We start from the raw sequence: 144,179 nt of genomic DNA, 5'->3' as shown, positions 1-144,179 counted from the left end.
AAACCTTTAAAATATCTAAAAAAAGTATAAACAAATACAACGAATAATTAACAGAAAAACCTAATAAGATGCTATTGATAGGTGCTGAGGGTACTTTTTTGAAACAGTTATAACTGTGCTTGGTTTCTTATTGGTAGAATATATTTATAAAGTTTCGGCTAAATTTTGTCTTTTTTAACGCGTGACGCTCATAGGCGTCGTCAGCACTGAATCATTAATGTTTTATCCGTATGCTAAGTGACTCACATGTGCGTCTTTGATTTTTAATTTGCAGAAAGTCATTATTGTAAAGAGAAACATTTACTGGAAATTTTAATCGAAAACGTATTACAAAAATATAATAATTATTACAAATTGTTATTATTATGAAACTGTACTAAACAATTTCTAACACAAAGGCCAGGTTTTCCAGGAAAGAAGCTGCACTCAAATATGATTTCTTTTCCTGAATTATTCTTTGAGCATTCCTTTCATATTTTTCTCTTTATCCTACTTTTACTATCAACGTTTAAAATTTGTGAAATGTTGTGTTTGCCTGTTGTTTGTTGTTGTGGTTTATATATTGGAGGAACCAATACTGTTTTAGAATTTTTTAAAAGATATCTGATAATTTCTAAACGATATTCATATAAATGGATTTTTCTACCAGTGTATGGAATATAACTTTTGTACAAATAATAGTAATTTGATAACAAAACTTGAAATATGTGAATACCTATTTTTTATACTATTTCCGCGTCTTTCGCTCACATGGATTGTAAGCGAGCATTTGATTTTTGCGATCAACACCATTCAGAAACTCATTATATTTGGATATTCTTTTGTTTTCAGTTTTGATAAGATCATTTTTAAATTCCGTATATATATATGTACACAACTTTTTTCTTAGCTCTCCACTTTCCGACTAAAATACCATCTTTTATTGCCCTACTGTCTGTCCTTGGGCTAGTTAAGCTTTTAAACCTATTTTAGGATTGCCTTTTCTCTTCTTCTTTGTCAACCATTTTCCATCCACTCCTGAATGTAGGTATCTCCCAATTGCTTCCATCTTTCTCGTGTTTCTAATCTTGTCTCTTAGTGATATTCCAAGCATGATTCGCTCCATTGCTATTTGCGTTGTTCATATGGAAGACCAGTCCCTGGAATACCTACTAATAGCCCAGAAGATTTGGTAAAATCAAAATTTTGCATTCCAATAGGATCATCTTTCCACGAATCCTACCTTAAATTTGGCTCTTGCTGTATATTTTCATTCCCATGTAACGCTTCAACGAATCCAAAATAACTATTTTCTTCTTCATGATCTAAAAGAAATTAAAGTAAAGCAATTGTACAAGAAAATCTGATGCTCTAAAATGTTTGAAGCGAACCTTCTATACTGGCGTTGTATTACTTTTTTCTCTATAGTAAAATGCTAAAGCGAGCATCACGGAACTAGCGTCACAATATGGTGTCGTCACGGGTAGCATCATAAAATAAAAGCTCTTCACATCGATTCACTACTCTCGATCAATTCGTTTTTAGTCGTCATATATTTATTCCAAGCAGGTTAAAATAAAAAACTACATAAAAATATAACTAATAAAATACAAACATTAAATGAGAAGTAAAAAATTAAAAGAATATTTGTCAATAAAAGATTCGATTCGCAATGATTAAATAACAATATTGAGTCATCTCTTTAAATTTTTACCATACTTCTCGTTTTAAAATAATTTCATATAAATACAATTATTATTTCTAAACATTATTTAGTTTATATAATGATTAAATTTACTAATAAATGATATTTGTTTATATTTTATTATAATTTGATATTTCATTTGAATTTGTCATGTCTGTCTGTCAGAACGTCAGAAACAAACAACGTATGCTTTGTTATTACGTCAACAGTTGGCGTTAGGGACAAACATAATATTTCATTGAATTATTTGAATATAATATAATTTGTTTAATATATAAATAATAAATAAATAATAAAATTACTTTATTCAATTTTAAAAATATTATTTAAATTCTAAAAATATAGAAAACATAGTATTCGCGTATCTATATTTTTAAAATTATTTTATATAAACAAAGGAAAAAAATATAATTATTATATATTATAAATAATATAATATAAATATTATAAATTGGTCGTTTTCAGTACAGTGGAGCCGTATATACGGTTGCCTTCCATCTTATACACATATATTATTATATTTCTTTTCCTTTGTTGCGAGCTATGCCGACACATACTAACTTATTTTGCTATTACCTTGCATTAACCTGTTGTATGAAACGTTCTAAACGTTTGGCATTCCTTTGCTCAGGTAGCTTAGCTTCCTCCGTGGATGTGTTGGTTGTTGCTCTAGAATCCTTAGAGTCTTCTAACATTATTGTCACAAATTGGTCACGTTACTCCTGTAGTGATCCTTTCCCAAGTTAACATGCTCCTTTTCTAACTTGGCTGCACCGTACTGAAGATGACCAATAGTTAGAAATAAGTATATACAGTTGCCTTCCATCTTATACACATATTTTATTATATTTTTTTCCTTTGTTGCAAGCTATGCCTATACTTACTAAATTATAAGCTAGAATAAATTATTTAATAACACGTACCTCATTTATTATGTCAAACAAAATGAAATAATGGCATTCACATATTATCTGTCATAATATCAGCGAGATCATATTACATTAATACAATATGTTACATTTTTTATTCTCAATCTCATCCTTACATATCATCAACAGCTTCAAAATGCATACAAAGGCATTACAAAACAAAATCATTTATAAATTATACGTTAAAGCATCAAATTGTTGTCCGCCTCACACAATAAATTATCTTTTGTCTGAAAAAGATCGACCATTCTCCGCCATTGTGTTAAAAATGAATCTAATAACTAAACATAATTAATAATATCTGCTGTACAAATATGTTTGACGGCTCGGTTATTGTATGTTGAGCTTGGTTCTCGATTGTTGGTTCCTTTTGAGGAAGCGACTAAGAAACCAGATACCGTATATATGCCAGTTGGTTTAAAGGTGTTAATGGGCTCATTAAAAATTTGTCCAAAAATTTGTTCTTACCTTTTTAATAATTACTAACAGTATATATTATTTAATTTAATTTAAATTTAATTTATTTCGACTTCAGCCAGTAAAGTTTGGATTAATTAAATTTATTATTGGATGCTTTATTATTATAGAATTATTAAATCTATATATTATTAGGGAAGTTTTTCTAAATATCATAAAACTATTGAAAACATCTACCAAAACAACAAAATGGAAGTCAAAATAGATGGAAAACTTACAGTATCTATAGACATATGTATCGGAATAAGACAAGGGGACTCATTGAGCCATATGCTCTTTAATTTAATCATGGATAAAATCAGCAACAGTATCAACAAAGGAAGAGGATATGAAATGGGAAACAAAGAAGTAAAAATATAATATTGATAGCCAAAAATGAAAACGACAGCAGCTCATAAAGGAAATATCTCCCCAGTGATTGGAATATTGGAATACTTTGCACCATACACAAAAAAGGAGATATATTTTAATGCTCTAACCAGAGCGGAATTACGCTTCTAAATGTAAAAGAAAAACCAATCCCAAGGTTTTTATCACTCTGTTTATCAAAAATTGATCTTTATTTATTTTATCAAAAAATAAAGACAATATTTTTCCTAACATTCCAAATGAACAACATGGAGTTTGTGAAATTCCTTGTGCAGACTGCCCCCGATCTTATATAGGCCAAACAAATCGTAGAATCCAAAATAGGATTTATGAACATTCCATTTCTGTTCGCAATTCCGATTCAATTTCAGCTCTAGGTCAACACCATCTTCATACAGGTCACAAAATTGATTTTGAGAAGTTTAGATTATCCATTAGAGTAGTCGCTTGTTACTTTTTCTTTCTGCAATAAAAAGGCATTTCATTCTAATAAATGAACTATTTTTGTATATAATTATTTGTTTGCTAATTTAAACTGCGTGTAGTAGTTTTTTAGTTTTATTAAGACTTTTCAAGGTTGTGTGTTCTAATTTGTAATTTAAAATGACAGTTCTACATATTCTGCTCAGGAAGTTACCCCAAAAGGAAGTAGTAGTAGTAGGTAGTAGTACGGAAAAAAATTATACATCGACAATAGAATTACATCCGGAATCTTTGGTATCGGAAGTAGTAAAACAGACAGCTTTTTCTTGCGGAATAGGTAAAGCTTCTGTATACAGAACCGTTAGAGAGCAGAAGAATACTGGAACATTTTCTTCTCCGAAAAAGAATAAATCCAGGAAAACTATATTGAACAAAATTGATGATGCCGATACAGCACAGAAATAGCACATTGTTAGATCGAGACGATACCATTTTGTGGAGATAAATTTTCTTGAAATCTACAATTTAAAAAATTGAATTAACATAATTTTACTCTAATTCAGTCAATAATTTCGCACCAGTATTCTAAAATTTATAAATTTTATTGTAGTTTCAAAGTATTACTTAATATTTTCAGAGAAATTTTATTAATAATCTGTAAACTTTTACACAACCTGAATTTATGCTTTTCTTTTGGTCTGGCTTCACTTTACACATCTCCAACTGTATGATTTTCAATTAGTCTCTGATCATAAATTGATTCTGAAATTTTTACGACGTTTGTATTTTTATAATATTTTTCTGACAACTTGACAACCTGGACTACCTTTCTTTTCTCCTTGCTTAATTTTCTTTTTACGAGTTTCTACCCCCCAAAGTAAACTGGATAAATGGTCAAGGATATACCCCAAAAAAAAATAAGAAGAAGATTTTCTTTTGTATTTTAAAGGTTCTGTCGCATAAATGTCGCTCACTAAACATTTTTCATTTACAAACAAATACCTATTTTTAATATCATTATAACTTTCTTTGTATATGTTAATAAATATCTCTGTTTACAATTATTTTATTAATAAATCTTTTAGATTCATCTTTCATTATTAACATGAAAGTTTCAAAAACAATCACAATCAAAGATTGTATAATTTTTATACAATTAAAGCGTCTAATCAACTAAATTTCACATTATGTAAAATTTTTAGAATAACAATAAATTTAAGTTCGAATGTTCGAAAAATCAGAAGAAACACATAACGTCTAAGACCACTGGAATCATGTCAAAATCATTATGCAAGAAACAACTAAAAAGTATAAAATTTTAATAAGCGAAAACAACAATGGATGACTGATGAAATATTGGGACTAATGGAAAGCAGACGAAAACAGAAAAATAAAAACTCTGAAGAATACAATAAAATCCATAAAGAAATCAGACGGAAAATCCGGGATGCAAAAGAAAAATGGTACAGCAACAAATGTCTTGAAATAGAAGAACTGCAAAAAAGAATGACACGTTTAATATGTATAAAAAGGTGAAAGAAATAGCTGAAACATTAGATCTACTACAAGTACTTTACTTGGTAAACAAGGAAATATTATAGTAAATGAACAAGACAGATTAGACAGGTGGAAAGAATATATTAAGGAGCTGTTTGATGACGATAGAACAGAAATTCAAATCGAAAATATATCGACTGGTCCAAACATAACACTCGATGAAATGAAAAGAGCTATAAACCTATCAAAGAATAGGAAAGCAACCGGTCAAGATGAAATTCCAAGCGAAATAATCAAACTACTCGACGATAAGGGTAAACATTATCTTCTAAGGCTCTTCAATAAAATATACGAAACAGGACATATAGCAACAAAATGGCTACTGTCGAAATTTGTAATGATACCGAAAAAAATAAATGCCAAACAGTGTAGCGATCATCGCACTGTCAGTCTGATGAGTCATGTACTTTTCCTAAGAATACTGCACTCGAGAATTTACAATAAAATAGAAGTACAACTAAGTGAAACACAATTTGGTTTCAGAAACAACCTTGGAACCAGAGAAGCACTCTTCAGTTTGCAGGTCATGGTTCAAAGATGTAGGGATATCGAACTTCTTCTTCTTCTTCTTAGCGTTCTGTCGTCCATGTTTGGACATAGGCCTCTCCCAACTCCTCTTATCGGTCTCTATCCTGAGCAGTCTCTATCCTTTCCAATTTCTTCCGGCTATTCTTTTAATATCATCAACCCATCTCATCTGTGGTCTTCCTCTTGGTCGTTTACTTTCGTAAGGTCTCCAATGTTGTATTGTAGTATTCCAACGTTGGTCTTTTTGTCTAGCAGTGTGGCCCGCGAAGCTCAATTTAATTTTGCAAATTTTTGTTGCTATGTCCTCGACTTTTGTTTTGGATTTTACACAGTCGTTCCTCTTTTTATCTGACAGTCGTATACCTAACATTGCTCTTTCCATTGTTCTTTCTGTTGTAGCTAGTTTATTCATGTTTGCCTTGGTTAGGGTCCAGGTTTGACATCCATATGTCATGATAGGAAGGATGCATTGGTTGAACACTTTGCTCCTCAAGTATTGGGGTATTTTGCGGTTCTTAAGTATCCAACTAAGTTTTCCAAATCCTGCCCACGCTAGTCTTGCTCTTCTAGTAATTTCCGCACTTTGGTTCTCTTTGTCAAGTCTCAGGATTTGGCCTAGGTAGATATATTCCTGGATTTGTTCTATCTCACTGCCATTTATAGTTATACGTCTGGGGTCATCTGTGTTTGTCATTATTTTTGTTTTTTTCATATTCATTTTTAGGCCGACGTATTGGGAGCTGGCTGCTAGTTCCCCCATCATAATTTGCGGTTCCTCGAATGTGCTCGCTATAATCACTATGTCATCAGCGAACAATCGGTATATATGTGTTTTATCGACTTCAAAAAGGCCTTTGACCGAGTAGCTCAACAGAACTGTTGCCGGTCCCAAGCCCAGATAAATGAGGAGGTGGTCTACATCCAGGTTAGCACTCAACTAATACTTTAAAACCATACAGCTCATAGAAACAGGATTATGCCTCGGAACAGGAATGATTTCATTACAACGACTAACGCAAGAAAGAGGACAACGAATTTATGGAAAACGAGAAATCTTTAAACACGAGAGAGCAGGAAATTACAAAAGAGCTTGTAGAAAACAATATAGACATATCTGCACTACAAGAGACGAAGAAGAAAGGAAAGGATCAAATTATTCTAGATGACTATCTGATGGTTTACAGTGGTGTTGCGAAAGAAACCAGATCCAAAGTAGGAATCGCCCTGTTAGTACAGAGAAAAATTTTACACCAAGTACAAGAATATAAATATACCTCTGAAAGAATAGTAAGTGTAAAAGTTAGCTACTGATAATATCAGAAATGAAAACGGAGACCTTCTGACGGACCTCTGTAGCATAAACGAAATACGTATTAATAATACATTTTTCCCTAACAAAGAAGAATATAAATACACTTTTAAAAACAGTAGAGGACAAAGGTCTATAATGGACTATATTCTGTAGAATAGAGAGTTACACCCCTCTTAAATCTTGGATGTAAGAGCACTAATATCAGCAGAAATAGGAAGCGATCATAAATTGGTATTGTGTAAAATCCAAATGAAAACACATATATGTGATAATAAAACACCAGAATACACCACAAAGATACAAGTCGAAAGCTTACAGGATGACTCCACAATATACCAATTCCAAAAAAGAATAACCTAAAAAAGCAGAATCACATATATCACAGAAAGTAATGGAGTCGAATAAAGCTGGGCAAAAATTAAGTCTAATATCTTAGCCTTGACCAAGAAAGTTCTTGGTGAAATAAATATAAATAAAAATAATCCTTCCCAAGGTGAAGAACTGAATGATTTTGTACATAAGTGAACGAAATATGTAAAGAAAGGAAAAATACATGTCAACCAAAACACAACCAAAGAATGGAGAACGAGCGAACTAATTCTACTATTCAACAAAGGAGATAAAAAACAGCCAGAAAATTCAAGAGGATAAACTTGTTAAATACTACCCTAAAACTTACAACTAAAATTTTACAAGTACTAATAGATCAGAGGATAAGTTTAGCAGATGAACAACAGAGTATTCGTAGTGGAAGATCGTGTACAGATGCAATATTCGTTTTGCGTAAAGCAAATTACTAAGAAATCACTAGAGTATAATAGAGCCGTATTTCTGTGTCTGACTTAAAGAAAGCGTTTGACAGAGTAAGACTCAAAGATATAATCCATCTTCTCCTAAATATTATAAAAACTATCGAAAACATCTACCAAAACAACAAAATGGAAGTCAGAATAGATAGACAACTTACAGAACCTATATAGGTTGAACCATTGATCCCTTATGCTTTTATTTAATAAAACTTCAAGAGGAATCTTATGATTATTGCTATCTGATCATTCACTTTGATCAATAAGCAAGTTAGTTCTATATACAAAATATTACAAAAAACTTATCTAAGGTTACATTCAGCAATATTCCTTAGGCTCTAATACATTATTAGAGCTAGTTAGCACGTTAGCTAGTACTACTAGCTAACGTGTACACTTTAGCCGCACTTTGCTCTGCTTTTTCACTTTCACTCACTTATTGCACTAACTCAAACGGTTTCGTTCGCTTAAGTGTTCTTATCTGGTTGGCGTTATCTAGGAGTTTGATGGCCTCGACATTCACGTGGTTGGAGAGCCTTTGTTCATGACTCTCGGCAAACTTACTTATTGATTGGATAACCGTATCCATCTGGGGGTCTCGATGAAGATCACAGTTTCTGAAGTACCATGGAGCATTAACGACGTTCCTTAATAATTTATTCTGATATCGTTGTATAATTTGGATGTTACTTTCTTTTGTACAGCCCCATAGTTGTATCCCATATGTCCATATCGGTTTAAGGACTTGCTACTCACCAACACTATATGGTGAAACAGACACATTAACACTGAAATGAAGTCAAGAATTTATAAAGATATGCCTTAGAAACAAGACCCGACAAAACCACAAAACAGAGACTATTGGAAACCGCAGAGATGAAAGTACTGAGAAGAATTACAGGAAATACCTTAAGAGATCGAAAGAGAAGAGAAGACATTAGAAGAAAATGTAACGTACGGTGTATAAACAAATAGACACTAAATAGAAAAAAAGAATGGAATAACAACATAAGCAGAAAAAATAGCAAGAGATAAGTCACCAATCAGTAGAAGTATCGGACGACTGCGCATAAGATGGAGTGAGTACCTTCCATAGAGGTATTAATCCGCCAATGAACAAGTAGAATTGCTTATAAAGATAAAGAAAAAGAAGAAGACAAAAATGTAGGATTTGCTACTATTCTTCGAGTGACAAGTATTTCCCGGGAAAAATTTTCAAAAGAAACCAATGTGGACAAATGACTCTTAACCAACCTTAAATATGCTCCTTTCACATAAGTTTTAGTCAAAAAAACTTTTTCTATTTATAAATACATATCTATATTCTGACAGACAACATAAATTTTTAATAGAATATTTTAAGAAACATTTAGAAGTGTAAAAAGTATAATTATTGTAAGTTTTGGTTTTAACTATTTAATATAATAAATATACTTTAAAATTCTTAGTGTGTATTGTTGAATTTTATGTTAAATTTTTCGTACATATTATTTTATTTTTAGCTGAACATTATAGTACCGCAAGTCGGGTTATTAGATACTTTCATTTGATATACAGAGGCTGCTGCCACTTTGTCCTTTTAGATACGTTTTGTCCCACAAGATTGCATCTTTTTAAATTAACTTAGTGACATTTTGATTTACGATTTGTGGGCTTGGTTTATTTTTTCGCTATATTAATTTAAATTTGAAACCAAGTCTTTTATTAGTTTTGCATGTTATTTCTCCAGATATAATTAACAGCCTCATTTAGCGGCTTCCTTCGTCACAAAAACGTCTTGATTAATGGTGTTAATAAAAATATGTATATCGATTTATTCTTTTATATTTATTTAGAAATTATATCAATGTTTTATAGTTTTCAAGAAAGGAAGTTTTGTGACAAGAAGAAGGTTAATTCCAATAATATCTATTTATAAAATATTATTAATCACAAAAAAGCTAGAAGAAAATCATCCATGAAAAAATAGGTACAAGAAAACTAAATTAGAACAAGAAATAAAATCAAAATAATTAAAACCAGTAGAGTTATAACTTTTATACAGTATGATGCAAATGTATGGAATAAATTCATTATTTCAGAAACAGACAACTTTTAAAAAAAATCTTAAAACACGTCAATTTTAATTATTGAATGAACATCAACTGAACGCGACAGCTCATTTGAAAGGTCTCCTTATTGCCTTTCCAATGATATAGTCATTTGAATATTTATTTCTACAGGGTTAACCAAAACTGTTGGTTTATTAATACAATTAACTTACAATAAATGTTTACTTAAATCGTTATACAATTAAATTACAACAAATGTTCAAATTGACGACCTTCAGCAATAATACAATGTGTAAGATGGGCAATAAATTCTTTCCTAACGTTTTCGATGACTGCAGGTGTTATTTGTGCAATTTCCGTTCTGATGCGCTTTTTCAACTCTTCTACATTATTCTGTCGATTTTGATTCACTCTGCTCTTTAAATATCCCCACAAAAAAATTCTAACGGAGTTAAATCTGGAGACCTTGGTGATCATTCGATGGGCCCCCTTATACCTATCCACCTACCTGGGAAAACGTTATTAAGGTAATTTCGTACCTCAACGCCGTAGTGTGGGAGAGCCCCATCATGTTGGTACCACAAATCATTTATATTTGGAAATAGCTGATTCAGCTGTGGCAACAAATAATCAAGAAGAAATTCTAGATAACGAGAAGCAGTTAAGTTTTCGTCAAAAAAATATGGCCCTACAATTTAATTGTTTATAACGCCGGCCCAAACATTTACCTTCTCGGGATATTGTGTCCTATACTCTTCCATCCAATGTGGATTTTCACTTGCCCAGTATCGATATGTCTGGCGATTTACGTGACCGTTTAGCATAAAAGACGCTTCTTCAGAAAAAAGTACCTTTTGTATGAAACCCTGATCTGTGTTACATTTTTCCATAACGGTTTCGCAGAATTCAATTCTTCTATCAAAGTAATCTTCTAATAGCTCCTGGATCAGATGTACTTTGTATGGATGCCACTTCTCCTATTCACTCTCTTGCACTCTTACAACAGTTGATTGGTGGACATTATTATCTAATGCGACCTGCCTAGAACTGGTATGGGAATTTTCTTGAAACTTCAGTACAACGTCCAGTTTCTTGGCTTCAGATATTGATTTTCTACCACTTCTGGGAAAATCTTTAACACGGCCCGTTTCTCTAATTTTTTTTTTTTTTTTTCAATTTTACTTACTGTTGATTGAGTAATTATTTCGCGATTGGTGTATTTAGCATTAAATAAATTACGAACTTCTGCTCGATATCACTCACTCACTCTATCTCCATAACCAATCATGATTAAAATCTGGATTCGTTCTGTTTCTGTTAGTTTCAGTTTTGTAAATACTGTTATTAATGCTTAAGAGTAAAAATTTTACGTCTATTATTTGACAGACTCACAGATCATTGACAAATAAAGACGAGTCAATGACAATATTAATTTAAATATTTTTGAAAACTAACTTGGAATACTTACTACAATAATTAATTTGAGATTATAATGTAGCATTGTTTGTTATCAAAGTATTTTTTTTTTTTCGGAACCAGCTAAAAACACTATTTTGTTTTATTCTCATTGGAGTTTCTTAGTATATTTTAGTTCAGTGAATGAATATTTATTGTAATTCCATGTTAAATAACAAAGTTCATAATTTTGGTCAACCCCGTAGAAATAAATATTCAAGTGATTACATCGTTGCAAAGACGATAAGGAGACCTTTCAAATGAGCTGTCGCGTGACCTCGATTTGTATTTAAAAAAATCGTCGATTACGTCATTACGCCGATACTGATGACGTAATGTCCAACACATATATATCAGTTGATGGTCATTCAAAAATTAAAATTGACGTGTTTTAAGATGTTTTTTAAAAGTCGTCTGTTTCTGAAATAATGAATTTATTCCATACATTTGCATCATAATGTATACTACCAACGCGACCGAAACCACACAAAAAATCAATCCAATGTCAAATGTTTATATATGTTAAACGAAAACACCATCAAATGAAAACACCACAAAATATAAAACGTTGAATGCCGAATTAAGAAGGCATATATAACAAGATCTATGAAAAACACATCAAAAAGATTATAGAACAAAACTGAACCTTTAGAACTATCGTGGTCAAACTAGGAAGAAATAAAATCATGTTAAGAGACAATTAAAAAAAATCATAAAATAAAATTCCTAACAATAAAAATTCTAATTGAAATAGCCAGGGAATACATCATATCCCTTTTTTAACATTTGTCGGCTGCCAAAAAGTCTTTAATAACATAGCGTAATACTAAGCGGTCAAAAGAGTACAAAATCAACTCAGTCTTCTGTCCAAGATTCAAACTTAAAATATGCATATTACTGCAAGCAAGCAATTTAATTGAACTCAGCCTAAGAGCTTTGTACACTGTACAGCCCTTGAAATGTAGTTCGGGTATTACAATTCATTGGAACGAGGTGTATTGATTCGTCTAAAAACAGAAATCACTTCACCGTGTTTCAATACTCTAGTCTTGACCATTCCTTACCCCCCATAGCATTCTGATGGGATAGGGGCACAACTATCAGCCAAATGCTCTTCATGTGGAAGTTCTGGGTACAAGAACGTTCTGGCGTTAAATTATTTTTTTCTCTATCGTAAAATCCTGAGGCGAGCGTCACGGAACTAGCACCACAACATGGCGTCGTCACGGTAGCGTCACAAAATAGCGGTTCTTCACATCGATTCACTACTCTCCATCAATTCGTTTCTAGTCATTATATATTTATTCTAAGTAGGTCAGCCCTATATGCATCCGAATGTTTAAATATGATAAAGAAGGACCGTTACGAGAGCTTGAAATAAAAGATAGAAAAATTTTTAGAAAAATCGTAGGACCAGTCAAAGAAAATAAAGAATTCTGCCAAAGAAACAAACTTTAGTTGTATGAATACTTTTAACACATTGTTGCCAACGTGAGAAAACGGTGAATGTTTTATGGTTACCTACAACGTATGAATCCTCAAAAACTTACTCATCGCATGCACTTTTCAATCTCAAAATCATGGACAAGCTAGTTTAAAAAGATTTGCAGCAAGTGGACCTTATATTTGGTTACTTCTAAAATCGTCAAGGTTTCAGAGATAAGGTAAAATCTACTAAGAAACTATCCCGCATACTACCCAGCTTTCCGCTTCGCTAGCAATTGGTCACAAGAAAAGAAAGAGAAATATTCCATTCAAATGAACCTACTGAGAGAGGAGAAAAACTTATTTGTAAGAAGAATAAAAAAATCATCGTGGCCCATAGTAAACCGAAGCGGCAGCAAAAAAAATGATTACCGATGTTTCATCTTAAGTTTTTAAATACTGGCAATCCTACCAGATTTAATATTTCGACAGGAGAATGATCAGTTGTTGATCTCTTTTTATATATTCCCAACTTAACTATAGGTTTAGACTGGGAAGATTCAAGTTATAAATATGAAAGTGATCACTTTCCTATAGTTTTTACCAATCTAAATCATATGAATGAATCCATTAAAACGGATTTAGATAAGATCTATAAACGGTTAATAACCTACGTGGATTCATTTTCAACTAATAGAAAATGTACCGCAATATTTTTTACTAAAAAAATGCCTTTAAGACTCCGCGGAAAAACAGAATTCAATGTTGTATGAATGGAATATCCGAGAAAACTGTTTATAAAAAATATTTTAAAAGACTTTCAAATGCTTCCGTCACATTATGAGGCACCCTGAAAAATATTTCATATGTTGCATCTAATCTTACAGAAAACGATAATTGAAAGTACACCTGGTGAGAAAACTGGAAAAGTGTCTTTAAAAACTTTAGAGTTGATTATTAAAATATGTAACTGGAATGTACAGACAATGTATCAGGCTGGAAAACTTCATAATACCATTCAAGAAATGACCAGACTAGGACTAGGTATAATAGGCATAAGCGAAATGAGGTGACCAAATTGTGGTGTTTGTATTGTTGACAACCATATGGTATACCACTCAAGAAATGGTGGCGGTAAACATATGTATGGGGTTGGAGTAATCATGTCTCCTCAATTACGTCAATATGTTACAAATGTTATACCTGTTTCTGAAAGATTCATAACAATCCAACTGAATACTACTCCGGTCAAATTAAATGTTTTACAAGTGTATGCCCCAATCAGAGATAAACCAGAAGAATAGGTAGAGCAGTTCTATGAGTTGTTAATAAATTCACTTAAACAAATTTAAAAAGTAGATATAACTATTATTATGGGTGACTTGAATGCAAAAATTGGTAATGAGAAAAGCGGTGAATTCATTGGTGATTTTGATCTAGGGAAGAGAAATGGAAGGGAAGAAAGATTAATACTATTTGTAGTGGATAAAGAATTTACAATAATAAATACGTTCTTCAACTACCATCTGGACGTTTGTATACTTAGGTCTCTCCGCAAGATCAACTAGAAAACAGAATACGAAATCAAATTAATTACATAATGGTGAACATGGATATTGTGGAAGGTATTTTGGTCAACGGAAATAGCATTAATAATATTAGATATGTGGACGATACGGTCATATTTGCAAGTGACATGGAAGATCTACAGTACATAATACAACATGTATACAATGTATGTGAAAGGTACGGACTGCAAATGAATCTCAAGAAAACGAAATCAATGATATTCTCAAAAAAACCACAAAATGTAGATAACCTGATCATCAATAATACAACGATCGAAAGAGTAACAACATATAAATATTTAGGAACGTGGCTAACCGGAGATGGAGATCAAACAAAAGAAATCAGATCTAGAATAGAAATGGCAAGAAACGCGTTCATAAAATTGTAGAACTTACTTTGCAACCGTAACCTTAATCTAGAGATCCGCACAAGAATGCTACGTTGTTACGTTTTTTCTACTTTACTATACGGCATGGAAGCGTGGACAATAAAACAGTCTGAAATCAAAAAATTAAACTCCTTTGAGATGGTGCTACCATTTGTGGGATTGTGGTGCTACAGGAGAATCCACAGAATATCGTGGACTGAAAAAGTAACTAATATAGAGGTGTTACAAAGAATGAAGAAAGAATGTGAAGTCATAAAAACTGTTAAAATTAGAAAGATTCAATATCTGGGTCATATAATGAGGGGCGAGAAGTACGTATTACTTAGATTAATTATGCAAGGGAAGATAAAAGGGAAGAGAAACCCAGGACGACGCAAAATATCCTGGCTAAGAAATTTGAGAGAGTGGTTCGGTTGCAGCTCATTAGAATTATTCAGAAGCGCGGCCAATAAAATTAAGATAGCGATGATGATTTCCAACCTCCGATAGGAGAAGGAACCTGAAGAAGAAGAACAAAAGATTCCGTAATGGTTGCCTATCTGTTAAAAGTTGCCCCGGTGCTGACATATTGTCAGATCATGTTGCTGTTATTGGTAAATTTAGGTTTAGATTTAAAAAAAGGGTGCAAAAAAGAATAGAACCAAAAAAATTTGATATGAGAAGACTAAAAGATAAGGAAACAAAAGAGACAGACATTTAACAGGATCGGAGAAGAATATCTAATAGAAAAGAAAGAGAGTAGAAAGAAAGTTGGATGAATGAAAATATACTGCAAGTCATGAAAGACAGAAAAAAATCAAAGAACAGCAAAAGATTGTACAAAAATATTCAGGGACAAATAAGAACTAAAATACGAAAGCCCGAAGAAAATTGGTTAAAAACACAGAGTAAATAGAGTAAAGAGATGAAGTTGTTGGAACAAAAACACGATACATTTAATATGCATAAAAAGGTAAAACAAGCAGCTGGTCTTCAAAAATCCACCACAGCTAGTAAACTGCAAGATCAGCAGAAGAACATCATCAGAGATAAAAATTAAGAAATATGTATTAATACCAAATACATACAAGAACTCTTTGATGATAATAGGTCCAAACAACCTCCGTCCTACATATATGTAATAACCACCTACCAATCACATCAGATGAAGTGGAAAAAGCAATATCACAACTAAAAGGTGGCAAAGCTCCTGGACCTGATATTGCATATGCTGAACTTATAAAGCTATTTAACACCGACGATACTTAACGACTAGCAAAAATATTCAATGACATATATTTAAATGGAGTAGTACCGTAATCATGGCTGAAGTCAACGATTATTCCTCTACTAAAGAAAACAAAATCCGTATCCTGCGATGATTTCAGGATCATCAGCTTAATGAGCTACATTTTAAAGTTATTTCTAAAAATCATATATCAAAGGCAGCAGTCTGCAAAATACAGATTGTCATAATGGTCGTCAATATCCGAAATGGATAGGCACTACAAGAAGAAGAAACATGGTATTAGCATAAAGAGAACATCATGGCTTAAAAATCGATAACAATGGTACGGAAAATTGATATTCTCATTTAAGGCTGCTGTCAATACAGCCGTGATAGTGAATATGGCAGTCAACATGATATTTTTAATGATGGATAACGGTCATGGAACACGTAGAAAAGAAAACATTTAATTTATTACCTACATAGTTATCTCACAAGATTATTTGAAACACTGGATCTTTTTAAATGGCTTTTTAAATGAATTGTCAAGTCTTTAGACATTCTATTTCATTATAAAAACATATTTAACTCATTTCTCCTATTTGTGCCAAGCCGTTTTTATCACCTGTTTAATGGACTGTATTCCTAGAAAATGAATCTATTGTTACTCCAGAGCACACTTTTAATTCTCATTTCAATATGTAAAAATATCATTTAAAATAACAATGGATTCACACCTTTGTTAGCGGCAAATCAAAAGAATAAACCATAATCATAAATTCTGATGACCCGTGTTTGCTCTAATGGTGTTGCATGACTTAACTCAATCAGCGTTGCTATCTAACAATGAAATCTTCATTCAAACTCGATTCGTATATCGAGTTAAAGAAAAAATTGGCAAATGCAATGTCGGGTCTAGGAATTTATTCATAAAAGGTAGAGAATTGCTAGTTTCATTGTTTTTTACCATCACTTGATACATTAGGCATTTTTGTTTGTCATTGACGACGAAAAGTTGACGTTTACTTGCAGTAAATTTACTACACAGTTTACTAAAGTGTCATTTTGTCGCAAGAGCAATAAAATTACATATGAATACCGACACTTTCCAAGGTCTTGCATGATAAAATTTGAAAAACGCTCGTCGTGAATATCCACGAGTAAATACATAATTTGAACTGACGGATTGAAAAGTTTACATATTAATGTGATTGAATTACTTAAAATAATTTGGAAATCATTTTTTATCTCCAACAATCTTGGAAATAATTTGAAGGGAAACCCATTAACGCCCAAATTATTTTTTTATTTTTTTTCGAATTTCAAAACTTTATAAACTCCGTTCGCTGTATCTTTGCACATCATAGTTGTACGAATTAAATCAAAGTGTTTAAATCAAACGTAAGTCTTTTCTAGATTTATGAAATAATTAGGAAATGTTTAGTATCCCGTTAAACGTATTTATAGTGATTGTTTTTGTTTATTTATTGTACTGGATGTTAAAAACTCATTATAGAATTGTTTTGAACGTAATTTTGAGTTTTCTACATATTCAACGTTATTATGATTATTGAAAGAAATGCTCTATTTGAAATACTGTAGTCGAGAAAGATGGACCCAAGATCAAACAGCTTAAATTCTCTTATTTATTTATTTATTTATACACCAAAGCATCCAACAGCCGAAGCCAGTTACTGGATGAAAAAAAAGTTTTCATTCAAAATACAATATTAAACATTTACATCGTATACATATGACATTCAATTTTTAAGCAATGCCCTAAAAGATAAAAAACTTTTGTGCATGCTTTTCGAACTAAGTTACTAACACAAAAAAAATTAATTAAATATTACAAAACAAAACAATAAAAACAATGGAAAAAGAAAAATTTCGAAAATACATTAATTTGTAGAAAACTTAAAGTTTGTTACAAATTAGTGCTCAATCTGTTAGGCTAAAATAATGCGACTTTCGTTATGTCGCATACCTAGAGACTTAGTATTTTTTATACTAGCTAGTTTTTATCAATTTTTTTTACTTGTGTATCGAACTTCTCTGTAGTTTCCAAAATAAAGTGTGGAAAGTTATGTGTAAAAGGTTTCATTGTTTTAGCCTAAAGAATGGATTAATTACTTTGTTACAACCTATTTCCACAAATATGACTAAATGACTAAATTATTAAAATAACTTAAAAAAAAACAAAATATCAAAATTATATATTTCCTTCACTTTCAGAATCCGAGCTATCGTCAGCATTTATTATGATTGGTAGAATATCAATATCAACTATATTTATAATTTCATGACTATGTCTTACACATTTTTCCCAAATGTCTCCATTACATTGATTAAGTGCCTCTTTCCACATAATGTATAACAGCACAGAACATCAGAATAGCCGTCCCTACCAATATGCTTATTGTAATATGACTTGCAATTTGCCCAAATTAATTCAATAGCGTTGAATTCGCAATGATAAGGAGGTAGTCTCAACACTTCATGACCATGCTCTCTTAGTAACTCATCAATAACTTACACATTTTCTTTTTTATGCATTTTTGCAACTTGTAATAATTCAGGTTTTGTAAATTTTGGGTCAAATTGGATGTTATTTGTTGTCAGCCAGGTAACAATTTCATCTTTCTTTGAAGCAGTGGTAGGTTGCTTTTCTAAAAGAACACTATGATATGGAGCATTATCCATTACAATCAACGATGGTTCTTCTAAATTGGGAATTACTTGTGTCCTTATCCACTCAGTAAAAATGTCGTTGTTCATTTCTCCATGGTAATCAATATGTTTAGACTTAGAACAAAACAATAAACTTGCTTCAGAAATAAATCCTTTAAAAGAACCAGCGTGAACAATTATAAAACGTTTACCATCAAAACCTTCTGGTTTACGTACACTTTTGCTACTAGTGTCTTGCCAGGAAGTCGTTTTATTTCCTTTTGAATAAATCCATGTTTCATCCAAAAAACAAGTTCTCTTGAATTCACACTTTCCAGATTTTCAAAGTACTTACGAAAGAATTTTGCTCTTAAAGCAGCAATATTGGTTCGTTCAAATAATGATCTTCGATTGTCATCCTTTTTATATTTAAATTCTATATCTCTCAGTACAATGCTCAAGGATGTTTTTCCCATAGTAACAACTTCTTTTTCCTCTAATTCACATTTCAAACTTTGTAAACTAACATGTTTTTCTAAAAAAAAAATAAAAACCAGTAATAATAGTGAAACTTTATTTTAGAAGTGTTAATTTTGATGTGAAACATCTATTGGCTGGGGTATAAACCAGATCGTTTTTATTTTGTACAATATCAACTTATACTTACTTTGTAGGTACATATTGTACACAGTGTTTCGTATTGCCATTTTAGTTCCTTCAGGCAGATCAGTTGTCTTGCTTTTACGACGACGTCTACTTTTTCCTGGACTTGAAAGGACAGGATTGCTTTCTTTTCGTTTTTTAATTGTACATACTGTGCGCCGTGATATTTTCAAGGCAGCAGCTACCCTCTTAAATTAAAATAATTTCATGATAGGTAAATTATTAAACAACATACAATTCATTACAATACCTCTTGAACACAAGCCAAAGATGCCAATAAGGGTCCTCCGTTCCTTTTTTCCAATTCAGCATGAGTTGAAAAAATATTCTGTTTGATATATGTTTGATATTTATGACAACAAATAATGTTTTAAGGCAGAGTCTTAGCCAGATTCAAAAATGATACGTCAAAGTTGAGTTATTGCATTTAAATTACTTAACTTTGGTTTATACCTATTTATCCTTGGTTTGTTCTTGATTTTGTAGCTATAGGATAGGTGGGTTTAAATTAATTGTCTTTAAAATACCTTGTTTAAATTGACAGTCCTTGATTTTTCAGTATTTATATTTTAATAACTTTCCTTTGGTTTAATAGTTTTGTTCACTTGATTTTACTGTCATAGAGTATGTGGGTTTAAATTATTTTTTTTTGACGTGACAACGTCTTAAATTAGGTTGTGGCTCGGAGTCATTCATGAAAAAGTGTAACGCCCGCTCACGTCTGTTACGATGAGTCACCGAACGAGAGAGAGGCCCGCCGGACCGGCGAATGCCTTGCGTCTCTCTCCCACTCAAACATGATCGGTCCGCTGCGCGCGCAGCACTAGAGAATTAGGCGCGTTGAATCGGTGAAAATCACTCAAATAGAAATTAGTTAAATTTAAGTTTACATGTACAATGTTTTAGTAAACAAAATATATTTCTATAGTTAAAATTTGTGCAATTCTTATTTTCATTCAATTCCTTGTTCCTATTGTGCAATTTAATAATATTCATATCAATAAATATTCTACCGAGAAAAAGACGTTGTCACGTAAAATCTTCGCCCGTAAAACCGACTTTACACGCAACCGATTTTTTTTGTTAAAGTTTAAGACCCCTTAATGTTGTACCCTTCTTTGCACCCGTAAGGTATTTGTGTTTTAATAACTTCTCATTGGTTTAATATATCGCCTAAAATAATTATTGAGAAAATGATTCCCTTAGATGAGGCACAAATCATATAAATCGTAAAGGTGCAAAAATCTAAATCCTATATCAAAGTCACCCTTAAGACCCATGACCCCCCTGACAAAAATTTCTGACTTTTAAGCAATGCAAACATAAAGGTAAAAATGTAAATGGATCATAAAGTTTTTGTACAAATTTATTCTTCATCATAACACTAATACATAGTTGACTTACGATTCGTCAATATCAGTAATATCGTAATGTTGATTCAAATCGTCATTTTTGACTTCTGCTTTTTCTGAGTTTGCTAATTTTCTAGCTTGTTGACCATCATGTCGCAGATTTGTGAAGAACTCATGGTAAATTGTAGGTATGTAGTTGAGTAACTGTTGAAGATTTGAATATTTAGCCTGCTTAATGCGATGCCTTATGTCAATCGGTACTGGCAAGAGATCTGGCAGGACAGAATTTTTGCCAGCTTGAGTGGGTCTCATAGATGGCTAACTAAACTCTTCTACGCTACGTCCAGCTGTTTTCTTTTAAAACGGGGTGAAAGGTTTGTCCTGCTGAAAATTCCTACTCACAATGAAGTTTGTACATTATTTTCAAATTGAAGAAGTCCTGAGGAAGATACCTCCTATTCGGAGTCTTATTTCTAGTGTATTGGCTTGTATATCTAGGGAATTTGTTAATATGCTCTTTTATGATTTCAATTGCCCTTTCAGAAATTTTGTTCCTAGGGTGATTTCTTTCGTCTTTTATCTATGCATGCCATGTCTAAGGGGAATTTTTTTTAACTTACGTTCAGTTTTTAGGTATATCCATGACCTTTAAAGCTTAAAAAACGAACTCTTCTTAAAAACACTGTTGTTTAGAATAACGTAAAACACTGCAGTTTACAATAAAGTATTACTATAACAACAAATTAATATTGCTTTAAAGGAGCTATAATATTATTACCCATCCAAAATGATAACAAACTCAAATAACAGTCTGACACAGTGGAACAGGGGTACAAGTGCACTTGTATAATACCTCTTCTCTTCCAAGCTCTACTCGTAGTAGGCACAGTATATTGCTTATAAAGATTCTTTATAAGCAATATACTGTGTAGTAGGCTTGGAGGTTAAGTAACTTGCCGCAAGAACGCAGCACCTGTTAGACTTATCGCTTAGATTTCTTTACCTCCAAATAGAATGAAAAATTTCCAGTTCGGCGATGCAGTTATCTCAATATTTACAAAAATGTCACTTATACCCTCATATATATATATATATATATATATATATATATATATATATATATATATATATATATATATATATATATATATATATATATATATATATATATATATATATATATATATATATATATAATATATATATATATATAATATTATTATATATATATATATATATATATATATATATATATATAAATATGTAAAAAACCAAAAGTTAAACAACAATATTTATTTATATTTCCAATAATCACTAACGAGGTAATACCACTGGATTTTTTCACACTTTGACCCCTTTGAATCTACGTCCTTCGGCATTAAGTAGCTTTGGCGATGAGAAAAGAAATGTAGAGAAACATTCGGAGAGAATAAAGATCCCTCCCGCATGATGAACATGCGATTTGTTTTCTTGTTTTACAAAACAAAGCGGCAAATGCAAATATATATGTTTAGATTCTTGTATCCATTGGTCTCTTATAATAGAGGATATTCAGCGGATTACCGTCCAAAGTGATTTAAATCACGAATATCTGCTTCAAAATAAGAAAAATCGCAGAAAGAAGGCGTGAACCAACTGCACTGAGCAGATTTTAACTTTATAATTGGTATAATTTATCGATTTGACAGTACAACCGATTTTCATTCTTTTAACGTTTCACTTTAATTGCTTTTTGTCATATTTTATTAATTTTATGTCTAATGCTATAAAAAAGTGACAAATGTCGAGATAAACATCTTTCATTCATTTCTAAATGATTTCAATAAGTTTTTGCATGAATGTGATTGCACTCCGCTGAAGAAGGTTTTGCTTTCATAACAATAAAGTTCATACACAAGCCATTACATTGCATAAAGAAAAAGAAACACAAGTATTGCGTTTGATTTTAGTTGCACTAATTTGTTTTTTCCAAGCTACTACAATGGATTTCGTATTAGGTCCAACTTCGATCAAGAACAACTTCTAAACGGCGCGGAATTTGTATAAGAGCACTCATCTAAAGTAATAAGGAGAGAGAAGAAGAACTTACAGAAGTAATAAAGAACCGGTCATTCATAAGTTTTTCACCAATAATTGTATATAAGTTAAAGATATGAATAAATTTGGATTTGAATGGATGAATATCGTTTTTTTTATTATTTTATTGATAACAGCATCAACAACTTTGGGTTATTAGCTGTACTATAGTTAATACCTAGATATTTCAATCTAAACAGTATTTTTGATTAATTTAGGTTCACAATTGTGTAAGAATGTCATAATTTACAATTTGTAAATAGGGTTTAGCTGTGAGTTAGTCTGCTATGACCTATACGTAAACGGGTTACTTTAACAAGCAGCTGGCGGTTTAAAGTTATCTCGCACCAAGATTCGGTTGAGGGCTTTACGATGTGTAGAGTTGATTGTGAAAGATTCCATTCGTTTTTGGATGCATCTGTATAGGTATGACAATGATCTGGTAAAGAAGCGATTGAATAATTGTTTCATGGGGGGTCTCAAGCTTGTTGTATTTAGAAAGAATTAGCAGGAGAAAAGGTCCAAGGAGGAGGTGTAACTGTATTTGTATTATTAAAAAATTTTCGAAATTGAATATTATGGAGAGAGATATCTTCTGATTCTCTCGTAAAAGGAAGGGTTCGTCCTTTTTTTATTTATAAAAGTTTCTTTGAAATATTTAGCGATAGTATGATGGAAAGTGGGATACGATTTTATCGCCTATACGGATGAGGCGTATGTTAATGACAAGTACATTCTTCTAAAATTTAAAAATGATTCCCCGGTTAAACATTGTAGACTTTTAATACGGCTAGTACAAAATGCCCCTGTGGCTATTCTTAGTGATGTATTTTTTATGACTTCTAGTTGAGCAAGAAGAGTCTTCTTTGCAGATGAGTATACAATTGATCCATAATCGAATTTTGATTGTACTAGTGATTTGTAAATATGAATCAGACTGCTAAAATCTGATCCCTAACTACGATTACCTATAGTTAAATTGAGACCAGATTGACAAGATTGCTTAATTTGCATAATATGGTATTTCCAAGATAGTTTTTTATCAAAGATCATTTCTAAAAATTTTAAGTTTTCCACATAAGTTAAGTTGTTTCCATATTAACTGAAGATCCCACATTTTTTTACCAGTTTTCAAGGTGATTTATTGCATATTGTAAGTTTTTCTGTATAGAAAGAATATTTTTTCCCTTGAATATATGTATAACCAAATTATTAGCCTTAAAAGTCTCGCCTTAACGAGTTTTGGAAAGATTTTGTTCATCGCTAGTAAGAATAGTGTTGCACTAATAACGAATACGTGAAATGTTCCATTTGTTTGGTCCTTAGTGCTGGATATTGTACCATTTATCTTAACTTTAGATTGTCTCTTGTTAAGAACATTATGAATAAAATATAGCATGTTACCTTTGACACACCAATGATTAAGTGTGCTAAGAATGTCGTATCTTCAAGCCATGTCAAACGCTTTTGTTATATCCAAAAAGACAGCCAGATATTCCTGTCCAATTGTAAATGATTCATATATTTCAGACTCCAGGTCTATTCAATTATCTATGTGGGTCTGTTCCTGCAAAATCCGCTTTGTGCATTGATTATTAATTTATGATTTTCCAAAAACCATCTTAGTCTATAATTCTCCATTTTTTCTTAGATTTTGCACATTGTATTGATAAGAGAAATTGGCCTATAGGAATCAGGATTAGTTCGTGATTTATTTGGTTTTAGTAATGGAATTATTATCGCTTGCATGCATTTTGTGAGAAACTCATTATTTGTAAAAATTCTGTTGTATAGGTTAAGAAGATATTTTTTTATTATCTGATAGATTTTGTAAGAAACTGGCAGGAATATTGTCTGGTCCCGGTGCCGATTTTTTTTTAAATGAATATGGTTTGAATTGTTTGTTTTGCCTGAATATTTTCTGAAAATGACTCTTACTAAACATATAACTAGGGCACTAGCTGCATCGTTGCTCTCAATGTATGTCTTTTTTACAGACAGACATACATTGTACAGATTTACAGACATTCATAGATGGACTATAGGATGTTGAAATGCAACAAGCCTTCCGACCATATTACAAAACGCTAAATAGTGCACTAATCTAAACATAGATTAGATAGCAGTATGAAGCGACGTTTTCAGATCTCGCTTAAAATTAAAAAGATCTTGAGGAAGCTTTATTTCTCTTTCAGTGATCGTAATAGATGGAGAGTAACCGGTCACTTCATAATCGGTACTTCTATAAGCTAGCAGAAATAGAGAAATTAAAGTAACCCAATCTTTCAAATTGATGGGCAACAGTCAGAAGAAATGAATATCTGTAGAGGAGTTACACAGGGATGCGTTTTATCGCTTTTGTTTAACTGCATTCTGAAGATATTTTCAAAAACACGCTCAATAATATCAAAGCTGGAGTTGCCGTTAACTGAAAATTAATTCACAACTTACGATATGCAGATGACACTGTGGTCATTGGGTGTGTAAAGGGGGTAGTGAGGCGTAATACATGATGCTGTATCCTGTTGGCATCACTTAGCCTATCCTACTCAATTCCTATCTTCACCTCCAAGGCGGTACACGCCGGTAACCTGAGCAACCACACTGGAGATTGGGTAACCAACCCCCAGTGGAAGGTGGGAAACGTTTGAAGGAGATCGGAGAGAGGCGAACCCTGACATACCATTAGACCAAGCAGACAACAGAGAAAAGACTCCACCAACAATAGCCGAGATTAGAGCAGCAGTAGACAAATTAAAGAACAATAAAGCACCGGGATCGGATCAAATAGCATTGGAGTTACTGAAGGAAGGAGGAGACGCGCTACAAAAAACAATACATGAATTGATAACAAAGATATGGTCGAATAAACAGCTACCAGCAGAGTGGAACAGCGGTATTATTGTACCATTACATAAAAAAGGAAATCAGTTAGAATGTGGAAACTACCGTGAAATCACGCTGCTGAATGCAGCAAACAAAATAATGTCCAACGTCATTTATGAAAGACATAGACCACACGCTGAAAAAATAGTTGGCAAATGCCAAAGTGGCTTCTGTAGACAGAAGTCAACAATAGACCAAATATTTGTTCTGCGACAGATCCTCGAAAAAACAAGTGAATATAACATCGACACACATCATCTCTTCATAGACTTTGAAAGCGCATATGACAATATAAACCGAGAATTCTTAATAAAAGCAATGAAAGAATTTAATATACCAACACAACTAATAGAACTGATAAAAGAATCTCTAAAAGTAGAAAGTAGAATCCGGATACAAAATGAATTAACGGAAACAATAGATGTGAAAAATGGACTACGCCAGGGAGACGCTCTATCATGCATCTTGTTCAACATCGTACTCGAGAAAATACTGAGGGACACAACAGTCAATACACGAGGAACAATCATTAATAAAAGAGTGCAAATACTAGCATTTTCAGATGATGTTGACATAATCGCAAGATCAAGAAGAGAAATGATAGAGGCATACAACCAAATAGAACGAGCTGCACAAAATAGTGGTCTTAAAATCAATCAGACCAAAACAAAATATATGCAGGTAAGTAAAAACGCAAAAATAAGGCAGCCACAAAATATAACAATAGGAGAATACAACATAGAGGGGTAAAAAACTTTATATACTTGGGATTTCTAGTCACGTCTGATAATAACGTTACGGAAGAAGTGAAGAGGCAAATATTTATTGCAAATAAATGTTACCATGGCTTAATTAGGCAACTAAGATCAGATAACGTCGCAAGAAAAACAAAATGCCAAATATATAAAACCCTAATAAGACCGGTCCTCACATACGGCTCAGAAACCTGGACACTCACTAGAAGAGAGAAAACGTTGTTAGCCACCTTCGAAAGAAAAATCTTGCGCCACATTATAAAAGGGCACAAAAGAAAACGGAATATGGCGAAGAAGATACAACTCTGAACTATACAAAATATACCAGGATCCGGATATTATAACATTCATTAAAATAGGACGGCTGCGTTGGACAGGACATGTAGAAAGAATGGAAGAAGGCGAAATACCAAACAAAATATTCAAACAGATGCTAGTAGGAAAAAGAACAAGCGGAAGACCGAAGCTGAGATACTTAGAACAAATAGAAAATGATATAACAACCTTAAAAATAAAAAACTGGAGAAAAAAACCATGAAACAGGTCAGAATGGAGAAGAATCCTGGAACAGGCCAAGACCCAAAAAGGGTTGTCGAGCCAGTGTTGATGATGATGACTGTGGTCATTGCAACGAGTATAGAAGATCTACAATTGAGAGCTTAAGTATGAATAGTGCTGAGATGGGAATTGCTATAAACGCTAAAAAAACGAATATATGCTAATCACAAAAAGGCCACTAAATATACGCCACATCTTGACAGTAATGGTAATGGTAACGTGACAAAACAAGAAGAAAAATATCAATACTTGGGAACTTTGATCAAGGAAACCAATGATCATAGTGCAGAAATAAATAGGCAAATAGAGATTGTAAGATCAGCATTTATATGAATGAAGCTACTCATAACGTGCAGAAAACTTAATTTGGAAATCAGACTACATACCATTCGATCTTATATATATTTTCAATATTATTATATGGCGCTGAGAATTAAACATTAAAAAATGCAATTTAAAAAGAATCGGGGCTTTCGAACTCTGCTTATACTGCAGAGCATTAAAAATATTATGGACTGGTAGAATTACAAATAAAGAAGTACTGGGAAGGACTAAAGAAAAACAACTAATCACCACTATACAAACCAGAAAACGGGAATACCTAGGCCACGTAATGAGGGAACCAAAATATAAAATTTTGAGACTTAATACAGGGAAAGATTCAAGGAAGAAGATCTTTTGGCCGAAGGCAGAATTCTTGGTTGAAGAATCTACGTGATTGGTATCAATGTAGATCGATTAATTTGTTTAGAGCACCACGTTCAAAAATAAAAATAGCCGTTATGATTACCAACCTCCTTAGGGAGATGGCACTCTAAGAAAACGTTGAAAGGTATTGACAAACAGTTCTATTATGTCTTTCGAATATTCGGTCTGATTACGGATGGAGAGGCGTAGTGCGAGTTTTCTTAATAACCAAGATTTTCAATAATTCTTGCCATTAGTCTAATTCAAAATTGTATCCTTGATCAGAATGTAACTCTAAAGGAACTCTATGTTTCGATACGATATGTGTTATGAATGCTTCTGCTACTGTAGTCGCTTCTTGATTAGAAAAGGGTGCAATTTCAGATTATCTTTTAAAATAGTCCATTGAGACCATAATGTACTTATTTCCTCCGCCTGTCATCGGAAGTGGACCGAAAATATCCCCTGCAAGTCGTTAAAAAGTCTCTCCGAAAAGGTATTGTACCATTTTACCGACAGAAACAGTCGGTTTCTGATTCTTCTTCTTCTTCCTCTGACCTGCTTGATTATCATGCGTTGGCTATCAAATTGGCTATACTAATTTTGACGACGGCAGTTCGGAAAAGAGATGCAGAGGATCTGTTAAACTATTCCCTCAGGTTTCTCAGTTCCTGATAGACCAGTTATTCGAAGCAAATAACTTTAACAGAAGAAGCATTGTTAGACAATTCTGTGGGATTTATTCCATATAGAAAAAGTCCCTTTACCTGACGAAAAACGAGAAGAATCAAAATTCTAGAATCTTTTAGACGTCATCGAAATGAACCAAAATGTCTCGTAGGGCTTGAAACGTCAGAAAGTATATATAAACAGAAAGTTGACAGTTCAAGTAGAAGTAGTAAAAGTGAAACTATTTTAATGGGAATAAGCCACAATTGAAGGCTAAAATAAGTTTATTGACGTTTCAATTTCCACTTCGGAAATCGTTATCAAAATACAAACATTCATAAATTTTGTTTTTTGTTAGTTGGTGAAAAATTCTTCTAATAATTTAATTTTATCTGACTAATTTATATTGACAATTCAGACATATATTATACATTTTAAAGTAGATCAATATCATTCTAGACAAGGGGAATGCAACAGTAATAATCGATAAAATTCAATGTAAAAACAAAATTAAAGATCTAATAACAAACGAATCTTATACAAAATTAATAAAGGATCCAACAAAGCATTTGGAAAACAGAATATGTAGAACTTTATTCAAGTTTAAAGATTGTTTAACAAATTATCAAAGAAGACTAATTACACCTCATTACAGTAAGACCCCTAATTTTTATGGAGTACCGAAAGTTCATAAAACGAATATACCACTTAGACCTATTCCATGAATTCTCCTTGTGAACTGTCAAAATTTTTATTAGATATTATACAATCATTTGCAAATAAAAATGACGCATTTATAAAAAATATACAACATTTTTAAATAAATTATCAAATATTGAATTTAATTCAAATAATATTTTAGTAAGTTTTGACATATATAGTTTATTTACAAATGTGCCATTAGATAAGACTTTGAATATGGTCAAGGCAAAATTAGAGAGTGATGATATATTGGCAACTAGAACAAGACTAAATATATCAACTATAATGAAGTTATTGACACTACGCACTGATAATACATATTTTCAACTAAATAATGAATTCTATTTTACAATAACACAAAACAAAATTTAAAACCCACAGTATGGTGCAGGTATGTAGATGATGTATTCTCAATATGACCCTATGGATCAAAATTGTTGGACAATTTCCTGAATGATATAAACGATAAAGAAGAGACAATAACATTTACCATGGAAAAGGAATATAATAACACACTACCTTTCCTGGATGTTTTAATCTCTACGAACGATACTGGGTATTAGAATCAGGTGTATAGAAAACAATGACATACCAACGGATATTTAAATTTCAAATCAAATCACAATATCTATATTAAAAGGGAATCATTAAATCCTTATACGATAGAACCAAAATTGCTTATTCTAACGAACATTTTGTTCTTCGAAGAAAAACTTTTGTTAATATCTGTTTTATTAAAAAAATGATTATCCTTTATCGTTTATAAATAATGAATTTTTAACAATCGACCAAATCGAACAGAACCACTTGGAACAAGATCCTACAGGATACACAAGGAATAATACGAGGAAAATAACAATACCGTACATAAAAGGATTATCAGAAAAACTTAGAAGGATAGGAAATAAATTAAACATTTCAACAACATTCAAAACAACAAACACATTAAAATCTATTTTATCTAAAACTAAACCTAACAATGAACAAGAAAGAACAAGGAATTGTATTTATAAAATACCTTGTGAATGCGATCAGTTTTATTTAGGTAAAACATCAAGGACATTAAATGTTAGAATAAATGAATATCATTGTTATATTAAAAATAGAGAATTTGATAGATCTCAAATATGTAAACATGTATGAGATAATGAACATAGGGTTCAATGAAACGATATAAGTATAGTCCTAAAAGAAACAGATAGTAAAAAGAAAAAAATCAAAGAAGCGGCTCTAATTGTGCTAAATGAGACCAATTGTGTTGCAAATTCCTCGGCAGAATTCCTCCTGAATTCTGCCAAAAATTCGGCAGGAAAGTTAATAAAGAGTAAGTTAATAATGAGAAAATACCAGTATTAGTAAGTCAGTAACATATCGAGGATGCATCATTTATGTTTTTTAAATAACAAACATATAAAATCAGAATTTGGTGTTTATTGGGAGTAAACTAAATGTAAGACCAAATACTTACCATGTCGGGATAGTATTATGAGGTTTTTTTTCCTGGAATCGCTAACAGAAAAATTTTACTGTCATCATGGCATGTGGTTGTCTTTTTAAAGACGAATTACATGCTATAATTTTTTTCTGATGGATATTCTCCTGATAAATGAGTCAGACAAAATTAAAATATTAGAAGAATTTTTCAAAAAGTAACAAAAACAAAATTTGTTTAATTTATTAATGTTTGAATTTTGAGAACGATTTCCGAAGTAGAAATTGAAACGTTAATAATCTTATTTTAACCTTCAATTGAGACTTATTCCCGTTAAAATATTATCTCCTTTAAAATGCCACAAGAAAATAGCTTTAGAACAATAGTAGTAGTAGTAATTTTAATAATTGTAATCTGTCATTCATTTATAGTTGTCAACAAGAAGTATTGTAATATTGTTTACTGTTTTCAATAAAAGTGATTAGAAAAAAGTGTAAAACACCGGATGATTAAGGTAAGCATTCGTAAGCAAATCTATATTTTAATATACTTCTAAATGTCCACAAATAAACTTAAATTGTTATATCTCCAGTGCAGTTGATTCTGACTGAAAAATACTTATAAACAGACAGACAGAAAAGCTATTCTATTCCCCCGATGATATTGTAAGGAACATTATTTATGAGCAATAAAAATGCATTGTTCTAAATTTAATCTTTTGATAAAACCGGCCCTGTAATTGGGTTTGATGAAACCGGCTCGGTCCGAAAAGACCGAAGAGGTGCTGGCAAGATGGAAAATGCTAACACCTGTGCAGACCCCTAGGGGCAACTACGTGCCGGCATGTTAAGAACACTTTAACTGGCAGTGCATCATCTCTATATATCGGATCGCCCGGTAAGAGAGGCGGTATGTATAAAAAGACATACAGGGTGTCTACTGTCCAATTGTTGTCTCAAAAAAATTAAAGATCATCAAACAAACCTCAACAAAAAATCTTTATTGTAAGTATATCCATACATTTGAAATTTTTTTACTATTATTATCTTTCTTCGTATATGCTAAGAACTAGAATAAACAAAAAAATAAAAAGCAGGAACGAGAGTAGACAACAGGATGAAAAGATTTCAGAAGTGAATACTAAGGAACACAATAATAATGCGTGCTATCAAAAATGATATCACACTCCACATAGTACAATTATTGAATCGTTCATTCTTGCCATCTTAATTTTCTTAATTTAATATCTCGTATAACCATATTATAGAGGACATGGGAAGTGTGGTACACTTTTTGAATAATATTTTTTTTAAATTATGCTCCTGGTGAAATAGTAATACTAGAATATGTAAGTGGACACTCGTTAGGAGGCGCCGACCCTCGCTCCGACCATAGGATCATACTATATTATCGATGGTTAGGTAAAATAAATGCATTATTTTAAATGCGAGCATTCACTGTCAGTGCTATGCTCTAATCGAGGATACGATGCGATGGACTCCGTTATGAACGTACTCTTAGACAGCTCTTTGTCCTACTACAAATACTATAAGTATTATTTAAAATAAAGTACAATTGATAGTATAAGGAGTCTCATACCACCCATACCATTGGGAGGAGTGGAACACTGCTAGGAAGGTAGGGTAAAGGATGAAATAAATGTTATTTTTTCCTTTTCTTTATTTTACATTGTATTTTGATCAATTAACCGGAAATACAAACAATGATTTTACTCTCTCTGTACCTCCGGAAGATATTTGTGAAGACAATTTAAGCTTAGTGGCTTCAAACATGTAAATCCAGATAGCACTGATAATGGAATAATTATTCCGAAAACCTTCTATGATGTAGCCCTATAGGTTTTTTATATTAATACACCTTTTATAAAGGAGTTTTTTAAATACAAATTTTTGGGATGCATAATATAGAGTCAACTACAGAGATTTAGTTTCCTTGTGGATTTCAAGCAATATGTCATTTTTCTCAATAATGCTATTGTCCAGCTTATTCGGAAAATAAAATTCCTAAATTCCTCCTTTTTACGCATAAATTAAGCTTTAACTTCATCAATTGAATTACACTTCAATACTCTCTTAAGGTGATCGGATTTGCTCAGGTGTAATCAGGACTTTCATTGGCATTGTAGGTTTTTGAGTGACGTTAGATTCTTCAAAAGTTAATGGTTTTACAAAAGATCTAGAAACTTTTGAGGAATGATGTGAAATGAATGTATGCTCAATTGCAGAATATTCTTGTTCTGCTGAAGAAGTACCAGAAGTGCAGATGGAGGAGGCCGGTCAGTTACTGAAGACATTAGGAATTCTGCTTCGGTGAAAGTCTACTCCGAATTGTTGCTAATAGGTCAAATGGTATACCATAGGCATTAGCACCCCATAATTTCTATAGGGTAAATATTGATTTTTTCCAAAATCAAAATTTAACCTTTATTTTAGTGGATAATAAGTCTAATTGGATTGAAATCAGGTTAATAGAAAATACTACAGTAGCTAGGTATATAACAGTACTAAAAGATGTTTTCGCAATTTTTGGATTACCTGTAACTAGTTTCTGATAATGGATCTCCTTTCAATTAAGCAGAGTTTGTTTCCTTCTGTCAGAGTAATGGTGTAAAACCAATTAAAACCCCACCATATCATCTACAATCAAATGGACTGAAGAAAGCGTTAGAGCGCAATTTATTTTCATGTTCAGAAAATATAATATTAACCGTTGTGAAAATTAAGTTAACTAATTTCCTCTTCACCTACCATAATACTCCTTCTACTGCAACAGGCATTTTTCCAGCCAAGTGTATGTTTAAAATTAGACCTCGAACCAGGTATGATTTATTGAGACCATCTGAAAATGTAAATGTAAATGTAAACTCTGAACAACCAATTCGAAATATCAAATTGTATTGGGAAATGTAGTTAAAGTCTTAAGTTATTATACTTATCTTGTGAATGTTAATAATGTTATAAAATTTGTGCATGCCGACAGCATACTTCTAGCTAAGGAAAAACCTAGAAGTGAAGTGAGTGATAGTACAGTGATTCAGAAAGCGTCTTTAAATGTTGATCAGAACACATATATTGCACCCACCCGTCTGCCTAATATTGGTGTAAATGATGGAGGAGAATAGTACTGCAGAAGATTCTCCTCCTTCAGGTGGAGGAGAATAGTACTGCAATTCCAAATTCCGATAATAATGCAACCACTATTAGTAATTCACCTAGGCATAGTCAAACTGATATAACATCTAGAAGCCCTATTTCCCCTCTTCTAGAATCTGAGCAGACACCTTTACCAGTAATTACCAGATATGGGAGAGCTTGGAAACCACCCCACAAGCTTTCTTTATAGAAGGAGAGAACTGCTGTGAATAATGGAACTCAGCTTACGAGACATGACATAGGACGGATGTCGAAGATAGTCGGGCGTGACTAGTTTATAGGTTAAGTAACAATGTGCTTTCTTTTTCTTTGGTATTAATAAGTCTATTTTATTGATAAAGCTGTATGATTTAATACATATTTATACACATATCTATCTACATGTATCAATAGTTTAACGATGAAAACGAAAATGAATTCAAAGAAAAGATAATGAATGCTACAAAAAAGATGCCTCCGATGTGTCTGAGAAGTAAAATCAGTTTCAAAAAAGTGTAAAAATTTAAACAACCATAAAGATGAAGGTAAAAATTTAAATACGAAAACACCGCCACCTTGTATATTGTATCTCCAGGTTGGAGAGGCGGTCTATATGAAAAGATATATTTATAACCATATGTCACAACTGCGACCTCTATTTAAAATTCTTACGGTTAATTAAAAATGATTTTGGTAAGTACGTTAAAAAGTTGGCGTGAAATTGAAAAGCCTAAGGGGAATTTTTCTTATTGTATACTAACGTCTTAAATGTTTTCCAGGCAATGTTCTAGCAGTAACTAGAAGTTTATTTTGTTAGTTATTGATGGTTGTTTAAAGAATCCTTGTATTTCACAACTGTCGATGTGGATACCAGTTTCTTATCTTGGTATCTCATATTTTTATAGTAGACGATAATGTTTAGATTATAATTTCAGTTTAAAAGTTCGTTAAAGCGCAAAACTTAATCGATTGTTTTGATGAATGATCTTCATTTAATGAAAAAATTATAATAGATGAAAATAGATAAACTTAAGCAACAAGAGATAGCTGAAATAAAAACTCATTATCATCATCATTCAGCCTTCCTGATATTTACTCCATACGCCTCTCGGATCTTTTTTGCTTAAGATGTGTCTTAAAAAGGTTCTGAAAGTGTTTTTTTGTCGCATGTCAAGTTAAATATTATGTTTATATGGAATGAAGCCACCATTGATAGTAATGAAAATTACATAACTAATGTTTGACCTTTCGATTTCCACTCCGGAAATCGTTTACAAAAAAAGGAAGGAGCAGGGAGAGGCTTATGTCCAAAAAGAGACGATAAAAGGCAAAAAAAGAAGAAGAACTATAACCAAAAAGTTGTTATCAGAGTTATTTTTTTTAAGATTGGCAATTAACTTACTTGGCATCTAGGAGTCTGACTGTTTTGTGTGTGTTTTTGGAGTATTTGTTTGTGTTACGCGTTTGTGTAATGTGTGTTTATATAGTTATATGTTGGTGCATTGTGTGTTGCATATGTATTGTGTTTAATTATAGATGATATGTCTCCAATTTTCCATTAATCCGCTATTGTTGGTATATCCTTGTTGTTGACTTCTTCTTTTATTATTACCAACCAAAGTCTGCTGATGGGTTTGCTACAAATTTTCTTCATGAGAGCCACTTCTTTGACTTTTCTCTTTTTCGTGCATGTTTCTTTCGTGACTGTTTATGCATCTTTCCATTGCACTCTGTGCTTGTTGTCGCAGGCATGTTGGCATATCTGAGATTTGTCGAAGTCACTGTTTTTGATGTGCTTCATGCTCATTTATCCTGACACTTAGTGTTTTTGCGGTTTCTCCCACATAGAAATTGTTGCATTCACAGTTGTGTGTTGTTGGGTTTGGTTTTAGACAGGATATATCTCAGTGTATTGGTTGCTTTTAAAAGTTGTTTTGATATTGTACTTATTTTGTATCCTTTTCAGTTTTTCTGATAAGCCCTTTACATATGGTATTTTTGTCATCTTTGAACACCTTTTTGTGAGTGTTTCTGGATTGCTTGTGGTGTTTTGTTGTTACCGTTCTCCAATATTGTGAAATTCCTTGTTTATAAATGACAATGGATAGTCATTTTTTTCTCAAAACATTTGTTAGCAGATTTTTTTAATCAATTATGGCTTAATCCCATGTAAACATAATATTTAAGATTTATCTTGTCTAATTGTTTGATAGTTTGTCTATATTTGCGATACTGGAGATTTTAACATTAACAATTTAGATTATACAATATAACTATATTGACGATTTATTCCAACAGACGATGTCAAACAAGTATTAAAATTATTCAAAAAAGCTAAAGGTGCTTGGAAGAAATCAAGTTCTTTCAGTATTAGTGGCAGTCTCGGATCTAGACATTTGCCTTGGAAGGGTAACTTTCAATGAAACACCGACCAAAAGACATAAAAAGATAAACCCAAACTACATGAAAAACATAAATATGCATTAAGTTCCTTAATTTTCCTAACTAGCGGGTTTATTGGGATGAATTTGTCGATCTGTGGTTTAAGTTTCATGTCAGCTAATATATTTTTATGTTACAACAATTTTGTTGAGAAGGGGGCAAATTCCTAATTCCACCTCCCGTGTACCCGCCCCTAATTAGTGAATGTACATATTTATTACTATTTATAGATCTGGATAATCTTGGTACTCTCCCCGAGGATATCTAGTTAGATATTCTTAAAATTTTTTTGGCACAGTTACATTTTAAGCCATTTTTACTTTATTTTTTCCATCCTTTTTCCACCTTTTTCTTTAAGGTGAAATCCTTGCCTTGCAACAAATTATCGATTTGATTTCGATCTACAACTCAGAAAATGATTTTCGCATTGATAAAGATTTCCTGCCCTTTTTTATATGTTTTAATGACTAGAAAGAAGAAAATCAAAGAATAACAAAAGAATGTACAAAAATATTCAGAGACAAATAAGAACCGAAATACGAAAGGCCAAAGAAAATTGGTTAAAAACACAGTGTGGAGAGATAGAGTTGTTGGAACAAAAACACGATAAATTTAATATGTATAAAAAGTTAAAACAAGTAGTTGGTCTTCAAAAATCCAATACAGCTAGCAAACTATAAGATCAACAGAACATCATCACAGATAAAAATCAAGAAATAAACATATGAACTCTTTGATGATAATAGGTCCGAACAACCTCTGTCCTACATATGTAATGGTCGCTTACCAATCACATCAGATGAAGTGGAAAAAGCAATATCAAAACTAAAAGATCGCAAAGCTCCTGGACCTGACAATGCATATGCTGAACTCATAAAGCTATTTAACACCGACGGTACTCAACGACCAACAAAAATATTCAATGATATATATTTAAACGGAATAATACCAAGATCATGGCTGAAGTAAACGTTTACTACTCTACCAAAGAAAACAAAATCCGTATCCTGCAATTCCGGACCATCAGCTTAATGAGTCACATTTGGAGATATTAACAAAAATTGGAAAAAACACGTGTGATCTAAGAATTATTAACAATCTTTACTGGAATCAAACATCGTCTATCCGTACAGAAGCAGGAGAATCCGATGATATCAAAATCAAACGTGGCATCCGACAGGGATGTATACTATCAGCCTTGCTGTTAACATATACTCTTTCAAAGAAAATCTTTCAAAAAGCAGTAAAAGGCGTTGAAGCAGCAATTCGAATTAATGGAGAATGTATCAATAACATCAGATACACGGATGACACGGTGGTATTCGCTGACAGTTATGAAGCCCTCCAGGAGTTAATGAATAGAATCACAGAAGTGAGTCAGAGATATGGACTTTCACTGCATTTAAGAAAACAAAATGTATGATGATCTCTAAGAAGGAACAGCAAATTGAAAGAATCAGTGTGAATGGTCAACCAATAGAAAGAGTAAAAACATACACCTAAATTGGTACGAACGTCGATGAAAATTTGGCCCATTCCCTAGAAATAAAATCTAGGATGGAGAAAGCAAGATCTGCATTTAAAAACATCGCTAAGCTATTCTAATGCCACGATTTATCAGTACCCATAAAAATTAGGTTACTACGATGTGATATCTTTGCTATACTGTCATGATGGTCGCCAACATCCGAAATTGATAGGCACTGCAAGAAGAAGGACTATTAAATTTCCCCTTTGGTAATTGCAAGTCCACTATTTCTTTCTCTCGGTTCTACTTTTTAAATTCTTTCGTCGTCTTTAAATAGCTCTTTTATATATTCCTCCCATCTATTTATTTTCTCGTCTCTTTCAATTATTATTTTGTTGTTTTTGTCCATTATGCTTTTAATATCTCTTTTTTTGTATAAGCCAGCTGTTTCTTTAATTTTTCTGTATATATTAAAGCTGTAATTTTGTTTTTCTAATCTTTCTATTTCCGCACAACGCCTTCGCTTGTTTGTTTTTTTGTTTGTTTTAATTACGTTTTTGTATTGTTGGTTTTGTTCTTGTATTTCCTCATTTCCAATATCAATGCCCTTATTTCTTGTGTTATCCATTGTTTGTTTTTAGTGGATGTATCGTCCACCAGTTGTTGTTGTGATACTTCTCAGGATCTTCTCCATTTTTCTATCGTGTTAAGTTGTCCTTGTCTTTCTACTTTCTGAACTTCCTTGTGTATTTGGCTTTGATCTGTTGACAGAGTTCAGCTTCTTTCAGTCTTCTTTTCTAGGTGTTTTTGTCTATTCCATTGAAGTTACTTGCTATAACTCTCCCTGGATGAGCTTTAGGAGATTTTTTTATATCGTTAGGGAACATTTAGTTTAAAATGATAAATTAATCTGGTTCCTTACTATGTTGTCAGCGTCATCTTTAGAGGCTGAATCCTGTTGCTGGATGCGCTTAATGTCGTCTAACCACCTAGTTGGAGGACGTCTTCGATTTCGATAAGTATTAACTCATTAAAATAAGCATTATGTGCAATAACTCATTGATATTTTCCATAACTGATATATTTATAAGTCAGTAAATTTATCTGCTAACAACTGCAAAATAGCCTTTTAGTTTGTAAAATTTTCTGCATTTTTATCATCGCGCTAGTAAAATGATTTTTACTATACAAATTACAAGTGCCAGTAAAATTGCCCTTACCAATGTAATTTTACAAACTTATTAGTTTTATGGTTAATATTGTACATTTACAAACCGTAAAAAAAATTAAATAGATACGAAGTATTAAAACACCTGAACTCTCTTCCTTATCAACAGGAGTTATAGGAGATGAAAACGTGAATTGTGATAAAGCGTTTGAAGTCGGAACCCTGGCTTTGAAAGACATTGAAAACAAAATATTCAATGAGATACACTTCAGAAGAAAGTTAGCTGTTAAGTCCCTAGCCTCTATAACCGGGTCGGTGACAATTAACACCACCACGGTATGTGTAAAGTCGCGTTTACACGATGACAATTGGCGAGACAATTTTCAGAAGACAACTGACTGGCATGAAATTATTGTCTTCGTCTAAACACTTCAGGCCAATTACCTTGCCAACTGCCCTCACAATTGGCCTAAAATTCAGTTGCCTCCGGGAGTAGACTGAGGACAATGAGCTGCGCCCAGTGAGATCCCCCACCACTCGAAATCTCAATTGTCGCGACAATTAGCGCCGTGTGAACGGTGTAGGCCAGTAGTGCTGTCTTGTTTTTTGCCAGTTCCCTCACCGGACACAACAGATGACGAGCAGTCGGTCATGTTTTAGCTGTCTACTGCCATGGCAATAGTTGGCCCCGTATAAACATCTTCTCGTTCAACTGGACTGGCCTCCGACAATCCGCAACCACGTGATGACAATTATCCAATGACAATTGTCTCGCCAATTGTCATCGTGTAAACGCGGCTTTAGAGATTTGGAGCGATATTTCAGTATGAACTACACTCTGGGCCAAAATTAACCGGCCACCTTAAAAATAGGTAATTTTTGATTTCTTATATCTCCTAAACCTGTTGTCCGATTTAAGTGATTTTTTTAATATGTTATACTTAGTCTTATTCCTTGACAATATATTGTTGCTAAACAGGTAAATTTTCATTGTATACTGGGTGTACGAATCAAACTGTGTTTTTTTCTTAAAGTTTGCATCACCCTGTGGAATATTCTAGCATTTGTAGAATACTGAAATTAAATCGTAACTATAGCCTCATGCTTTCTCAACATTTTGTTTTTTGATTGATTCACTTATGTTGGATAATACAAAAGTTAGGTGCTTTAACAACTAGACATGTTTTTATCAATTTTTATCTCCACGGAAGAGAAAAAATAATCTTTTAAAAAAAAAGTCATTTGTTACAGTAAAAATCCAATGAATAAAATCTTCGAAGAAAATTCAAATTAACAATATTTTGGAAATCAAAGTCTAATTGAAAAAAAATTGGGTATCAATAATGGGTGTTGCCGCCTCTAGCCCTTAGGACTTCTTGGAGTCGGTTTGGCAATCCATTCATGATATTCTGGATATCAGATTGGGGGATATTGTGCCACTCCTCTACCACAGCTGTCTTCAGCTCTTCAAAGGATGCAGGGGCTGGTACTCTTGCTCTTACCCGTCTTTTGAGGTTGTCCCAGATATGCTCATTTGGGTTAAGATCGGGACTGTGTGCTGGCCATGGTAGAACTTGAATCCCGACCTCATTAAGGTACTCACGGGTAGATCTTGCTGTATGGCAACGTGCATTGTCTTGCATTAGTCTGAAGTTATCACCAATGAATGGTGCAAAAGGCATGACATGATCTTGGAGAACTTCTTGCACGTATATTTGAGCATTCACACTGCCTCTACCGAACACAACAAGATCAGTACGCGCTTCGTAAGAAATACCTCCCCAAATCATTATTGGCCCTCATCGGTAAGCCACTGTTTCGGTTATAGCGCATGCAGCAAACCTTTCATTTTGACGCCTATAGACACGTTGGCGTCCATCTGGACCTTTTAGGGCTATTCTGTTCTCATCTGAGAACAGTATATTCTTCCATTCCGCCATAGTCCAGTTAGCATATTCTCGTGCAAAATGAAGTCTAGCCCTACGGTGTTGTGGGAGCAGTTGTGGTGCGCGAGCTGGACGAAAAGCCCTCAAGTTTATTTCTGACAGTCTTCTTCTAATCGTTTGTCTACTCAAACTAACGTTTCTCACCTCAAGAAGAGACCTAGGAGCTTCAAGAGCGGTGCAAAAGCGGTTTCTCAATACTTTAGTGACAATGAAGAGGTCATCTCGAACTGAAGTGCATCGTTTTCGGCCTTGACCTGGCCTGCGGTTGTATGATCCTGTCTCCCGAAATCGTCTGATGGCATCTTGTACCGTAGTTCTGCCACTGCCCTAGTAGCATCAGTTGGAACGAGTGGCATTTTTAAAATCACAAACAATAAATCAGCACTAAAATTTCAACTTAAACAATATTCGCTCACAATGATATAAAATTACAATTTTAATTGTTAATTTTAATTACAAATTTAATTTTAATTACAAATTGTTCAATAATTGTTATTAACACGGAAACAGATTTGCAACAATGTCGTACAACGACTATATGTCAAAAATCCTTCGATGACACAAATTTAGGAAACAAACTGTCACAGGTAATGTAAACAAAACAATAATAAAGGTGGTGGGGTTAATTTTGCTCATTTTGCTGGTGAGTTAAATCGTCTGTATTGATGAAAAACATGGCTAGTTGTCAAACTACCTAACTTTTGTATTATCCAACATAAGCGAATAAATCAAAAAGCAAAATATTGAGAAAACATGAGGCTATAATTAGGTTTTAATTTCAATATTTTATAAATGATAGAATATTCTACAGGGTGATGCAAAACTTTAAGAAAAATACACAGTTTAATTCGTACACCCGGTATACAATGAAAATTTATCTGTTTAGCAACCATATTATCATAACGATATTGTTAAGATATAAGGCTATAACATTAAAAAAATCACTTAAATCGGACAACAGGTTTAGGAGATATAAGACATTAAAAATTACCCATTTTTAAGGTGGCCGGTTAATTTTGGCCCAGAGTGTATGTGCGTATCTTCCATCTTTTGTCGACGAATCTGACTTGATGAGAAAAGGAAGCAACTCTTCAATGGGTACTGTTTTGGTTGCAGCCACAAAAGAATCATCATGTACTCTGGATTCAGGGAAAATGTCATACATCATTGATAAAGGTCACCTCCTTCATCATGTTGTCTGGCGACGCCCCTCTACCTTCAAAGAGATTTGAGAGCAATACAGAGACTACGTAATTACTGCAGTAATTACGTAGTCACGTTCACGTAACACCTACGCAGAGCACGTTCTAGCATCGAAGTAAAAGTTGAAGTCTCAATCCATATAAATATAAACCAAAGTGAATTTTTAGCTAACGCTAAAAACAAAATGGGCCTTATTTTACTTCTTACAGTACACTTGCAAAGATGTGGTTGCACAGTTCATCAAATATCGGGAGACGCTGACTTATTAATAGTTTTAACAGCTATTGATAAAAATATAAGAAAGACGTTGAATCTTGTGTTATTGGTAATGACACGGACCTACGAGTTTTGTTGACTGTTGCGTTGTCCACGCACCATCAGAGAAGAAATTAAAAATGGTGGAACCAAAGAAAGGCAATCAGCAGGAAAAAGTCTACACTATCGCTGACTGTCAGCGAGGCATTGGGGATATGAAGGATGTATCCCTTGCAATATACGCCTTTACAGGATGTCACACGGTATCAGCTATTTACACGAAGGAGAAAATTACATTGTATAGAAAAGTGCAGGCCAAAGACGCTCTTCGTAGAAAACTTCTTAGTCTTCAACGACCCCAAAGCTGACCCCAGTGCAGTAGCTGACACCGGAAATTATTTCCTTCTTGCGATTTTTGGTGCCAGGAACATGGAAGATGTAGATTGTTTTCGCTATCAGTCTTACTTGAAGGCTATTGCAAAGCAGCCTATACATTATTTGCACAAGTTGGCTGCACTACCCCCTACTTCAGGAGAATCCGCACGAGTGGGGTTGAAAGTAGATTAACGAACACCTGACAACAATTACAACAGTACGTGCTGCGGTTCCTGAGGAATTACTCCCTCACAGTGTGTACTTGCAAAGACGAATGCATCCGTAACTATGGGTAAAGAAAGAGTGGTCTAAACTGCTCAAGCATATGCAGTAATTGCTCAGGCCTAGGATGTGATAATAGGAACACAACCATGATAAACGAAGATGTAGAAGAAGAGGATGTTGTATTTGAAGAGGACTGAAACTGATGAATAAGTTTACTTGAACTGATAAAAAAGTTTACTTGAAGCCTCTTTTTCCTTAAAAAGTAGCGCCCCTTGAGAAGGTGGTGAGGTTGACGTTCCTTCAAGAGCTTATCGCTAACAAACCACCGGCCACTGAAATAGCAAATTACATTTACAAAACACAATCCTGTTAAAAAAAAATAGTTTCCTCACTAATAATATTATAATTTGCCCAAAAAATATAAAGAATAAGGAAAACAATCAACTTTTACACCCTTCGTAACTCCGGAACCGTTGATTAGAACAAATATTCATATGATCTTGCTTGTTTTAAATTTGACGTAAAACATTTTAAATTTGTATATAACCATCTTCAGGCTAAACCGCATAGTTTAGCATTTCGAAACATTTGCGAAAAACGTAAAAAACTACTAATCCCTGTGGAGACTTTTCCCCATTCCCCTCCAAACCCGACGCTCGAGATAGGGTAAATTTTTATTGAATTATATGTAGACCATATAGAACAATTTGGTGTTGGAGAATAACTTTTACTTTGGATGTCAGGGTTTGGATCTAATTATATGATCCTATATATATATATATATATATATATATATATATATATATATATATATATATATATATATATATATATATATAGTTCTGAGCATTTTTCTTTGCAAACTTTCTCCACATCTAATGTTTTTATTATCCATAATTCACTACTAAGAAATGTGAAAAGTTTATATGTATTAATTTAGTTTCATGGACAGCTTCAACGACAGCTCAAGAAACTATAAAATAAAACGCAACAACGGAATTTGGATTTTTTATTTTTTCATAAATAATAACAAACTTAAAATATACAAAATAAAAAACATATAAAAACTTATGTCGGCGGCGCCGCGTGTATCGACCGCCTCCTTAAAAATATCCTCCCTCCGGTGGGAAACTGCCTGGCGAGTAATATCAACGAAGACGCTAAAGCGAGTTTTACTGACGCACTTTGGCCTCCTGGTAAACTAACGAATACTGTGGCTACCGCTGCCACTCCATCACCTAATAAAAAGAAGTTTTTATTAAGAATCAGAAAATGAGTTTTACGAAAACTTACAATTTACACTATTTCGTATTAGTTTTATAAAGAATACTCCAAGAATTGTTAACATTCTATGTCATAAATTGTATTTAATGGAAACAATAATTTTAATTGAAAATGCGTTATATTTGATATTTCCATTTCCACTTCGGATCTCGAAACCTAAATCGGATTCGATTTAGGCGAAGACCTAGTGATCTTATTAGGCAATGTGTGCATACTTTAGCTGAAGTTTTAAGTTTCGGAGAGATGTATGTAGGTGTATATGGCGGAGTAAACGAACAGGGTCTGTGGAGAAGGCGATATAACTTTGAACTCTATAGACTTTTTGGTGATGCAGATATTGTGAAGACCATCAAAATAAACCGCCTAAGGTGGGTGGGCCACGTTATGCGGATGGATGAGAGTGATCCCACTAAAATATCTATGCTAAACAGGCCGGTCGGAAGAAGAAGAAGAAGGGGGCGACCTAAACTCATATCTGGACGATGTACAGAAAGATCTGAGGGAGATTGGAGTGAAGGGCTGGAGAAGACAGACACTCGATAGGGAAGGATGGAAGAATGTTTTGAAGCAGGCCAAGGCTCACGAAGGGCTGTAGCGCCAACTGATGATGTATGTAGGTATACACAATAGATTCGCATTCGTTAACAATGGGATATCGACTCATTCGAATGCGACTTTCCAGCAATATTTGGAGGGAGCGTTTTAGACACGATAAAATAATTATATGAATCGTTTTATCACTACAGATGAGACTTCTATCATCATAATCCAAAATCAAAACAAGAAGCTAAGAAGTGGTGTGAACTCGGTACGCCGGATCCAAAGCGAGCTAATGACCAAAAATCGGTCAAGAAAGTTTTAATTTCGGTTTTTTAAGTTGCAACAGAATATAAAGGAAACGGCCTTGAAATAATCAATATACTTAAATATCTCGCCGATTATCCTTGGAGAGCCGACGAAGAATCACTTCTTAAAATCTATAGAGCACTGATTTGCGCCAAGCTCGACTATGGTACAATCCTTTATACGTCATCCAATCATCCCTTATTAAAATCGCTAAATAAAATGCAAAATACACCTCTTTGTCTATGTCTTGGTCTATTAAAATCAAGTCCCCTGGAAAGTCTTTGTTGAATATCCCGGAGCCAGAACTTTATTTAAGAAGACCATAGCCTCTAACAACAAATTTTTCCAGTATCCCGGCAAATCCAAGTATCTGTCAAATACAACCACTATCCGACCTTATACATCTCTATGAAGTTGTAATATTTCAGCTTTCGACACTGAACAATGCTAATTCTTTGACAATCCTTTCAAATATATTCCATTCATCCCAATTTGACAAAATTGTTTATATCGATGCCTCCAAGAGCGAAAAAGCTCTTAGCTGAATTCCATCTGTTGTTGGTATGATAGGGAACGAAAAAGCAGAGCAAGCAGCTAAGGCAATATGAACTTCTGACTCAGTCAACCAAAAAATACAGACCCACACAGATGCGAAGAAGTGATCACACAAAAAATACTTCGTTCATGCCATCGATCATCGGTCATCACATCATCAAATCGACTTGACAGTGTTTTAAAAATTTTAAAACAGACTTACCCAAATATATACAAGCCAGTCAACTGACCATTTATTTTTTATTTGCATAGAATGGACTTAATGAACTGTTTGTATTAACAATGTATATTTATATTGAACGTAACAATTGTTTTCATGTTATCCCAAGAAGTCAAGAGACGGTAATTGCAAATAAAAAACTTCCCTAACTTGACGGTATATCTAAATTTACGCAAGAAAATACTTACCTGTAGGTTCTACAGCTACAGGCCTTAGATCATGATGCGCCGACTTCTTCGGCTTAGTCCTGGCGCTAAGATTTAACGTTACGCTGGCAAACGGCCTCTTTGCCATATGCAACATCTCGACGACGTGCCTCCTTCTCGCTCGACGCACGTCGGCAGCCTGTTTCGCTTTCCAAGCTACTACGCAAGCGGCTAGGAATAAAAAGAAACAAGAGAAAAATACTGAAAAAAATACGAAAAGATCTATGTGAAGTTGATCTTGGCGGGAGAAAACGATGCCGTAAGCGACTTTCTTTTCCGCATCGCTTGGTTCGAGGGCTTGAAGAACGAGGAAGAAGCGAGTTGTTTCTAAGCTGTGGTATTCCTGAAAATAAAAATTATATTAATTGTATTGTAACGCTTGACGTGTACGCAAACTTCGATTAAAAATCGACAACCTATATATTACTAGCGTTCTTTTAGTTTAAGTATTTTCGTAGTGAAATATTGTGTACAGATACAATATTCGTTATAAAGCAAATTACTTAGAAATCACTGGAGTATAATAAATCAGCATTTCTGTGTCTGATTGACCTAAAGAAAGCGTTTGACAGAGTAAGACAAAGAAGTAATCCATCTTCTGTATAATAGAGAAGTTCCCCTAGATATTATAAAAACTATCGAAAACATGTACCAAAACAACAAAATGGGAGCCAGAAGAGATGGACAACTTACAGAACCTATAGAAATAGGCAGCGGAATAAGAAAAGGGGATTCATTGAGCCCCAGGCTCTTCAATTTAATCATGGATGAAATCATCAAAAGCGTTAACAAAGGAAGAGGATACAGAATGGGAAACGAAGAAATAAAAATACTCTGTTATGCAGACGACGCAATATTGATAGCCCAAGATGAAGATAGTCTACAAAGACTGGTTCACAGATTTAACATAAAAGCAAAAAAATTTAATATGACAATCTCATCTCAGAAAACTAAAACAATAGTAGTCTGCAAAGAATATGAGAGATCAAGTACAAAAAGCAAATAGACTGGCAGGATGCCTTAATAACACTATATGACGAAACAGAAACATTAACACTGAGATGATGTCAAGAATTTATAAAGCAAGTGTAAGACCAATAATGGCATATGCCTTAGAACACAGCCACAACGCAAAGGATACTGGAAATGGCAGAGATGAGAGAACTGAGAAGAATTACAGGAAATACGCTGAGAGATCGAAAAAGAAGTGAAGACATTGGAAGTAAATGTAACGTACAGTGTATAAATAAATGGACACAAAATAGAAAAAAGAATGGAACAACCACATAAGCAGAATGGAGGAGACCCGTGTCGTCAAAATAGCAAGAGATAAGTCACCAATCAGCAAAAGAAGGACGACCGCGCAAAAGATGGAATGACAACCTTCCATAGAGGTATTAATCCGCCAATGAACAAGCAGAATTGCTTATAAAGAGGAAGAAGAAGATTTTTAGTGTAAGCTGTATTTTATAGAATACACTAAACCAATTATACAAGAAATAAACGTGTAAATAAATCACGGAGTGATTTCAACGGAGTCACATTATGTTCCTTTTACTGCAGATTTTATCTTATGAAACGTATAGAAGTCGCACAAACCAAGATCCGGCGAATATGGTGGATGGTCCAAAACTGTAATGCTGTATGTATTTGATTAGCAACGTCTTGATATTCAATACGGAATTTGCACACACTTTTTGTATATACGCATTCTTGAATAATGAAATACGCATAATGAAAACAAGTACTAAGGCGAATCTATGGAGCAGTGAATGACAATGGAATGTGGAGAAGACGATACAACGTCGAACTTTCTACAATATACCAGGAACCAGATGTCATAAAACATATACAAGATAGGACGTCTGAGGTGGATAGGACATGTAAGGCGGATGGAACAAAATGACCCAGCTAGAAAAATGCTCCTCGATAGATCCATTGGTCAGAGAACAAGAGGAAGACTCAGAACAAGGTTCCTTGATAACATCGATGAAGACATGAGAAATATGGGAATACGTGCTTGGCGGAGGAAGGCGATGGATAGGAACGACTGAAGAAAAATTCTTGAGGAGGCTAGGACCCACGCAGAGTTGTAAAGCCAGAATGATGATAATGACGACTCAAAAACACGTGCACACGTTAAAAATTGATTGCCATATTCTTCGTTCAATAAATTAGGAATTTCAAAGATTCATTAAAATTTAACAATTCGTTGGTCTACTGTCATACTTAACATTTTTCCGGTAAAACAAAAAAAACTTTAATGTCAAACAAACGATACAACTGTATGGATTAATTCACAGACGAAAAAAAGCACTCCAAAGAACCTTCCCTTACGTGCTAAACAGTTATCGGTCACTGACGTTTGGCACATGCGTACTTCACTTTTAGTAGCGTCTTTCTCGTTATTTACTAGTCACATATTTTTCCACTTGTGGATATAAATATTTGAATTTTAAATCAGACTTGAAACTATTTGGGTAAGCTTTATGAATTTCGGCAACGGCAGCTATCAGCGGTAAGTCTTTGTATATTAATTTATTTTAGTTAAGCTATAATTCTCATACTCGCCTCTTAATAACTGTAATATGTGTTATATAAATGCCATATGTAAAGGTGGCTGAAGTCCTAAAAGGTAATGGTAATGACAGTTACCTGTTAGGACAGTTGTCATCTAGGCGCCTGTCAGTAGCAGCCGCAACACTTAGGTTAGAAGTTATTGATACACATGTGTTATGTATTCTTGAATAAACAGCTATACTAAAGATATCTAATGTTTATTTTAAGTCATATCTTACAATAACCATCAATTCCCATTGCAGATAAATGTTTTTTTAAATGGTATTTCAACGAAGATAAAATATGCATACTAAATACTATCCAACGATTAAAAATATATAAAAGACTGATATATTTAGTATAAGAATTTAGACTATATATTTAGTATAAGAAATATACTAAATTAAAAAAGTATCACAAACTGTCATATAGATATATAAAACAATGCAGTTTAAATAAAAGTAGTACAACTTACTTCTGGCAAGGTAATGACGAGCCTGTCCTGTAGCTTTTTGACCAACAAAATGGTCTTCGGCTGAGTTATGGTAATGTAGGTTCTTAATCCCATAGCCTCCCTTTCTAAGTACACATCTTTCGACCTCAAAGTTCCGTTTTCCCAATGGCCATACATGCTGTCGATATCGACATCTATAAACCCGCTAGTGTTATTTCGAGCGGCGACATAAGTGTCGTCGTGGGTGCTCATGAAAACGTTCAACTTTCCTTGGGTTACATCGATTATTATACGTATATCCACGTTCATAAATCGAGGTTGAATGACGAAAAATACTACTTCACCGGGATGGAGTGCGTTGGGCTTCATTTTACATTCATCTGGAAAACAAAATATTTAAATACAAAACAAAAATAAAACCATCTTACATCAAAAACTAAACGACACAACTTTTCAGCTACAAATTCCAACCCAATACCGTCTTCGTGGAGGTATTTCCCGTGACGTGCGATTATTTGTAATGTAAATAACAGTTTAAATTTTATTGATTTCATGAGAATCATAAAAATGGCAAAAATCCCGCAAACTTTTATATAAAAGCTGAAAAATACAAAAATGGTATACGAAAGCTGTAATCTTCACCTTTAAAATGCATTTTAATTTTGTCGAGAGGACACTTTGATCAAAATAATAGAATTTTTACCGTCGAGTTGATACAAACTTTACTTAAAATTGATTTCGCGCGCGTAACTAATATTTAAAATCGCTGGTCGCTTCAAGCGTTGTCTGTCTTAACTACATTTTTCATTTGAAACTTTTTTATCTACGGCGTACAGATTCTTGGTAAATCGATTTTTTCCGCCCCCTCCCCTTTAAGGTCAAGCCGAGGCGTAGGCGTCAATCAATCAATCAATCACTTTATAACGTTCTACGCCGTCTTCCGATTTCCAGTCTCCATTTATCTCGGTCGTTAAAAAGGTTTTCTTCAACTCCCCTCTCCCTTAATTATTTATCGATTCCTTGTCTCCATTTTAATCTCGGTCTACCTTGCTTTCTTCTTCCATGCGGTGTAGAGTTCAATACTTTCTTTGGTATTCTGTGTTCATCCATTCTTTGGACGTGTCCATACCATCTTAGTTGATTTAATCTGATGTCCTCTGTTATATTGTGCTTAACACCCATAATTTCTCGTATTCTTTCGTTTCTAACTCTGTCTAATCTTGATTTTCCAGCCGCTCTTCTCCAGAAGTCCAGTTCTGTTGCTTCTAATGCTTTTAAGTTTTCATATGTAACAATGCTTTTTATAATGTATAGATTTTGTGTTTGTTTTCTTTGGAGATTGTTTTGTCACACAGTACACTGTTTAATTGTCTAATGGTTTTTCGTCCCATGCCTAAATATTTGTATTTTTGACAGAAAAAGCTTCTCCTTTAAAAATCTCTAACGACTGGACTACAAGTGAAAATGGGTTTTATGATCTTGATTCTACAAAGATTATTTATTTATAATAATGAAGTATATACGAGGAGTACACTAAAAGTTTTGCACATATAATAGAAGAAAGGAAAACAGATTTTTCAGCTTTACTTATTATACACGTCGGCAAAAATATATATTTGAAATAGGTATCTCAGGCATGACATTTATAAATGCTTCAACCGCCTCATCCGGCGTTTTAAAACACGTATCGCGTAGTTTGTTTTTGATTCTCGGGAACGCAAAGAAGTCACACGGTGCCAAGTCAGGATTGAATGCAGGATGGTCTTGTCATACTCAATGATAACAGATTTTATTCCCTTCTTAAAATGTGGAACCCATGACAATTCCTTTGAAGACCGTGTCTTTGGTTTTGCATTTTTCTAAGTCTTCCCTTTCAATAATATTCTTTCTTGATTTTAGTTTTTATTTTTTCCTGTTTCTTATTTTTTTCTTTTTAAAAATTGATTTCAAACATTTAGATGCCAATTACTTACATATATAAAATTGAAACTACTTACCCATAGGTTTAGCATCAAAACACATCTTATTATCTACGTGCATCTGCTTATAGCATTGATGTCCGGAAGTGGGCGTACCCAAATAACCTTCTTTGCATTTCGAACACTGCACCATCCAGCAAGGATGAGCGGAGTTTTTATCTGACACTCCTCGGCAAACGTCGCTTTCGGTGTTGTTTTGACAGTTACATTTATCACCATGGATGGGATCGCACGTGTCTCCGTGACCGTGGCAATCGCATGGACGGCAAGGATCTCTGTGGTCTTCGGTACCACGGAAGTTACCTAAAATCAACGCATAGATTCAGGTTAAAAAAGAAATTAAAATAATGGTAGTAGTGATTCAAAATAGAGAATAAAATTAGTTTTACTATACAATAATACTATATTCGAGGGATATTTCACAAAAAGTGAATAAACTGGCAACACCGCTTAGTGACTGACGCAATATTAATGCAAATTAATACATTAATACATCATATACCCTTGAATACTTAAAGAATCAGCACACGATGATTTGATTGTATAGTCCTAGCGGTTTTTATTACATGTGTGATTGAAACGGAGGCTGTAGATGTTTTGATAAATAAATAAACTAGGGGTGGCAAAAACCCGAATAAAAAAACTCCAAAAAGAGTAAGGAAAATGTGGTATTTCTGCACTGGAGAAAGTAAAACAAATGCATAGGCTCAAGGGTGTGTAGGTAATGTTTTTTGGGATTTCAAAAAGAGTGTAGTAACCGGCTACCTCTTATGCTTATGCTGAATATTTTTAGAATTTTCTGTCTAAAAAATGTTTTCAAGTCAAATAAAGAGGTAGTAAGTAGATATATTATAGATCATCCATAATCTCACTTTTGATACTGAAGTCTTCGGTTGTTGAACAATCTATACTTAACTATAGGAGAACTAGATAGCGAAATCAATACACTTTTAAATAAAAAAAAATAGTTTTTGCTTCTAAGCCAAGAACATTTCAACTTTATTTGTTATAAAAAATTATTTTGGGCTAATAAAACGGTTAATCAACACTTACCTCTAATACAGTCATCACATCTGGCACCAGATGTCAAATTCCCGCATCTCAAACATTTTGCATTCGCTTTCGGACCTTCTTTTAAAGTTTTGTTAAGAAATTCGTAGTCTATATAATCTCCCGTATCGATTTCCGTGCTGTTGTCCACACAGATCGAACTATGTCCATGGCAATAGTCCGAACAAGATACGCACACACCACCATCGGCTGGATCGCCGACAAAAAGCGGTTTACACTTTTCGCATTGAGCGCCCTATAGAAACAATTGAGTAATTATTTAGGATATAAGATTTTGTACATACATACTTATATTATATGAAGAAAGTCTTGACATAAGCACACAACTGAGACGTTTTTAATGGTATTGAAAAAATAAATAAAAAACATAAATACATATGTACATATTCGGTAAACCCGAAAAGGCAATTTGTCACTTTGTCTTAAAAAAACTGGAGTGAAGTTCAACAAATTTAAGTAAAAGTAGCATTATCTAAATTTTAGTGCTTATATCTTTGTATTTCCATAATAAATAGCTTACAGACTCTTAAAAGTACCAATGTAGAATATTCTGCACACAAATTACATACGATAAAATAAAAAGTTCATTTTCTTATTAAAATGTCGCTTACGATGTTTTGCTTCGACTACATCCTTCATTATAGGCTTTGTATTGACATAATTTATACTTCAACAACCTGTAACAACTGTAGCATTATTTTGTAGCGTTTTAAATTTGGTGGAATATTTTCGTTTTTCTGTTTGCAAATGAATTTTAAAACGATCAATATATTATGGCATTTTAAGTTGAGATTCTAAATATCAAGTTTTGGTATTCAGCTGTTTTTGTCTTTCGTCGTTAAAACGCAATAAACTGGAATATTTAAAAGTTGTTTCGAGTCCCCTAATATAATATTGCAAATCAGGTATACGGATTTTCTAAGACGTATTAACTGAGAATATTTTTTTTGTCTTTGTTTACATTAATATTCCCCTATTCTCTGTATGTATTGTGAGGTAAAACATTTCCAGTTAACCAATTTAAAAGTAAATAATCAAGAAGTTTTTTTGTTGGTTCGTTGCTAAGAACGAGGTCAAAAAAGGGTAGATTGTTTGTTTTAAGTTTGTAGGCAAAAACTAGCTGTGAGACGTAAAGGGAAATTTATTTTGCGTTGAAATTTGTAAAATGTAAGGCATTGGGGAGTCGACATTTAAGCCCCAAGCAGAGCAGACGTGCTACAATGGAGTGAAGCGATAGACCTGAGACAGAAAAGATGTTTGAGTAATTAAGAATCGCGAGTCGATTCAAATTATTTGTGTTATGTTTTAAGACCGGTTAAGGTGATAATACTCTCTGTAATATGGCAGTTTAGAACAGAGTAATCACCATAAGATTTGTGAACCGGCACTGAAGAAATTTGGAAAATTATTATATAGGATGTCCCCGTTGTCAGCTTGCTTCATCCACAGAAAATAATTCTACATCTCTTGATTGTTCATCCCTAAGTATGGAAATGGTTTGCTTTGTCCCTGTTGGAGAATATGTCCAGATAGAGTCCCATAGATGTTAACAAGTTTTTTTGAAAGTTAAGTGCTAAACAGTGAAATCAAGGTAACAATTAACATTTTAAATTTTAAAGTAAAGACAGACAATTTTTTTTGATAATTATTAATAATTGCTTTCATTAAAATTTAAAAGGATTTGTAATATTTAATAAATTGTAAATTTTATGGTTTAACTTAGCTGTAATTTTAATTGTTTTTTTAATTTAATGCTAACATATGACAGCTAACTTCATTTGTTTCGATATTTATTTGTTTTGTTTGTTTTTTAAAAAAAGGTTAATCTCTGTGCGATAACGTTTGTAAGTTTTTGTAGTATCTCCAACCCCTTTGTAAACGAAGTTTGTAAACGGACACATGTAAGTTTTTTTATTCTGTATTTGGTAACTATTTATATAATATATTTTTTATGTGATTTATGTGTTGATAACTGTTTGTTGAGACAAAAATAAACGTTTTGATTTGTTTCTCTGATCCATTTTTGTTTTTATTTTAGAAAATCTCCTAACCTTTTTGTATGTTTACTTTTTATGAAGGAAGAAACTTTCTTTCCTCCAGCAGGAAGTTTTCTCGAAGCGGCGTCCCTTTTAAATAGCTAGAGGTATTTCTTCTTGTCTTATTTTGCCCATTTGTCCAGGAGATTTATGTAAGTAACCTTTTTATTTCATTCATTGTGTAGATACCCCAATCCGACCCATTTATTTCAACTTATCCACGACCCCAGCTCTCCAACAACCAACTGAGTGTCGTTCGCACTAGTAGCGTTTATTTTGCTTGCCTTATCTTCGCCCCCATAGTTTCTGTCCCCAATTTTTCTACCCCCATGTTCTTACCCTATGGTAAGCAAAATAATTTCGTTACAATTTCTCTCCTTTTTAGTGGTTAAGAAACTTGTTAGCATGGACCCGATGATGAGCTGAATTTCTAGAGCCCAGGTGTCTTAGTTACAATAAAACCAATTGTAAGTATTTTTTTGTTTTTATCTTTTGAAAATAGACTTACATTTCCAAACGATTTATTATATCAGAAAGACGGTATTAGATTTAATTTCGATACAGGGAAACTGCAAGCCGCTTATACGTATTTAAACCTCATTAGGTCTCATCAGAGCGACATATGCAGTTGCTCTGAATCGAAATAAAACCTCTCCCGTCATAGGACAATAATTATTATAAAAATAATTATTAACAGACGTTACAACTCCATCTAATAACAACACTAGTAATCCTAAGATTTCCTACTTGGCGAAACTGCCAACAGATGGGTGGATGACCTGAAACACCACGCTGGTTCGAGGTGGATGTACATGGCTCGAGATAGAGAAAAGTGGATTATCGAAGGAGAGACCTATGTCCAATATTGTATGTCTCAAGGCTAATAGATAGATAGATATGTATTCGATACATATATTAAACAGAGTCGGAGTCAGTCCATCGCCCTGTTTTAGTCCGAAATGAGTCTGATATTCTATTGAATTTCGAGTGTAAACCCTATTCATATTGCATATTCCCAACATAAACTTTACCGATACTTTCGATGACGTCGGTTTTATTACAATACATATTATTTTCCTTTAGATTATTTTGACCTTCTCTTAATTAATTACCTTAAGTTCTATCTATCTTTAATATAAGGATTTTTACAGCTGTCGCCGCCTTCCTTCTTTCAGCCAACGTCTCCAGTCCTTTCTGTTCTGTCATTCTCCATCTCTAAGGTCTCGTCTTTCCATGGCCTCGTCCACTTCATCCCTCCATGATCTTCGGGGTCTACCTCTTTTCCTCCTTCCTATTGTGCTCCAATCCGAAATCTTTGCTATCCACCTTGTATGATCTGTTCTTCTCACATGTCCATACCAAATTAAACGTTTTTCTTCGATGTAGCTGAGTATGTATTGTTCTACTGCCATTCTTCGTTTTATCTTCTCATTTCTGATGCGATCCATTTTTATCACTCTGCAGCTTCTTCTCATGAACTCCATTTCAGTTGCTGTGATTTTGGACCTGTTTCGTTTATTTATTACCCAATTCTCTGCTCCATAGGTCATTATACTGCGTACCAAGGTGTTAAAAATTCTCTTCTTTGTATTTCTGGTAATCTGTCTATCCCACAGTACCCCGTTCATTTGTTTAATACATGTTCTTGTCTGTGCTAATCTGCTGATTATCTCTTGCTCGGTGGTTCCATTTTTTGATAGTATGAATCCTAAATATTTGAATTTGTCAGTGCCGTTAATTTCCCTATTATCGTCCATTTCCAAGTTTCTCACTGGTTCTTGCACTGTTGTTAAATATTCGGTCTTTTCTAGGTTTATTTCCAGTCCATTTTTTGTGTATTCCTTTTCTAATTTTCGAAGCATATAGCACAGATCTTCTTCATCTTGAGCCGTTACCACTTGGTCATCTGCAAAGCTTAATGTGTACAAGAAGTTGTCCCGGATTGGTATTCCCATCCCTTCACATTTCCTTATCCATGGTTTTAATATTTGTTCGAGGAACATCTTGAACAGTGTCGGAGATGTAGAGCATCCCTGCAATAAGCCTTTTGTGGTCTTAAATTCGTTGGATTATGTATTGCCGGTTTGTTATTGTAAAGGTTTTTTACAGCTTCTATTAACCTCTGAGTTATTTCGATTTCCTTCATCGTGTTCCATAGTTGTTTTCTGGGGACCGTGTCATATGCCTTTTTTAATCTATGAATGCCATGTGTACTGGTCTATTTTTTGCCTTTTTTTTTCAATTAATTGTTGGAGTGTATATATGTGGTCTATGCAAGATCTTCCTGCCGTGAACCCCGCCTGATCTTCTCCGATTTTATTTAAGATAGATTTTTTCAGTTTTTCTTTCAGTATTTTTCCATATAACCTGCCCATAAATGCTATCCCACTGATGCCTCTGTAGTTCCCGCATTTCTTCTTATCTCCCTTTTTATGTATCGAGGTTATATATGCTTTGGACCATTCATCTGGTATTTCGTTCAGGTTTATAGCGTTACTGAACATTTCGTGTATAATTCTGTGTAGTTTGTCCGTTCCGTACTTAATTAGTTCATTAACGATTCCTCCTGGTCCCCCTGATTTTTTGTTCTTTAAAGTCTTTATGGCATTCTCTACCTCGATTAATGTTATCTCAATCGGTTCTTCATTCTGATTTTGTTGTTGTTCCTGTTGTGTGTCTGTCTCTATGAAATCTGGGCGGTTTTCTGTGAGTAGTTCTTTATAGTAGTCTTCCCACTCTTTTTCCTTAAGTTATTGAAGATAAATAGGACAAGAAAAATGTCAAGCACTGATACAGCAGACAAAAAAGATTGATGTAACCCTCAGTGTATCTAAGAAACTAAGGACAACCCTACAAAGTTAAAAAGTGAGATTTCTATTAGAGTAGCAGATAAAACGTACTTATATTGTTTTTCCATTATTTTAGAACGCCCGATTTCACTTTATTTAATAAGTATTGTTACTTTTTTATCTATTGTAGGCGTGTGTAGCCGTAGTGTACGAAATGTGTTTCAAGAATATGAAAATAAGAGAACATTGTCGATGCCGAAAACAATTGAGCATCGTAAAAATATTATTAACTCGCTGGATGGATTTGACAGAGAAGCAATAAGAAGAATAATCCGAATTATTTTTTCGAAATGAAAAAACCACAATAGATAAAGTTCTGATGGTTGTTAATGAAGATCCAGTTTTGCCTAATTTCAAAAGAATTTCAAATTATTGAAAAAATAAATTTTAAGTTTCAACATCCTCAGCGAAACAGTATTTTGATGGACATGGATGCAATTATATTGTGCATAGAAGAATTTGACTTTCTACGGGTTAAAAAATCCTGCAGGTAAATTTTATACGTACTTGTTCACTTCAAGCAAATTTTAAAATAACCAAATTTTCAGGAAAAGGAAAGAGACTAATAATTTGTCGCGTTGGCAGTGAAGATGGGAAAAAGTGGGGACTACCATAAAAAGATGGACGGGAAATCTTTTGAAAACTGGTTCACAAATATACTACCCCGATTAGAAGAAAACTCCATCATCGTATTGCACAACGCGCTTTATCATTTCAGACAAATGGAAAAAATTCCAACCACCACTTCTAGAAAACTGATATCCAAGCGTGGCTGAAATCAAAAAATATAGGTTTTGAGAACTCAATGTTAAAAGTGCAACTGTTAGCTATTGTTAAGTAACATCAGGGACAATATAACAAATAGATTATTGATAAGATGGCAAAACGCCAAAACAAAAATAGTTTTAAGTTTGATTCCATACCATTGTGGGCTCAATCCAATTGAACCTGGGCAGAAGTAAAAAATTATGTAGCAGCCAAAAACAATACTTTTAAATTTGCAGACATGAACACTATTTTTTATGATGCAATAAATAATAATACTTCAACTATATGGCATAAATGTATGCAACACGTTAAACAAAAAGTCGAGTCCAAAATGTAAAAGTTAGACAATATAATAGAGACCCATATAGAACAAATAATAATAAATCCTGACGAAGAAAGAAGCACATTTAGCTCCTCAGACTCTGAATAATTTAACTCATATGCTTTTATGTTTTGAAAAACTTATCATGATGCTACTTTATTCAAAATACTTTGTTATGTATATCTTAGTTAACGATTATTTTATTTTAGCACATTTTTCTTCAATGGAACTTTAAATTTTACTCACAGTTGACACACCTAGGTACGACCATATTTGGCTTTCACCTGCAATTTTTAACGGTAGTTAACTGTAGTATATTGTCATAGTAGAAATTGTATACATTTAAAATTGTTTATATTTATTATATTTACAATTCCAGAATTATTTCAGCTCTTCGGATTGTTAGTTTGAAGCGAGTGATACATACAATCAAAATCATGTTTTATACAGATGATAATTTGAAATATAACATTGAAAATAAGAATATGGGTTCATTATCATAAAAAAATTATTATTTTAAAGTAAAGTAAATTATTTTTATTTAACAATATAGCAAATTTGTTATTTTAATGGTTTATTATCCACAATGTATTTGATAATTATTAAAGCAATGTTTTTAAAAACTTAATAAAATATTTTTAATCTGGTTCACGAAGATATGCTTCAAAAGTTACTGAATTAAAAGCTTTAAAATCTCACAAGAAACACAGACCATAAACGTTTCAAAGGATACAATTAAGTTGTAAAAACCCACAAACACTCGTGCAAGTTCCTCAATTTAGGCAACCAACTTTATCATTGTGTAATGTGTTTTGCTCGATAATAGTGAACTATACATTACTATTTTTGTCTTACAATAACGTATTACTTTAGTTTTAAAGTTTTTATATAAAAATATTAATTAAAATAACTAAAGCTTAAGAGCTAAATAAGAATTGGTTATGAATATTTTTTCAAATACCAGTCGGTTATGTATTTAAATTTAATAATACACATTCTTCATTATGATTAATTATTTTTTGTCGTCACAATTTTTCATCATGGAATAGATGAATTATCACTGAATTACATCACTGAATAGATGAATTTATAATAATAGCGTTACAAGATATTATTTCATAATTTCCTTCATGCTCTACTATTCCGACAACACGGCAACACTGTGAGAAAGCGTCGACGTCAAAATTGGATAACGTGCAATTGATTTAAAAGAAATAACGTATACTTCCAGTCACTGGAGTAAGTAATTCTCCAATTTACAATTATTTTATTTTTGGCAATTATTGGAATATGTTTTGATTATGTAAATATTTATTTTCAAGTCAAATGCTCTTGTTTATATATTTTTTTCGATGCTTTTCAAACTGTTTACCATTTTTAGTATTGAATTATAATTTGAATTTCACAATTAATTTTAAATTCACATTAAAAACAAAAAAAATATCACCCATATTCTTATTTATATTTGATGGTGTAAAGTGTGTTAGAAATTAAAACTCACCATGGTATTATTATGACAAACTAAGCATTTATCCAGCTTATCGGGGCCTTCGCAGCTAGCATGCCCGTTGCACTGACACTGGATGCTGCAATTCGCACCCACATAGCCAAAATCACAAAGACACTTTTTAGGTTGAATACATTGACCACGGACACAGCCTAGCGGAGCAAGCAAAAACCATATTATTATTAAAATTTTTGTCACGATTTTATGTATTAGAAATATATGTATGTGAACTTCGAAGAGATTTTCTTTTCCCTTTTTAAGGACTCCCAACAACGTTTTCATAGTAGAACATTTATGTTTATGTTATAAATGATAATCATTTAAATATAAAAATAAATATTTCTAATATAGAGATTTTAGTGACTAAAGGAGAAGGTGAAAATTGTCTTCCATGTTCACAAATGACAAGAAACAAAAGTTGTAAAATAACACAAAAAATAACAGAACAAGCCGGAGAGTGGAACATTTCGGCATTTAAAAATCTAGATGAGTAAGAAGTCAAACAATTATTCAAGAAAGAATTTGGAGGTATCACGTCAACCTTCTGCTACGTAGAGTTAGAAACGAGCTCTCTATTATTCTTAACTACAAAGATGACCCTCCCATCACTACACAATAAAACGAGAAGTAGCAAATTGTATTACATGTTCATAAATGACAAGAAACAAAAGTAAGCAATACAGAAAATTAGAACAGCCGGAAAGTAAAGCATTTCGCCATTTAGCAACACCTATATCAAGTTTGAAACCAAATACTAATTCAAGAGAGTATTTGTAGATATTACGTGGATCTTCGACAAGTGCAGTTGTCTTAAGTTATGGTTTGTTAGAACAGTGAGCGACGCATAATTCACAGTCAGTCGAACGTCGCGCACGTTCGTCAAAATCAAAGAAATGGTTCTCTATGAGAACGGTTTGTTAGGTTCTGCTGAGCTGCGCGCACTGCAGACCGATAGCCGTGTACGTCGACGGTGTGCGCTGGAATCAACTACGATTTGATTTGGACGCAAACGTTCAGCTGAGCTCACAGCGTACACATCTATACCGTAATTATAATTATATTTTTATATAGTTATTATTATTGTAATAATTAAGTGATGTCTACTAAATTTTCTCCCGAGGAAGATGAAAGACTAGTGGATCTAGTACAAATCCCTGGAAAGTCACATATTCTCAAAATTTTTCCTCGTTTTGAAACAATCTGTATTAAGACTGGCCACGTTACAAACATCAAATCTTCATATTACAAAATAGGTGTATCTCTGTTTTTTATAATTCGCACAACCCATTTAAGAGATAATTAGGCGTCTCCAGACTTTTGGTAGGAAGACTCCAGGAAGTACATGCATGTTTCATCGATTTTGAAAAAGCGTTTGACAGAGTATGCCATGATAAGCTAAGAGACATTCTTAAAAGAAAGGACATAGATAATAAAGATCTGCGAATAATTCTCAATCTATATTGGAATCAGAAAGCTAACATCAAAATAGAAAATGAGATATCACAAGCAATAGAAATACGTAGAGAAGTACGACAGGGATGCATTTTGTCACCGCTGCTATTTAATGTTTATAGTGAAAGCATCTGACAGAAAACCCTTTTGCAAGCAAACGAAGGAATCGTAATCAATGGAGAGTTTGTAAATAATATTCGATACGCAGACGACACTATACTAGTTGCAATAACAGTAGAGGAATTACAACGATTACTTCAAAGTTTTACAAAAAAAACCAAGTATATGGTCTTCAGTAAGAACATGACACAACCAGCATATATTAGTATAAACGGCATTCAAATTGAAAAAGTATCAAGTTACATATACTTGGGGACTTCAAAACGAAACAGGAGTCCAAAACAATGAAATAAAAAGACCAATCGAAATTGTTAAGGCCACGTTCATAAAGATGAGGAAATTCTTCTGCAACAGAGATATAAGCATCCACAAGGAATCTACGTTCCTGTATTTGGCTGTATACCATATATTAAAAAATTTATTAAAATCCTTTGTAAAAGGTATATATTTAAAAACCCAAACGGGCTGTGTTAGACAGAACGTTTTTGGAATACATCATTCCATCATCGGTGTCTAGGAGTACATGAATGTAGCCACTAAATATATGGGTAAAAACCCGTTAACAAATAATTAGTTACATTTGTTCGACATTATATCTTATAAATACTTATGATGTTAAAGTTACCGTTGGATTAGGTAACATGGCGACATATGACTCCACGTTGAAGTTGCAAGTCCTGAGACGGTGTGTCTACGAGGACTTTATGGAAGCAACTCCTGCTGAGTGCTTCCATAAAGTCCTCGTAGACACACCGTCTCAGGACTTGCAACTTCAACGTAGAGTCATATGTCGCCATGTTACCTAATCCAACGGTAACTTTAACATCATAAGTATTTATAAGATATAATGTCGAACAAATGTAACTAATTATTTGTTAACGGGTTTTTACCCATATATTTAGTGGCTACATTCATGTACTCCTAGACACCGATGATGGAATGATGTATTCCAAAAACGTTCTGTCTAACACAGCCCGTTTGGGTTTTTAAATATATACCTTTTACAAAGGATTTTAATAAATATAAGCATCCCTCTACGATTAAGAATGCTAAGGGGTTACGTATTTAACACGCTATTATACGGTGTAGAGGCCTGGACTCTCAAACAGAACAACATAAAAAATATTGAAAGTTTCGAGATGTGGTGCTACCGTCGAATGCTCAAGATAAGTTGGGTTGAAAGAGTCACAAACTTTGAAGTAATGCGAAGGATAGGAAAAGACCCAGAAATTTTGTCAACGATCAAACGAAGAACACTCGAATATTTGGGTCACCTGATGAGAGGACATAAATACGCATTACTTCAAAATATAATGCAAGGAAAAATAGAAGGAAAACGGAATCCAGGCCGTAGAAGAATGTCATGGTTGCGTAATTTGAGTGAGTGGTTTGGCTGTACCACTAATGAGCTCTTTAGGTCAGCTGTAAACAAGGTCAGGATAGCCTTGATGATTTCCAATCTCCGATAGGAGTGGCACAAGAAGAAGAAGAAGACTTTTGGTCCACTCTGCATACATATGAAGATGTTCCAGTGCATCCCAATGACTGATAAGGAACGTTCTATGGATAAATAGCGATGCAAGATGTACAATAAACTAACTAGCCGCAGTACAACCGGTTTCAAGCAGACGGCTCCAAGGATAAAAAATTTTCTATACCTAACTTGGCATAATTATAAGAATTTGTCTTCCTCGACATGTTATTGAAGCTAAAGTAGGATCTATAATAGAGTATAATACTCTCCCGAACAATCTACGCTGAGTCATCAAGGGCGTCGAATTTTGAAGACACGTCTATTCTTTACTAGAAACCTCTCGAATGATTTTGTATGCCGAAATGAATCACTGTGCTTTTAGTTTTAGAGTTAATCTGTAAAATAGTTTTATATTATCTCACAGGGCTAAAGACGTCACGAGCCAACCACATAATTTTATCAAAAACATTAGTATAAAATCCAAAGTGAATTTGCGGCTTGGAATTGGAATTCGAGACTAAATCGAGTAGTCAGTCGGCTAAGTAGAACGGTGAAAGATGGAGTCTTACTGGTCGATGAAAGCTCATTCGTTGATTTTTATCAGAATGTGGAAAAATATTAGAAAAAGCTGATTCGTAAGTTTTCTTATGCGATATGTTTAGTTCATAGTTGACTCTTCTGAACTAAACAGTTGAAATAAAAACCAAACAAACTGTGGAGCTATCGTATTTTTAACTATATCCTAAAGAAGAATAAAAAACGCAAGTAGATGAAAGAAAGGTTTAAAAAAGAAGTATAGTCATGAATTTCCTTTTAACGAACTGAGAATAACTGAAATAGTTTATTTTTAAACATTTTGTGAGTGTATAAATAATAATACATAAATATCTAACTGTGGAAAATATTTCTGAATATTGCTCTTAATAATTCAGAAGCTGATAAACTGAGACTGACCTTAATACTATCAAAATTAAGTCTTAGATTTTGTTTTAAATTTTACTTCAGGTTATAGACCAAGGAACTCACGATTTTCCGATAAGACTCGCTAATACAGGTATCTAACAATTGCTTTTGATAAATTTGATAACAATTTGTAATAAACAAAATATGCAAAAAAAATTTGTTTTTTATTGCTTGTTACATTATTATAATAATTTAATTTTATCTGACTCAAACGACTTTAAAATGATATTGTCAATATTCACCCGTCAGAAAAAAATCATATTTAGTTGACTCTCAAAACACACAATACAGGAAAGGTAGTGCGTTATTATATTTTCTATGGTAAACGTTATTGTCTCGTCTTTAAGGAATGTGTCCAACAACTCTGATCTATGAGATCATGTTGAGAATACATCATCTAGATATCTCCACCATACTGTTTTAAATTTTGTTTAAAAATAACATTTGTTTTAAAATCTTCTATAAATATATTAGCTAATCATGAAGATAAACTAGAGCCCATTGCTAGACCAAAATTTTGTTTATAGAATTCATTTTCAATTTTTAATTGAAAATAGGAATTATCAGTACATAATATCAATAACTTCATTATAGCTGATATATTTAGTATTGTTCTAGTTGCCAATGTATCATCATTCTCTAATTTTGTTTAATTATTTTTAAAGTCAATCTGGAAGAACACACACCTAAGAGAAGACACAAAAACAAGAATCTATAAGTATATTAACATACACGGCGGAGACAAGACCTGACACATCTAAAACGAGACGACTACTAGAAACAACAGAGATGAAAATACTCCTACGAGTGTCAGGAAAAAGTCTGTTGGATAGGAAGAAGCGAAAATAAGAAGAGCATGCAATATAGAAGAAATAAATGGATGGGTGACAAAACGGAAACAGGAATGGAACGAACACATTAGTAGAATGGCAGAGGATAGGATAGTACGAATAGCACGATATAAGTCACTAAGTGGACGAAGAAGTATTGGCAGACCAAGCAAAAGATGGTGTGATAATTTAAACAATTTAGGAGGTTAATATTGAAGAACAAACAGACTTTAAAGCCTATATACAAGAAAGAAGAAGAAGAAGATCAAGATCATTAAATGTTAGAATAAGTGAACGTCAATCTTATATTAAAAATAGAGAATTTGATAGATTTCAAATATTATTATGTAAATACGCACGGGATAATGAACATAGGGTTCAATGGAATCATTCAAGTGTAGTCCTAAATGAAACGGATGGTAAAAAGAGAAAAATCAAAGGAGCGGCTCTAATTATGCTAAATGAGACCAATCGCGTCGCAAATTCCTCGGCAGAGTGCAGTGCAGTAGGATTTGGTTACCCATATTAAAAGAGAAAATCAATAAAAAGAAAATACTACTATTAGTAAGTCAATAACATATCGAGGATACATCTTTTATATTTAAAAAAAAAACATGCATATAAAATCAGAGTTTGATGTTTGTTCAAAGTAAACTAAATATAAGACCAAATACTTACCACGTTGAGATAGTATCATGAGGATTTTTACTGGTTTTTCCTCATGATATACTATGTAATCATTAATGGAATAATTTTACTGTCATTATTGCATGTGGTTGTCTTTTTAAAGACGGATCACATGCTATGATATTTTCTGAAGGGTATTTTCAAGTTGATTTCATGTAATCGAATGATCTATCTTACAATAAAGTCGTACCAGGAACGCAACTCAACAATATTGCCAATATCATTTGAAAGTCGACTATTTTAAAATTTATAATACATGTTTGAATTGTCAATATGAATGAGTCAGATAAAATTAAATTATTATAATTTTTCAGCAAGTAATAAAAAGAAAATTTGTTTAATTTATTATTGTTTGTTTTTTGAGAACGATTTCCGAAGTGGAAATAGATGCCAGATTAAGAAAATAGTAATTGCAAAAAGATGCCACAAGAAAACAGCTACAGAGCAGTATCATAAATTCAAATTGATAAAAGTCGCAATATCTCCAGTTCTAATCAATGAAAATTGATGTTTTTTTTAATAGTTGCATAGATTATAAACATTCAATTAGGTAATTTGTGAATTGTTTATTTAACCGAGTATTTTTGTTTAAAATATTTAAATTAAGTATTTATTTTGCAAAATTTTACTTTTTTGTAATGTTAATTTTCTTGTATTATGTTTGTTATTTTTACAATTACTATTTCTCATTTGAAATGAACAAAAAAGCACAAGCCAAAGTAAGAAAAAAGATAACTCGAAAAAAGAACGAATCATGGGAACAGAACTGCCAAAAGATCAACACCTACATAGGAGGTAGAAGAAGCACAGAGAGTTGGAGATTGATTAAAAGTACGAGACATGATAAGAAAAAATACGTTATATCACCAATAACAACAGAAAAATGGGAAGAATATTTCAAAAAATTACTAACAGAACAAAGACCAGAATTTACTAACATGGAAGACAACACGATAGGTATACGTATAAATTCATCACCATTACAAATAAGTAAATCAGAGATGGAAGAAATAACCAAATCCCTGAAAAATGGAAAATCCCTTGGTCCTGGTGACATTCCTGCAGAATTAGTGAAAGCCGGCACAGACAAACTCCAGGAACAGTTAAGAAAACTCTTTCATGACTGCTTGAATGGGGCCGAATTACCAAAAGAATGGAAATTATCTATCATGTCAACTATCCACAAAAAGGGCAGCAAGGATCAGTGTGAAAATTACAGAGGAATTGCGGTAAACAGCACAATAAGTAGAATGTATGGGAAACTTATTAAGAACAAAATAGAAAATGACTATAGAGATTACGAAACAGAGGAGCAAGCTGGTTTTAGAGCTGGGCGATCCACAGTAGACCACTTGTACTCTATTACGCAAGTTATTTGAGAAAAAAACAGCCGTCAATAAAGAAGTTTACCTGGTGTACGTATACTTACAAAAAGCATATGACAGTGTACCCCTCAGTAAACTATGGTCAACCCTACAGCAAACCAACATTAAGCATGGTCTTATCAAAGCAGTCCAAAGTCTGCATAATGGAACGACTGCAAAAATTAAAACTGGATCAAGGATATCTGAGGGATTTAAGGTCACGAAAGGACTAAAGCAGGGTTGCTGTATTTCGCCTACCCTTTTCAAAATTTATCTGGAACAAGCACTCAAGCTGTGGAAAAGAAAATGTAATGGCATGGGAATCCCTCTCAATGACGAGACTACACTATACACCTTATGTTTTGCTGATGACCAAATACTGATTGCTCAGGATCATGACGACTTGAGTTACATGACTCGGAAGCTAATAGAAGAATATAACAAATGGGGTCTCGAAGTCAACATTAAGAAAACTGAAACCATGTGCATTGGAGTGACAAAGCAGTCCATTATATTAGACGATGGGGTAGAAATTAGACACTGTGATGAATACAAGTACCTGGGTATGAAGATAACTCAAGATGGAACACTCCATGCTGCTATAAAAGACAGAAACATACAGGATAGAAAAGCCATATCCATGATGAACGGCATTCTGTGGGACCAAACAATATCTAAAGCGAACAAACAACTCATATACAACACCATACTTAAAAGTGTAATCACATATGGCAGTGAAGTTTGGCCAATGAAACAAAGAACAGAGAAACTGTTACTAGTAACAGAAATGGACTTCTGGAGAAGAGTAGCAGGCAAATCAAGAAGAGATCGGATACCAAATGAGAGAATACGAGAAATGATGGGAGTCAAGCATACAATAGTTGATGACATAAAAACAAAACAGTTAATATGGTACGGCCATGTACAGAGAATGCCAGATGACAGGATTCCGAAACAGATTTTGACGTGGACACCACAAGGAAGAAGAAAAAGAGGAGGGCCGAGAAGAAGCTGGAGAGAGGGAATTGAAATAGAACTAGAGGAAAGAGAAATCCCTCCAGGCCTATGGTTAAATAGAGAAGAATGGCGGTTAGGAGTTGGAAGGCGTCGGAGAACGCTGTAAACCGATAGTAGTAGTACTTTTTCTCAAAACAGTACACATATATTTTACACAAATTAATTGTTATAAGCTTTATATAATTATAAATAAAAATTTAGAATGAATCTGCGTATATAATTAACATATTACAATGCACATACTTAATTTTATTATTTTTATTTATAATTATATAAAGTTTATTACAATTAATTTGTTTAAAATATATTTGTAATGTTTTTCAGTCAAGAAAAGTAATTGTAAAAATAATCACCATAATTCAAGAAAAATTAACATGTATAGATTTGATTTTCAAATAAAAAATTAATTTTTTTGTAAAATTATTGTAAAAAGATATTATTTATAACTATATTACATAAATATTTAAGTTGATTATCTTTTCATAACCTTCTCTACGAATAATAAGAGTAAAGTAAAATTTTGAACAATAATTATTTTTAATTGTATAAACAATTGCTTTGCAACAATTCACAAATTAACTACTTAATTGAATTTTTATAATCTATGCAATGAGATACCCCAAATAAACCAAACACCGATTTTCGTTTAATAGAACCGAAGATATTGCGACTTTTATAAATTTGAATTTATGAATTCAGTTTTTGAAATAGTAAAATCGACAAATAATAAAAGGTCTAACTCGGGTAGGTACTAAGGTTCGTAGGCCATGGCATTTTTTTTTAAATTCGTGAAAATATTCCAACATTTTGACTAAAAAAAAAAACTTGCTATATGTTGCTGCGTCTGAGTTATTTTAAATGTTTATAGCTTAAAATCACAGTACTTTTGTAAACCTATTTTACAATATTTAACATAAATTTTTTAATTGTTAAATAATTTAATTTGCTAAATAAGCGTTTCTGTTCAATTTGATTTGGTGCTTTCATAATTCATGTAGCCTAATAGTTTACGCATAATAGCTTTGTAGATAAAAGCTTTCTGGGATCAACAATTTCAATTTTGCAATAACGGTTAAGTGGAGCTTCATGAAATTTTTGTAGCTGTAATGTCCTTATTATCACGCGAAATTAAAGTTTTTTGTGCATTTTTCTTCTTCTTCTTCTTCCTCTTTATAAGCAAGTCTGCTTGTTCATTTGCGGATTAATTATTTGCGGTTCATTAAGGTTGTCACTTCATCTTTTGCGCGGTCGTCCGATACTTCTTTTGCCGATTGGTGACTTATCTCTTGCTATTTTGACGACACAGGTCTCCCACATTCTGCTTATGTAGTTATTCTATTCTATTTTTTTTTTTTATTTTGTGCCCATTCGTTTATACACTGTACGTTACATTTTCTTCTAATGTCTTCACTTCTCTTTCGATCTCTCAGCGTATTTCCTGTAATTCTTCTTAGTACTCTCATCTCTGCCGTTTCCCGTAGCCTTTGCATTGTGGCTGTGTCGGGTCTTATTTCTGAGGCATCTGTCATTATTGGTTTCATAAATTCTGGCTTTATAAATTCTTGATTTCATCTGTGTTAATGTGTCTGTTTCGCCATATAGTGTTATTAAGGCATCCTGCCAGTCATTTGCTTTTTGTACTTGATCTCTCACTTCTATGTCCACGTCCAGGTCTCCATAGCTAGACAGTGTAATTCCCAGGTATTTTATTTCTATTACTTGTTCAATACTGATGCCATAGATTTCTCTTTTACATCTGGTTGGTTCTTTGCTGATTACTATTGTTTTCTGAGATGAGATTGTCATATTAAATTCTTTTGCTCCTATATTAAATTTGTGGACCAGTCTTTGCAGACTATCTTCATCTTGGGCTATCAATATTGCATCGTCTGCGTGACAGAGTATTTTGATTTCTTTGTTTCCCATTCCCAATGAATCCCCTTGTCATTTGTAAGTTGTCCATCTATTCTGATTTCCATTTAGTTGTTTTGGTAGATGTTTTCGATAGTTTTTATAATATTTAGGGAAGATTCTCTGTTATACAGAAGATGGATTACATCTTTGAGTCTTACTATGTTAAAGGCTTTCTTTAGGTCAATCAGACACAGAAATGCTGGTCTATTATACTCTAGTGATTTCTCAGCAATTTGCTTTATAACGAATATTGCATCTGTACACGATCTTCCACTACGAAAACCTGCTAAACTTATCCTCTGATTTATTAGTAGGTACTTGTAAAATTTTAGTTTTAAGTTTTAGCGTAGTATTTAACAAGTTTACACCTCTGTAGTTTTCTGGCTGTTTTTTATCTCTTTTTTAAATAGTAGAATTAGTTCACTCGTTCTCCATTCTTTCGGTATTTTATAATTTTATTAATTAATGTTAATTGTTCTGTCATTGCTGCTCCACAATATTTCAGTAACTCGTTTGGTATTCCGTCGTTACCTGCTGCTTTTCTGTTCTTCAGGTTTTCAAATATTTTCCGAACTTCCTGTACATTTGTATTAAGTTCTTCATTTATGGTAATTTCTGGTGTTTCCGGTTCTAGCGTCGTTTGTTCTTCCTCTGCAGATAGCTTTTTTAGGTAGTCAAGCCACGTATCCTTTTCTAAGTGTTTTGGTTCTATTAGTTCCTTTACCTCCGTTTTATAATTCCTTTTGCAGACCGTAAAAATCATGTTCCATTTCTTTCAAAAACCTTTTTTTTTCTCAGAAAATGTGCATTTTTAGAAAAGTTATTAATAATTTTCAAAAAATCGACTTTTGAAGCTATTTTTGCAATAATTAAGCAGCAAATTAACAAAAATATCTTTACAAACTCTCATTTTAAAGGATTTTCTATGATTTTTTAGTAAAATTGTGTCACTTTTTCATATAATTTACCGGTCTTCACCTTTAGTATTTAAAATCAAATAGCGATGTTACATTTTTTATTTATTGTTTATAAGTGAAAAATGAGGTTTAATCTTTTGCATATTTTGTTTATTACATATTGATACCACCAAATTTATCAAAAGCAATAAAATACTTTTTGTTTGTTAATTTCTCTAGTCTATATTTCAAAACAAACCTGGACGATAATTCAGCAATATTGTCAATTTATTGCTTTTGGAAACTGGTGTAAGTCGTATTCACACCATATTTACCATATTCCACAATTAATATCAAACTATATTTTAATTACTCTGCACAAGCTTTCAATATGATTTATATACCGTGAATATTATTACGCAAAGTCCATTATTTTTCAATATTACTGTGCAAATTGGTACAAAACTTAAATGGAACACTAACAACATGCAAAAACACAAACAAGGTGTTATACGAGAAAATTGAGAAGAATTTACACAGAAGCTTAGGTGCAAAAATCACGAACACTGTGAAAAAAAAATGAAAATAGAAAATTATAAAAGACTAATTAATAAAATGGTGTATATGTATAATGAAACATTAGTAAATGGATTAATATGTGCCCCAAAACGAACATACCTAATGGGCAAACAGGTTCGCAACCATTAACTCCGTCCTTATATCCTTCACCACAATTGCATTCGAAGCCTTCATCTAGATCTACACATATTTCTGATTCTATTGCACATGTGTGGTGGCCGTTGTTACATTCGTCTTCGGGAGGACATTTAACATAATGCCAGCTGTATGTTACATTGTTCAATGGCTCTATCGCTTCCACTTCCTAAAATAAAGTACCAAAATAATGTTCAAAAGAATTAAAAATGGAACAAATTTACAAAAAATCTGAAGATAAATTCGACTTTTTGAGGTTATATTAAAGTGAACTAATGATTTACGTTATAAAGATAATGATAAAAATAAAAATTTAAACAATTATAGAAGAATAGAAAACACTTTTTTTGTTATATTAATTGACCAATAATAGATCGTACTTTGTAGTGGAGGTTTTTTTAATTATTGTAATTAATTTCACAATAACTTTCAGGATATATGAACCACCTCCAGGTTCTACGTAAAAATTGACAATAAATATTTAGTACATTGAAAAGTTAGTTCTTGTTGAATTTTTGAGAGGGTGCAATTTAATTTTTTGGTGTGTTGGAGGGATAAGAATATGCTTAAGTTTAAGTTTCTTGAGTCGCCACCCTGGATAACAAGGGTGCTAGTACCCCTACAGAAAATGTCTTCAGTTATAGCAAATTAAATTATCTACAACTTTATTCCTGGTATAGTATTGTGTATTTCTAATAAAACTTTATAAAATACCACATAAAAAAGTCACTTACTCCAACTTTTCGATGATTCTCCAAGAAAACCTCTTCGCACGTGCCCAACATCGGCCTATCATTGGATCCCTCGGTACAGAAACCTTCCCCGCTCAAACCTGGCGTGGCACACCATCCACAAGGAGCATGTTTCAAACAACTCGAGCACTGAGTGAACGAGTTGCAAGGTTCTGGACAGTGTTGTCGCTCGTCTGGGCGTAAAACTAATCCACAAACTCCGCCTGCGCAGTATACGTCTTGGTAGGATTCAGATACGCATTCATCTAGCTGTGTCGACCAACGGCAATCGGGGGTTTCGAGGCAAGAGGAGCAGGTTGAGTAGTTAATACAAGGTTGGGGGCATACTGCTACCGAATTGGCTTCTTGCTCTTGAGTCACTATAAAATATAAAATAAACTTTGGCATTTTTAGGGGAAAGTAATGTAAGAATTTTTAGTAAAAAAGCTTCGTCATCTGAGTTTTCAAGAATATTTAAGATTATACCCAAGTAACAAAATTGAGAGACGACATTGAAGTGAAGGATCCTGTATTAGAAAAATAATTTTTGTAGAGCGGAGAAGCATGATTAGAATATAGAGAATTATTTTTTAAATGAGAGTAATTAAATTATTATTACGATTGCAATATTGGGAAGTACAGTCTTGTGCATTTTTATGTATACACACTTACAATTTTACTATTTTTAGCAGTTGGCAATACTTTTATATAAAAGTTTGACAGTTCTGACAGTTATCGAGTAATGACACGTGCGACATGTCTATTGACTTGATGTATTTTTGTTGTTGTTTTTTTTTAATTACTGAATTTTTGCTGATGTAAGCTGAACAAAGTCTCTATTTGCTTTTAATTTTTGAAAATTAGTGTTACACCCAAAACGCACAATAAGACTGGCAGTTTGAGTGACCACACATAAATTATTTAAAGACATAAGGCGTGTCGTATAAGTATAAGAGTTGTAACCAAGATTTTAAAGCACAAAAACATAATACTGGAACGATTAAGGCTAACAGAAAAGAGAAATGTAAAAGGAAGAGACGGATAATACCAAGAGATGAATATTTTTGAAAGGGGGATAGTACATTAAATCATTGGAAAACAAGCCAAGAAATTAAGCAAGCTCATGACTCTACAGTACGAGAATTACTTATGAAAGGTTAAAGCGATCGTAAAAAAAATGGATATTGAGTGTTACCATGATGGAGACACGATACGTTTTGGAAAAAAGTGTTTTTCTCAGATGATGGCCATTTTTTGTACAAGGACAGTGATCTTGCCTAGTTATAATAAGGGACAATGAAAAAGTTACGACAGCTCATATTGATTAAACAATTAAACTTTTGTTGAAGAATATGTTTAGAACTGCTTTTCATATAAAGATACTAGATCATTGATGAATTTGTAAAAATGCAGATAATTTGTAGAATATCGATTGCAATCTGAACTAAGAACATTTGGTGTCAACGATCAAGCAGCTTTTCAACAATATTAGATTCCGCGTCACGTATCCAATCCTTTGAATGGCCAAAAAGCTCACTGAAAATCTCAATCCGATTGAAAATTTGATACAGTTCTTTTCCAGATCAGCCATACTCATGTATAATCAATAAATTTGTATTTAACATGGAGTAATTTTCAAAAAGCATCATTATACAAAATTAGCGACTCTCTATCCTGAGTACTCAATTAACTACACTAACACCCAATCTTAATCCGATTGAAAATTTGATCCAGTTGTTTTCGAATCCGCCATTCGCATAACACTACATGTATAAATCAATAAGTTTGTTTTTAACATGTAGCAATTTTCACAGTTGTTTCTATATACACTAAAATTTTATGGGCAAGTACAATTTTAAGATAAAACTATTACAAAAACTCAACTTACCTGACATACACTGTCGTCTAGAATAGCTCCAGTCACAGCCTGGCATTTGGTGGCATTGTATACAGTCTGTGGCAGTACATTTATTGTATGGGCAGCTAGCTAATGTTGAATTACAGTTATTCGCGTTACTCGTGCACACTCCTTGACACCAAGAACAGGAACCTGACTGTATGCAAACGGTGCAGTCTTGAATTGTTGAACAGTTATTCGGAGTTGTTTGATATATGTTGTAAAGGGAACACACTTGACTTTCATTTGTTACTAGAGAAGCTGAAAAATATAAATTATGTATATATGATATGATTGATCAAATAAAATTGTTTTGCCTTTATTTCAAAAATTATTTCATGCTGATAAATAAAAATCCAAATAAATCTTTCATTAAAATTTTCAATAATGCATAACTTTTTGGTTTAATGATTTTGTTTCGATAACGAGTTTTCGAACGAGTAAAAGAATAATTTTTGACTCAAAAAACTTACCATTTTCAGGAGTTTCTAGTGTACACTCCTTCGTATTCGAGTGGCACTGTTCAGAAATAATATCTTCACCGACTTTACTGGCACAGTATCCACAGCCTGACATATATAAGCAAGTTATTCGTCGTGGCAAGAGATTGCATAAATCTGTGGGCAATTCAATTCGAAGTACAGTACTTTGAGTCTCTATGCCCCAACCACCTATGGCGTAGATGGCGTCACCATCGGGCTCAACCGTCATTCCTTGTGCATACGATTGGGTAGGGAAGGGACCAATTTTTTCAATGTCTTGAAACAAAAAAAAATAATTCAAACTGTAGGTAATTGCTTTAAAAATTGTATTTGGTACATTAAGGGAGTTTTTATATTTTTAAATATGTTATAAAACAATAAATCGATGATTTAGTACAAAAACATTGTCAATTATAAATAGAAGAATCGTTGTATATTACTGTCTAATTTTGGTAGCATCAATACACTCAAAATTCAGTCAACCGTTGCACGTGGATTAAGTGAGATCCGATTAATGAAAATTACAAGAATTCTTCTAGTTTTTCTGCTTCAAACAAGACGGTAAATCCGTAGGCTTCATTCAGTTGCTTTGAACTTATTATTGATTTAAATCATGTTGTTTTCATTACATTTTGGCGCATCTGTTGGTAAGGCGTAAAGGGGTCATAGTGCACAGGAGTGCGCATGAATCACTCACAAACAATGAAATGTTAAATATTAATATTACCATTTTTATGTACAGATGACATGAAAATACACTAGAAAATCTACGATTCTTACATATACCAACAAAGATTTACAAAATACTGTCTATGCAATCAGAAATTACGGCAAAAAATAAGGGGAAACGGGAAGAGCTTTTAACATTTCCGAATCAACTTTAAGAAAAAGATTAACACTCGCCACCCCGTTTAGGTCGCACAACTGTATTTTTAAATGAAGTAGAAGAACAATTAAGATACGAGAGATGTGTTAACGCTTGCAAAATTATTCTATGGTTTAACACCTAAAGAACTTAGACGATTGGTATTCAGGTATGCTGAAGAAAATAATATCGCAAATAATTAATAAAGAGAAGAGATTAGCCGGAAAAAATTGGTTTTACGGGTTTAAAAAAAAGGATACCGATGTAACATTAAGACAACCAGAAGGAAGAAGTTTGAACATTCAATAAAGAGTCAACAACACTATTTTATTCTAATATCAAAATATTCATGGACAAGTTTAAGTTTGAGCCAAACAGAATTTTTAATATAGACGAAACTGGCATTACAATCTAAAAAGGTAGTTTTCTGCATGAGTGCTGCAGGAATATATTCCCCCTATGTTGATCTATCCCCGGAAAAGAGTATATCTTACACTTTAGAAAAATCTACCTCTTGGTGCTTTATATAAATATACCAAAAACGAATGGATCAATACGGAAGATTTTAGTGAGTGACTGTGCCATTTTGTAAGACATGCAAAGCCCACAGCAACTAATCCCATCCTTTTAGTGCTGGATAACCATTCCAGCCATATTTCTATTATTGCATATAATTTTGTCAAAAAAAAACATTTATATACTTCCATCACACCGCAGATCATCTTCAGCCTTTGGACTTGACTTTATTTAGTCCTTTGAAGAATTCACTTTAGAGAGAATATATTATCTTTAGCCATCAAAAAATTACCGAAAGTGACATAGCTAGCTGTTAAATAAAACATTTATGAAAGTTGCCACTATCGAGAAGGCAGTATCAGGTTTTCGTGCATCTGGAATATATCCGTTAGATCCCGATCAATTTATTGAAGATAATTTTGCTTCTGACAAACCAGCTAAGGAAATGAAGACAAAATTTGAGGAAACCCAGAAAAAAAAGACGATAAAAGCACGAGAATCTCAAGAGAAAGGAGGAACAGAAAGAAGCAAGAAAGGCAACTGTTAGAAGATGTTTTGATAAAGAATCGCCAGATATCTCGGCAGACAAAAACGCTTAAAGCAAACAAAAAAAAAGAAAAGAGTGCAACAGCTGAGTCGACTGATGTATCAGACAGTGATTTGTCAGATATTATCGATGAAGACGAATTATAGGATGTTGAGTTAAGCTTCATTCTACCACAATTATTAAAACCAGCTGCATCTAACGAGACATGTATTTGTGGGGAAAGAGGAAAAACAAAGAATTGTGGTATACATGTATGTTATGTGCCCCGTGGAATAACGCAGAATGTATAGATGTAAATACCCCAGAAAATTGTAAATGCGACTTTTGTTTAAGTTAAAAATATTACATTTAAACATATCAAACAATTAATATTTCTTCACATTATTGTACTTTTGACGTAGTGTTTTTATTATATTGATTTTAACTTGTTTTTAACTTTTTTAAATTGTTTTTTTTTTCTAATATTAATTTAGTGCGCACCATTTCCCAATCCGTATGCATGATTACCCTCATGGAAGGGAAATCGTGCGCAAAGGCACTTCTTTTATTTATTTAATATTATGCTTTTGCACTTTGTATTTCTCTAAAACTTATTTTAAATATTTAAAGTAGAATAATTAGAGCTTACTGTTACGTACTGGCCGTTATGATAGATTTAAAGAATTTACAACAGAAGCGATTTCTGCTTAAGTGCGCATCATTCTCCACTTTCCCGTATTATCTAAAAACTCTAAAATATAAATGAATTTGGCAAAACACAGCGTAACTCATGTACAATCCTTCAGAAGCAACGGGTTCAGTTATTTCTGTACGATTAAGCATAAATGCGGAAAAATATTCACTACACAAATAATAGTATTATCATGTAAACTTACCATTTGACATCAAGTTCATCCATCTATTGCAATTATATGAATAAGCATATAATGTGTCCGTAATATTCCATGGGTAAATTTTACCACCCATTATTATCATATAATCGTCAGTTGTAATAGCCGAATGGAAATATCTCGGGCGTGGCTAAAAATTATAATGTTTTAAGTATACTGTGATATCACAATAATAAAGCGAAAGCTCACCAACTAACGGCTTCCGCTGGCGTGATACTCTCTACAACAACTGCAACCGACGTGTATCGAGAATCTGTTCAATGAATTCACAGAGAAGTAATTCCTGTTTAATATCAATCCAAAGAATCCGATGCTTGTCATACGAAAGCTTTTCTTTCTTATATCAGGTGTCATTTACAAAATGAATAAGATTCTCAAACCAAAAGGAGTAGGGACAATATTTATCACTCATCAAAAACTTTGATCTCCTTCTCCAAAACACTATGAACATTCCATTTCCGATCGTAATTCCGATTCAGGAATCAGAAATGTAATTCTTAACTATATCCGGCCAATTGACCGAAGTGTGGTCCTATTGATCGCTTCAAACGACGACAAAAAACAGCCCGAACAAAATTAATTACTTTTATCAGTAGCTATCAACAAGTCCTTACAGACACTTCGTCTAAGGACTAGCAACCTCCAGTGGAGACTTCCGTTGCCATGTAATCTACAGTCCATCTAATTTAGATAACGATTTACGTCATTATATACGTCAGAGATTGAAGTTGACATAGTTGCCAAAGTATAAAAAAATCCTGAATCCATTTTAAATCAAATAGGTCACATAATTATTAATATACTCTTTACAACGACTATTTAAATTCTTACATGACATTTTTGAAATAAAACACACTAATTTTGTTCTAAAAAGAACAGATTTTATTAAATAGTTAAAAATATAAAACAAGAGGTATTCACTTTAAGATTTAAAATAATAAAGTACAAAAAGTGTCAACACCGCAACTGTCAAATAGGTGTTACCAATTTATGCCAAAATTTTACCTTCGTTCAATTACAGTTACAGTGTGTTCCGAACAAATGTTCTTGATAAAAACGCTTTATAATGTATTTATACAAATTAAATGAAACATATTATTGTGTATTTCTTTAAGTTAACATTAATAGAAACTTTTAAATATTAGTTCTACGCGTATATAATAAAATATGTCTAGTGGCTGTAATGCCAGTGTACTCGGTAAAGTGATTCTAAAAAAGAACACACCTACACCCTAAATATTTCGTGTTGGTATCATGTGACGTCACACGCTATGACGCCGATGACGTACATCGTTAATTAAATTAGATGAAGTGTATTCCTGTTAGAACTTAAACATCATAGTTTACAAATTTAAAAAATGTAACGCAAAGTTAATCTAACAACATTTAAAGGGTTTTAACCCATGTCTTTAGTGGCTCAAAACATGTACATGCAGATAACACTGATGATGGAATATTATTTCCGAAAACGTTCTGTGATGTAGCCCGATAGGGTTTTTAATATTAAACCTTTTATACAGGAATTTTTTGAATGAAATTTTTTTAATTACTCTATAATTACTTACTTTTAATTACTTTTTGGCCGAAACCTTGGCCTTGACACACTCAAATTAAATTCTCCAGTTAGTGAAATTTAATACGTCTTATAAGTATGCAACTCATTATACATTGAAGTATATCAACTTATCAGATGATATATCAACTCATTTTAATGTAACAGTTTCTAATAAAATTGATAGAACTTAAAAAGTTATGAAAAATTGGAGTTTTTGGAAAGGCCGATGGAAAATTCGTAAACATTTAATAAAGTACAGAAAAATGTAGATAGTCGAGAAGTATCACATCTTATTGAGTCGACTGAAAAAACTTTATGGAGATACCAATCTCCTCCTCCTCCTCTATCCTTTATCCTTCGTAAGGATGTGGTGACGTTATGGCATTTGACGAATGGTTGCTATCCATTCTTCTCTCTTCTGGGCGCGGATTTTTCGGCCTCCGACTGATATTCCTCCTTGCCATCCGTCGAATACAATGCGCATGATGTATTCGCTATATATATATATTGAATAACGTGGGAGAAATAATACATCCTTGACGAACACCGGCTTTTAGTTTAAAATTATCGGAGTATATGCTGTTGACTCTTACGTTTACTGTGTAGTTGATATACAGTTGTTTCAGTAGGTATATTAGATGTAGATGTATAGATACCAATCTATAAGTACACAAAGCACAACTGCAAGTACAATCATCGAGTACAGGATTTTATAGCTGATGTTAATCATATGGCGGTGTTGGCTTAATCAGAAGAGCCCGACAATTTTCTGAAAGGATTAATAGTACATACGTTCGTTAATAGTTTGAGAATGAGCTAAATACAGAAAGCTTTGCGATTAGTAAGACACAAACTATTAGATGAAGCACTATTTCACATATGGGAACACGATGCCACCGCAAGTAAAACTTCGCGGGGTTATCGAGCCTCGCAAATAAAAATATAACCGACAATTTACATATTATTATTATTATAAAAAGGTTGTCACAACTGTTTTTACATAAATAAAAAAGATAAGATCTTACCCAATGTAAAGTTGATCCAAGATTATTCAACTGCGTCCACGTCCTGTTCTCATAATTAAACATATACAGATTATTCGAAATCGTCGAAAGCTGCCTTTCGTATACAACGCCTCCAAATACAAACAAATTACTACTTTGAGCATGATAAACAGTCGTGTGACCGAAGATCCCTAGAGGCCCGGGACCTTTGGTATTGATAGGCACCCACTGCTCTTTTCCAAACTTGTAAGCCCAAACGAGATTTAGAAAACCATTTTGAGGGGATATACCGCCAATCAAAATGAGACTTTCTTGCGATTTATGGTATGTAAGAGTGTGTCCAGAAAGGGCTGGAGGCCATACGTCAGTCTTTTCAATCTCGCCCCACCTACAAAACAAATTAGAAATGTCACAAGACAAATAATTCTAATATATAACTGCGCAAACTCATGCGTTTTGGAATCAATGTGTATAAAATTAAATATTTTAGTGTGCAAACTTATACAATTTCAAAACATTCTTCGCAAACGAGAATATTTTACTGCACAACCTTATCTCTTTCCAAACCGTTTGCAACAGCTGAAGTAAAATACTAACATACTAATAACATTTAATCGTCGCAGAGTATTTTTACATTTACATTCTGCGCAGCCGTCAACATTTTATTGCACAAACTTCCAAATCGTTTGCAATTGCATTTAACTACTAAACATTTAAGTGAAAGAAGAACAATTTAAGGAAAAAAAGGAAAAAGACAGTTAAGATTTGATTTCACGTATAGTGCGTCTGTACATCCGCTTATACGTATTTCACCCTAATAGGGATCATCAGAGACGTCTATTCACATACGCTCTGAACGTGAAAATAAACCTTTCCTGTCTTGGGAAGCAACTCTAACATGGCTTCGTATGGACGCAAATAGCGACATCTGATAATAAATCCGTAAACTAATTTTTCGAAACCAAATTCAGATTTATGCTTTAATATGTGCCTTCTAAGAATTGCAGGGCAAAACACGTTGATAAAGATATTATTAGAGACATGGGGAATCTAAAATTGCATTCTACAACATATCTCCTCAACTAAGCAAAAATCCTTAGCGAATTGGTTTCTAGTACTCATAAAGAGTATACCGAAATAAAAGGAAAGACAGTTAAGATTTGATTTCACGTATAATGCGTCTGTATATCCGCTTATACGTATTTCACCCTAATAGGGATCATCAGAGATAACTATTCGCAGACGCTCTGAACGTGAAAATAAATCTTTCCTGTCTTGGAAAGGAACTCTAACATGGCTGAGCTAAAGACATATGTGGGGGCATATATGTCCCATCGGATTTCAAAAAATCTGCTGGCATCTGTTTGTCCCCAAATCCCATGTTATTTGAACGTATGCGTATTTTTAGACTTTCTTTACTCATTACCTAGTAGTATGCAACCTACATATCAAGTCTGTAACCTATAAATTAATGTTAACTCAACACGTGCATCAACAACTCATAAATAATACAATTTTAGTAAAGAAAAAGTGGCTGCTCTGTTTTTTAACGGATTATATTTTATTTAGTTGCTGAATAACACAGGTTAGGAATATGTATTGTTTATTTTTAATATTGTTTTCATCGATTTTACCATAATTTCTAAACGAGACTCTAGTGTCCCAGTAGTAGCTTATAGCGGGTCGTATTTATCCCATTCGTATTGTTTGGTTGCAGACTTACTATGGCACGTAGACGTTTTCTCACACAAAAAGAGCTTCAAGAAGAAATTGAAAACCTCTCAAATATTTCTGAAAATGAATCCGAGAAAGAACCTTATGCTGTCTCAGAGTCTGATTATGCACCTGGTGACGATTCTGCCTCAGATTCTGATGAAGTACCTGAGAATACTCCTAACAATGTAGATGTAAACATCACTGCTTCCGACGAATAAAGTACTGATAACGCGTAAATATCTGAAGGTTAGTCTGAAAGGAATGAATTGACTGCACAATGGAATATACCAAATACAAGCTTTTGTCCGAAAAAAGAAATTCCTACCCAGAGAAATGGGATAACAATACTAAATATTGATAAAGGTTCTCGTCCTGTTGATATTTTTCTAAAATTATTTTCACATAGTTTATTTATGCATATTGCTTCCTGTATAAACCAAAGAATAGCAGCACTTCCAAAAAATAGAAATCTAAAATTAAACACGAAAAAAACAGATATGTATATACGAAATGATGACAGTGATTGGTTGTACTATGGTCAGTGGCGGATCTAAGGGGGGGGGGGGCACGGGGGTCATGACCACCCCCAAAACAAAATTAAATATCAATCAAATAATCTTAAAAAAATATAATTTAAAACCCATCAACCCTATAAGCAGGAAGTCGAAAGTTCAAACTCATTTATTGTAGGGGTAAGTGTAAAATTATACGGAAGCCTTTTTAAATTGCTCTTTAAAAAAATCAACAATTCTGAATACATTAATATCTCGATTTACAACTTGATTTCCGCGAATAGAGAGTTACGCGATTTTCAAATTTTAACAATTTATCATTTGAGTGCCAGAGAATCGTTCGATTATCGATGAGAGAATTATTATTGCTCATTCAATGTACATGACATGACTTTTCGCACGAAATCAGCACAATTTTATTTTTTATTAGGTATTTCTTATCTTCAGTTTTGTCTACGAATTGTTTGTTTGTAATTTGAATATGTATTATAATTGTTGAGATTGTGTGCTACATTTTATAGTTTATCTATAATAAATATCAAAGTGAATATTGTTGTTGCATTAGCTCTGTCTGATACGTTAGTGAATAAAAATAAAGGAACTGTGGGCTGCTGTCCAAGGTATTTGTGAAACTGTGAAACAGAGTTTGTCTTAGTGATGTTTTAGGTACAACTGTATCACTTAGTCGTCTTCTTCAGTCACCAAAATTAGATTTTAAGTAGGCTACTGCGGCCATAGAGGACACTAAATGCATTCATCAAAATAAAAGATCAAATGCTGAATCTGTTTTTAGCAAACTTTACTATGAAGTAAACAAATAGCTGAACAACTAGACATTGAATTGAAGATGCCTCGTATAGTTTCTCGTCAAAACCAATCTGCTAACTCTTGCGAAGAATATTTCCGAAGATCTATTTATTTACCTCTTTTAGAAAATATCTTAACTTCCACCTTCCAGGATATTATTGTACCAACTACTTACTGCATATTCCACAGTAGAACAAGAGTTTTCACTGTAGATTCAAAAGTGGAAAAGAGTTGTGCAAAATAATGGAAAATTTCCTGATTGTATTTTAGAAGTATTGGAAAACTGCGATATTCCTAATATCCAAATATCAGAATATTTCTGCAAATATTAATTACACTGCCAGTCAGTGCAGCAACAACAGAGCGTTCTACTCTTAAGCGTCCAAAGACTTGGCTTAGAAATAGAACTTCTGTTAACTGGTTTAGCACTCATCAATGTGCATCCTGAAATTTCTCTAGATGTTGATGCAATCATAGAACGATTTGCTATATTTATTAGTTCCCTCTCAGTCCTCATTCTTCTCAGCACTTTGTTATTGATCACGTGCTATGTCCACGAAATCTTCAGCATTCTTCGAAAAACACACATTTCAAAGGCTTCTATATGCCTCATACTTATAATTCCGAGAGTCCATGTTTCCACTCCGTATAGCAATAAGGAATAAATGAATGTTGTTACAAATTGATATCGGATATCCAACGATAAGATAGAGTTTATTGGGAATGTTAAATACATACATTAATGTTTACACTTACATTGAGTTATTGCATTTAAATTACTTAACTTTGGTTTATACTTATTACCCTTCTTTGCACCCATAGGGTATTTGGGTGATAATAACTTCTCATTAGTTAAATATATCGCTTAAAATAATTATTGAGAAAATTACATGAGGCACAAATCATATCGTAAAGGTGCAAAAATCTAAATCCTGTATCAAAATCACCCTCAAGACCCATGACCCCCCTGACAAAAATTTGTAGATCCGCCACTGACTATGGTTATGTGTTACAATAAACTACCATCTATCTCACACTACTGGTCACAAAATGAATCACTTTCGAATTCCTTCATAAAAAAAGCTATTTCAAGAGATCGCTGTTGCTGTTTATTCCTGCTTTCTAAGTCCTATTAGGATAATCCTGAAAGAATGGTAATACATCAAAAACATACTACATCGATGAAGTGGTTACTTGTTTGAAACAAACTTTTGTAAAAGCGAGGACTCAGAGTTCCCATCGACTAATCAATGACTTAGTTCAAAGGAAGGTCTGCCCTGAAGCAGTATCTTCCTATGAAGCCAGTAAAAAAAAATATAAAAATGTAGCAACGAAGTGATTTTTTCACAATATATATATATATATATATATATATATATATATATATATATATATATATATATATATATATATATATATATATATATACGATTTCAATAGTCCTTTCTAAGGATACAAGGACACGCAACAAAGTAAAAAAATCAATCGCTTTGTAAGGTCTCTAGGTGTCAACGAATATTATTAAAATAATTTTAACAGTTTTATTTAGATACAATGAAATCAGTAATGAAAGGGTTAATATTCAATTTTTTTTTAATGTACAACGTTTGCAAACAGTTAACTACTGCAAAGCCATTTAATTGAACGAACAAGAATTAATTTGAGCGGAATTGAATATTTTACTGTGCAAACATAAATTTTTAAACCGTTGTGAGTAAACTCATCGGTTTACAAACCGTTTGAGTGCAAACGTAGAAATTTGACTACGCAAACTAATAAGTTGCACTAAAATACTAATATTCAATTATTTTTAAATGTACAACGTTTGTAAACGGTTGATGATACTGCAAAACATTTCATTAGAGGAATTTAATTTGTGCGGAATACAATATTTTACTGCGCAAACTCATATTCTGCGTAAAAACTTTACCATTCTGCGTAAAAGTGAATGTTTTACTGCACAAACTCATCTGTTTTGCACAATGTTTAACATTTTAATACACAAGCTTATCCGTTTGTAACTGCTACGGTAAAACACTAATCTGAAAGCTACATTTAAATGTACGAACCTTTGATTTTGTATGTCAAACTGCCAAAAATCATCCAAAGTCCTATTACGATAATTCTTATGTTTCTTTGACAACCCACCATAAACATAAATCGTCTGCGTATGGCCGATATCGGCGCCGTGAAAATATCTTCCCATCGGCATTTTAGCGTCAGGCGTCGACTCTATGGTCACCTGCATCCACGTCAAATTCTTCGTGTCGAAAAGTCGAACATCGTTCAGAGGACCGTGCGAGAGCGACAGTCCTCCGAACATCCAGAGAGCTCCTCTGCGATCCGATACCAAAGAGTGTCCAAAGCGGGGTAGGGTTTTTCGAAAATGTTCCAATGCCTCTGACAACTTGACTGTGTTGAATAGTTCAGTGAATGTTAGTTGAGTTTTGGTTTTCCTGAAAATATTCACAATGGTATAAGAAAAACATTTTTGCGATCCTCGAACCATCCTTATTAGTTATTAGTAAAGACCACTTACTTTATACCGCAAGAAGGACCAGTCCATCCCGCGCTACACAAACACCTTCCGTAAGATTTGTCGCAAGATCCTTGTCCTTTATCGTGGTTGCAATTGTCAAGACAAATTGATTGTTCACAGTCAAAACCGACGTAACCATCTTGGCAGACGCACTGACCGTTTTTGCACTCCCTGGGCGGACGGCAATCATCACAGCTGATAACCTTGTAGAAGGCACTGAAGCTCTCGCCTGGCTCGCCTTGCTTGTAATGAACTGTAAGCTGTCCTATAAAAAATTGCTGTTTATATAAGCTCCGAAAAAGATCTAGAGGTATGATAACACTATTTTTTACACCTTCAGTTCAGTTTATGTAAAGAAACGAATGAGAATATTATTTTGTCTGTCAAATTTAATGATACACCAATGTTAATTAATAATATAAGTAAAAAATAGAAGAGATAATTAGATTGTCGAGACTCATTACGGGAAGGCAATTGAAAGAAAAAAAAAGTGAGAATATTCGTATATGTTTATACACGTAGAAAAAGATCTTGTGGTATAAGAAATTTTAATCTTGGTACTAGGATACAAAAGAGTGAAGCAATAAATCTAACATTACAAAAGAAAATAAAAAACGATACAGTGTATCGTGGCGCAACTAATAATAGTGCATCAATGGCGCATGCGCGACCTGAAAATCCAAACAGTATAGTAAAGTACCACAATTGTTCGAGTGACTCGTGTTTTAATGGTTTTTTATAGGCCAGTAAAATTGGACGTTCACCCTTTAGAAAAAATATGTTTGTTCCGACAAAAGGAGAAAATTTAATTATTACTTAATAAACAAATTAGTGGATTATTGCAGAATTTGTTTAGTCTTTTAAAAATTGACAAAAATCTTCTTCTGGCTGTTCAAAAAATATACGTTCAGATAGAAGAGATCTCATTTTATATTAAATACATTTAAATAATTTGACTGGTCTATTTTTTAACTGTTCAAATGTTTTGACAAAGATTTGGATTCTATAGAAAATGTAACGTTGTCAGCGTGTATGATTCAATTTGAAGTTATCTGCAATGATGTAGATTATATATATTTTCTCTAACGGTAGATAATGTATGAAATCAACAATAACGTCCCAGATTAGGGCGATGTAACTGGCAACAACGCCATTGTTGAGGTAGTTCTTTTATTGTATGCTATCTGTAATTCACTTTCATAAGAGCATTGACAGAGGGTTTCATAAAGCAGAGAAGAGAGTTGTTTGTAGTTTTATTAGTGGTAAGCGCTTTTACGATTACTTTTTGTGAATTTTGAGTAATTTAATTTAATTCAATTTGGTGACAAATAATAAACATGACTGACAGTAGTAATAGTGAACCGTATATCAAAAAGAAACGTCACAATTTAACACGCGAAAAAAAAGACTATGATCGGAAATGTGTTTGAATGACTTCGAGCCTATTACTGTATCGCTACTTCAAAAATTATCAAAGATATTAATAACTTATATTCTGTTTTAGTATTTTTTTAAAGAGTTTAGTTATCAAACAAAACTATATCAACTTACCTGTTCTTGATTCCACAGTGCCCAAAGGTAGAGCTTCTTCAGTACAAAAAACTGCAGACAATGGACTCTGGCTACCCATATCAACAAGTTCTGGTAATCCATCGAAGACATACACAGCGTTTTCACCACAAGATATGTTTAATTGTGAGGAATTGATCTATAAAATATATAATATATCACATTAGACACAACATTAACGTTAAGAAGAATAAAAGCAGTGTTTTTACCTCTCACAACCCTCGCATCAACAAATTTTGGTTTATACAACTGAATTTTTAAACTACTTACATACCTGTAATTGTATTATTGGTGTTCCAAGTTTGGTATCCGGTTTTATAATCCACAAACATTCTCTGGTGGGTGTACCGCCCCAAGGAGGAATATAAGCTTGTCTGGAACTAATTCCTTGACCGTGTGAGTCTCTCAAAAAACCTCTGTCACATTGATAGTAACACTGTTTTCCATTTTTGGGGTCTCCGAAATATTTGGGTTTACATCTTTCGCAATGGTCACCTTTTGTGTTATCTTCGCAGAAACAAATACCAGTTTCCATGTCACACTCTCCTTTTTCTTTGTTGCCGTGACCGTTACAGTCACATTTGCGACAACCTGGAGAAGAATAGTAGAATGAAACAAATATTATAAACATTTAGAAACCATTATTTTTCAAATTCTCACAGGTCAAAGTTCTTTAAGTACTTTTAAAAATCGGTTTCACCTCCCAATAGCATCAAAATAAGTGAAACTTTTAAGTCATATGTTCTTTAGTAGTACTGTAGTTTTAGAATAGTGATATATGTTTAAATACTTTTAAAATTAGTAACTTAACTGTAGTTAAGTACTTTGTAAGTACTTTTACCTTTTTAACTGTTTTAAGTACTTTTAAAAGTCAATAGCCAATTCATAAACCAGTCGCACATATGTAAATACTTTTAAAACAGTCATATATCTTAAAGTACACGTTTAGTTACGTTTAAATAAATGGGGCGCCTTAATACCGTTCCTCATACATCCTCAAGTAATTTTAGAACCAGCCATGATTATTTAAGTACTTTGTACCTTAGTCCTTAAGTACTTTGATAATTAGCTATACATCCTTAAGTATTTTTAAAATCAATGATGTGTTCCCATCTTTTAGAGTCAGTCGTACATTAGTTTAAAAAAATTATACATGTTTAAGTACTTTTAAAATTAGTGAAACGTTTTTAACTAATTTGAAATCAATTTTATGCTTATCTTAGAATTAGCCATATTTTTAAATACTTTTAAAGGTGCCACATATTCTTAGTTACTTTTAAAATCTAAGAGATATTCTTAACTATGTCCAAAATAAGTATTACGTTAGTTCTAAAGATAATCAGATATGTTAAAGACTTTGAAAATTAATGTAAACTTTTTAAGTAGGTACTTTAAAAATCATTAGTGTTTCCTCAAGTACTTTAAGAATTAGCCATACGTCTTTAGGTAATTTGAAAATCAATAAATCAACTGTTAATACTTTTTTCGTATTTAATGCAGTACTTTATAATTTGCCGTATTTGCACAGATAATCTTATAATATAAGAAAAGTCGCCACTACGTTCAAAAGCAGTTTTTATCTTAGTTTTAAAACCAATCATACGTTTTTAAATACTTTTAAAATTAGTAATATACCAGCAAGTACCATAAGACTTAGCCACATCGCGTTAAAAAAGGTTATAAAAATAATTAAAACTCTTTAAAATACATTTGACCATCAGTCATATGCCAACCAAGCACTTTTATAATCAGTGATACATCCTTAGGTACTTTTACAAGCTATCATAGTACGCACTTTTGAAAACAGTGATTAGTCTTTAAAACCTTTTAAAAGCAGTTGTGTCAATTGAAGAAGCAGCAAATTTTTTATTCAGCGAGGGCGTAGCAAACGAGATGTTAAGCAGTATTTCCTAGAATTGGAAATGGCGGCGAAATACGTCGGTCTATAGAAAATGTCATACTGAGAATAAGCAGTACGGGTAAGATACGGCAATGATTTTCTTATGGAGAATAAACGCGAAGGGTTGTCGGTTTTCTCCAGCTGTTGATTGCTCATTGTATCACAGGACCGGCTTGGACAAAATGCATCTGCCGGCAGTAAGAGTAAAATATTTTATATCATGTATACGTACACAGTAGAATAAAAAGGCATTGATGAGTTATTGACAACGAAAACTATGAATTTTGCATATAAAACGTCAACATGAGATATACAATTGAATCATATTCATAAGAGTAACATTTGAACACCTCTTTACAAGAACAACATACAATAACTGTAGTTTTAATGTTTTACATAAAATAGAAAAAACCTACATAATTTCTAGGAAAGAATTTGGAAACTTGGAAATGATATTATTTATAATATAATATTAATAATAATAAAAATACAGTTATGTTGTTTCTATAAATAGGTCTTCATTTCTTTTGTAAAACTTCTGCTACAAATTACCGTCATTAACATAATCACCTAAATATGGCCATAAACTTGTTTGTCATAATTAGTATTTGATAAACTCCAAGCTTTCCCTATTTCACCCCCTACCCATCCTAAGGATGGGTAGGGGGTGAAAGTGCTTTTGGAAAACGAAACTACACTTCAAAATTTAGTCCGAGTTTCAACAGAGAGCATGGAGCTCGTAGTGTTAAATGTGTTGTGTTTTTTTACAAAATACGGAACAACTTAATGTAAGTGCTGCTGTAAGACGTACTTCGTTGATGACTGGTGTTAGCGAAAGAAGCATTTACAATTTCAAAAAAGAAAAAGAACAGAGTGGAACGTTGAAATTGCCAAAAAACGTAAAAAACGAGTGTGTCAATCAAATTCTAGAATATTCACATATGACAAGGGTGTAAGAAGTATTCTACGGAGAATTGTTCATTGTGAATTTTTCATGAAAAATTTGCCGCCATTATTAAAGCATATACATAACTTCATATAAGGTAAGAGAATATACAGCCGTTGTCTCTTTCTACTTTATACAGACTTCTGAAAGATATTGGATTTGTTTATAAGAAACGTGGCCGAAGAAGCATCATGGTGGAGCGAGAGGATGTTATTCATTGGCGCCATAATTATTTGAGAACTATACGACGTTTGCGAAAAGACCATTGCAATATCATATATTTGGACGAATCGTGGGTTAATGTTGGCCAATCTATAAATTACGAATGGTGCGATACTACGATACAAAACAGTCGTGATGCTTTTCTCAAAGGTTTAAGTACTGGCTTAAAAGCACCTACTAAACGAGGTCCACGATATATTTTATTGCATGCAAGTTTTTCAGGAGGTTTCCTTCCTGGCACACAGCGTGTTTTTCTGGCAAAGAAAAATGATGGCGACTATCACGATGAAATGGATGCCGCATATTTTGAGTCGTGGTTTAAGGAGACATTAATATCAAATTTACCAAATAATGGTCACAGGAATGTCATTGTAATGGACAATGCATCGTACCACTCCCGTAAAGAGAGATTCCCTAACAATTCCTGGAATAAAGCTGCAAATCAAGGAATGGCTAGTGGAAAAAGACATTTTTTTCGAGGAGTGTTATTTGAAATCCGAGCTATTAGAAGCAGCGCGTGCTTTTAAATATCAATACGATAAGTATCATCTTGATGAGGATGCTTCACAACATAATGTTTATATTTTAAGGCTTCCTCCATATCACTGCGAATTGAATCCTATAGAAATGGTGTGGAACCAAGTTAAGCGATTTGTAGGTACCCATAATACCCAAAACGACGAGGTACGCCAGTTGATAGACGACGATTTCGCACGCGTCACAGAGCAAAATTGGCGCAATTATGTCACTCATGTTGTTGAGAAAACGGAAACTGAGATGTGGACTGCGGACAACCTGCAAGATGACGTAGACCAATTCATAATACCCGCGAACACAGGGGAGAGTAGCGAAAGCGAATCCGACATCTCGGATGTAGAGGACGACTTTAGTATAATTAATTGAATATCTGTGAGTAACATCGATTATTTTACACTGTATAACCAATAAAATGCATTTACCAGTCCAATCAGAGTATGGGCTTTTCGGATATTGCGCTGGGTGCACGGAAATCGAGTTCCCGGAGGTTCCAACCTGTATATTTATAGCTATCAAGAAATGTAATTTAAAATATATTTGTTAGTTTAATAAAGTATAAATATAATATAATGTTAAATAACTTACACTATAAACCTTATACCTGCTCATCTGGTCAAGTGTGGGCAAGGAAAACCATTATCCCATTGGAATAACACAAGGTTTCGCTGAAAACTACCAGGTTGCTATGCCAAGGAACTAGGTAAACTTATGTTGTGTGTAAAAAATGCGAGACTGCATTATGTTTTAACAAGGACAAAAACTGCACTTCAGATTTCCACAAAAAAAAAAATTCATAGTAGGTGTTAAAATTTCGCAGTGATTCAAGTGCGCAACTTGTTTTTTTAATAACATCGCCGGGATTAAAAAATGTGCAAAGCTTTTTCGATATTCCCGTTCCTGATAATTTTTCACATATTTAAAAAGAAAAAGTTTTTCTTGGATATTGGGCTGGGTGCACGGAAATCGAGTTACCGGAGGTTCCACCCGGTATATTTATAGCTATCAAGAAATGTAATTTAAAATACATTTGTTAGTTTAATAAAGTATACAGTTTTATAATAAAATTCTCGCTAAAAACTTAAGGTCTTTTTATTCAAGTTCATGCCTCTTATTTGGCTACTTGAAGGCAATTATTTTATCAATATATTATTTTATAATAAATAACAGAGCCCGGCGTAGAGATCTGGGTACGGTTCTGTGACTACCACTTGGACCTGTTTGTATCGCCAAGCACAAGGCGTGAAATCCGGCAATTGTGCATTCCTATATTAGCCGTACTGCACTCTCGGTGTGACATTTTCTTTAGTCATCAACGAAGATAAAACCAAGTACATGTTGGTTACTAAGGATCCTATAGCAAATGAGGAATGGGAAACAGCATTTGGAAGTCATATTTTTGAACGTGTTGATAGCTTGTTACCTTGGCTCGCTAGTTTACTATCAACAAAACCAGCGAAGAAATTAAAAGACGAATAAATCTTACAAATAGGGCATCTATAGACTCCAAAAACAATTTCACTCAAGAAATATCCACATGAAAACTAAAATTATATACAAAACACTCCTGAGGCCGGTCCTCACATATGGGGCGGAAACATGGACTCTACCGCAGAAGGATGAAAGACTGGGAATATTCGAGCGTAAGATACTCCGCAAAATATTTTGAGCTATAAATGATCAAGGGCAGTGGCGCAAAAATGTGATTGCTAAAAAGATAACGATAGGAACACCTATAGGAAGAAGAAGCAGAGGCTGACTGCGAATTAGGTGGTTAGGTGGAGTTGAGACCGACTTAGGGATAAGAGACATCAGAAGATGGCAACACGTTGCCAGAAACCGAACAGAATGGCGACTAATCTTAGAGCAGGCCAGGATACACAGAGGATTGTCGAGCCAGATGATGACGCAATTTTTTATTCGTATTATCTAAATCAATACTAACCTTGTTCGGCGGTGGCGTTTCCAAAGCTTCCTGGTTTACATAGCTCACAAAATTCGCCCATTGTATTGTCAACACACTCCTCGCAAATTCCTTCCCCTTCCGGACAGGCCGAATGGTTGTTACAGCCACAATTTTTTGAGCAATCATCTCCGTACCATCCAATATCACATTTACACGAGTAATCCGGCTCTCCTTGGCATATACCATGAACACAAACGTTGAAACATGTTCTGTGGCAATTCTTTCTTCCGTCGCCAATATATCTGAAAAATATTACAATCAAACAAATGTTCCCAACATATTCAGAGTTTAAATGAAATTATACAAACCCTTTCCGACAATGGCAACTGAAAGACCCATCTGTATTTGTACAAATGGCTTGTTCGTGGCAATCATGTAGTCCTAAACCACATTCATCAACATCGGGGCACTGAGCATATGCCCATTTTGCGTCCGCAGCTTTAAGAGCAACGGAACAATTGACATGAGGATTGTTAAAGTCTCCTTGAACGCAAACACCTAAAAATAAAACAAAAATTTGGTTTTCTTGAAAGATATAATTTAGGCGTTGCAAATTTCATTAAAAATGAACAGAAATCATGAATGTATTTTATTGTAATTTTAAGAAAACTAACAAGATCTTGCTTTTATAAGGACAATATTTGATTCTAAACTGCTCCTACAATGTGAAAATGAAAACAGTTAAAAGAGTAATATTTCACGCAATAAATAATAATTTTATATTGTTTATTTTACCTGTCATAGGATTCGAACTGTTGTAGCACCATCCACAACTCAAAGCGCTTAAACAAGTAGAACAATTTGTGTGCATCGAACAGGTCTTGCATTGTTCTTGAGTTTTAGGAACTGGTAGTATTCCATTTTCTTGTCTGGCGACCAAAGGGAAGGCTTGATCCATCCATTCTCGACATAGGCCGAATTGATACTCGCTGGTGTATACCGAGAAACTGAAGCATTGTTGTGTTGCTTGGCACCACACACAGCGACCTAAAAATATATCCAGATAAGGTGATGAATTGTTTGCAAATGTGAGTCCATTCTCAATAGCTAAAAATAGGAAAGAAAAGACAGATATCTACATCACAGGATATGGTGATTCAATTTCTGATCAAATATTCTGAAAGCAGTTGTTAATGATACGAATGGTCGTGATCTGTTACAAGAGAAAATACTAAGAATAAATATATATTATCTATTAATATTTCATCTATGTATTTGATATTGTTTAAAATGTACAGTGTAAACGCACCTTTTTGATCTAAACAAGAACCACAGTCCGTCCTTTGATGACAGGGTACTGGACATTGCTCTAAATTTATCGCAGCATCCACCCGTTGTCCAATTCTCTGGCATCTCGCCTCTTCGATCCACCACTCGCATAAATTTGACTGAATACACGAATCGCACGATATGTAGTTTGAACAGTTAGAGCAAGCGCTCGGTTGCAGGGTAAGGTACTGCCAATTTCCTTCGACTGAGCAACTGACGTTTTCTTCTATTGAACGGGATTGGCAAGAGTTGGTGAGTTCGCACCAGCCGCATTGTGAATCGGTCAAGCAATGAAGACAGTTTTTGTATTGTTCGCAGGTTCCGTTGGCGTACGGTTCGAGGTATTCGAATGTAAAAACCTGAAATAAAAATTATTAAAAATTAAATATAAATGATAGGCTAAGTGCCAAAAATGTAAGTTTCAGTTAATTATAAGTACGTTCAAATAGAAATTAGCAGCAAAATATTTATCGTAACTCTTAAGCAGACTTTTAAATTTGTAAGATTTATTGACGAAAATTAAAAACTGATAATCTTCTTATCAATAAAGCAACATTTATATTCATAAAACCTACCTAAATAATATGACTGATTAATTAAAACTGTGTTGTAAGCTCATAAGAAATAAATCTAGAGGGGTAAGATCTGGTGATCTAGGAGGCCACAAAAAGCCTCTATCACCCTACCGTTAAAAGTATGTAGAACAAAATTTCGAACTAACAAAATACTTATTATTTTTGTATGCCCGTTTAAACCGTACTTAATGAATTTCACAATTGTCTTACCTTGGGAGCATCATCTGAGTCCTTGTAATGTAGTAACTCCATCTTGCTCTGTTGGGTATATACAGTATATGCCTGTATATTCACTATCTTCTTCGACATAAAATCCACCGGTATTCTTTCCAAAGTTAAATTATCGGGCCACTTCACCGCTTTGCATTCTTTAACTTCTGGAGTAACATTCGCTACCAAGTGATCCGAAAGATTCAGAGTAGCGGAGCAAAAACTGACGCAGACATTGAGCATCTCTTGCCAAGATGTAGGTAGTCTGAGAAATCCTAGAAGCCGTGCTACCATTTCGCCGCCGCTGGAGAAATCGCCTCGCGGTAGGGAGCTGGTGGGACTTATGAAATCCACCTGAAAAATATTTTAAAAAGTAACAATTATTATACCGCAAAAGTAGAGTAACTATAAAAATAAAACCGGCTTACCATATCACGTGGGGTATCGGGTAGATACAATGTCCTACGACCCTGAGAACCCGAGTTAGCATTTTTTTTTTTTAATTCAGCGGGGCTTTCTTTATAACGATTAATAAATTTTAAAAGCACCATTTGAAAGATTAAAAGTTCAAGTTTTGGCAAAAAAAATTTGCGCCATGATGATGAAGGATTTAAAATGGAAACGCTAAAGCCTGCTTGACCAGCTCGAAATTCAATCTTGTTTGTTAATCTTTTAAGTATGATGATCGTGAAGATTTTATTTATTGCCGTAAGCAAGGTTATTCCTCTCCAATTTTTGCACAGTGTGAGGTTGACCTTTTTTGGAAGCTTAATAATGTTACCCCTTTTTCAGCCCGCTGGAATGCGGTTTGTTTCCCACACCTCTCGGATTATGGGGAGTAAAAGTTCAGCAGTTAGATGCGGATCAGTTTTAAGTATTTCGGCAGCAATGCTATCGATTCCCGGAGACTTGTTATTTCTCAGAGATTTGATAGCTGTTATTATCTCCGTTTTGAAAGGGGCCTCACAAGATATACGCAAGGTCTACATTCTGCGGGTTTTCGACAATTTCATCTGCGTTTTCCCTGGGCGTGCCTAGTATCTCCTGAAAATGCTCTCTTCATCTCTATACTAGGCCATTTGTTGTTGTAAGTAATTCGCATGTCTTGGATCTTACAATGTTTGAACAGTTGGGCCCATTTTTTGTTAGTCGTCTAGTAATTTGGTATAGCTCTCTAGTTCTGTTGTGTTGTGCAACTAACTTCATAAGTAATTGCAAAATAAAACTTTTTATATTCCGTCCACAAATACCCCACTTCACCCTATTGTTATCGCCAACTTTATCAAAATCAATTGTCAGATACCTGTATCAAATAGTGTCTTGGGAAAATCATTATTTCACTGGTCTATTTAGTTTAGAACAATAATTTTAGTTGTAGATATTTCTGACCTCAACGAAAAGGTGATGAAAAGGTTTATCTCCGATAAAAACAGAAGAATTGGATTTTATTTTAAAAAGTAGACTTTTGGTAAGTACCTATTTATTGTTTGTATTCTCGAATCAGCGTCCCCCTAAACAAAATTATCACCAGCCCCCACTGGTAATTAGTAGAATGGTAGAACTAAGCGAACAGTTCATGATATCGTCACAATATATTGCTAAAGTTATCGTAATATTAGCCAATATACAAGTGACGCAACGTAAAATGAAAAGATCATTGTTAGGCATAACGAGATAGGGTAAAAAACGAAGAAATCCGTAGAAAAAGTGGTGTAGAAGACATTATAAAACACATAGCCAAAATTAAATGGAGGTGGGCAGGACACGTCGCTAGAATAAAGGATAATAAGTGGACCAAAAAATCTTGGAGTGGAGACCGAGAGCGGATAGACGAAACCCGGGAAGACCACCCACAAGATGGACTGACGACATAAAGAGGATTTGTATCAACTGGATTGCAGCAGCGCAAGATAGATCTGAATGGAGGTTTTTCGAGGAGGCCTATGTTCAGCAGTGGACGACTAAGTACTGATGATGATGAGCCAATATAACCAAATTTCAAATGTCTGTAAATATTAACTGCTGATAATATTATAGTTGTGGTGAATTCTGTAGAATTAGTTTAGTTTATAAATAAGAAATTATGTTGATTTATTTTTAATGTTTGACTCATCCACAACATTTTTTAGGATTATTTGAATTATCACATTCCACTATAAGATATAGTGGATTATCAGTTTATTGAAAATCCTCTAAATTAACATTAAATTCTTGTTTTAATATTTTAAAAACCGGAAATATGAGATTATAAGAACTAACAGTAAACAAATAAATAGTCATCATAAATACACTCAAAACTTTAGTTTTGTTATAGTGGCACCAAATATCAGTTTAACTACAAACATGTTTAGTTAAATTATCCATAGATAATTCAATCAACATATTATGATTATACAAATATTTGTGGTTTTACTTGTTACTTTCGTCACAGCAATCAACTTTTATTTATTCCTGAATTAGCATAACCATATTAAACAGATAAATTCTATTATACGCTATTTGTTTAGCAAATGACCTTTAAAATATACATAGAACATGGTATATCGACTAATATCCGTTGAAATAAGATAGTATATTTATAGATAATACATAATATAGATAGAAAAACAATAAAATAAGGAATATACAAAATAATGTACAAGGAATAATCAAGTTTTTTTCGAAATTGCATAAATCGATGTTTCATAAAAAGGAGTAGTAATACAGTCGACTCGCGTTAATTCAAACCTGCGATAATTCGAACCTCTCTATAATTCAGTTCCCTACAAAATCTCTTTAGATTTCGAGCTAAATCAATACATTTTTATGCATTTGGTAATTCAAACGAAAAAATTGTTATATATTGCTATATAACAAAACGACGCGTTAATTCGAACTCATCGGCGTCCAACAGTCGACAATTCAAAGTTGCCGAGAGAAAGAGGCGGAAAGATTGTATATATCAACTCGCCTTTCTTTTTGTTAAGGTCGCGGCATATTATCGTGCACGTAGCGTTTCGGGCACGTAGCGTTTCCACTCCAGCTCCAGCAATTGAGCTGCGCGTTCACATTTTCATACATAGAACGTTTCAGTTTGGTTCGGTGAAGATATGATCTCGCTTTTCTCGACAAAAATTATGTGCAATTGCTGTTCTACTTAACGATGAAAAATGAAAAACTGTGTTAAAAATAAGGTTTGAAGTACATCCAATGCTAAAAGAAAGGAAGAAGGAATGTGAATACTGGACTTTATACAGAGAATTAATTGATGACGATGAAAAATATTATGGATATTTTAGAATGAATAGGATTCAATTTAAATATGTTTTAAATTTAATTTCACCTTCAGTTAAAAAACAAAATACTACATTTAAGGAAAAGTACATATCAAACCAAAAACTATTGTTACGATAAATATCCTGGCCTAAAAATAACTGTAAATATATGATGACTAATTCTAATATGTTTTACATTTTACGAGAGGCTTCTATTTACCTGAATGACCTTCCAGAAAAAAGGTCGAACCGATGCGAGGGAAATCCAGTTTGCCTTTACCATTTCGCCGTCGTCTACTCAAGAAGGTTTTAGACTTTTCGAGATAACGGCACTGGCATATATTAACAGGACATTTTATTTGGAAGGGACAGTTAATAAAGAAGATTCGCGCCAGCGATATAAATGTTACGTTCGCTTAAAAAATAAATTATGTATATTTAGTGATAAATAAATTAATATCAGTTATTGTGCTTTTTAATAAATTTAGATAAGAACCTTTTAATAAAGACATAACAATTAATAAATTCACAACAAATGGTGTCAGAACAGTGGAATACTTAAGATAAATTTGAATATAAAATAAATTGTGAAAATGGCTACGATTTATGAGCTGACAGTGACTAATTTAAGAAGACATCTCGAAGACAGAGAATTAGCTTCTACCGGAAAAAAGGCTGAGTTAGTCCAACGACTAAAGAACGCTTTGCTAGAAGAAGGACTAGATCCAGAGACTTATATATTTGAAGATGCTGTCCTCTCGTCGATTTCGAAAGTTTCCGGCGACATCGCATCATTAGAGAACAAAGTTTCTGGTGACATCGCATCATTAGAGAACAAAGTTTCTGGCGATATTTCGAAAGTTTCTGGTGACATCGCATCATTAGAGAACAAAGTTTTGAAGGAAGTGGAGGTTCTGTCCATGTGAAAGTCCCAACTTTCGACGGAAAATCATCACGGAACAACTACATGAAACAGTTCGAATCAGCCGCAAGAGCAAATGGATGGTCTGAAAAAGAAAAGGCTGTAAACCTGACTATCGCTCTTCGAGGAGATGCCTTAGATGTGCTTCAGACCATAGCCGTAGAGGAGACCGATGATTTCGAACAACTGAAGAAGAGGTTAAATATGCGATATGGCCACGAACATTTGGAGCATGTATATCAGTCACAGCTTAAAAATCGTAGACAGAAGAAAGATGAGGTTCTTCAAGAATATGAGGTAGATATTGCCAGATTAGTACGATATGCTTATCCAACAGCTCCCGAAGACATGATGGAAAAATTGGCCGTTCAAACGTTTATTGATGGTCTTCGTGATCATGAAATGCAGAGAACACTGCGATTAGCTCGTCATAAAACGCTGGTTGATGTCTTATCCGCCGCCCTCGAATACGAGTCAGCTACGCAGGCCTCTGGCGGGTACAGTAAAGTTAGAACTGTAAAAGAGGAAGGAGATGAAGATAAACTTGACCAGCTCGTTAATATGATAAAAACATGACATACAAGAAAACGAAGACCATCAGATGCTGGAATTGTGGCGAAATAGGACACGTACGAAGCTCCTGTAAGCACCCTAGGTACGACGCAAATCAAGAAACTCACCATCAGGAAAACTAGAACGGGTCAGCCTTAGGGGGGCAGCTTCGACCCAGAACTTTTCCAAAGACCCTCTCATACTAATAGCTTCTTTGAAATGTCGTGAAGATAGTGTATATGTAGATGGAGACATAAATGGTAAAAAGCATACGTTGTTGGTGGATACCGGAGCGACCAGAACCATTATACGCCCGACAGTTATAAACAGCCGAAAGAAACTGTTACCAACGAGGTTGCGACTTCGGACCGCTACAGGTGAAAATGCTAACATTCATGGAGAAATCCAGGTACAATTGGGAATTGGAGCAGAAAAGTTCGTCCATACTGTTATAGTTGCTGACATCGAAGAGGATGTTATATTAGGAATGGACGTAATGAATATGCATGGATTCCAATTGGATTTTAAGAATAAGGTAATCAAAGTTGGCAACGAGGAGGTATTTCTTCATCCACATAATGACAACACCGTGCAAGCAGCCATTACAGAAGATACAGTCGTGCCTGCGAGAAGCGAAACGATCATAGTAGCGCGAATTAATAAATTCACAACACTATTTTTAAAAAGAAGAGGTATCACTTCCGTACAAAAGTCCTAATTGTTTATCACTTTCGTGATTAATTGTCACAAAGCAATAAAAACACATGCATAAATGACAAAATAGCCTCGAAACTAATTTTTTTAAATACATACTCTGTATCAAAATCAAACAAATACCTAAATAAACAAGGGGAAAACGACGAACATCTAATGCACATTATCCTTACCAACCGGTTACGGCTTTGGTTTTTTTAGTTAATAGTTACTGACTTTTTCGTTGGTATACAGATTAAAATTTTGTTAGTCAAGAGCCCTAGAAAGTATAAATATTTGACGATTGCTGAAAAGAAGAAGTTGATACAAAAAGTAGAGGAAGGCAGTAGCGCACCTATAATTTGCCTCTGGGGGGGGGGGTTTAGTTGGTCGCCGAAATTTTTTTGACTCCTTCAAATGTGTGAGTATCACTGTCGGAATCGGGTCTGGGGGGGGGGGTGTTTAACCCCCAAACCCCCCCCCTGAGTGCGCCACTGGAGGAAGGTGAGAAGAAAAGTAATGTTGCAAAAGAATTTAAGATTCCTCTGATATCTCTCTCGACCATAATAAAGCACAAGGAGAAAATTAATGATGCTCAAACTGGTGGAGTACGGAAAAGAACTACTAAAGGTGAATTTCCTCGTCTGGAAGAAAGTCTGGTCATTTGGCTAAGATAGTGTAGAGAACAAAAAGTGTCTATTAGCGGAAACTTGTTGAAGGAAAAAGCAAAAGAGTTCGCGTCTACTCTAAGCATCAAAAACTTTGCGGCAAGTGAAGGGGTGGCTTACAAATTTCAAAAAGAGAAATGGAGTTGTGTTTAAAAAAGTTTGTGGGGAAAGTGGAAGTGTTGATGATGCAGTTTGCTTAGATTGGTACGGTAAATTGAAGACCTATGATACTCGAGACATTTTTAATACTAATGAAACTGGTCTATTTTTCAAATGTTTGCCGGACAAGACGCTTACTTTTAAAGATGAAAAATGTCATGGGGGAAAACATAGTAAAAAGAGGTTGACAGTTTTACTTACAGTAAATATCGACGGATCGGAAAAACTTAAACCCTTAGTGATAGGAAAAGCAATGAAATCACGATGTTTCAAATGTGTGAAATCGTTTCTTACGGATTATCGTGCTAAGAAGCTTGAATGCCAAATACAACTTCCAAATTACAACCACTGGACCAAGGGATCATCCATAATTTTAAGACATTCTATTGCAAAGAAATTGTTAGCTCGTTTTAGAATCTCTCGACAAGCAGCTAACTGCAAATATTACCGTTCTGACAGCTATTTTACTGTTTGACCAGGCATGGAGAGGTGTAACACCCCTAACAATTCTCAACAGCTTAAAAAAATCCGGTTTCTTAAAAGAAGATCAGTAAAATCTTCCAATAATTATGGATGATGAAGAACCAGCAATAGAACCATTAGTTGACATCAGCGGTGTGAGTTTTTCTGACTTTGTTTAAGTCGATGAAGATGTTGCTGTCTCAGGTTCACTAATCGATGGCAAAATTTTATCTGCGACAGATACGAATGAAAAAAGTAACGATGAAGATGAGTATCATACATTAGAACATTTGGCAGAGGTGTCAATTAAAGGAGTGCGTCAAGGGTGCATTTTATCCCCCCTATTATTTAATGTATATGCCGAACATATAATCAGAGCTTCTCTTGAAGATCGCCCTGAAGGTACCAGAGCCAATGGAATCATCATTAACAATATAAGATATGCCGATGACACCGTAGTATTAGCAGAAACTAATAGAGACCAACTAAAAATATTGATGAACATATTATCAGAAGAAAGTCACAGGCTGGGCTTGGACATTAACTTTTCCAAAACCAAAATTCTGGTATTCCATAAAAACCCCCATGAACAAGTTACACCTAACATACAAATAAATGGTATCACCCTTCAGAGTTCCCAAAGCTTCATATACCTGGGCAGAGAACTAAATAGTCAACTAGACCACTCAAAAGAAATTAGAAGACGTATTGAAATAGCAAGATCTGGTTTCATGAATATGCGTAAAATGCGCTGTAACCCCAAGCTATCAGTCTCAATAAGATTGAGGTGTGGTCTCTATTACTATATGGCTGTGAGACCTGGACATTAAAACAGTATGACGTCAACAAATTAAATTCATTTGAAATGTGGATGTACCGCCGAATGCTAAGAATAAGCTGGACCAGCAGAACTACGAATGAAGAAGTACTGAGAGCAATGAACACACGCCCTCATCTGGTCAATACTATCAGAATTAGAAAGACGTCATATCTAGGACACATAATGCGCCATAGGAATTTTGAGCAGCTCCAAGTAATATTAGAAGGCAAGATTGAAGGTAAAAGGGGCATAGGACGAAAGAAAAAATCTTGGCTACAAAACATCAGAGATTGGACCCACACAAAAGGAAATGAATTAATTCATCAAGCCCAGAATAGAGAGAAATTTGCCATATTGATCGCCAACCTCAACAGAGACACTTAGGAGGAGGGAGGTCAATTAAAGAAGCAAGATCCTCATTCGATACCTTACAAACCTTCTGCCTATAAAACGAAAGTGATGAAAAAGCATTTCAGGAATTTTTTCTCTTAAAAAAAATTATTGAGCAGTCTGAGCAGCAGCAATGTGCTTTGAAGCAAACCAGTATAATACAGTTCTTTCGAAAAATTGATTAATTCACATTATGAATACATACATGTATGTACACGAATGTACCTCTAAACTTTTGTCATCGTTATAGAATAGCAATTAATAAATAATAATTGATCAACACTTAATAATTCGAAGTTTTATTTATTTTCTCTCGCAAATTTCGAAACATTTGATATTTCAAACACTCGATAATTCGTAATATTTTAAGAGTCCCTCGAGTTTCGAATTAACGAGAGTCGACTGTACATAGAAAAAATCATCGATTTCCCGTAAAAATCTTATACAGGTTTTCGAAGGTTCTCAAAGGTATACGAGAGATAGCTGATGACAAATTCTTGAAGACAAACAGCTAATTTTGCTTTTTTCCAAATAAAAGTTGTAAATCTTAAAAAGTTCTTTAATTTTTGAGTCTCTAAATTAAATTACATAAACAATTGTCCGAGATTGCAAAAAATTGATAATAATTTTGCAATCTAATTTTTTTTTTAATTGAATTTTTGTTAAATCTTGCACAACAAAAACTAGACGATATAGAAGTTTGCAAATTTTTTTACTTATAAAAACGCGTATAACCTATCTAACGTAGATACTTTATGGAATTAAAATGGGAGCATTTGGACGGCCTTAAGAATGTTTTAAAATTATAAACAATTTTTTGGCTTATAAACAAATAAAATATCTCGGTAACTATTAGCTTAAATTAAATTCAGGAAAAGGCATTGGAAAAGACGCGACAAAAAGTTTCTTATAAAAGAAAAAAAAGTTGAATTACGAAAAGTGGTTCCTGAGATACAACCGCTCAAAATTGACCGGCATTTGCGACGAAATTATAAACAATAGAATGATAATCTTTAAACTATTACCTTTTTTTTTTGGAGCTCTCTCTCGATAAAAATTTTCATATCTTCAAGATATTTATAACATATAATAATAAAAACCATCGGTATTGCACGTGAAAAATACCAAAAAAATTAGGTTGAAGCAAATTGAATTTCAAATATCAAAATCGGTATACGCAAAAAAAATGTGTTGTTTTTTGCACGGGTGAAATTTCTAACTGAAGTTGTGTAGTTTAGAAAAACGTACTTGTGTAATCGAATCGATCTATTTTAAATGATTTAGATTGTTTGTAATTTGAAAGTTTAAATTCAGCGTTTTTTAGGCATATTTAAAATGCCTCACATGTGTTGCCAAAAATCAAAACCCAAATTTTATTCACAAAACGGTTTATTCACAAAAGTGCTAATAACCATTTTTGCTTAAAATTGGCTCAGCTACATTTTTTATTTGAAATATTTTTGTTTGCGACGCATAGATTCTTAGAAAATCGATTTTTCCCGTTTTTTTTTCGCTACGAGAGAGGTGGTTTTAGAGGGAAGAGGAATAATAAACTTTTTTGCATATTTTCTGGTTCTCAAAATTTAAATCTCAGAAAAAATTAGCTTGTTCGTATGATTTTTAGAGGTTTAGTGGCATTTTCGATTCTCCGACAACTGGATTATAAATAAATAAATTTATTTATAACAACACTAAAGCATCTTTAGTATTTGGTGATTTGGTTTTTTAGATGGTTCTAGTAGAGTTACGTCGGACCAAAAAAAATGAAGGAAACAGCTTCATTGGAAGCCGAGACAACATATTTTTTTACGTATATCGATTTTGATATTTGAAATTCAATATAATTTTTTTGGTATTTTTCACGCGCAATTCCAATAGTTTTTATTATTATAATATATTGAATTTAAGATAATAGTTACTGAGCTATTTTATTCGTTTATAAGCCTAAAAATTGTTTATATTTTAAAACGTCCACATGATCCGATTTTCATTCCATTAAGTACGTTAGCTAAGTTATGTGAGTTTTTATAAGTGAAAAAAACGGCAAACTTTTATAATATGGTCTAGTTTTTGTTGCGCAAGATTTAAAAAAAAATCAATTTAAAAAAAATAGATTCCAAAATTATTAATAGAAATCTATTAAATCGATTTTAACATTTGGTGGGTTATTTTATTATGTTATAAAGATATTCCAAACGAATTATGAAGGTCTTAAGTGCAATCTATGTTTGCATTTAATTGAAAAACATTGAATACGAAAAGGCTTGTTTCCCCCTTTTTTTGGTATTTATTGCTATTTTACAGCAAGGGTAATAAATTAAAATATTTTACCCCGCCGCGCGCCGTATCTTAAAAAATTTAATGGACTACTTAAGTCTGACGTCACAATGGGCAGGGATTTTAGAAACCTTTCCAAACATTTCTAATTTGTGTGTATTTGTCCCATAAGAAGTTGGACATATTCTGTTGGACTGGATAAAGGGATAGAATGCGAAAACATGGAGTTGATTCCAGTTTACTCCAATTAACCTCGTCTACTCAAATCCGACTCTCACCTTCACGCTGGTGTCCCCTGTAAACCGAGCAACTCAACTGGAAATCCGGTATCCAACCCGGGTGGAAAGTTGGGTCGGGAACTGACGAGAGAGGGTGAAATGGCCCTCCGAAAAGGGGGTTTAACGTTGTTTACGACGAACTTGCAAACTAAATAAGGATAATGATTTAAAAATTTGCACGTGGAACGTAAGAAGCCTTTATCAGCCTGGAGCCAAGGCTCTGCTCATACAAGAAATGAATGAAGCCAAAGCAGATATCATTGCATTACAGGAAATGAGGTGGACTATCTCAGGCATCCTGGAAAAAAATAACTGCAATATTTACTTCAGTGAACATCCTATCTGACACGAGTTTGGATGGATACCGGATTTATTGTAAGCAGCAAGGTCAAACATGGTGTAATCGATTTCAAAGCTATTGATCATAGGATATGTCGAATAAAACTTAAAAGGAAGTTCACTATTAGCATTATTAGCATCCATGCCCCAACGGAAGAAAAAGAGGATGATGAAAAAGACATGTTCTATAAGGCACTAGACTGAGAGTACGATGAGTGCCCAAAAATGACATCAAAATAATAGCAGGAGACTTTAATGCCAAAGTCGGAAGAGAGAATATATTTTTGCCCACCATCGGAAAAGGGAGCCTACACGTAGACTCTAATGATAACGGTCTCAGAATCATAAATTTTGCGATGTCTAAGAACATGGTAATAGCTGGGACACGATTTCCTCATAAAGATATACGTAAGGGAACTAGGAAATCTCCTGATAATGAAATGATTAACCAAATAGATCATATAATCATCGAAGCAAGACACTACTCTGTGCTTTAACTTATTAGATGTTAGGTCTTTTAGAGGAGCAAACATAGATAGTGATCACTTTTTAGTTAAAGCAAGATTTAAGGAGAGAATATCCAATTTAAAAAATGAAATCGGGAGAGGGAGAGAAAAAATCGACATTAATAAACAAAAAGATCCCGACATTGCAAATGTATCCAGACAGCAAATAGAAGATCAAATAAGGACAAAAAACTTAGAAGAAGAAGATGACATTAACCAACTGTAAGTAAATATACGAGATATTGTGTTACAAAAATCGGTTGAAATATTGGGCAAAACCAAGTCAGAAAAAAGAAATCATTGGTTTGATCATGAGTGCGAAATGGCCACAAGTAGAAAGAACGCAGCATATCAAAAAGGTTGTAGACGAAGAAAAAAAGAAGAGTATAGACGTCTTAGAAGAGAGGAAACACGTATCCATCGACGTAAGAAGAGGGAATACGAACAGAACACTCTCAACGAGATACAAAGTTTATTCGATAAAAGTGAAACGAGGAAATACTACAAATCCTTAAATAATAGCCGTTGAAAATTTAAACCACGATTAAAATTTGTAAAGACACTAACGGTGAAATTCTACATGATAAAAACTCAGTTCTTAACAGATGGGCACAACATTTCAGCGAACATCTAAATATAAACGATATTGAAGGAGAGTACAATATAGAAAATGAACAAAATATACAACGTCAACTACACAGTGAAGAACCAACAAGAGAAGAAGTTTCAAATGCCATCCTCAAACTCAAAGACAATAAAGCCCCTGGAATCGATGAAATCTGTTCGGAAATGTATAAAAAAAAAGGTAGTGATAAACTTTTTGCAGCAATCCATAAACTCATCATCATCATCATCATCAACATGTATGCGTATACTGCTGGACATAGGTCTCCCTTAGCTCTTTCCATTTGTCTCTGTCTTGTGCGGCTTGCAGTTATTGCTAACACGCTTCAGGTCGTCAGTCCATCTAATTAGTGGACGTCCTTTGCTCCGTATTGCTTCTTGCGTTGGTCTCCACTCTAAAATACGTTTAACTAATAGTACTTATATGGCAGAATGAATTGGTAGCAGAAGAGTGGCTAAAGGGCATAATATGTCCATTGCATAAAAAGGGTGATCAACTGGAGTGTAAGAACTATAGAGGCATTACTCCGTTAGCATCTGCGTATAAAATCTTCGGCAATGTATTATTTGGAAAACTTAAACATTTTACAAAGGATATTGTTGGTCAATATCAATGCGGATTTATTGCTGGAAAGTCAACTACATATCAAATTTAAGCACAGGCAGATTCTAGAAAAGTCACTAGAATATAACATAGATATACACCATCTCTTCGTCGTGTGAAAAGAATTGCATTATATAATGCAATGATAGACTTTGGGATCCCACCTAAGTTAGTTAAGTTGACCCAACTAACAATGCAAAACGTAAGCTCATGCGTTAGAGTTGAAGGAGAAAACTCTACGTTCTTTGACATTAATAATGGTCTAAGGCAGGGGGACGCGCTGGCATGTCTCCTCTTTATTATTGCCTTGGAAAAGGTAATCAGACAATTAAATATTAGAATGAATGGAACTATTTTTAATAGATTGACGCAAATTCTCGCATTTGTCGACGATATAGTTATAGTGGGCAGAAGTATGAGAGACATGGTGCAGTGTTTTACAAGGCTTGCGAACGCGGCAAGTAAATTAGGACTTGTGGTAAACGAGGAAAAAATCAAATAGTTGGTTTCTAAAAACCCTCGAAATATCCCACAGAGAATTCAAACTAACAACCATACCTTTGAGCAAGTCAAAGAATTCACATATCTGGGATCGCTAGTAAACGGAACAAATACGACAAGCGACGAAATAAAAATATACAATACATACAAGACCTTAATAAAACCGGTTTTGATATATGGGATGAAACGTGGACCTAATCTCAAAATGATGAAAGACTTCTTGGTATTTTTGAGAGAAAAATTCTTAGAAAGATTTTTGGAGCCGTAAATGAAAATGGGCTATGTCGTCGAAGATACAACATTGAACTATATCAGTTATACACCGATCCAGATATTATGAAATTCGTTAAAGTGCAGAAACTTAGATGGATTGGACACATTGGACACAACATTTTCAAAACCAGAGCACGAAACACAGGACGACCACGAAGGAGATGGATTGATGATGTTGAAGAATACCTACAGATTCTAAGAGGAATGGCGACTTCTTTGTGAGCAGGCCAAGATCCACAACGGATTGTCGAGCCACTTGTAATGATGATGATGGCTTGAACATTCATTCTGTGCGATAAGTATTATTTGTTATTCGTGAATTTGTGAAGTAAAATATCAAAGTATTAAAATATTTACTATGAATGTTCATATTTTAAGGTTATGTTATTGTATGATTAAAACTTAAATAATTATTTTTTTACTGTATTTCAAGGTATTTTGTTGTGTTTATCAGGGTTATTTCAAAATAAATCAATAAATCATTGAATTGATTTGTTAAATTAATGTTTTATTCTTTTTTCGTTGCCAGTGATTTTATCCTGTTAAATAGTTTAAGTTGTAATATAACATTATGTGGAAACCTTTCTATCAAATTGCCATAATGAGTGTTTAAAAAAATGTTTTTTGAACATTGTTATAGTTTTTGAGTTTATTTTTTAGATCTGGGCATATAATGGCTAGTAAACATGTGTTAAAGATATCCAGTATTACTGAATTTTTCAGTAATGACAACAAAACTACTATAAACTATTTAAACTAAGAGCAAACGAATATATTTAGTCTTTTAGGGTATAAAATCACTAGCACTTAAAAAAGATTAAAACATTAATTTATACATTTTTTAACTTGGTAAATAAATTCAATGGTTTATTGATTAATTTTGAAATAACCCTGATAAAAACAACAACAAAATATCTTGAAATACAGTAAAAAATAATTACAGTTTTAATCAAACCATAACATAACCTTAAAATATGAACATTTATGTAAATATTTTAATCCTTTGATATTTTTACCTTACAAATTCACGAACAACAAATAATACCAATCGCACAGAATGAATGTTCATAACCAAAAGTCCTTATTTATTCTTCAAACAATTTAAAAAACCAATATTTCCAACTTCTTATGGGACAAATACACACAAATTAGAAATGTTTGGAAAGGTTTTTAAAATCCCCGCCGGTTGTGACATCAGAGTCACGGTAGTCTCATCGAGCAAAAAGACAACTCGATGGATAGTCCATTGTCGATATTTTATTGTTTTTTCAGCATATTTTCAGTGAACCTACTTACAAGTGTGTGACATAAAAAATATCAAAGTTATTATAAATGATTATAAGCTAAAAAGTCAGTGCTTTTTAATCTGTTTTTTTAATAACAAGTTTGATAAAAGGTTGAAATTTTTTTAACATACCTTAAAATTCGATTAAGAATCGATTAAATACACATACACACAAATAAACAAATTGAATAACTTACAAACTATTTGGTCGGTCTATTTGAGATTTAACACACTTCAATAACTCATTAATTGCCATAATTTCAAGTAATTATGCAAAGAAACAAAGTTATTAACATTTATAAATAACTGACAAAATAAGGGCTTTTTGCAATTATCTCGGTCAATTGTTTATGTACTTTAATTTAAAAACTCGAAAATTAAAAAACTTGTTAAGATCTGCAACTTTTATTTAAACAATTTTTTCTAAAATGTAATGTAAGAAACGTCTTAGGCTATGGCTCCACGAGCGACAGATTGTCGCTAGCAGTAGCAGTAAAATGTAGCTTGATAAATGAAAACAACAGCAGTGATACTGAGTGGCTCCACGCGTTGTAAATTGTCGCTTCGTTTCGAGACCGAGAAGCGTCGTCAAGGTCGTGTCGCGTTCGAATAGATCCGGACCTATTTTTTAGCAGTAATTTGCAGCGCGTTTGTGGCTCCACTAGCAGTAATTTGTCGCTTGTAGCGGTAATTGTCATTTAATCGGATATTTTCGTTCTTGTTTTTTATTTTTCTGTGTTTGTTAAGTTGTTTCTTTGTTTTTATAAATTACTTTACAGTTTTTTCATACAATTTTTTGTCTCAAATTATAACAAAAAATTATAAGTTCTAAGAAAGAAATAAATCCAATATTTTCTTTATCGGTATTCTAGATAACAAAAATCAATGGATGGTTTTTTTTTTCAATCCCAATTAACCGTATCAAACTGTACTTTATAATAGATGCCATTATTAAACAAGAAAAATTTGAATGAGAATAAACAGTTTTTATTGATTTCCCGAAAATCTATTTTTGGATTTTCTTCTTCGAACTGGTGATTCATTTCTATATAAGTGGTTGTCTAATCATATCATATAAATAAAATTTTAATAATCAGCAATAATCAATTGGGTTGATGTAATGAATCAGAAGATTCATTACATCAACCCAATATGATAAATTAATATAATTGACATATGGGAGCCGTCGATCTACTTGATAATTCAGTAGGGAATTACAGAATACGCAGAGGTAAGAAGTGGTGGCGGTCCCTTTTTATTCTAATGAAAGTTAAATAGTTAAATATTTTATTATTTTTTTATTTTTAGGTAGGTACATGTATAGGATTATAAAATATGTAATTTGAAATGTTACTTTAAGGTAATTGCTAATTTTTGTTGTGGCCTTAGGCTATCACGCATTGATGTATCCTGTTTTCGTATGACATCTTCTATTTCACATAATAAAAAATTAAAAGAAGACACTGACATCCTGTGATATTCAAAAAACTTGTCAGGATATTCTTTTAATTTGTTGTGTAAAAGAAAAAAATTTCCCCTCTGTCTGTCTAGGCACTAGAACAGGGTGAATCCACGATTTCCTTTTTTTTTAACCCTACGTCGACGGCGCAATGCCAATATTAAAGCAACTTTTTGTTGAAATGATAGATTATCCATACTATATTATTGTATTATCGGTCTGAATTTATTTTACTTATTTATTTATTTTATCTGCTATATACACGGACACTATATAAACGGACAAGATACCACTGATTGTAGCTGCGTCATATTAACGCTCATGGAGCCACTACAAGACCAAAACGCGGCGATATGCGCGCTGTAAACTGTCGCTCGTGGAGCCATGATTTTACTGCTTTACTGCCGCCGTAATTTTACTGCTACTGCTAGTGACAATCTGTCGCTCGTGGAGCCATAGCCTTATGGGCAAAAATATTTTTTTACTTTTCATGATTGTTTAAAAAACAAAGCAAAAGCTGTAGAATATCATGCTGTCACAATCTTGGAGCGGTGTCTAATTTTTTAATAGTAAAAAGTGTACGGAAATTTAAAAATAAGGAACATAAAAAGTTTTTCCACAGGTTATCAGAAATAAAAAATTAAAATAAGAAAATATTGTTAAATGTGAAGAATACGGAGTGCGGCATTAGTGCGAGGAACTCCAATCACTCATTTGTCGTAAGAAATACGAAAAAAACTATTTAGGTAAAAGTTTGATCACAGATATGACCATTGACCATACTCTATTTATTATTATTTCCTTCCTATTAGTTATTCAAATATTTTCACACAATTCCACATGCTCAATATAAAAGAAAACTACTAACCGTTGTGGCATTAATAATTGCAACGTTGTCAGGTTGTGAATAATTGACTGGATAATGATACTTGACGAACGTCAACCCTGGCCTTTTGTCTAACTCTCTGCACTGTTCCGGCCTGACCACTTCTGTTCCTTTGGCTCCCCACCATCCAGGTATTTGACTGGGGCTGTCTTCTTGTAATCCGCACACTCCGTAGTTGTCGTCTTTGTGGTGACATCTAGCGTTTTGGACGCACCACGTACATTGTTCCAAACCTATCAATAAAGAAATTATTGTTAAATTATTCCCACTCTTCAAATATGTGCATATTATCAGAGACCCAATGAGTATGAATGTTGAGGTTTTAAGGATAGTATTTCACTCTTTTACGCTATTTTCCAGTGTTCAACTGTATCAGTTCGTTATCGCTCGTTAGTCCGGGACTCCCGGACTAACAGGAGTTCCGGAGAGTATAATATGGAGGGACTAATTGTCCCTCCATATTATAGCAGACGTATGATGATACGTCCGAAGCATTTTAATAACTATGAAAATACGGAACTACGAAATAAGAGAGTCTTTGTGGAAGATTCTGTTAGTCTTTAATGTGTTTATTCCACATGTTGTCAGTGGCTATCGATTCTCTAGCTCCTCTTGTGACAAGAAATGGTCATTAACAAATAATCAAAGCAGTCTCTATATTTGTTTAGACTATTGCCCGCAAACTAGTAACTATTCTCTCACCTAATTTGTGTGCAGCTGATGCCATGGGCGAGTTGTGAGGTAAAGGATGTCCATGAATCAAACACGAGTGACAATCTCCAAGGGCTGGACATATCCCCGGACATTTCGTGGTCTGCAAATTCGTTGTACAGTTGGCTCCTATGGTTCGCCCATAACACTGTTCGTCCGCGGAACACCAGCCGCATTCGGGATCCGCAGAACATTCTCCGTAATTCTTGTGCCGGGCGCACGCAGCTTCTGGATAGTACGGTTCGCCTTTACGAGTTGCTACCATTGGAGGGACGGTATAAGCGAGGAGATCTCCATTTACGTTGCCGTGGTAGCCACCAACTAAGAGCAAGGTATTTTCGTTACGGACGGCAGAAGCATGGGCGAATACTCCTGAAATAAAATGTGCAATATTAAACTTAACATAATATTAGAAGGTAACATTTTTGTTCTATTGGGGTATTTACCTTCGAATAGCATAATTTACCTTTTTTACGACATTTTCAAATTGAAATTCTTACACATTAGATAGTTTGTAGATGGTTCGTTGTAAATTACATTGCAAACTTGTGCAAACAAGCGCTCAAAGAACCCAAAACAGTCGAAAAACAGAGACCACTAATAATGAATGCTTAAATTTTTAACTATTGTGGAATATCCCATACGGGTTTTTTTTTAATATTTAGCATACACTTATTTATTAAAATATAAGTTTGAAAATAATATTGTAATAGCCAAAATCATTGCGAGAATAAATTCAATGTCAAATAAACAATACGTAAGTTAACAGTCAAAAACCACTTTAGCGACCTGTAGAGTCAGCACAAAATATGTGTCATAGATTTCGTATTTAAAAGCAACTGCAACTTTTGGTTTTACGATAATATTATTGGTATTAACAGTAGAGGTTAAACACAGTCTTTCGTTTACGGTGTCGAACTGACCCGGGGTGAGGATTGTAATGTTAATTTACAATAAAGAACGAAAAAGTACAATCTTTATTTTTCGATGTGCAGCATGGAAAATCGGTTGGGCTAGCCGGGTGAGTGCCCAACACCACATGACGATCCTACCTAAAGAATAAGAATCTACTGATCCGCAGAAAAATGGTAAACAAAAATTTGGAAATGGAAACGAAAAAAGGTAACTATCTGTTACCTGCTGTACATATATCGAGCTGCATCGGCAAAAGAAGGAGAAACTTCGACTCCAAACTAAAAACGCGAGGTATCAAAAATAAATTGAAAGAGATCTAGCGCGTAATGCCACCGGTTTGACACGGATGGCGAGTGTCAAGTTATTCTGACCAAGTTTTGAACTTTGAAATTTGTTTTGAAATTTTTTACTAAGCAAACCCCAATTATTTTTCAGTTTTTTACCTACCCTAGAGACGGGGTTACCTTTTTTTGAAACACCCTGTATGTAGATATATAATATCGTATAATATGTATATTATTAATACTATCTACCGACACATACGCAATGGCTTTAAAAACTCACACAACTGACACGCGCCATACCAAACCAGTGATGTTGCTCGCCAGCTTTTTTTTACTTTATCTTTGATACCTCAAGTTTTAACTAGGCAACCCTAATTTGCGACCATTTTTTTGCGACTGATATAATCATATTAAAAAAATTGCTTTCATTTTATATAAAAAACATGTATATATATATATATATATATATATATATATATATATATATATATATATATATATATATAGGTCAGGAGCAGCGTATTTTATTTAAAAAATAAATGAACGAAATTTTTGTTCAAAAATTAATTACCATTATTTTAATTAAAACTATTTGCGGACTCTTTTAACCGACAACCTGTTATCAATGTATTCTCCTACTCTTAAATGTCTGTAAAAACGTGAGTTTGATTAACTTCGTTATGAACGTAGTGATTTTGCAGTGGAATCTAAGACTATTATAGCGTTTGATATTATTCACAAGGTTTTTATGACATTTTGACACAAGGGCTTGTTTTTAAGGGTTGAAAATGAGCAACCAATCGATATTTTATTGATAAGAAAGGAATTTATGCAATATGCGTCTATATTCTTTGGTACGAATGCCGAATACGCACTTTAACACGCAAATCCAGAAAAATACAAAGGAGTTCAAAAAGGAGTTGACAAAGTGGTTAATTCGAGTTAGTTCTAATAAATTTCACCCATATAAAGTAAAGTTGGTTGAAAAGATGGCAAATGGTGTTTTGAGACTTGTAGAGTTTTATAGAGACCATTTTTTATTATCCTAATATCCATATCGTAATATTAATTAAATATCACGATCTCTAAACGACCTCAATTTTTTTTAATTATGTTCTCTGGCGAAGCAACCTTTCTTTATTAATGGAACCGTAAATAGGCTATAATTGCAATTAGTAATCGTGTACAGGCGGGGATACAACAACGAAGAAATAAATAAACCTCAATTTATAACACAGCTTGAATTAGAAATGAGAATATAGTTTTCAGTCCTCGAATTAAAGTATATTTCCATCTACTAAAACTTAATCAAAAAAACTGGCAAAATAAAAATCTTTAATAATAATAATATTACTGCACATATATCGAAATAATACTGTACATCTATTTTAACTATGACAAATATCGATGGAAATCACTTCAAAATACTTTCATATTTTGCGTTGTACGACATCGCAGTGTTGCAGATTTGCTCTTTGCGTTGCTTTAACGCATCTCATTGCAGTGCGCCGTTGTGGATCAACACATAACTGTTTGCCAGTAAGATACTACAAAAAAAATTGAAAACAGATTTTTAAGAACATTTATCCCGTACTAAACGAAGAAAGTAACGATTTTCCCAAGACACTCTTTGATACAGGTATCTAACAACTGCTGTTAATAAATTTGGTGGTAACAATATGCAATAAACAAAATATTCAACAAATTAAACGTCATTTTTAACTTATAAACAATGCAAGACCGCTATTTGATTTTAAATACTGAAGGTGAAGACCGATAAATTATATTTAAAAGTAACACAATTTTACCAAAAAAGCATAGAAAAAACTTTAATTTCACGCGAGAATGGTGAAAATATCGCAAGTATTCAGCTACAAAATTTCAAGAAATTTCACTTATATGCTATTGATTATGTTCAAATAGGGCTAAAAGGAACTATAACGTTAACTCATTCAGTCACAGCATCCTCCTACGAGGACACAAACTTAATAAGCATCATATTGCTGAACAGTAGCATTTAACCTTACGAAATACCATATCCCCTGTAGAAGGACAGTTTATTTACTCATTTATGAATTATGGTAGTACTTAGGAGCGAACGCAGTACCAATAACGTAAAGTTGATTATGTCAGTTTCGCGTGAACTGTCCAACATCTACCTATACACGTGTAAATTTATGATTGATTTACACGTAGAATTAAAAGCTAAAATATATATATATATATATATATATATATATATATATATATATATATATATATATATATATATATATTCAACTAGTTTGAGTGTAACTAGAGCCTTAATAATTTATGCTTTTTCATTTAAATACATATTTAGCGTTTTTGTAAACTTTGTATATTTTGTAAACATCGACGTCCTTCAGGAAGGACAAACGTACTTGTGACAGTAAAATTTTTCGATTTTGGTTTATTCTAGTTTTAATTTAGTTCTAATTTACTTTCTCAACATCATCTGGGCATATTTCATATTAGATTACTTTTAAAAATTTAAACTGTTAGAAATCCCGAAATTATTTGATAATAAACTAGTGATTGATGTACCTAAATTTGTTGGTATAGGGGAACTAGGTAATTGCCAAAGATGTTACAATATATGTATATATATATATATATATATATATATATATATATATATATATATATATATATATATATATATATATATATATATATATCGAGAAAAGGAGTACGACCGTCAATCCAAAATAAACTAAGGTACACTCGAAGAGTGGTGGGTTTTTTCGGTCAAAGTGGAGAAATAAAAGACAAAGAAGGTGGCTACTTCATCTATTTATTGAAGACGTTTCGCTTTCTGCTCAGAAAGCATCATCAGTTCATCTAAAAAGAACAATATGAAACCAAACCTGCTACATGTCTTTGTAAGGTAACACACTTTTGGTGTAACTTCTCTATGGATGTTTGGTTTCATATTGTTCTTTTTAGATGAACTGATGATGCTTTCTGAGCAGAAAGCGAAACGTCTTCAATAAATAGATGAAGTAGCCACCTTCTTTGTCTTTTATTTCTCCACTTTGACCGAAAAACCCACCACTCTTCGAGTGTACCTTAGTTTATATATATATATATATATATATATATATATATATATATATATATATATATATATATATATATATATATATATATATAACATGGTAGGAGTTAATAAGCTTAATTTTTGGCTTAATATTATATAGATCGTTCGTTCTGCCAAACAATTGCTTTCATATGTATCATGAAAAATAATATAATCGTGTATTTCCTTTTGTGATAATTCAATATATTTCAGTTTTTAACTTTTTTCTTGCGGTTTTACTGTGAATACCTGAAGTAACTTTGTCCTTGTAGAAGGGCATTCAATCAATCAAAAACCAAGATGACCAAAGCAAAAGCCATATTATATATTTTAAAAATCCACAAAAAAATAATCGAAAAAAGCTGGCAAGGAGATTTATCATTTCATATGGTGAATGGACACCCAATTATAAAAAAAAACCGCGTAGTGCTACCATTTAAAGGGGTGCGTTTTTGATAAAGGAGTGAATTTGTTCCCATGCACTAGGGTGCATTTGGGTGAATTCTATGCAGTTTTTGTACATATACATCTACAAAAAAGTTATTCAAAATTAAATTGTCCATTAAAATGTCACCATTTAAAGTCAAAAATATATTTTTTGACAAAAATATATTCAAAAATCAAAGCAAAAAAAACAGGAAGAGGAAAGCGATTTTTCTTTTTTGACCATAACTTTTTTCCATATAGGGTATATGCATTGCTGTAGAGAGAAAAAAACTTTTATCCTTCCCCTTCAAAATGTCGTTTGGTAAAAGTATTTAGGGTTTAGAGAGTATCCCAGATACGATTTTTCAAAGTTCGCCACTCACAACATTTTTTGGCCATTTTCGCTATTTGTTCGCAAACATTCTGCTATAACTTTTTTCTACGTCGTTTTATTAAAATCAATTACCTTTGAAATAGTCTTTGATAGAAGGTCTTAGGACTAATTTTAAACAAGATACGGTTCTTCAAAGTTTTCTATTTTTAACGATTTTTGCTGTTTTACGGCTATTTTTAAAACTTCTCATTATAACTGTTTTCTTAAACTTGTACGTATATCTTTGTTTCTTTCTCCCCTTCCTTTTACCCTATCAGGGTGTCGGATTTGGGCTAGCTATTTTAATTTCCATTTACCCACCTCTTCCATTCTTTTCTGTTTCCTGCCATTATTTGCAATTCCTCGAGTGATTTAGGTTTAAGTTTTCCCGCCTCTACTACTTGCTGTATCGATTTTTTTCTTGGTCTGCCTCTTTTTCTTTTTCCGATGTTTTATGCTTCATAAACTTTTCTTGTTATTCTATTGGATTGCATCCTCATCAGATGCCCGTACCAGTTCATTGTCTCTTTGCTATTTTGTTCATTATCGGTTCCTGGTTGGCCATTCTCCTAATAGTCTCGTTGCTTAATCTATCCCATTTTGTCTTTCCAACTATCCTTCTTAGATGTCTCATCTCCATTGCGTTTATACTGCTCTTATGTTTTTCCAGAATTGTCCAGTTTTCACTTGCATAGAGCACAGTCGGTATCACTATTATGTTATATATTTTTATTCTTGTTTCTCGTGTAAGTTCTCTTTTTCCCATTATTGGGGCTAACGCATAATATAACTTGTTTGATTTCTTTGCTCTATTCGTTATTTCCCAGTCTATTTTTTCGTCATTAGTTTTTATACTTCCCAGGTATTCGTAAGTTGTTACTATTTCCAATTCTGAGTTTTTACATTTTATTTTTATTTGATTATCTCCCTTATCTCCTTTGCCGCTGATTATCATTATCTTACTTTTTTCCTCGTTTATCTCCATTTTTAGTTCTTCTATTTGTTCTACACATATATCCATTAGTTTCTGCATTTTATTCTCGGAATCTGCTATTAGTACTATGTCGTCTGCATACATTAAGGACTCTATTGTTACCGGTGGTAATCTGCGGTAACCTATTATTGTCTGTAGTTGATTGGTTCTGACTCTAGTGTTTCTTATCAATTCGTTCATTACTATTATGAATAGCAAAGGGCTGAGACTATCTCCTTGTTTAATACCTCTTTTCCAATTAAATGGTTCCGATCTTTCCCCTGTTATTTGTACCCTTCCTTTTACCTCTTTGTAAGTATTTTCTATAATTTTTATCAAAGCATTAGGTACGTTTATTTTCCTCAAGCATTTCCCTATAATATGACTTCCTATCGTGTCAAATGCTGCCCTTAGGTCTATGAATGCTAATACTAGTTTTTCCCCCGTATCTATGCTTCTTTCTATTAGGTTTCTAATGATATATATGTTGTCATTTGTCTGTCTTCCCGGTCTAAATGCTGTTTGTTCGTCTCCCAATACCATTTCTACTTCTTGTCTCAGTCTCTTCTCTATTATTTTCGTATATATTTTAAAGCATACCGATGACAGACATATTGCTCTATAGTTGTCGCAGTTTACATGTTCTCCTTTTTTGTATATTGGCACGATGATATTGTTCTGCCAGTCTTTAGGGATTGTTTGTTTTTCCCACGCCTCTTTATATATTTTCCATAGCCAGTTTATTCCTTCTTCTCCCATGTATTTTACCATTTCCGGTTCAATTTCATCATCTCCACCTGCCTTGCCTATTTTTATATTTGATAATCCTTCTATTACTTCTTCTCTACTTATTTGCTCTGGCTCTGTGTTTTCTTCGCCTTCATTGATTATATTGTCTTCCTTTATCACTTCGGTATCAAATTTTTTCTCATAATATTCTTTCCATACCCTAGCTACTTGTTCTGGGCTTGTATTTGGTTTGAAGTAACTCTTACTGCGTTTATTTCCTTTCGTTTTCCTTGCCTTATGTGTCGTATTGTCGTCCAAAAGTTTCTATTATTTGTTATATATTCTTCCTGAAGTTCTTCTCCAAATTCTTTCCATGTTTTTGCTTTTGCTTGTGTGACTGTCTTTTTTACCAATCGTCTCTGCCTATAGTATTTTTCTTTATCTTCTTCTAATCCCGTTTCGATGTATTTTTTCCATGCTATTTTCTTCTTTTTTATTTCTGTCTTCACTTCTTTATTCCAACATCTTGTCCTTTTCAACTGTTTATTATATTTTTTGATTCCACACACTTCAGTTGCTGTTGTCTTTAATACTTCACTGTATGTATTCCATCTTTCTTCCATTGTCCATGTTTCTTATTGGCACTCTATTTGTCTCAGTCTTTTGTTAGTTTCTTCCGTGTAAAATTCTCGCACACTTTCTATCTTTAGTTTGTTTACATTTACTTTCTTGTACTCTTTTCTTGCCACTTCCTCCATTTTTTCATCCTCCAGTTTTGCAGTGACCATCCTGTGTTATGTAGACAGTTCCAGTTCCTTTTCCGTTAAGATGTTTTTTATATTTTGTTCTAGGTTTCTCGTATAGACTATATAGTCGATTAAGCTTTTCGCATTTCTCTCTTCAGCCACAAATGTATATTTGTCGTTAATGGTTTGTTTACTGAATGTGTTTCCTATTATCAGGTCATTGGTTTGGCAGAATTCCAGCATTTTAATTCCATTTCTGATGACAAATTCTGATTATTGCAACGATTTGTATATACCTAAATGTACAAGAAAATAATACTCCAGTCGCAGACGTCAGAGACAAAAATGCCACTGAACCTCTAAAAACCATACGAACAAGCTGAATTTTGCTGACAATGTCAATTTTAAGACCTCAAAAAAGATGCAAAAAAGTGTGCCACTCCTACCCCCAGGTTCCTCTCAAAACCGCCTCTCGTAGGGGGTGGTGGAAACGAAAAACATCGATTTACCAAGAATCTGTACGCCGTAGAAAAAATCTTTCAAACAAGAAATGTAACTGAGATAATGTTGAATAAAAATGTTTATTAGCACTTTTTCTGTAGAACAAACCGTTCTCTCAGAAACAACACATGAAGCGACCGGCGATTTTAAATGTGTTACGCGTGTGAAATCAATTTTTTAATAAAATTTGTATCGACTCGACGGTAAAAATTCGATAGCTTTTTATCTGAGTGTCCTATCGACAAAAATTAAAATGGGTTTTAGAAATGAAGAGTGTATCCTTCGTACGCAATTTTGGCATTTTGCAGTAAATATCATAAATCGTTAAAGGTGTAAAACTTTAAAGAACCGTATCTTGCTTAAAATTAGTCCTATAATTTTTTACAGTACCACCAATATATTTTTCGACAATATTTTCGAACTTATATTTTTTATTTGCTATACACCTCTATGCATCAATCTGTAGTTCATTTCTTACGGCTAAACTATTTGATATATACGTTTATAATAAACGTTATAAGTAGTAGAGCTCAGATCGAGCGAGCAATTTCCAGGGTAGTATTTCCTTTATACTTCATTTGTTTAGATGTATACATTATTAATTTAGGTGATATATTGCGACTGCTTGTGCATTCACTAAGCAAAAACCAAAGTATTCTCGCCATTAAACATGTATTTGTATGTCAATGTTTAGCCGTGACAAAAGGAAATCAGATATTTGGAGCACCCTGTTTAACGTAGTAAAATAAATATGTTCTTACAGAAATAGTAATCGTCCAATTTTTCAAAATATTGAAAATACCATGATGCAAGTATCTACATTAATTTTGTGGAATTTACCAGTTATATTTTCAGTGGAACTACACGCAACCTGACTGTGCAACTAGCAACTAGGTTGACCCCATAGTGAGCATTGTCGACAGTGTTGATGATAGTAAATCTTGTTTTAAAAAAAATTCAAAGTTATTATTGTTACTTTTACTATTATTTATATTAAAACAAAGTGTATCGAAACAATTTTGTCTTTATTATTTTAAATTTATTTTAGTATTCTGCCTGAACCTTTAAGTGTCCGAAGGATAATAGACATAGTTATTGATCCGCTGATCACTGACACATTGGAATCTGATGATAACCTTTTAAACAATAAAATGACTTTCTAACAGGACAAGGCATCCCCAAATTATGATATACGCGTAAGACAATTTTTAAATCAACGTTTTCCAGGGCGCTGGATTGGCAGAAGGGATTCAATAGAGTGGATCGGACACCGGATCTTTCGCCTTTACATTTTTTTTTTTTTTTTTGTGGAGACACCTAATATCAAAAATATACGCCACTCCGCCTGTAGAACTTGCAGAGTTGCGACAAATAATTGTGACAGAATGACGATTATTCACACCGAAGGTATTTGCAAATGTACGAAGGGGCTTTGAAAATATACTGTATTATTGTATGGAGGTCACAGGAGGTCATTTCGAACATTAAATTGGTTAATTTAATGAAATTTTATGTTTTTTGTTATTACTGATGTTCAATCAATAAATTAGCCAAAATTATCTTCAAAGTTATTTCGTAAATTAAAGAAAAAGTATCGTGTAAAGGAAAAAATTCCTTTCAGATGATATGCCACTCGACCACACTTGTTATTTAAAAAAAAACTGGGGGTTGATGCGTGGCAGTAGGGGGTTACATTTGAGGGCATGAATTTTGCATAAAAATTCGTCCCGCTCCCAATACAAATTGAAGAGTTTTTTTTTAATTTTGAAAAAACTCCTAATTTCTGAGTTTATGCGGGGGGGTCAAATTTTCGTTGGAACACACTGTATATTATTATTAAATTTATGATAGGTACTTACTAATTCTTAAGCTAAGATGTTTTATACTAATTTTCGTAAAAAAAAGGTTTGTTAAAATTTATATGCTTATGTTTATTCTTTTTTGTATAATAAATAAATAATAAAACATTTTCATATAATCTTAATGCTTTTTTTGCGTTTATTTATGATTTTAAATCCGATCCGAACTCTAATTATCACAATACAGTGATGAGTGTCTTACCACCCGGCAAAATAGCGGAAAGGATAGATTAAGTTGTGAGATAGTATGAGATAAAGCTAGTTCTTGACGTGGCTATTTCACTTCAGTCATAATTATACGGATGACCTCGAAAATATTTTATTTTAATAATTTCTGATGTTAGAATAAATGATTGAATAAATTAAGATATATTATAGTAAAAAACATTAATTATTAGCGATTTTAAATTATAAATCTTTAAGTTTATTTAATAATAAAAATAACTTAACTGAAATATTTGATTAAACTAAAGGTAGGTATGTTCTATCCGAAAACAATTATTGTATGTGGAATTGGCGTAATAGTTAGAGACGTGGTCTAGTGACAAGAAGCTTAAGGTTCAATTCACACCAAGGATAAAATTTTTGTTTTACTCAATCAAAAAATAATAGAAAATATGAATGATACATATTAGGTAAAAAGTTTTCGAAAAACTCATTATTTACAATTTATTCTTATTCCAATGTTAAAAAATAGAAATACAAAATAATTCAAATTCAATTTCAGTTTTACAGTCTTCAGTTGTGATTGCAAAATAATCCGGTTAAGACTGTTTAATTCCAAATCCATCACTAAATTCTCAGTGTTAATATCAATTCCTCTGTACAGGTAATGATTTTCAAAACAATTAACAACATTGTAATGGATGCGCGCGAACAGCTGCCTGCTTTACAGCTAACCAAATCATCAAGCCATCAAAAATAATAACATACCGAGAAATGTTTTTGCACGGTAAACAGAAACTTTTTATTGAAAAAACAATTCGTGAAAATGGTTTTAACGGTCGAGGAAAAAGTGCAAATTGTTGTCTGGCATGTGAATGGATTATCAGACAACATGATTAGACAACAATTTGTAAATATGTTTCCAAATAGGCCGGCTTCAGCACGATAAACAATTCAGTCTATTATACGTAATTTTTTTACTTATGGATCCGTGTTCACTCCAAGAGGAGTTCGTAGACGAAGGGAGGTAAATCCAGATTTGGAACTAAGGGACACTTTGATTTGTGCAAGTATTGAGCAAAATCCTACCCAATCAACATCTCGTCTCGGAGAACAATATGGAATTTCAATTTAGAGTAGGTAAAATTTTGAAAAGACATGGATACCGTCCCTATAAACTTCATAAATCCAACGAACAATTCCCTGGGGATCAAGATAGACGTTTAGAATTTTGTCAAACTGCAATGGAAATGTCACATCAAGATGAACATTTTTTAGAGAACGTTTTGTTCACCGATGAATGTACGTTTTCATTGCAGGGCCGTCACAATTCAATGAATGCTCGGTATTGGTCTCGAGGAAATCCTCGTCAGATTTATGTCGCTCGTACCCAGCGTCCTCGAAAAGTAAATGTTTGGGGAGGCATAATAGAGAATCATATCATTGGTCCATTTTTTATAGACGGTATGTTGACTGGGCGGAAATACTTGGAACTTCTGCAAAATCAAATTGTCCCAGCCCTTCGTAATTTACCAATACCTTTCGATTCCATATGGTTTCAACACGATGGTTGTCCCGCACATAATTCTCGCATCGTCAGTGAATATCTCAGTGCGACTTTTCCTAATCGATTGATTAGTGGCCACGGAGATATTTTTTGGCCTGCAAGATCACCTGATCTTGCACCTTGTGATTTTTTTATGTGGGGATATATCAAGTCCAAGCTATATGGAATTGAAGACGATAGGCCTAATTCTCTCCAAGAATTAAGAGAAAAGATCTCTGATTCAATGAGAGTTATTAGTCCAGAAACATTAACTAATGTTAGACGAAACTTTTATAATAGATTGGGTTATTGTTCTGCTGCTAATGGAGGCTTATTCGAACATTTATTGTAAATACATTTCATTAGAATAATTTTTTTTTTTTATTTTTATAGAATTTCTACCTATTTAAATATTTTTGGAAGTACATTTATTTAGAACGTTCTTTTATGTTTGAAGAATTATTACTTTATTTTCGAAAGTACGACATTGTTTTTTCAATAAGATTTTCGCGCCTGCATGAGAACATCGTGACTTGAACTCTGATCCATCAAACTTTTATATTTCTTTAGTGACAGTTTGGGTTATTGTTCTGCTGCTAATGAAGGCTTATTTGAACATATTGTAAATACGTTTATTTACAATATTTTTTTTTTATTTTTGTAGAATTTTTACTTATTTAAACATTCTTTAAACGTTCTTTTAATTTTGAAGAATTTTTACTTTATTTTCGAAAGTACGACGATACTTTTTTTTCAATAAGATATTTGTGTTTAACTTTAAACACTTCTAATACTAGTAACGACTGACATAAATTTTTAGCGATTCAAAGCAAAACGATCTCTGCATAATTTCAAATTATTAAAAAAAAAAAGAAAACCACATGTGGGTTTTGAACTCTAATCGTCTGCGACGTCTGTGTCGAATTCTTACCACTAATCCACGAAGGATAGTGATTCTTCCGTGACAAGAGTGTATGAAACTCCTCACATCATAGTAGAAATTATTCTTGGTTAATAATTTAAAACTTTAGATTAAATAATTACTATTAATTAAATTATTTTATTCACATTTTTGCTTTATTGTGGTCAATCAGTTTTTACTTTATGTGAAATTAAAAAATGGAAATACGTCACACATACGTTACACATAATAATTATGACCGAGGTGATTTAGCTCGAAGCTAACGTCTAAAGGTGTGAGACTATCGATAGTGGTAATGTAATGTAATGTAAATTATAGGTTTCTACCGATTATTTCCCACCTCTACGAGTTTCATCTCTTTTTATTTCACAAGGTAACTGTGTTTTCTATCTCTTACGTTAAAAAGCCGGGTGGTAAGACACTCATCACTGTATTGTGCCTTCCTTTTTGATAGTATCACGTACTGCCGACGCACTGTTGCCAAAGGTTCGCAGAACTTTCGAAAGACGGTGCGGCTACTATTTCTCGAATTAATAGTGATGACGCGCTGATGTAGGCTCTTAACATGAAGGAAGTTAATGTTTTTTTTTATTGAAAATGTTGGTATTTTTACATGCATTTAAAAAAAATACAATCTCCTACGATCCTCAAATCCCGAGTTGGCCCTTTTTTAAAAAATTCGACGGGGCTTTGTTTATAAAAATTAAGAAATTGAAAAATCATCATTTAAAAGATTAAAAGTTCAAGTTTTGACAAAAAAAATTTGCGTCATGATGCGCTGAAGTTGAAGGATTTTCCTATCCATTTTAGTTATGAATTCAATTTTTGAAATAGTGTAGATTTAAAAAAAAGGCTAACTCGGGTTGTAAGGGAAGTAAGTCATTGTATTTTTTTTAATTTGTGAAAACATGCCAACATTTTAAATAAAAAAATAACTGATTTCATTTGGTTAATCTCTTCAATTTATAGTTTACGCATAATAACGTTGTAGATAAAACCTTTCTGGGATAGACAATTTCAATTTTGCAATAACTGTTAAAACTTCTTTTTCGTGCATTTTTAGGAAACGTTAATAATAATTTTTAAAACATCGAATTTTGAAGCTGTTTCTCAAAAATTAGCTAAGCAAAAAATTAACTATTTCAAATTATGCACTCTAACTATTTTCGTTAGTGACCACAGCAGATTTTAAAACATAATAAAGCGATCCCAAATAATAAACTGGTATTTTTTATTATTAAATACAAAAATATCCCCGAACGTAAAAATATAATAAAACACCGACATTACTAGACGTGTTCTACAGTGGAATTTTTATCTTTACTAAACTAATGAATACAAATTTATTCCTCATAAATATTGTTGTGCAAAGGTCATAATTATAACTAAAAACATTAATTTGTTAAACTAATGCTTATTAATAATAAAAACAACGTATATGTTTAGCGGAAAATAAAATAGCTAGGTACTTATACGTTTTTAATTTCTTTTATCTATATATTATACTTCTAATAAACACGCAAAAAAAGCTTTTTACGAGAAAAAATCGTATTTGTAATTTCTCAATAAGCAGAAGAAAACATAGGAAAGCTGGTCAAATATCTGTGTAATCTCAGCGTTTATATTTCCACTTCAAAAAATCAACAATTCTTTAATGTTGAGCTCTACAAATATTTATGTACCGAAGTGGAATATGAGTTACGAGTATATCCTCCAATCGCAAGAAACAACACCCTATAGTCCATAGAACTTCAATGCTGCAGTAAGGGAGGAGGCAATCAAAAGTCTCAAAAACAACAGATTCATTCTTCTTTTTCATGTGCCATATCCTGTAAGAAGGTGGGCAATCATCACGGCAATTCGCACTTTAGATACCGCTGTTCTAAGAGATCAGCAGAAGTCCAGTTAAACCAAGCTCTCAAATCTTTTCAGATATTTATGTTTTTATATACAAAAGAGAGGAAGTGAAGACAAAATGTGAAGAAAAGAAGAAAGCCTTTTTACAATACAGAACACAACAAACCCAACTGGCACATAACCACTATAAACGAATCAGAAATGAAACCAATACTTTAGTTAGACAAATAAAAAGGGAACACTGGCAGAGCTTCTCAAAACAGATGGAACACGACTTCTAGAGAACACAAAAAGAAATATGGAAAATGATTAGAGGACAAAGAAAAGAGATGAACGAACTAATAAAAACAAAACACATTCAGAAGGAAACATGGGTAATTGGGTAGACTACTTTCGATATCTATTTACTAAAGATGACGATAATAAACCACCAACACCAGAGGTGACGACAAACGAAGAAATAAATATTGAGGAGGAAGAGGTAAAGAAAGCATTAAAGAAATTAAAAAATAGAAAATCACCAGGAGAGGACAGAATAACGCACGAACTCCTAAAGTACGGATGATCAGATCTGACCAAACAACTATTAAAACTACTCCAAAAAGTAATAGAACAAAACGGAATTCCTCAAGAATGGAGATCAAGCATCCTAATACCTCTCTTCAAAAAGGGAGATAAGTAGGACCCGGAAAATTACAGAGGAATTAATTTATTAAACACGACACTAAAATTAACAGCCAAAGTGATAACAAATAAACTGAATGAAATTACAACAATAGTGTTACGATAATTATGGCGTGTAAAACTGTAAATATATTATGACTAATTCTTTTCTGTTCTAGTTGTTTGAGAGTGCGGCGATCCCTCATCGAAGACCCCAGACTGGTTTTTGTCCTGCTTGGAGGTTTCGAGTCGTGGATGACTCATCATAGGCCTTTCGCCGAAATACCAGTCTATTCGATGGGGTTCGAGAAACAGCTGTTTTCGTATAAATATGACGGAACTTTCATTGTGGAAACGGTTAATATCTGAAGCTCGCGCCGCGTTTAAATTGTAACGCACGAATTATAAATGTAGATAAATTATATAATTATTAAGTGTAAAATAAATTAGATATATATAGTACAAATAAAGACTTTAATAAATTTGTGAGTGTTATAAATAGAACCTTTAATAAATAAATAATGAATAAATTAGAATTAATAAAAACATTACAATAGCATAACAATAAAGGACGTTGTCCACTTATTGTACGCAAGAGAGATACCTCTAGAAATAATCAAAACGATCGAAAATATCTACCAAAACAACACAATAAAAGTAAAAGTAGAAGAAAAACTAACCGATCCTATTGAAGCTGGCAATGGGATAAAACAGGGAGATTCATTGACTCATCTATTGTTCAACCTGATTATGGATGAAATCCAAGTAAGAACTAAAAAAGTATACCAAATGGGAGAAAAACACCTTAAAATAATCTGCTATGCAGACGACGCAATACTACTCTCCCAAAGTGAAGATGATTTACAACATATGCTAAGTAACTATAATTATTCTATAATACAGTAAAACCTCCCTTAACCGAAACCTTTTTAACCGAAACATCGTTTAACGAAACGGCTGACAGTTTCAATAATTTCGTCAATAAAAAGTAAATGTTTGTCGCAAAACGTAAACGATTCCGTTAATTTCACTCACCAATTAATGTCTATGTGCGTTGGGAAATCACAAAAACCAAGAGCTATAAAAGATATTTCTGAAAAGGCATTTTAAGGTATAGAAGCCAAAAAAGTTCATGGATGTCGACCACTTTATTTTTAGAATGGTTTGAAAATGAATTCGTCTCAAGTGTAAAATCGTTTTAAAATTAAAAAACCTTCTCATCAAAGCATTGTTGCTTGTTGACAATGCGCCTTCACCCTCAAAATCTACAAAATGGTGACAATTGTCAGATTTTTGCCACCGAATGTCACAAGCTTAATCCAGCCGTTAGACCAGGGAGTCATAGAGACATTCAAGAGACATTATAGAGAAGCATTCTTAAGACACCTGTTATTACAGGAGACGAATTAATCCAAAAGTGTTCCCGAAATTCTCAAATCTTTAACAATAAAACATTTTTATTGGTAAGCTGAGTCGTGGGCCAAGATCAAATCTTCAACTTTGGAAAAATGCTGGAACAAACTTATAACGATCCTGAAGAAGAAAATGGTAAGAAAGCGACAGAAGAAATTAAACCTTTTACTAAAAATTTGCCGGGACATGACGAAATTAACTAAGAAGAGATACGTGACTGGTTAGCAGCTGATGACTCAGAACGTGAATTCATCGACCAGGACATCATTAATATGGTTCTTTATCAAGACAACCTGAGCATATCAGATGACGAAGATGACGACCCAAGAGGCAACAGGCAGCACAAGACTGTTGTCGAGATTTTCAATGCTTTAGAGGAAAGAATTTTATACAGTAGTCCTAATTAGTTAAGGACACGACTAGATTCTTAATTTTTGTTGTCATTACATAAAGTTTTGTCCTTTTCAGATTGCTTTACGTTTCGTCGAACAATCGAATGAGGCAAACTCATGACGTTCTGCAAATTAACGATGGAGGAAGAGAGAAACATCGTTGTCAAACGAAAACGCAAAAAAAATAGCAGATTTCTTTAAAAAAGCATGTTAAACTTCATTTGTTCATTTTCCTTAATTTTATTACTTTATTTTGGATTTACTTATTAGAAAACATTACGAAATCAACTCATAGTATTTTTTAATACCAATACTTTTTAAAAACAATGTTATTTTTAACCGAAATTCTTGTTATCCGAAACGGCCTCCCCCCCAATTATTTCGGTTAACGGAGGTTTTACTGTATAATGTAAGTATTCTATATAATATAATGGAATAATGATTTTAAATTGTGACAATTTCGTGATACTTCTTGGATATGTTTTTCTAGGTACCTACCAGGTAGGAATAAATAATTCTGTATTCTTGATAAGAAGTTTAAATGGAGATAATAGAAATGGGTTCTTACAAGGAGATTCTGATTATAAAGTAAAGCCATTTTTAAGAAGTCCACTAAAAAATGCAATTTCAATAACGAATTTCATATTAGAACCAGATATGTAACATAACTTTTTATCTATGGAAGAGAAGGTTTAGCTACTACTTTATTAAGTTTAAGCGGCTATAAGGTTGAAAAGATTCAACCGTTCTAATCTACAGCAAGATTCTACGAGAATAACCTAGCGAGAGATCAAAATTAAGACAATTTTGAAGATGAATTACTAAAAGAAGACATTATTGAACTTCTTAAGTTGAAGATGTTTGAGCTAACCTTATATAATATTTTAGTAAGTATTATAGAAAAACCTGGGAAGAATCATTAAAGATATATTATTTTTTTATTCGGTATTAAATTTTTCTTTACATAATTTAATTTGTTCCTGCCACCACAAATTGTTTAATCAAAAGAGATATTAAAACATTATTGTCATTTCTTTGACAATTAATTAAATATTGGTGTGTTCCGAAATAAATTTTACATTTATCTTACAGATAAGTAACCGCAACATAATTTGACGTGAAAAGACGGGTACATTTTATTTTATAAATAAATGTCTATCCTTCCGATAACTATCTGTCAGATAGGACAATATTTATCTGGAGGTGAAAAGATCGGCCCTTTCATGCAACAAGTTAATTATTTTAAAAATTTAATTTTTAATTCTTTTGAAAATTTTGCTAATCCTAAAAAATTGGCTGCGAATTTGGTGATCGGTAAAAAATATAATACTAAACTCGAACTTCCCCAACAAATAAATTGCCAAACTATTATAGAATTACTCTGGTTTTATACGTAGGTCGATTTCATAAGACGACTTTACGCAAAAAGTTCAGCGACTCTCCAAAAGTGACTTATTTGTTATGAAAGTTGTATAATAGATTAAAATATTATTCTCTTGTAGTCCTAACTTAATAGGAGGAAGAGAGAAAAAAATTAAGTGGAGTGATTGTAGATGCAATTGATTGGATCCCCGTCGCGTGGTGACGGCAAAATCACTAGTCTATTGATAACATCCGATATGCTGACGACACGGTCCTCCTTGCCAATTATGAGAAAGAGTTACAGCTCCTAATAAAGTCAAAATATAGTCTAAAATAAAAAAAAATCACGGTCATCACCAAACGTGATATAGACAATTCAGAGTACTGATAGTAAATCAGGACATAGAAAGAGTAAAGATATTTAAGTAGTTGGGATGCTGGCTTAATGATAAATAGGATCCTGATGATGAAGTCAAAATTAGAATCGAAATAGCCAAGAGTACGTTCTTCAAAATGAAAGCACTATTCTGCAATAGAAACTTAAGTCTGAATACTCGATGGCGTGATGGCGTAAATGCTACGTTACTGTCTACACTATTTACGGAGTTAAGGGTGGACGTTAAAGGGAAGAACCATGTCACGTCTGGATTCTTTTGAGATGTAGTTGCACCGGCGGTTAATGAAAATGCTATGAATCGAGAGAGTATCAAATGATCGAGTTAAGAGAAGAAAATTAACTTATTTTGGATATATCTTTAGAAGCGATAAGTATGGTTTTCTGAAGTTTATCGTTGAAGGAAAGGTCGAATGAAGACGGGGCATCGGACAAAAGAAGTTCTCTTGGCTGCGAAATTTATGCCAATGGCAGTTTTTTACATGGAAATTGACTCGAATTTTGAGGTTTAAGACAAATCTACAAAAAGGCATAAAATTGTTACAGAACTAAAAGGTTTTGACCAAAAATTTTTGATTTATTAGTTGGAGCCGGAAGTTAATGGACAAAAAATTATATTTTACGACGTAACTCTGAAAATATGATCACCCACTGTGATGTACATGATTTTGTATTACGTCATTAAATTATTGTTGTTTGTTAATTGCTCCTACGGCAAAGGTAAAAAAATTGTTGGGAAAACTAAACAATTACTCATTAAATAAATGAATTTAAAATATTATAATTGGCGAGTAATTTGCGCATTTGTCTTGTTTTATACTTAGGGAAATAATAGACCGACCGCACGTAATTTTTATATATTTGTTACGTCTTTTAACCTACAAAATATACAGTAAATATATTCAACACTAGGAGATTGATAAAAATAATTATAAAGACCTACAAGAATCAGAATTCTTTCACTAATTGCTTTTTCAAAGTATCGTAATCTAGAAACTGTTTAGGATGAGGAAGAAATAAAAAGGCAAGTTGAAGAAAGGACACGTAATACAAGAACTAAAACAAGATTGTAGTATGTCTCCAATATTTTTAATATAAGTATATGGCACTTTCCCCAATGAAATTATCCATCCAATTAATAATTAGATGGATGGTGAATTCATATATTTATGACCTTTGATGTCGATCAGGTGATCTTGGCCTTCTTCAGTGAGTCGTAGCTGGTTTTTCTCGACTGCTAGGATTCCTTGTTCAGAAATGAATAATGGTTGCGTTTTATCATGGTCAAAAGATTTTAATAATCAGACACGCGTGTCCATACTTAATCAACTATGAACAAACATCGCATCAATAGGTTTTTCATATCCACAAGGTGTATGAGATTATGTACACGCTCAAGGCATGTTTAAAGCATCTGCTATTTTACGAACATTGTTTCTACGATCCGTCATGATCATATCATTGACGTTGTTTACGGTTTATGGGCTAGTGGCGCACTTTCTATTTCGTAAAAGAGCTGATTTTCATTATTCAAAAGACACAAAAGGGTGGATTGCTAATATAAAAGTCCTGCCAAAAAGGCGTTAGAACGATTCAGACATAAGCTTATGATATCAAATGAAAGGGGGAATAAGAGAATATAAAAACATAAAAAAAATCGAGATCATATGGAGTCATATCTTTGGTATTAATAGTTGAATCATAAGGATGCAAGGGAGACATGCGTGATATACTTAAAGAGGGAAAAAGCAAATACGGCTGTATATAACAATAAGATGTAGTGACAGAGGAGATCGTTTTGAAGAATTCTGGGTAAAGAACAATTTATGTGTGACAAATACATTCTTCCTACTACCCAAACGTCGTCTATACACTTGGAAGTATCCAGCAGATACTAAAGATAAGATCATAAGAAATAAGATCGATTTTATATATCAATTACTAAAAGATACTGAAATTCAATGACGATAACTAAAACACTACCTGGAGCAAATGTCCCCTCAGATCATAACTTATTGATCAGTAGCATAAAACTCAAACTTCAAACTTAAAAAGTAAAACGCCAACAACCAACTAACCGAATAAACACGAGGAAAACGAAATTAAACACGAGATGGAAAAGAAATTCAAAAAATCAGACGAAACACATAAAGTCAAAGACCACTTGAAACATATCAAAACCATCATGCAAGAAACAACAAAAAGTATAAAACTACTAATAAACACAAACAACAATGGATGACTGATGAAATCTTAAAACTAATAAAAAACAGACGAAAAAAAATGAACACTGAAAAATATATCTAAATCAATAAAAAAATCAGAAGGAAAATCTGAGATACAAAAGAAAAATGGTACAACAGCAAATGTCTTGATATAAAAGAACTACAGAAAGAGAATGACAAGTTTAATATGTACAAAAAGTTGCAAGAAATAATTGGATCATATAGGTTGACTGCAAGTAGTCTATTTGACAAGCAAGGAAATATTATAGTCAAGTCAATGAACAAAACAGAATGGAGAGGTGGAGGGAATATATTAAGGAGCTGTTTGATGACGAAAGAACATAAAGAATTCAAATGGACAATATATGAGAGCTCGTTCAAATGTAACCTTCGATGAAATGGAAAGAGCTATAAAACTATTAATGCAACCGGACCATATGAAATTCCCAGCGAAACAATCAAACTACTTGATGATAAAGGTAAATATTTCCTTCTAAACCTCTTCAATAAAATATATTAATTAGAGCATATACCAACAGAGTCGCTACTGTCAACATTTGTAATGATACCACAAATAATAAATGCTAAACAATGTAGCGATCATCACTCCATGAGTCTGATAAGCCATATTCTGAAAATTGTCTTAAGAATACTGCACTTAGGAATTTACAACAAAATAGAAGTACAACTAAGCGAAACACAGTTTCAGAGACAACCTTGGAACCAGAGAAGCATTATCCAGTTTGCAAGTTATGGTTCAAAGATTAGAAATATAGAACAACTGGTATATATCTACTTTATCAACTTCGAGAAGGCCTTTGAAAGGCCTTTGTTCACCCACGACAAACTAACATGTATCTTTGCAGCAGGTGGGAATTAATGACCAAGACCTCTATTGTGAGACATGGAGTGGGGCAAGGCCTCTATTGTTTAATATCTACTCTAAAATTTATCTTCAAAGAAACTGTAGATGAAGAGGCAGGCCTTAAAATCAATGGAATTAATGTCAATGATCTCAGATACACAGACAAAACGGTACTGATTGCTTCCAATGAAAAAGAGTTGCAACAACTTATAAACAGGATGACCAAAACATGTGATGAATATGGGCTAAAACTTGATACTTCTAATACAAAACTTATGATTTTCAGTAAAACAGAAATACAACCAATGAATATCAAAGGAGTAAAGTTAATAAGAATCAACAATAACATGCCAACATTAACAATAACTATAACTAAGAATATGCATTGGAAAAGCCAGAGCCTTCTTCTATAAAATAAAGAAAATTCTCATTAATAGATATTACAATAAACTTTAAAATCAGATTAATATGCTGCTACATATTATCTACATATGTTTGATAAATCAGCCAGGGTAATAAAAGAAGAAGAATAACAATAAGGTACTAAAAGATAACATGACATATCTATTCAAGGAGAAGAGCAAAGAGAATACAATGATATAGAAAAAAAGAGATAACAACATAAAACTTGTTAGAGCAGTTCTTCATTTTTAATACTCAGAAAAGAGTTTATGACATAAATGAAAGGGAAAAGAACAGAAAATATAACAGACATACAAAAAACAGATTATGTGAATCCATAGGGTAAATCAGTCATATCTTTGGTTATTAATGGTTAGATCAAAACATATGTGGCCTCATTGGAACAGGGAGAGGCTGTGTGATATAATGATGCTGATAATAATAAAAAAACAAAAATGGCATAAAAAATACATTTTGGGAGATTTCTCACTTTAAAAATTTTAAAAAAGCTTAAAACATATAAAATGAAAGGGAAAATAACAGAAAATATAACAACATAAAAAAGGTGCTAAAAACACAATGCTAAAAAGGTGTTACAGGAATTCTTTGGTATTAAGGATCAGAGAAAAGTGTGTTACATACCAAATGAAGTGGAGAGGGAGGAAAACATAATGAGGGAGAGAAATAATTATTATATGGACTCAGAAGCACACAAAGTTCTTTAGTATCTTTAGTATTAATGGTTGGATGACAATGTATGTGGACCTGTTGGAAAGTGAAAGGGATTATTAATGTAATAACAGAAAAAATGAAGATAGTGACATGCCAAAAAATGATAAGAAACATATTTAGATATAAATGATTAGAGAAAGGCCTATGACATATACCGTGGAAGGAGAAAGATATAGAATATAACGAAAAAAAAAAACAGATATTGTGACATACCAAAAAGAGGTTAGGGGTGTTTTTCCATATTAACGATCAGAGAAGAGCATATGATATATCAATTAATAGGAAGAAAACGAGGAATATTTTAAGATATAAACATATTAAATGGAGCCATAGGCGAATAAGTTGTATAATTATTATTAATGGTTGCATCATGTTTGTAGCTGTATTGGAAAGTGAAGGGGATTATTATTGTAAATGCCATGCCAAAAGAGTATATATTAGGGAAATCTTTCAATATTAATAATCAGGGAAAGGTATATGACAGACAAATGAAAGGGAAGAGGAAAGAGAATATAATGACATTTAAAAACAAATAATTGCATCATGCCAAAAAAATGTTAGAGTTCTTCAATATGAATGAACAGGGAAGAGCATATGGCTTATAAAATGAAAAGGTAGAGGTAGGGAAATGAGACAGAAAAATAATTATACAGTATCTACCTACAAGACAAAGCCATATCTTTAGTATTAATGGTTAGCAAGGTTCATTGGTACCTATAAATGTTAAGAGGAAAGGAAGACATTTCACCTATCAAATTAAAAGAAAAAAAAGGAAAAAAACCAAATAGAGAAAAAGATTAGTTCATAACAAAAAGACCCTACAAAAGTTTGTGAGTATTTGTGATCACAGAAAAGTTTATGACATCAACGTCAAGAGGAAAATATAGAGAACATAATGACATAGAAAAAGCAAAGATTAGATTTTGTCAAAAGGGTCTTAGGGGAGTTTATTGGTGGTATTCTTCTTCTTCTTTCAGTGCCCTGTCCGATTATCGAATGTTGGCGATCATATTGGCAATAATAACTTTGTTTATGGCGGCTCTAAATAAATTAGCGGTGGACTCTTGATACCATTCCAGGAGATTTCGGAGCCAGGATGTTCTTCGTCAGCCTGGGCCTCTCCTTCCGGCGATCTTACCCTGTATTATGAGGTGTAGAAGGTTATACCTCTCTGGATGTCTCATTACATGACCGAAATATTGGTTGGTGGTATTATTAATCAGTTAAGGGCTTAGGACATTAAATAAAAACTATATATTTGGTAATAATTATTAGAACACAATATATGTGGTCTCAGAAAAAGGCAAGAAGTACTTAATACAATAATTTGTAAAAGTCAAGATGGTGTCATGTTATAGAAGTGTTGTTAGATTGGTTCTGGGATACTGATTATCAGAGAAAAAGTATATAAGATAATAATTTGATTTTATATACAAATTATAAGCAACTTTGCTTGTGTTGAATGTCTAACAACACATTATGGTATTTTTTATTGTGTAATAGATGATTTTATTCTAGAGTAAAAATTAATCAACTGACTATGTAATCAATAGGTGGATGATAAATTATTTTATAGATTTCCTTTGAAAACAAAATTACACATTAATGAAAATTTAATTTTTTATTACACAATAATCAATAATAGTAAACATACTAATGAAAATTTTAATTATTTTTTATTAACAGCTCATAATCAGAAAAAATGAAAAGTTTATTTAAAACACAAATTTTAAAAACTGTTTTTGACTACAGTGCTATTGATCTGAAAACTGAACTATCAGACAAAGGGTATTTTTTGGAATAATTGGTATGGATTGTAAAATTGTAATACTTATGGTGATATGCAGAAACCAGTCATCTGTTTTTCAAGCAATAAAAAAATAATATGAATTGTATATGTCTCTGCTTTTACCAACACTTAAAAAAATCAATGTATTCTATATTTATTTTAGGTAAGACAATAATTAAGCTTACCTTGTTGCTTCGGATATCTGGAATCATTTGTTTTCCCAAGGATATCAGGATTCACCCATGTATGGCAGCCCAAATGGTACAAGTACATCTGATTGTCATAGCAAATTTCTTCTTTGTTGTGTCTATGTGAATATCCTCCAAACACAACTAAGTAATTACCAAAAATGTTGGCTGTATGAAAAGCTCTTTCTCTTGGGACGAATTTCTCTCTTAAGTGTTCTCTTGTATAATGAATTTCAGTCCAGTGTAGATTGTCAAGTTGAAAAACAAACATCCTATCAGATAATTTGGAAAATCTGGCAACCCCAGGTACAATTCCTCCATAAACTATTAATGAATTAGTATGAGGGTGATATGTAGTTGTGTGAGCTACAACTCTAACATCCAATTGCTTGCCACCTCTAGGTTTTATCTCTTCCCAAAACTCATCAAGATCCGGTAATAACTGTATTATATACAATGATGATGAAAACTCACCATTTTCTGTGCTTCCACCAAACAAGTAGATGTTATTGTTAGCACAAGTAAGGGTATGTCTAGTTAAACGAGGAGGAATTACATTAGACAATGTTGCTCTTAGCTGCCATTGTCTTGTTTGCACATTATAATACCATAAATCATTAGCTAGACTGCCATTATGTAATTTCCCACCATATAATACAAAACCTTTCGATATAGCACAAGCGGAGTGACCATATCTGGGTGCAGGTTTTTGTTCATCTGGCACTCTTGAATGTCTCTGTCTTCTCCTTATGTGTGTAGTATTTTCAGTCCCAGCATATAGGAGATTTCTTAAAAAAGATGTTCCACTGTTAATTCCCCATTTTTGTTCCCAGTCAGGACCAGCATGTTCTATTAATTTTGCTATTAAGCTGGGCTCTATGGAACTAATTAGCCCAGTATCTGGAATAATTGCACCATACTCATCCCTCCAATTGCTTGATTGAAAATTATAAATCTCTAAATTTCCCAGGACAGTGTTGAGATTATACCCTCCAAATACATACAAAGCATCAGTCATTTCTATATATACTGCAGAATGTGCTGCTCGAGGCTGAAGACCTCCTTCAGAATGGGATAACCAATGCCATTTGTTCCCTACTGAATCAAATTCATATAAATTACATGATTCTCCTGAATAACCTGACCTGCATACACATTGGCCTTGGTCACAGTGTCCATGCATTAGGTGTCTTCCACAATTATCTGGACATAGTTTTCTTGAACAATCGTAGCCTCCCCAATCAGTTTCACAAGCACATCTGTGATCATAACACACACCATGATTAGAGCAATTATTGGGGCAATCAGTTATTGAAAATTCCGCTTTAAAACCTTCTAACACATAATTTGTATCACTATATAACAAAATTAACATATATCCAGAAGTAGCTATAACTTCTTGGGGTTCAGTCTTTCCACTAAAGCTGCCTAATAATGGAGAATTAAACGAATCACCGTCGTACACAAACACATAATCATAAGAACACTCAGTGCCCATACTTTGAAACTTTAATGTTATAAATTTGTTGCTGTCATTGGCCTTGATTAACCATTCACAGTGACTATCTTGGGTGTAGTTTGACCCCGCGGGTCCATCACTGATTATTCCCCAAGAAGTCTGAAATATCCTTCGAGTTTTATCACAAGGAACCAGATCCACAGCCGCGTATCCCACTACGATAAAACATATCACTATTTCCGTAAGGGAATAATTGATTATTTGGGGACGCATATTGTCAAACTGAGCAATTTTTAAGGGAATACAACCTTGAGCAGAAAAGCTTCCATTATTGCTGGTTTTTTTATTACAAATATAAATATTTCACTTTTGAAGGGCAATTTTTCAGCGTAAATAAGCAACAATAACATTTTTTAAGTATTTTGACAGTTGTTCATGGTGATTTGTTTTGATGTTTTAAGATGACTGATGACTGTCGACATTCGACACTAATGTCTACACCTTCTCAAAAATTTGTTGTTTTTTATAACAGGATTGCAACTTAAAACTATTATTAAAATTGGAACTTATTTTTTTGGAAAGACATTTAAATTCATATTTGTATATAAAACTATAAAGAGCGAGCTGCAAGTTATTAGTCCATTATACAAATTCTACATGTTTTTTCACAATCAAATTGAAAAATACCACGTATATTACAATGTAGTTTAAACCATTGGCATCACTGCTTCAACCAATGGTAGTTAAGCAGAAATTTGTAAAGATGGAAAGGTACTAATAAATACGGTTCAAAAATAGCATCAAATATCGCCCTCCTAAGCTCTGTTACTTTGCAGGTCCTTGGAAAGTAGCCAATACGATTTAGCTATAATTTTTGAGGTATGAATTTTATATGGCAAATCACTTACTAACGTTAACCCATAAAGACACAGATAAATATCAGTTGTAAATGTCCCGGATAAAATCTTCTAGGTATCTTCAAAGGCCTTGATCAAAAGCGACATACCAGACTATTGCATATACTACTCAACATCTTCTTCTTCTTCTTCAGTGCCTTATCCGGTCCGGATGTTGGCGATCATCAAGGCTATCATGGTTTTGTTGACTGCTCTGCGAAACAGCTCCGCTGAGGTCATCCCAAACCATTGTCGGAGATTTTTCAACCACGAGATACGACGGCGTCCCGGTCCTCTTCTGCCAAATACTCAACATCGGTCTGGAAATTTTATGTCTATGGTCTGTCCCATAGACATATAATACTAGATAGACTGACTGCTGCAGTACAATGGCTTTCCCCCTAAGTGACTGAGACAACTGACACAAAGCAATCCCTGCATCTATGTCTAACGGGCCGGATTTATCGACCACGTGACCTTCTCATTGGTCATTAAGGTCACGTGGTCGATAACCTAACCTAACCTGGCAAATTAGAAAAAGATGCAGGGACTGCTTTGCGTCAGTTTTCTCTGTCGCACTGGAAAAACGGGCTGGCATTGTAAGGATCAGTCTATCTTTTATTATATGTATATGGTCTGGCCATTTCCTTTGTTAAACTCCTGCATCCACATCTGTCAGATACAAACATAGAGCTTAGGGTAATGAATCAGTTTTTACACCCTCCACTTTCACAGCAGAAGTCCCCCAAAATTATATTCTTGTATCCACACTTTACACTATATACAACGGCTATAATTTTAGTTTTAGTTTTAGTTCGCTTATCTCAGATATACCCACACAACTACCCGCAGTCGACACACGTATGCCCGAACTCTCCTTACTATGTCGATGGTGCAGGCGATTAAGAGTAACGCCTGACCCTAATAAATATATACTTATACTCTTAACCCCAAATTTTAGCAGCCACCACGCTCAAGAAGCGAAAAAATGAATTCACTTAAGGCTGTGGAAGACCATATCCGATTCACCGATCAGGTCGAACAACACATATACAACAATACCCAAAAATACATGATGACATAAAAACATTACATTGATGGAAATATGTTTAAGTAGTTATTTTAAATTTGAATTTTCTTAACTATATCATTGGACAACTTAACAAAATTTGGGCACGTTTGCTCCTGATTTTCTCTTTTTATAATACACTCGCGATCATAAAATCCGAGTCACCTTGAAAATTTCAAGTTTCTTGAATATTTTTGCATCTGGCGCAATTATAACCATTTTTTAGGCTAATGTATTTTTTATTTGTCATCAATGTTTGTTTTGAAAGAAAGAAAAAACGGTTTTTTTTATTGTTTTTATTAAAAAAGCAGAAAACAAACCAAATTGTTGAAACATACATACGAAAGAAAAAATGAAAAATACAGAACGTGGTAAAACATCGGTGGAATTTCAATGACTAATATCGTGTATTGCCTCCCCTTGCTCTAATAACCTCCTGCAGACGACGGGGCATATTCTCAATTTTTCTCCGGATTACATGTTGTGGTATGTTATTCCACTCTCTCACTACCAGATCCTTAAGCTCCTGTGCGTTGTTAGGAGGAGGTGTATGGGTTTGAATACGTTTTTTTAAACCGCCCCAGAGATGTTTGATGGGATTCAGATCCGGAGATCTAGCTAGCCAGGGTAACCTCGTAATTCCAACCTTGTCCAAGTATTGCATACTAATCCTGGCAACCTGCGGTCGTACGTTGTCCTGCATAAAAACTGTGTCTTCTTCAAGCCCTGTCATGGTGGGTGTAACATGTTCTTTCAGAATCTCCGTAATGTACCTTCGTGCAGTTAAGGACCCATTTTCGATGAAGGGTAATTCTGTGCGGAAGTCGGAAGATACACCTCCCCAAGCCATGACCGAGCCTCCACCAAATGGCATTCCTCGAGCAATGCAAGCTTGTGAAAATCGTTCACCGGTTCTCCTCCAAACTCTTACACGTCCATTGGATCCAGTTAGGCTGAAACGGGATTCATCTGAAAATAAAACTTTGCTCCAATCATTAATTCCCCAATGCGCGTATTGTCGAGCAAAAGCTAGTTGTGCAACTCGATGCGCACGGCCAAACGGCGGTCCTGTAGCCATTACCCGAGAAGATATTCCAGAAGAACGAAGTCTTCTCCTGACTGTTGAAACGCTAACATTGCAATTTCGTACTTTCTGTAGGCAATTTCGATGCATAACCGCAGTTGAAGTCCGGTTTCGTAAAGCCCGAAACACAAGGAAACGGTCATCTCGTGCCGTGGTCGTTCTTCTTCGTCCAGAGCCAGGTCGTCTGGTTAGCAAACTTGTCTTCTGAAAGCATTGAAGCACTCGTTGAACCGTAGAAAGGCTCACGCCAACAGTTCTTGCGACTTGCCGTTGAGTGTGACCGTCTTCCACAAACGCAACAATGCGTGCGGTTTCAACAACAGTCAAGGCATTTTTGGCAAAAAATAAACAATAATAAACACTAATAATGACACTAATAAACACTAATGGTGGCAATAATAAACGTTTGTTTGTTGCGTTTGAACAGTCGAAGCACAAATGAGACATTTAAAACAAGCGGCAGTTACAGGTACCGTTCATTTTGGGAAGTGTATAGTTTTCCGTGAAATCGGCATTATTGAAATTCTTTGTTACAAAGGAAACCGCTAAACCGACAACAATTCTCAGAAACATGCATTAGTTTGTATTTGTGTTATTATTATTTACGATAAAGCACGTTAAAAATGAAATAACGGCGATTTTCAAGGTGACGCGGATTTTATGATCGCGAGTGTATTTAGAAAACTTATTTCGTCTATGCTGAAGAGATCTTGAAATCACTGTGGATAGATAACAAACATAACAAAGTATGTAACAATTCATAATACATGAGCCATAGCTTAAAAATTTGGATATTTAAATATCTATTTCGTACATTAGATTTTACAGTTGGAAAAAGTTGTAAAGGTAAAATTTATATTCTGTATGTGGCCTTCTATAACTCATAATTTAAGGTGATAAGCTTGTGCTGTTCTGTATTTTTCATTTTAAGCTGTTTGTTGTTTTTTATTATAGTGCAACATACTAGCATTGTTCAATCATGGGATAGTTTTTCTTAAATCTAGCTACTCTAGGAGTTTTTTGTGTTTTAGCAATTATAGAAAAAGAAGCATATAATAATATCTATACCTACGATAAACTTGAAATATTTACTTTATAGAGCTGGATAATTGCATGTACTTTAAAAATAATTACAATTACAAAATACTTTAATAAAAAAGGAACTCTGGGTTAGGAAGTCTAGGCCAAGGATTTTAATGAATTCTGTTTCTTTTGGATCTTCCTTATGTCCTTCTCGAATTTCATTAATGCCAAACATCTAAAAAGCTTTAATCAAATTGGATGCGTTCTCTCTCATTGATAATGTATATAATACTGTTTCTTGATTATTTTTGGAAATTTTTTCATCGTCTCTAGCTAATTCAGCCTTCCTTAGGTAAAACATGATCATTTTCAAGTATTTTTCTATCATCCTGGCTTAAATCAGGGTTAAATATGTTAATTTTGTATGTATCGCAACATTTGCATGTATCTGTCTAAGGAATGTAAAAATGCAAGTTAATTTTTTATTAAATATATATATCTATAAAAGTGTTCCTTAACTGAAAGTATCAGATCTTCAGAACATTTTTTAACATAGACTGCATACATTTTTCGTAGATATTAAAGGATCAAGGATTCGCATATATATTTACTGTAAGAGTTATGTTTCCTCGTATAATGGCTTATAATGTTTTTTTTTACTTGTAGGACAGCATTTTAATCCTCTCAAGTTGTCACCTGGAGACCTACTTTCTTCTGTTTTTCTTAAAGCGCGAGAAACTCTTCTCTCGTATACATTGAACATATCAAAAAAGTATTTCTTACAAACCATAGAGGAAAATTCATTGTTTGGTTTCAAATAATATTTATTTGAAGAAGATCTCTGAGTTGTTCTGTCCTTTCTTGGGCTTCTTTGTTTTACTGCACTTTTATGTGACAAGCCACATAAAAGGAACAAGGATGTTGTTGAAATGTTTTATCCTTAACAGTTTTTACCTTCTTTGACATATTGCTTTCCAGCTGATGTTGAAAATGATTTCGATGTCTTTTCCAACTTTTATACTTGTTAGAGGTCCCTATTTCTAGCTGTCAAAAATAAATGCAAATTTCCATCTTCGTCTTCTAAACTAGAAGAATACGTTATTTTACAGATCTCTGCCTACTTCATCAACAAATTTAGGTGAATCTGAGTGTTCGTTTTCACTGTTATAATAAAATATCAAAATAAACATTATTAAATCCAGTGTTTACTGATATAACCTCAACTTTGGTACAATAAGGTAATCGTAACATAGACATATAATACAAGATGGACTGATCTTTGCAATACAAGCCTGTTCCCCCAGTACGACAGAGAAAACTGACGCAAAACAGTCCCTGAATCTTATTCTAATTTTAATAGGTTTATCGACCATGTGACCTAAATGACCAATGAGAAGGTCATGTGGTCGATAAGCTTGGTCCATTAAACAGAGATGCAGAGACTGCTTTGCATTAGTTTTCTCTGTCGCACTGGGGGAATACGACTGTATTGTAGCAGTCAGTCCATCTTGTATTATATGTCTATGGTTGTGAAAGCACTCACACAATTTCCAATAATAATAACTAATTAGAAAGTCTTTGAATTCACTAATAACGCTTGAAACTCATTTACCTTTTTTCACTGAATAAAATGATATTAAGTTTTTCGGTCATTAATGATCGACATTGCACATAACTGAGGTTTACATGACAACAAACACTGACTTAATTCAATTTCATTCTAAACAAAACAAATGTTTTGTAGAGAAAGGAAACTAGTGCTGATCCTAGTGGTGAATAGTACTATGTCTGGGATTTTAAAAATGGACCTAACTTATTTTTGGATATTCTACGACTTGTGTCACTTTTATTCTCACCAGCTCATATGATACGGTTCATCAATAATTAATGATGCCATGATGATCTATGATGTTTCTCTGATGATCTCTGACCTGCAAGCTCATAAAGGGAATCAAAGGAAA

At 33.3% G+C, this 144,179-nt stretch overlaps 1 protein-coding gene across 2 annotated transcripts; it reads right to left on the bottom strand.

Moving 5' to 3' along the window:
- Positions 1–43,859: 43,859 nt before the first annotated feature.
- Megf8 (multiple EGF like domains 8) lies at positions 43,860–138,632 on the bottom strand. 2 transcript variants are annotated; one of them, XM_072537310.1, is made up of 24 exons: positions 136,685–138,632; positions 111,858–112,238; positions 111,138–111,388; positions 94,204–94,557; positions 93,399–93,777; positions 92,885–93,136; positions 92,458–92,647; positions 92,129–92,391; positions 86,856–87,172; positions 86,564–86,720; positions 85,013–85,277; positions 84,543–84,929; positions 79,460–79,826; positions 76,865–77,009; positions 74,053–74,337; positions 73,571–73,840; positions 71,686–72,062; positions 70,916–71,120; positions 59,515–59,672; positions 52,021–52,273; positions 50,986–51,270; positions 49,010–49,368; positions 45,958–46,318; positions 43,860–44,102 (listed from the first exon to the last, which is right to left on the bottom strand). In XM_072537310.1, the coding sequence occupies exons 1-24, from the start codon at positions 138,417–138,419 to the stop codon at positions 43,933–43,935; spliced, it is 8,166 nt and encodes a 2,721-aa protein (XP_072393411.1). In that variant the 5' UTR covers positions 138,420–138,632; the 3' UTR covers positions 43,860–43,932. The 2 variants fall into 2 exon arrangements, with proteins under 2 accessions (XP_072393411.1, XP_072393412.1); XM_072537311.1 differs by lacking the exons at positions 43,860–44,102; positions 45,958–46,318; positions 49,010–49,368; positions 50,986–51,270; positions 59,515–59,672 and having other exon boundaries at positions 52,105–52,273.
- Positions 138,633–144,179: the final 5,547 nt, after the last annotated feature.

The sequence above is a fragment of the Diabrotica undecimpunctata genome, chromosome 7 (genome assembly GCF_040954645.1).
Source record: "Diabrotica undecimpunctata isolate CICGRU chromosome 7, icDiaUnde3, whole genome shotgun sequence".
In the NCBI taxonomy this organism is placed as follows: domain Eukaryota; kingdom Metazoa; phylum Arthropoda; class Insecta; order Coleoptera; family Chrysomelidae; genus Diabrotica; species Diabrotica undecimpunctata.
The sequence above is the reverse complement of the archived record's forward strand: the minus strand, read 5'-3'. Positions and strand labels throughout refer to the sequence as shown.

Bases quoted from the DNA above. Each gene is read 5' to 3' on its own strand.
- Megf8 (XM_072537310.1), bottom strand. From the start codon at position 138,419: ATGCGTCCCCAAATAATCAATTATTCCCTTACGGAAATAGTGATATGT. The intron at 79,827-84,542 runs GTTCGTACATTT...TTTGTTTTGTAG, and splicing joins TTTGACATACAAAATCAAAG to GTGGGGCGAGATTGAAAAGA. The intron at 51,271-52,020 runs GTAAGTGTTGAT...CGTTGATTTTAG, and splicing joins ATGTGATGACTGTATTAGAG to GTAACTTCCGTGGTACCGAA.